Source organism: Tursiops truncatus, chromosome 17, assembly GCF_011762595.2.
Source record: "Tursiops truncatus isolate mTurTru1 chromosome 17, mTurTru1.mat.Y, whole genome shotgun sequence".
NCBI classification, from domain to species: domain Eukaryota; kingdom Metazoa; phylum Chordata; class Mammalia; order Artiodactyla; family Delphinidae; genus Tursiops; species Tursiops truncatus.
The window spans coordinates 59,324,717-59,446,612 of NC_047050.1; the positions used below are offsets into that span (position 1 = coordinate 59,324,717).

The 121,896-nt window shown below is 40.2% G+C and overlaps 1 protein-coding gene across 9 annotated transcripts; it reads right to left on the minus strand.

Annotated features, from left to right (window-relative positions):
- Positions 1-13,408: 13,408 nt before the first annotated feature.
- Positions 13,409-121,526, minus strand: ENPP2 (ectonucleotide pyrophosphatase/phosphodiesterase 2). Of its 9 annotated transcripts, none has more exons than XM_073794690.1 (26): positions 120,743-121,522; positions 88,855-88,957; positions 78,845-79,000; positions 74,353-74,478; positions 72,258-72,318; positions 70,050-70,147; positions 69,756-69,835; positions 68,884-69,003; positions 61,652-61,707; positions 56,670-56,735; positions 55,654-55,726; positions 48,980-49,088; positions 46,032-46,157; positions 42,743-42,774; positions 41,911-42,038; positions 39,157-39,244; positions 38,905-38,992; positions 37,612-37,784; positions 34,534-34,585; positions 27,243-27,317; positions 25,792-25,928; positions 24,676-24,811; positions 23,900-23,977; positions 20,596-20,728; positions 18,559-18,715; positions 13,409-14,007 (listed from the first exon to the last, which is right to left on the minus strand). In XM_073794690.1, exons 1-26 carry the CDS (start codon positions 120,977-120,979, stop codon positions 13,837-13,839), a joined length of 2,859 nt encoding a protein of 952 aa, XP_073650791.1. In that variant the 5' UTR covers positions 120,980-121,522; the 3' UTR covers positions 13,409-13,836. The 9 variants fall into 9 exon arrangements, with proteins under 9 accessions (XP_073650791.1, XP_073650790.1, XP_019787643.1 ...); XM_073794689.1 differs by having other exon boundaries at positions 37,600-37,784; positions 120,743-121,521; XM_019932084.3 differs by having other exon boundaries at positions 37,600-37,784; positions 120,748-120,904.
- Between the last annotated feature and the right edge of the window lie 370 nt (positions 121,527-121,896).

Here is a 121,896-nt window from a genome sequence, read left to right on the forward strand (position 1 = left end):
AAATCCCTGATGGACAAAATATCTTGCCCATAGTCAGCTAGGGAAGATGTTTATAAGAATTTATATAATTTAAAATCACATACAAGAGCTGTGGTGCCCAGCTCACTTCTAAGAAGGCCTTAAATTTATTTTCTTTTGAAGTTAAATGAAAGCAAAGTTAAATGATTGCAAAGGAAAATGTCACTGAGGTCTAGAATTCAGCCCATCTTGCTGGGTTATTCAAGTCTCTTCAAACAGCCAACCAGGGAAGGAGAAAGGCCAGAAGAGTAGAGATCAAGGGGAAGTGTGAAGAGAGATGGGTTTAGAAATGCCCAGCCATTGGCAATGGCCCTGGGCAGCATAAACCCAAAAGCCACTTATGTTATTTTTGGTTAAGTAAGGTAATTTGATGTTCCTTCCCTCCCTCCGAGAATCATTTAAAACTCCGTGTTCTTACATTCATCTAGTCCTCTGACATTATCAAGTTCTTGGTAGACACTAGGAATACACCAATGCATAACAGAGATTATGGGCCAAATATTTTATAACCCAGCCAGAGAGGAACCAGTGACAGTCAACTAACTAAAGAATATAGAGATAAATGTTATCTCTTACTTGGTTAGACAGCAATGGGAGTACAAGGATGGGAGTAAATAATCTTGACTTTGGAACAAACTATTGGTGAAGGGCACAAGAAGAATTCTACGTTTGAACTGAGTAGACAGATTTAGAAATTAGGAGCAGAGTGGGAGGGAAAGTTTAGAAACTCAAAATTATAAGATTCTAATCATTGTATTAATCCAGAGATCATCCAACTCACTCTCATTTTGCATGTGAGAAAATTGAGGAACAAACTGAGCAAGGTCCCTCCAAAAATTATTGACAGTGTAAGACTAGAACCCTGATTTTCAAATTCCTGATTTTACCTGGAGCTTGTCTTGCTGCTTTAGTCCAATGCTACTCAGTTAGTACTCAGTTAGTACTCAGTTACTACTCAGTTACTACTCTGAGTATCTACTGAGGTTCAAACATGGTGCTGAGACCTGACGGTGGAAGTGTCGACTTAGAAGCAATATCATATGATATTTGTCTTTCTCTGTCTGGCTTACTTCATTTTGTATGATAATCTCTAGGTCCATCCATGTTGCTGCAAATGGCATTATTTCATTCTTTTTTATGGCTGAGTAATATTCTATTGTATATATACCACACACAAAAAAATGAACTTATTTACAAAACAGAAATGGACCCACAGACATAGAAAACAAACTTATGGTTACCAAAGGGGAGGTGCAGGGGGGAGGGATAAATTAGGAGGATAGGATTAAAATAGACACACTACTATATATAAAATAAATAACCAACAAGGACCTACCGTATAGCACAGGGAATTATACTCACTATTTTGTAATAACCTATAAGGGAAAAGAATGTGAAAAAGAATATATATACTATATATATATATATATATATATATATATATATGTATATGTATACCTGAATCACTGTGCTGTATACCTGAAACTAACAAGACATTGTAAACTAACTATACTTCAATTTTTTAAAAAAAGAACTTAAAAGTGTTGACTAAAGCACAGTCCATGTTCCTGAGGAGCTTTAGAGTAGAGGCTACCCCAGGAAAAGATCAGTAAATATAGCTACTAGGGGGTGAAGAGAATCTGAGAAGGGAGTAGCAGCCAGCTACCTCTAGAGGAGGTGCTCCATTGAAAATTAGCCTGGGAAAGAAGAGACATAAGGATACTCCATGGAGAGATCAAAGACACACCTTCGTCGCTGGAAATTCTGCTCTACGTCCTCTGTTTGCCCCTGCATCTCCACTCTCCACTATTCTTCCTGTTTGGTTCAACAGGAGCTGTGGACTTATCAACCGGCTCCCTCGTCCTCCAGTGTTCAGTAGGGTCTGACCAATGGGAGACAGCAGGAGAGATACAGATTCATTGCGTTTATCTCTTTGGTCTCTCCCTTCCAGGCAATGGTTTGACATGGCTGCATCCCTCTTCTGAAGGTCACATCGAGGACCATCTCTACAACCACAGCTCTTTCTCCAGGTTCCAATAACCTCTTCTTTCCTTGGCTTGTCAGACCAAAAGGCAGTAATTCCCCTTTGCTACCACAAGAGAGCTTCACTACCTCTAGCTGGTTTGCCTCAACCCTTGCAAACTGTGCCTTCATTTAACTCTCTTCCATCACCCCCTTTGAATGTGCCTTCTGTTTCGTACCAGACGAATAACAGAAACGAGTAATCCCCTCCTCCTCCCCAGGGAGACATCGCAAAGGAAGACCTCAAGAAGACAAGAAGAGAAAGAAAAGAATGCAAACCTGGAGGTGACTTTCTTCAGTTAAACAAAATGCTGGCTTCCCATTTAGAAGTCAGCAATGGTTTATTTTGACATGTGGACGTAGTATGACAGCTCAGGTATCATAAAATAAAAACAGTCCTGAATCTTCCTCATACATTCTTGACTACAAAGATCTTACTGGTCACCCCAAGTAGAAATCCACCTTGGGTGAGACAGGAAGGAGTGTTATTGCCCCATCACTTATGGAAACCAAGACCTAAACTAAACTAACCCAAGTCCAGCTCAGCTTGTGGACGGATGGGTTAGTTGGAACAGAAGCAAGGATTTTCCTGTCAACACATTCTCAATCATAGTTTTTAATAATATTTTAAAGATAATGTATTGTAACCAACAAGGATCTACTGTATAGCACAGGGAACTGTACTCAATATCCTATGATAATCTATAAGGAAAAGATTCAGAAAAAGAATATATATATATATATATATATATATATATATATATACACATATGAATCACTTTGCTGTATACCTGAAATTAACACAACATTGTAAACCAACTATACTTCAATAAAAAATATTAATAAATTAAGGTAACGTATTGATGTAATTATTGGTAAAGACAACAGAAGAAGCAGTGTAAAAGCAAGACGTGGAGACATACAGAAAATGTAATGGAAGGGAGCATCTTTTTCATGAGAGATTTTACTTGATACCAAAGTAGAGGCCACTGTCCCCCACCTGGCCACACTCCAGGCTCCAGTGCCCAGGTGGCTTTGCTTTTTGGTACTCTGGAGAAAACGCCATGAAGATTCCATCTGCTTCCTGCTCCTCCAGATGCTGCAACTCTTTGGAGCTCTCCCCAAAGTCACTCTTGTTTGGCCTGTCTCAGGTCCAACACATGAATGAGAGGCACATCTTATATTAGGGAACCCCAAGTATTACCCACCGATGGAGCATCTCCATTCACGGGCCTATGACAGCTGCCTTTTCATTAGTATTATTGTTAATAAATATTGCTCAGGAAGAAAATACTGTTGAATTCAAGGGGGTTCATTTTACCCTCAAATACTTGGACTTTTGTCACGATGAGTGTGGATGCCACGTACACGTGTTGTCAGAGACAAACTGACATTTTTATATTCAGATCCTATAAAACTATTTACATCTCTCTGGATAAGACTTCTGACTTGTAAATGAAGAGGAAAGGATTCTTTCCCCACATTTAGAGCAACAGAACTCCTTATTATGTCAGCAGATGTGTGTGATGTGGATTTGTACAAGCCGCAGAGAGCTGTTTACTGTGACCTTGACAGAAGGGAGCTTATTTTGCACTTTTACTAAAAGTGTAAAAAAGAAAAGAGATCAGACTCCACCTCTGCTCTCACGCCCCACCCCCAGTTTAAAATGCTTTCCCACCAAGAAAACAAATGTTTTCCTTCTGGTGTTAAATAAAGGATAGAACTCAAACCAGCCTTCCTTCAACCATCCCCCATCCCCCCCCACACACAAAAATAATCCCAGGCTTCTATGAAACCGAGTGCCTAGCCAAATTCCTACTGAGAACTGACAGCTTAACTCTCTTACATCCAGTAGGGCTGGAGGAAAGGAGAAAGAGCCTTGGGTCACGATGGAGAAATCTGGATTGGACCTTGTACAGCTGTGGCTCGGGACCCCAGCTCTGCCACAGATGTACCATCTTCGGCAAGTTCCTTAACCTCCTTAAGCTTTAGCTTCCACGTCTATAAAATGGGCCCACTAAGACACTTAACTGATGGGCTTTTGGGTGACCAATTCGTCCCAGCGTGCCTGCGGCTGTTCCAAATGTTAGAGCTAAAAGTCCTGTGTTCCAGGAACACCGTCATTCCCAGGACGGTAGATCATGTTATTTTTGTAAGGATTAAATACAGTAACTCCTGTGAAGTGCTGCACGCAGTGTCTGAAACACGGTACGTTTTCAATATATTAATATGATTAGTATAGATCCCCATTGTCGCGCCTCTGGGTTCTTCTTTTTTTTCCCGTGGAGATACTAAATATTCATTGAACTAGGCATAACGCTAGATGTTGCACATTCATTATGTGGATGAAGAATATCACCTGCCGTATCAGTAGAAAAGGGATGTTGCAGACATCAAACCAGCAGTGGCTGTGGCGGCCCCCAGCTGTGCACTCAGGAAATCTGGGATGAAAAAAACCGAAACAAAACAGGATACCAGTCTTAGATTTAGATAGTTAAGGTGCATATCAAAGGAATGATTTCAATGAGCCAGACTCTTGAATCTTCCCATACATAGAAAAGCACTACATTCCTTGACTTGAGTTGCCTGGTTTTCTTTAATGAACAGTGATCTTTGATGCGCCCACTACCTGGTTTTTGTTGCAAAATCTCCTCTATATCCTGGCTCCTCCTGCCTCTTCGGAGCAGTCCCCCAGAGGGATCTGAGAGGCTGGCCTCTTGTCTTAAGTCCTCAGAAAATCTGCCGAATAACACATCATTCTCAACGTTGAGGTTGTGCATTTTTTTTCAGTCCACAATTATCTCTAATTTTCTTAGATATCCAAAGAGGTACATATAAGCATTCTTATTTTACACATGAGCTGGCCACAGGTGAGAAACATGACCAAGAACTAGTACGTGACAGAGTCCACGCTTGAACCTACATCTGATTTCAAAGCCCCAAGGTTTTTCCTCATGTTGCAGATTCAAGCTGTTTATGTGAAAGGGCACAGCAGAGGGATGGGCGTCATTTGACCTGGTGGGCAACTGAGTTTTACCAAAGTGGAAGAACAGGACAAAAACTGTAAGTCTCTGGCTGGGGTGTTATCATAGCCCAGGGTGGATGCTATCAACACAAAGAAGAAACACAGTGTTCATTTCAGGAGATGTGGGCCTCTGGATTACCATTTTATCTTCATCTCATCCTAGAGTTTTTCAGCCACAATGACATTATCTCAGAGGGCTGAAGAGAGAGGAAGCCCCATCATTCACTCATGTATTGCTTAATGATAATCAAATCTATATGAGGCACTAGGCAAATGTCTCTGAATATAATGATGAACAAGACAAGATCCCCTACTTTTGAGCTAGAGGAGATAAATATATTAAAGTACAACACTGGTTGGAGTTACTACTGCAATGGCAAACAAAGCCCTAGAGGAGAAAGAGATAAAAGATTATTAAGATTTTTAGATCAGTTAAGGAAACTGACAATGCATTTTCTGTGACAAAGTAGGTAATAGAAATGTAAAGTAATGTAAACATAGGGATATTGTGACCAGCTCATCATGGTTTGCCCAAGGCTTTCAGGTTTTAGCACTAAGTCTGTCAGCCCAAGGCATCTGGTCACCCTACCTGGGGGTCAAAATCAAATGCCTAAGGACAAGCAAAGTAAATTCATGCAGTAGGATAAGTACCAGCACAATAAAACAAAAGTACCAGCACAATAAAAACAATGGCAACTTGTACTACACCTGGGGTGGAAAGAAGGACAGTAAGAGAGGTATTAAAGAAAGTAAAGCCCATTCATTTATGTAGTGTCTATGGTTGCTTTCACTCTACAAGGGCAGAATTGAGTAATTAGAGGCTGTATGGCAAAGCCTTTTACAGAGAACCTTTGCCAACCCTGTTCTAGAGAATGCTTGCCCTGTCTAAAGGCAACCAAATAGGCTTCCGCTGATGGTTGACAGGAACTATAGCCTATAAACAATGACTAAGTAAAAAAACGCTTAATGTTTTAAGAGAGGTCAAAAATCTGCAATCCGTTGATTCTAAATTTTGGCATCTAATGTATTTTTTTTTTTTTAAGAAGATGTTGGGGGCAGGAGTTTATTAATTTATTTATTTTTGCTGTGTTGGGTCTTCGTTTCTGTGCTAGGGCTTTCTCTAGCTGTGACAAGCGGGGGCCCCTCTTCATCGCGGTGCGCGGGCCTCTCACTATCGCGGCCTCTCTTGTTGCGGAGCACAGGCTTCAGATGCGCAGGCTCAGTAGTTGTGGCTCACGGGCCTAGTTGCTCTGCGGCATGTGGGATCCTCCCAGACCAGGGCTCGAACCCGTGTCCCCTGCATTAGCAGGCAGATTCTCAACCACTGCGCCACCAGGGAAGCCCCTAATGTATTTTTTAAATACCATGTGGGCACAACAAAGCAATCTGTGGTCTGTATCCAGCCTGCAGGCCACCATTTTGCAAAGTACAATGTACATCATATGTTTTGTACTAACACTTATCCCGAGAGGAAATTATATTAGTTCCTTAATTTGAAGGCAAATCTCTGACAGAGGACTCCATTATTCATTGCTTTCAATTTCAAATTTGTTTATAATTCAGTGGCTTTACCCATGAGGGCCTTTCCAGGGTTATCAAATCTTCTCAACAGCCTATGAAAGCTTTCTTCCACCCTAAATAGCAGGAAGTCCTCCCTCAACTCTACCCACCTCTTGCAATTATTGTCTATTTCTCCTACTTCCTATCTTCAAAGGGCAGTCTCCACTCACTGCCTCTCGCGTGGTCTCCCATTCTCTCCTCGTCCCAGTACACTTTGGTTGTTTCTCAGTACATTCATTGAAGGTGCTTCCAGGAAGGTCATGGATGACCACCTTATTGCAAAATTCAATGGATTCCTTCAAATTCCTGTCTAATTTAACTTCTTTCTGGCAGTTGACATCACTGACCACTTCCTCCATGTTGAAAGTGTCTCTATGCTTGCATTTCACAATACTCACTCTTTCCCCGTTCTCTCCCTACCTCTCAAGCTGCTCCTTCTATTTAAAAGAAAAATTTTTTTCCTGGCTCATTTTTATTTAGACAATATTCTTGAACACCTGACATGTACCAAGCATGGTGCTAAGCATTTTCCAAATGTAGCGGGTATGTATCTCACTCCCTAACTTTATTTCCCTAAAATAAATTTCATTTCTAATCTAAGATCTAAGATCCCAGCTAACATGGCTTACATGATTTTTTTTGCTTTTGTTTTTTTTGTGGTATGCGGGCCTCTCACTGTTGTGGCCTCTCCCGTTGCGGAGCACAGGCTCCAGATGCGCAGGCTCAGCGGCCATGGCTCACGGGCCCAGCCGCTCCGCGGCATGTGGGATCTTCCTGGACCGGGGCGTGAACCCGTGTCCCCTGCATCGGCAGGCGGACTCTCAACCACTGCACCACCAGGGAAGCCCTACATGATGTTTTAATTCAGTCTTTACGGAGAGTTCCATCTTCCCCTCCAGGTTACACCAGAATCTAGTAAATGGAGAACAACAGGAGAAGTATTGGGTTGGCCAAATTGTTGGTTCAGGTTTTTCCGTAGGATGTTATGAAAAAAACAAACAAATTGTTTGGCCAAACCAATACAACAGGCATGGATATCTACACTGTGCATATCCCCAGGTCCCTTGAGGTTTGCCCATCTTCTGTTTCCAAGCCACAGCCAGGACCTCCAGGACCTAGGGCTCCATCTCTCTAAAAGGATCATACAGCACATCCTAGAGTGTAACCACCGCTCAGATCCACAGACTTCTCTCTGTCCTGAATCCCAGGAAAGTTCCCTTTCTCTCTTGGAACTCTAAAGACTGTTTCTTTCCACATCATCAGTGGGTTTAGGTTTTCACAAAAGAGTACACCTGCAAATCTCCAGCGTTTATCCCACTGCCTAATACGGCCTTGTCTTCTCTCCTCTGCCCTGAAATGCTGGCCTCCTTCCTCTATCTTGGTTTCTCTCACTCTATATACCTTACAAGGGTAGTGGGGCCCACATGTATTGTATTAACTGACACCTACATACCAGGTGTGCAGATTTTTCCTTATACTGAGTCTCTTACTTCCCTTGCTTCCTGGTCAGATTCGCCGAGACGACTTGTTCACACTTCCATTTCAGCCCTAATAAATGAATGACTTAATTTATTGTCTCCTTGTTACTCCAGCATCTTTCCACCTGTTCCTTTTCCTGGAATTTTTGGGTGATGGCCCCATCATTTCCCCAACTGCCCAAATTAAAAGCCTCTGAATTATGCTTATCATCCCTCTTTCTGTCAATTGAACCTCCTATGTATCTGTCAGATTTTCCCCTGCTTTCCATCCCCCAAACTACTGAAACTGTCTGGGCCTTCACCCATATACAGTAAAAATAAGACTCTTCACTAGATGCCTACCCAAATTATGCTATGCATTGAAGGAAGATGGAGCTTCCTAAGTCACAATCTTGAGTGGATTGGTCTTCATAGTAAACAAGTTCCATCAGGATGAAGCCTAAATCCTTTCAGCAAGCTCCTTAATTACTTGAACTCAGCCTTACCAGTCTACCTTTTAGTCTCCACACCCCAGTTCCAAAGCCAGCACGAGCATATGCTCCACGAAACTAATTTCCATTCCCTGACAGTGTTACGATCGATCTTTCAGAATTCCTACTTTTGCAAATGTTTGCTAGAACTGCCTTCTTTCATTTTCTCCCTGAAAAACATTTACTAATTCTTCAGGTTTCTTACTGCTTGAATGTCATCACTTCTCAATGTCTTTTCTGATCTGCTCTTCCCCTCTTCTTACCTGAAAGGCATTTTGGCATGCAGGAATAGCATGGCTCTTGGAGTGAGAGAGGGATTCAAACACTGCCTTTCTCCTCTTTACCTATGTGGCTGTGGACAACTCGTTTTTCAACAGTTAGCCTAATTTTTCTCAGCTATGAAACGTGGGGTTTTGTACGTACCTCAGGGCTGTTAATAGCAGTGAAAAACATAACATAGGTAAGATAACTAGCTCAGAGTCTGGCATATCGTAGGTGCTTAATAAATGCTAATTTCCACATCAAGGTAGAGTGACTCTTCCTTTCTGTTCTCACTAAACGTATGTTGCATTGTAACTATATTTTAACATATATATGATCCACTGTACTGTAAGACTTTTAAAGTTAAAACTATTTCTCATGCATTTTTGTATAAAGAACACTGCCAAGGGTCTCAAATGTTCAGCTGAACATTAATCAGCACCTGAGTTTCCACTGAAAGGCAGGAAAAGAACCACCTGAAGGAATTAGAGGGAACAGAGTCCAGGGGGAATTAGAGGGAACAGGGATTGGAGTTTTGCCTGTTCCCAGGAACCAGAGTGCAAAATTTCAAAGGACAGGGACACAATTTCCACTTTCATATTCCAGCCCAAACTGGACATCCCTGCCAGGAGCGGGGACAAGAGGGATCAAGGACACGCGCTTCCTAGAAGTGCAGCCCAAACAGGAACCACTGCCGCTGTTGGCTGAGCCTCTAGCAGGCTCTGTTTACCCCAGCCTACAAACTCAAACAGCTAAATCTTGTTCCTCACCATCGCATACAATCCCTCTCCTCCTGGGAGAATTCCCGTTGCCTTTACCACTTCCCACCCGCAGGGCAGCCCCAGCCTGACTCGGCAAGGAGATAGGGAGAGACAGCTGAAGTCAGAGGAACACAAACAGGAGGGATGAAGACCTCATCCACAGCCCCCCTCCCCCCAGCCACCGCAAGGAATAATGGGCACTGGAATCCGGGGCAAACGCGATTGACACCAAACACTGCTTTTGCTTAGATTATTTTTTTTTTTAAGTCAACCCTCCTAAAAACAATTCAGAATGTTTTTACCCTTGAGAAACTCTGTGGCTGCTTCCCTGGTTTACTCTATTTACAATGAGCTCGTGTTAGAGAGTCACTTTCTAAATCCATCCACTAGAACAGGACCACCGTGCTAGCAAGCAGTTGGCAACGGGCTCAATGAAAGCATGAATGGACCAAGGTCTCAATAAAAAAACAAAAAAACAACCCCAACTTAAAATAGTCTTCCAGACCTCATTTTAATAGAGTTCCTGTCCATTCAGAGACTTTCACGAATAACCCCACAATTAATGACATGTGTTTATCGGCAAAACCACTCACTTGAAATATACAGTGGTCGGTATGGAGTTTATTTATGAGAAAGACTTGACCTAAGGATTAAAAATAGAGTAACGGTACTCAACTAAATTTGCAGCTGCTTTGCCCAAAAGCCTCAGGTATAACCTATTTTTAGAAGAGTTCAATCTGAGGTGATGTGCAAATCTAGCTAAGCAAGGAGCTTGCAAATATTTTTAAAAAGTAGAATTAACACTTCTCTCTTGTAATGCTACTTTTGGGAGTATTAATGCGGAATTACTGCACCTAATAGGTGTACTCTCTCATATCAGACGTATTTTATGTGGAATTACGTTTAGAGCATACTATGTAATTATTGCATATCCATGCCAATACACTGAAATCTTAAATTGAATGTTGTCATACCTTGGCTTGAAACTTCTCAATTATTTTCCGTTGCACTTAGAATAGAATCCTCAGCAGGGCCCACTAGGATCTGCTGACCTATTCCCAACCAACCCCACCTTTGTGTTCGGCCACACCTATTTTCTTTCAGACCCTCACGCATCCCAAGATTTTTCCCCACCCCTAATCCTTGGCCCTGCTCTACCTTCTCATCCTTGTTCTTGAGGCCATTTCTTCTCATCCCTCAAGTGTTGGCTGTAGTGTCATCGAAGGCTCTTCTCTTTCCACCCCCTTGTCCCTCAGCACCTGTTATCCTCTCACAGCACACATCACAACTAAACCCTGGGGTTTTTTAAGTGGTCTCGTTCTCCCACTAAAGTGCAAGTTCTGCAACAGCAGGAACCATGTTTATCTTATTTAGTTTTAACCTCAACAGCAAGCATAGGTACTGGCATGCAGTAGATGGTCAATCAATCATTACTGAATATTAAATAAATGATGAGTGATATCCCAATTCATTTCTACCATACTTTTGTTACCAATCCAGGTTTGTTTTGCCTGACTTGCAGCAGACCAAAACACTGAGACATTGAGTTTTGCAGCAGAGAGAGGATTTATTTGAAAGGCAGCCAAGTGAGGAGGCATCTCAGAGCCGCCTCCCAGAAGGCAAGGAGCGCGGGGTATTTTGGGGATTAAAAAATAAAGAAGCAGGGCGGTCTGAGGCTTGGGGAGCACAAGGATTGTAAGGAAAGGTGACTGGAAAAAGGTGCAGTAGTCAATCATCATTCTGTGCAGGGCTAACTAAGCCACAGGCCTCTGCACATTAAAAAATGGAGGCGCTTAGCACGATCTGAAGGTGGAGTTTTTGGCCCTGTGATGTCAGAAGGTCACCGAGAGTGGACACTCGCGCATGCCCAGTTGGAGGCTTGGTGGTCCTATCCAGTCTTAACCAGCTCAGCTCAAACTAGACAAAGCTGACTCCAGGTTCCTGGAAAACAACTTGGGCAAGCGACCTATTGTTTAGGCTACATGCCACTTGGAGGACACGCAAGTATTTTTGATTCATGAAGGCAGGTGAAATGAATTTGACTAACGATCGCCCACGCTTTCACTTCCACACTACCTACCCCAAACTACAAAGCCCAATTCAAGCCTTCTCCATTCCCAGCTTCATGCTTCCCCTTTCCATAAAATCTTCTCTGAGCTCCTCACTTTTCAATATTTACAGACAAAGCATATGAAGTGCCAGAGGCGTGCCTGGACTATCGCAGCTGCTGGATAAATACAGATGTCAACAGTATGACCATGTTCATTTCTTCCAGCGTATTCCCGTATCTGTGTTTCCCAAACATCGGTTTTTCTCATACCACCTTCATGATTTTTCGCATATCCCCACTACCATCTGTCCTACTTTTGTTATTATGTATTTTTTATTTCACACAATGTTTTCCCTCTTTTTTTTAAATAAAATTGTTTGTTTATTTATTTATTTTTGGCTGTGTTGGGTCTTCATTTCTGCGCACGGACTTTTCTCTAGTTGCAGTGAGCAGGGGCTACTCTTTGTTGCCGTGTGAAGGCTTCTCATTGCGGTGGCTTCTCTTGTCGAGGAGCATGGGCTCTAGGCACATGGGCTTCAGTAGTTGTGGCTCACGGACTCAGTAGTTGTGGCTTGCAGACTCAGTAGTTGTGCCTCGTGGGCTCTAGAGCGCAGGCTCAGTAGTTATGACGAACGGGCTTAGTTGCTCCGCGGCATGTGGGATCTTCCCGGACCAGAGCTCAAACCCGTGTCCCCTGCATTGGCAGGCAGATTCTCAACCACTGCGCCACCAGGGAAGTCCCCACAATGTCTTCCTTCTTACGCAGATTTACTTTTAAAGGAGAATTTATAGAAATTAAAAACCCATTTCACTGACCATAAAAGGTGGCTACTGTAAAAATTAACATGATGAAAAAAAAGTGCTGTTTTTTTTTTTCTTATGGGAGGTTACTAACTGTTAGAGACATGGCGATACTAAGATGCAGCGTTCTCCCTGACACAATCAGAAGGACTGAAAATCTCTGAATGATTCCTTGCTTTGTGCGTCATTATTACTTAAAGCCACAACTGAGTCGATCAAAAATCACCCCACCTATCATTCAGGCCCTTCTGTCATATTGCGTGATTACTAACACTTTTCACTTGGCATTTATTATTCTCAACTTTGATTGGTTAATTACACATTTATGTCTATATTTCATCCCAGTGTCTTATTCCTCTTTATATCCTCCCCGGTTCTTACGTTGATACTTATACAGAATATAGCCTTAATATAGTCTCTGTTGAGTCTAATAAAAGCTTTTTTTTTTTTTTTTTTTTGCGGTACGTGGGCCTCTCACTGTTGTGGCCTCTCCCGTTGCAGAGCACAGGCTCCAGATGCGCAGGCTCAGCGGCCATGGCTCACGGGCCCAGCCGCTCTGCGGCATGTGGGATCTTCCCGGACCGGGGCACGAACCCGCGTCCCCTGCATCGGCAGGCAGACGCTCAACCACTGCGCCACCAGGGAAGCCCTAATAAAAGCTTTGAAACAACTTGATCAGAAGAACCTGTTCCTCCAGACTTCAAGATATTTTTAAAATAGATAGGTGAGAGAGATATTCAGGAGTTCTGTTTCCTCTGCCCTTCTGATTTCCCATAGATATGTACCTCATCTACCTCATCTGGGCCACCACAGTTGAATATTAAGGATGTCCTTTTTTCTATGTGAACTACATCCAACTAAGAAGAGGGCCCAATACAAGAAATGTGTACCTTTTATGCATGAACTATACCAGAAGCAAACACTCTAATTTATGTGAAATAAAGACCAAATAAAACCAGAAGAAAACTGAATGTGTGATTTATTATATTTAAGATTGGTCTATAAGGCTTAAATATGTCTGTCATAATTAACAGTATGTGAATGCAACTTTACAAAATCAGTATTTCAATACAGTACAGGACTAAATGTGGCGACTGTGCATTGAAAAATTGATATTTCCTCAATGCAAATATCAAACGTGCAGCACCATTTAGAAGCTTCCACTAAAAACGTAAGCTGCAGTAATTATTACAAGCTCTACTCAGAACACAAGACTACCTATATCAAGCGTTAGGGGAAAACAGTGGAGTCATTCAGGCGTAATATGTCAGATTTGGTACAGGATTAAAATACTAACTTTTTTTAATGTCCTGGTTTCAAATTAATAAATACAAAAATAATATAAAAATATACACCAGTTGATAAGACTGCACCGCAGAGGATCAGAAGGTTAAATCTCGCTCTCATATGTATGCAGGTATGTCTTTAGCGTCAGAATTTCTGGATAGCTGCGGCTGGTCTTGCGGAAGAAATCCAGACTGGTAAGATGTTCGATGTCCCGCACCCGAGCCGTGTGCATCTTTATAAGCTCTTCTACCCATTTGGACTCATCCTCTGAGCTCTGCGACAGAAAGGGAGTACAGAGTCAGAATTTTCCAAAGGAGTTTCTCTACACGGTCCATTTGCTCCACGTCCACAAATGACCTCTACATACTCCTGCACCCAAAGCCAAGGCGTGTTATTCCTTCCTGGCCTCCCCGCCTCTCTCCCACAGTGCTGCTGGCAATGGGCCACAAATACGGGCCCTTGGCTGTGAACATTTTCAGCAGCAATTAGCTGTACCAAATAAACCAGATGTGTGGTGCGAAACGGCATTCGATGCAACATGTTCTCCTAACATAAATCAAAATTGGGAAAACCAAAGGCCCTGGAGAATTCAGTGATGTGTTTCTTTCCCCTGCTGTCAAATTGCAATGAGAAGTACAGAGCATGAGGAATTAGGAATGCTCCTCTGCCTCCCAAGGAAAGGAAAGAGCTTGTGCTCAATGCACAAAATGATGTGTGTGCATTTCTAGTCCTTCAGAAGAATGTGCTAGATCAAGGACATCCTCTATTAGACGGCAGTGAATTGATATTTGAATGAGTTCGACTCTAAGCAGCTCAGCTGATACACCTGGCACTTTGGGGCCCAAGAGGCCTGAGTTGGAATCGCAACTCTTCCACTTCCTGGCTGTGAGACCTTGCTGAAGCTGCTTGACCTCTCTAGGCCTCGGTTTCTTCATTGGTTCATAAGAATAATAATGTTTACTTCAGCTCCCTGGGAAGGAGGAAGGAGAGGAAGGAAGAAGGGGAAAAAAATGAGTAAAGTAAGGAAACAACATCATGGGTTTTCCCATGATGGGAAGGAAGGAAATCTCTTTCTGTCTTAACTACTTGCCAAAAATTGCCTCACTGGCACAAATTCGAGATGAAAGACATTTAAATGTCCCACACTAAACAATTTATTTCACATCTAAGTAGAAACAAAAAGGCAGTGCAGATAAAGCAGTCCTTTACATTTAAAAAATATCTTCTTTCACTGTTGAGGGAACTTGAGAGAAGGAACGAGATCTGAGAACCTTGAGAATATGGAGAAATGTCTACCTTCGTCAGTAGACATGGGGCAGGAGGGTCTTTGCCAATAATTTTATTCCCAAATGCCTCCGGAATTGCAATGGCTTCCAAAAGTCTTTCTACAAGTCGAAGGGTAGCTGTGCGTCCCAGGGCTGAGAACGTTCAAGCATGCCCTCGCCCAAGTCTTTGACTGCAAGTGGTCTCAATGAACGACCCACCAAAGCCCAAGAACCTGCACTGGGTTTTCTCAGAAAGCTCCAACCCACACGGACCTGGACAGGGAGCTCCGGCAGCTTGTGGCAGTGCTAAATATGTACAGGAGGGTGTTGGTTCAGGAAACTGATGCCTGGCCATCCCAGGCAAAATGAAGAAACAGGAAGAAACTGCTTTGCAGGCTGGGGGAAATAAGGATTTTAACCCTCCACGCCCCACCCTCCTAACCCAAGCTAACCAAGATCTCTGCGAGTCATAGGAAAGAACAGGCCTAAATATAACTCTACCCACAACGGTACTGACCAATCCTCCGTGTGACCACATAATTAACGAAGTAGGAGGTCTCCAAATGGGTCGGGACCCCCTCAGAGTAAGCAGAGTAAGCATGAAGTGATATTTTCGGGAGAATTTTCATATTCAACTCATTTATTTGAGTTTTCAATGGTCAGTAAGTCTAATGTTTCCTTTGTAAATGTAAGTCATTTGAATGTGTGGACAAGAAGTGAAAAGGTTTTTCCTAATTTAAATAATGGCTAGCCGGGATTATACGAATTTGGGGGAAAATCTGTCTTTGGCTATTTCTTTCCTTGGGAAGTGATTTGCCAATTTCATTTGAGGGGCATTCTCCTCTGGTTCTCACAGGCTAAAATCCGGCCTCCAATTAGTCAAAATACTGGGCTATGTTACACATGAAGAAAATGCCTTCTGCCTCTTGCTAGCAATCCACAGAAGGATTTGCTGCAGGAGACTCTAGTACAAAATGCAAAACTAATAAAAGTCGAATAAAAGTTCATGTGCTCCAAGAGAGGAAAAGAAAAACTTTAAAAATAAATTTAAAAAATAAACAACTTTACACATTAATGCAAACGAAAGCACAGTCCAGGAACTTGCTTAGTGTTTTTCTTGCTATGGACATTTATCCTTCACCTGCCTTTCCCCCCTAACTTCCTCCCAAGTGAATTTGTGAATTCAAGTCCCAGAAGTCTTAAGGTAGACTTTAAGGCAAGGACAGGTGTCTACGTAGGCAGGGGGTTCTTCAATAAGAGGCATGCTGGCCTTGAACTCTATAAGAAATACCCCTAAGCTCTGTGCAAAGAGGAAGATGTATGAGGACATCAGTGGATTTCATCTGTCAGATGTAACATCGGGGTGAATAAAGAACTGCCTCTGAGCTGAGTTCAGAACAACGTTTTTCAAACTCCTGCATCACCAAATTCCCCTAATGACAGGGAAATGTGAACATACATCCCCCAGGAATTGAGGTGTCTCTTAAATGGCCTACTTTAAGTCTGAAATGTCTTTGTAGTCTCTGCCTTATCTTAAACATGTATGGCAATTTTGAATTTAACTCCATAAAATATGTGTTTCCTTTTCTGCAAAACTTTTACCTCCCCACAACAAGATTTTAGTAAAACTGAAGTTCAAAAAAGTACATCATGCTATGCAGAGGCACTACATCCCTCTCGGGTATGCCATTACCTAGTCTCGAGGGCTGTGAACAATCGAAATTGAGAAAGTCGAGCCAATAAATTGAGGACAGCTCCTCTCTCACTTGAAGTTCCCTTGCTTCTCCACCTCCCATCCAATTATTTCTAAGATCTTATTTATCCTTCCAGTACAGTATTGCTGCCTTCCACCTTCCTTTAGAAATTTCCAAGACCACACCCAGTTCAAATTCTGTTCCCTCAATCCTGGGAATCTTGCCAAAGACCTTTGAGGACCATGCTTGATCCCCTCCAATTCAAATTTATCTCCCCCAAACAGAGTCTACAATGTTGCTCTTATGCCTAAACATTTTCCGTGGTTATCTAATGTCTGTGCAATGAGAAAAAAGTTTTCAGGCCCCAAGCTTCCACTATAGAAATCTGATAAGTTTGAAAAAGGATGGGCTTTTGGAATCAGAGGCCTTGAATCTAAAGTTCTACTTTTCTACTGACTAACCAGTAACCATGTTACATACTTTTTCTTTATGAGCTACAGGTTTCTCAAGAGTTAATGAAAGGGGAGGGGAAGGAGCTCATATATATCTGCCTAATAGGGTAATGAGATGATCAGAAGTAATGAATGAGAGGACCTGCAGAGTACTTGGATAGCAACATGGACTCAATCAATGATAACTACTACTACTATGGCCGCTATGACTACTACCACGACTACTTTTACTTTAAATCTGATTCCATGCAAACTTTAAAACCTTACCTCCCACTATGATCCTCATTTCCAATATTCTAGCCAACTTAATTAGCTTTTTCAGCCACATTTCAATTTTTGGTCTGCACCTGTTATTTTGTTTTGCATGGTCCTAGCCTCAATCTTCACCTGTAATTGAAGCCGTAGCCCCAAAGCTGCCTTGTCCACGAAGCTGAAAATCTCTGTTGAAGCTCTTCTTAAGGGTCTTTGCCTTCTAGTGAAGCAATTTCTATGCTTGTTTCATTTACTTTCCCCCTTGAAGGCTGCCTGGAGTGTGACTATGTTAAACACGCCATCATTTTTCCCAGGGTACCTTACCTAATTAAGGAATTTGAGTACTGCTTTTTGACTAAAAATCTTCCTCTATAGATTTTATCTCCTATTCTATTATATAAACAAAAGCATAGAGACTATTACTTCTAAAATCAACCTTGGAGCACAGGATTTCCATCACATTAAAGAAACCTGGAGTAATCATGTGATTTGTCCCTGAGTGCAGCATTAGTACAGAGCCAGGAGCACAGAGCACGGATCCTGTCTGCCTTCCTGAGGATTTTTTGCCATGCCGTCCTCCTTTCACGTTGGAATAAGTGAATCAAGAGTCATCTGTGCTATTTAAGAATGGGGTGACCTGTTACGTCTGCCCTCATAACTAGTAGCAAATGAAACTCTGATTTGTAAAGTATATATTCCTGTGTGTGTGTCTTTTTAAAAAAGTTTTTATGAATGAAATGTTCAAACATCCACAAAAGTAGAGCGAATGATATAATGAGCTCCTGAGAACTCTTCCCTCATTTCAGTAATTACCAAAATTGTGTTACTTTTCACTTTCTACAAAATATCTGTCTTTTGCAAAATGGAAAACATGGGCACTTCTATCGTTTGCCAAAATCAAACACAGAAATAGAACAACATTAAATGCACACACATCCCACACACCCCTATGCTGAAAAATAAAAAGCCATTAGAGCACAAAGTTCCCAAGTGTTATGCAAAGTTTCCTTTGGGTCCTTTCTAAAGACCCAATTTGTATACCCATTTGTGTAGTGCAAATGTTTTATGATAAGTATGTCCTAGTTCAAGGGTGGGAATATAAATTAAGACACCAAGATGAATTCTGTCAGCAAATCCTAAAGGACACTGTTCTTGAACTCACATTGCAGCTTTCATCATTGTCTGGTCTGTGAGGAAGGACGAATGAGGAGACAGAGAGGGGGCCGTCACACTTGTCGGCGGGCTGGGTGAAATCCAGGCAGCTGGTGATGATGCTGTAGTAGTGAGTTGGAACAGGAATAGAACTGCCTTCCACATACCTGAAACAGGAAGGCAAAATCAAACTATAGCCGAGGTAGTAGCTTTCTTTTTTAAATGGTGGCCAGTGACTATTGCCCAAGTCACTAAAATTAAATTTCACTCAATGGAGTCATTTTTCACTTACAGGTGTTAACCCACTTCTGTATCTTTGAATATCATGTTTTCAATGCCTGGAATCCCCTCTTTCTCTCAACCTGGTAGACAGAAAAAGAGACTCCAGACAAAGAAAACAGCTTGAACCAATTCTCAGAGGCGGGACATAATGCATAGGTCAATGGAGTACAAATGTAAGTCTGGAAGAGTCAATAAAAGCCAAAGTAAGGGGGGCTCTGAGTGCCAAAGTTGTAGAGTTTGGGCACTATTTTTCAGGCAGTAATGCTCCACTGAAGGTTTCTGTGCTAGGAAGTACCATTATGAGATCCATGTTTCAGGAAAAGAACTTTCATAGACTTGTATGAAATGGACCAGAGGCAGAAAACACAGGAGCTAGGAGAGCGATAGCCCTTCCAGCCACAGTGAGATCCTGAACTTGGTACACTTGGTACAGAGAATTCATTTACTAAAGAAAATTCTAAGAACTGAGTGCTACTGATGAGTTACAAAAGTATAAAAAATTATTTTGAGTAGAGCATAGTATAGAAATTCATAATTCCTTACCTGGTTTTCTATTATCTTAATTTTAATCATTTCAAAATATTGAAATTATAATTGAACTAACAGTATAATTTGGGCTGAAAACTATGACAATAATCAGCAATAAAATAAATGTACAAGTAGGATAAAATTTCTCTTATGGATGACTGGAAAGGGGGTAGGATAACACCTATTTTATTAGTTATATATATGAAAAAAATTAGCATTTTATGTCTGTCTGTCAATCACAATGAAACCCTCTCATATTTTGTGTTGCTCTCTAACTGTTTCATGCTTGTATAAAATTAAATGAAGAGGGCTTCCCTGGTGGTGCAGTGGTTAAGAATCTGCCTGCCAATGCAGGGGACACAGGTTGGAGTCCTGGTCCGGGAAGATCCCACGTGCCGCAGAGCAACTAAGCCCGTGTGCCACAACTACTGAGTCTGCGCTCTAGAGCCCACAAGCCACAACTACTGAGCCCGTGTGCCACAACTACTGAAGCCCGCGTGCCTAGAGCCATGCTCCGCAACAAGAGAAGGCACCGCAATGAGAAGCTCTCACACCGAAACGAAGAGTAGCTCCCGCTTGCCACAACTAGAGAAAGCCTGCATGCAGCAACGAAGATCCAATGCAGCCAAAAATAAAATTAAAAAAATCTTTTAAAAGAGTTCTTCAAATATTAGGTATATCAGCTCCTTAAAAAAAAATTAAATGATGACCTATTATGAATTTGTTGTATTTATATCTTCTTACTTTCTCCACCAGACTGTAAGTTCCTTATGAACAGAGTATGCCTCATCCTTTTATATCCCTAATAGCACCACAGAGAGGGATAGAAATGAGATTTGACCAAAGTTTATATGTAATTTCCTATTGAAATGTACTGACTCAGAAAACCTAAGGAATTCTAAAAGTCCCCCCCAAATAGTGAACACAAGTGAAAATTATCATCTTCCCACTAAAGAGTTGTTGAAGAATAAAGTTAAAAAAATTTATAATCTTTTGATACATTTTCTTTCATGAAAATGAAAAGTGCATTTATTTACCACAAATCCTAATTCCTTTCCAACCACCAATGCCTCGTTTAATCACAGGTCCAAAAGAACTGAAGAAATCATAAGGAGATTCGAAGAGCAACAGGTTTAAGAGGTATCAGCTCTTCTCTAGTACGTGAATATTTGAAAAATATTCTTGAGTGAGATCTTGGAATTTAAAAGCACACGTTGCGTGGGAATGAAAAGCTTACTGTTTGATTTTGTCTTGTGTGTCATGTAAGCCGTCGTAGTCATAGTCAAAAATTGGTCCACTTATCACATTAACTCCATTTCTTTCTGAAGCATATTTCTTCACCAGAACCCTTTGGAAATAATTCCAGACTCCTGTACAAAAACAAAATCAGTTCTCCGTAAACAAAACTCCTTGCTTTGGCCAAATTCTCTCTTGGATGCATTAAACAAGCCAAATGTCACAAGCCAAGAGACAGTAGATCTGTTGTGATTCTTAAGAGCAATCCATCCAATCCAGTTCATAAATGGGTGTGTCATTTATGAACCGGCCAAGAGAAAGATACGGAGACAATGGTAGAGGAGTTTAACGTAGCCCAACCAGTCAGGGAAGGATTTACGGGTGAAGTGGTTACTAGGTTGAGATCTGAAGGACAAGTGGGTGTTTCTGAGGCAAAGAGGTGGAGACAACATTCCAGGCAGAGAGAATAGTATGTGCAACAGGGGAAGTATGGTGTTTGTGGGAAATTGAAAAAAGGCTTTAATCTACTTTCTCTTCTTTCACATGTCGTAGATGGGCTAATTCTCAAGTTTATGTCTCTAGCCCTAACCTTTCCAGGCAACTCCAGACATGTTATCCAACCAGCCCTCTCAGGGTGCATTTGAAAACCTAATAATCATATCTAACAAAAAATTATCCAAACAGAATTCTTGATTTTTCATCCACTCCTGATCCAACTCTTGGCTTCTCCATCATAGCCAGTGGCACTTGCACTCACCCCGATGTTCAGGTCAAAATCTTAGGATTCATCCCTGACTTCTCTCCTTACTTCATATGCATGTGAACAAGTCCCGTTAGTGCTACCTCTAAAATACATCCCAGTCTTCCAAATCTGACCACTCCTCACAATTTTCACTGCATCCACCCTGGTCTAAGTCACTATCCTCTTTGCAATGAACTACCACAAAAGACTACTTGGCACCTTGGGAGAAACTCTTCCTTCCCCGCAGCCCATTCTCTTTGGAGTAGCCACATGGATCCTTTTACACTATAAATGTGATTGTATCACATTTCTGCAACACCCACCTCTAACACTCCAGATGATTTCTCACTGTAATTAAAATAAAATCCCAACTTTCCACCATGGCCCTTGCTTCCCTCCATGACTTTTCCTCCTATTCCTTTCCCCCTCAGGTACATGCCTTTCTTCCTGTCTCCCCACTCACTAAACTTGTTTCAGAGTAAGATTTTGCATATGCTTTTCCCTTCATCTGGAAAACACGTCCCCTGACTAGGCATGCCTAGTTTCTCCTCCGCTATTCCTTTCTCACTTTCATGGTCATCCTCTAGAGAGGATTTCCTTGGCCTTGCTAGCTCCAATTTACACGACAGTCAATCACAGGGGAAGGAGAGGGGCAGAATGGAAAAGGGAAAAGGCAAAAGAAGGGAATAACAGAAGACGACAGGAAAGGCAAACCAAAGAAGTTGGCTCTAACATGTTAGATTTAACTTACATGCTCTATTCTACATTGGGGTTTTGAGGTTCAGGCTGTTATCATTTTTTACCTCCCCTTATTAGAAAATGCTTGGGCATTTTTCCCATAGTGCTTCAACTGCTGATCCTCTATTCTAAATGAGAAAGACAGAGCAGCCCACCAGAGCCAAAATACCATGGATAATTATTTGCAATAAAGAAATGAGGACAGTGGGGAAGAAGTTCAAATGTTAACTTAAGCGTAAAAATTGGAGAGCCATAGAGGGAAAGAAATAACAATGAGAACAGTCAAAAGGCCAAACCCGCAGAAATGTGGCATGCGAGAAAACCATTCCCCTAGTGAAGGAGGACAGCGGGCCCTCTGTGAAAGGCCTTTGGCCACACCAGCCTCAGGGTGGTACCGTGTGCTTCCTTTATTGCTGCTTGCTCAAAAAGGCATCAGTAAAGGATAAAGAAATCCAGGAAACCCTGATTTGTGGAAATTCAATGAAGCTGCATTCCATGTAATATTAGGACAAATGGATCTACAGGGGTTTGTGAAACATTTCTCAGCTGGGGCTGAGAACAAACGAGGAAACCTTTTAAAAGCATACTTTAATTTTTCACTCATAGGCAAGAGATTCTACCTTTGAATAAGCCTTTATTTACTAACTTAGGACATCAAATAAACATTTTTTTTTTCTCTAAACCGTGTTGGCCATTTCACCAACGTCAAGTTGAGGAGGCTCGGCTCTGTAGATGACATTCCACCATCTCGTGTCCTATTTTGAGACTTTATTTCAGCCCTGAGAGTCATGTAACACAGCCCAATACTCCTTTAGAAAGTGGAGTTATGTAGAAGTGTTCCCTTTTCCTACCTTTCCTATAAGCATATATGTCTGCTCACTGTAAATAAACCAAAGGGAGGGCAAAGCTACTCTATAATGCTTTCTCTGTCTTTGAATACATGGATGGTTGGATGGATGGAGGGATGCATGGATGGAGGGAATATGGATGGATAGGCAAATGAATGAATGCTTTGTTAGCAGAAATAGAAAATGGATTGTTTTTGTCATTGGACAGTTAAGTTACAAATCCATAGAAGCCATAGAAGTCATGCAATCAAATCTCATAATTTTATAAATGACAGGCTAAATGGCATTTCTATGATCACATAGCCAGTGTTCACACTCCAGAGACCAGAACTCAGTTTTGGGACTGGGGCTCACTGTGCCTATACCATTCATTTCATCACTACCATCCACAAATATTTATGTCATATACAAAGAAATTATGAGTGTATATAATTTGCACAGCCCTAAAACCTCCTGAACTTAATTCTCTGATGATTCAGAAGACCCTTTAAGCTCTTGCTGGGTTTTGGGGTCAATATTCAGAACACATCACCATCCCACTAAAGGAAAAAGGTGTTAGTGGCTTTTACTGTAACATTCTATAAATAAATACAGATGCTGTTAAATGTCAGGTAGCCTCCAAAATACAGAGAAGACTCTTTTAAACCACTGAGCATTGAAATAGAGAGAACACCGGATTAGAAGGAAAGCACAAACTTGGTTTAGCTCAGCTTCTGCCATTCATGGGTCACTTCTTGTGACTTCAATTTCTTAATTATAAATAAGGGATAAAAAAAACCTGCCAAGCTCCCTCACAGATTCATATTTTGGCTTAGCAGTAGAGAATTTACATTAAAGTTCTTCAAAAATTATAAAGGCTAAACACATGAAAGGTATTATTATTATTAAAATGAATAGAGAGGTAGGAAAGGTAAGTGGTAAATTTAGAAACATTTCTTTCCACAAATAATAGTCTACTAGGTAAATATTAGACTTACGTTTGAAAGCAGGATACATTGGAACCATATTGGTTACAAGGAATGCATCATATTTAGTTTCTGGCAAAGAGCTCAGATCTAAACATTGGGAAAACAAATAGTGCCCATTACATAATAAAATCGACATCAATAAAAAAAGGAATCTTCTAAAATGGTCCAAACAGCATGAAATGCATGTATCTACTCTTTTATTCCTACTTATCCCATTCTTTATATACCATTTCCTACTTCCCTTCCCACTCAATCTCTTTTCTTCAATCTCTTTTCTCAATAGTTCTCCTTAAAAAAATTTTTATGATTCTTTTTCTTCCTACTTAGTCTTGGGTCTACTAAGTATTTTATAAAAGAATTCTTTGATTTTACTGGCATAATTTGGACTTTTAAAAAAATGTCATCAAGGTAATGAGAGAGAATTAAAGGGCTTCATGTATTCTTAAGAGATCACCTCTATAGTATTATGTAAAAGATTTATGTCAATAATTTCCTATTTCACTTTCAGATGCTCATTTAGTGATGTCAGGTGACACACAGAATATTCCCTTGCATTTTAGAATTCCCCGGGAATAGGATTTGTGAAAGCTGGTCTCTTTTCTGGCGGCTGCTTTTGGAAGGCTCCCAGAGAAGTTCATCTCCTCAATCTCTTGAGCGCCCCTCTGGTTTTTAGGTTTTTTAGAAAACCTAAAAACCACTGAAATCCTAAATACCAAGTTGCACACGCCAGACTCCACAAAATAACATCCCTCTAGAATGGTCAGATCCTGCTATCTGTAACTTACAAGGAGGAAAGAGGAATCCATAGGACATCTGTTTATCATTTTTGTAGGCCAAACAGCTCTGACTGAAACTCGGAGAAACACGGACATCAGGCCGGACGCAATTGGTCAGGTGTTCAGGGATGCCAGAGACCTCAGCCTGCATGGTAGTCACAGGTAGTCAGCAATGCCACGGCACAGATAACACCAAACCAACAGGGAAATACTGAAGCCAGATCGTTCGGTTCCAGACAGCCAGAATCAAAGCCCCATTAGCTTTTACTATAGCTCATATTCTGATATTGACTCTTTTTTTTTTTTCTAAGGACCTCAGTTTTAAATGTACTAAGCTAGTAACTTTTTAACTCTTATGTCTTTAGTAGCAGGACTCTCTGATCAGTCTTAGGTGAAACAATAATACGCAAGGCAGAAATCTCACTGTTGATATAACAAATGAGATTCCACATAAGACAGCTTAAAAAATAATATTCTGAGAAATAATATAGATATATCTCCTATTTTTAAAAAAAGACTATATATGTATTGTATGTGCCTGAGTACAAATGAATAAGAAGCTGTGTTTGGGGCAGTGGAAATAGTCATTTGTATTCAGAGTTTAAAAACATAGTTCAACTGCCCAATGAATTTTTCTAATTCCTGATATAAACTTTCTTACCTCATCTTTACTAAAACTGAAACCCCGACATAAAAACCTTCATTAAAAAAGAACAGGATGTTGATAGTGGGGCAGGCTATAGATGTGTGGAGCCGTGGGTATATGGGAAATTTCTGTCCCTCCCATTCAGTTTTGCTCTGAACCTAAAACTGCTCTAAAAAATAAAGTCTATTAAAACAAATGGCCAGATATTGGTGGCTTCTGTAACTAGTGGACCATGTCGAGCAGAGTAAAAAAAAACTAAAAGAATTAGTATGCTATGCTATTTCACCTATTACCATGAAGTTTTTAGAACACTGCAGAAAGTCTAATTCAAAATATTTTACAACAGATCCAATATAGGATTTCTTTCATCAGGAAAACTTAAAATCTTGTCTAAGACAATTCTGTTCAGCAAACAATCATTATCTTAAGGCAAGGAGCGTAATGACATGAAGAACATGAAACCCAGTTTTCTCAATGACCTGTTTGGAAACAGTGTACGATGTCCAGAGTGGCATTAGGAATATTTCACTATAACTGCTTTCAAAGTCAGTGTGATACAAGATATCATATCTAGTCCGATAAAGCACTGCAGGCCGTCCATAGAGGAGGTGTCTCTCTAGGAAAGAAAAAAATAAACTGTCTTAAACTCATATTAAACTGTACATCAAATGTTAAAGAAATATTGAAAGAGAGTCAAATTGTCCACAATTTGCTTGCTTACTTATTAATAATGTAGCTCCTTCTTCTTAATTTAATCAGGTTAGTTTTCCTAACACTTCTGTGGTTTATTTGATCACCTAAGCGTGGGTCAAGGCTTACAGTTATCAAAACTGTAATGTAAATACCATATTTATTTGAATGGTTTTTTTCAGTTATAAAGAATTTTAATCTGTATGGGAAAGACAATTATTTATTAAATTTTGAAATGATTCAGCTGAATGGGAAGTCAAGACCATTAGATTTTTATAGAATTAATTCACTTGACCCTGGAAAGGCTCATCAAATTAACCAAAGATTTAATTAAGAGGAAGGTACTCTTTGATCATTATTTGTAAACTGCAACTCAAATATGCATTATTTCAGCATAAAAAGTGAGTACTAATGAGCATTTAAAGTAAGTAGCTTTGTGACATGGAGGAAAACTCTTTAGGTAAGAACTTAAAGGAACATGTATAGATAAAATAAGTGGCATTCAAGGGGGTCCTTTAAATACAAAAGGGAGGTCATCGGTTACCAAAGAACTCAGTTAAGACCCCAGAATGTAGATTCAGACCCCTAAGAGGAAGCTCTCCTCTTAGGAAAAAATAAAGGTTTGAAACTTTATTCTTCTAGGAAGAAGACATGGGAGATTAATGTGCAAACCTTCATTCTACGCCCACAATAAATGCCTCAAGCTTGATCTGCCCATTTTAGACAGGCTAAAGTCAGAACTGCCATAGATTCATAGAAATTGGGGTCCTGCAGACCAAAATATTGAGAGACTGAGGCTTTGGCAATTCACAATCCCCTAAGTGATAATCCAAAAAAAAATTGTTTTACTATGATTTCTATTAGAAAAAAGTCAGTTCTGGCACTTACTAAATTATGTATACATGTTGCTTTAATTAAAGTATTACCATTCTACACAAGTAACAGAGAAAACCCTTTGTAGATTACTTTGCAAGACCCTCCCAAGTAGAACTGCTGATTTGAGGCAAAACAGCCCACAGTTCACAGCACAAGCCTGTTCTGGGTAGTTGGGCTTTGTCAACATTGCAGTAAATGTAGAAGTCTTGGTAAAGCTACCAAATTTGGGGACCCACCCCTAAGAATTAGAACATAATATGCTAATATCGTATAAATGAAATATAATGAAAAGCCAGCAAATCATAACAGTAGTACTTGGGAGCAGTTTACCAGGTCAGACTTTCCTTCAAAACTCAAACCAAACCTTTTCTAGCTTCAAAATTTCCATTAACGTTTTCCTTGATTTCATTTTTGCTGCCTCTGAATTTCCTGGTTTCAGCTGGAAGCAGAAGTATCAAGATTCTTTGAGAAGCTATTCTCTTTTTATCATTCAAGTTTTAATGCTTACCCAACACATTCCTCCAAGCTCAGATGCAAACCTGGCATATTATCCAATCTATCCCATTAAGAGGACAACAAAACAGCAGCCATAGTCCTCTATGCAACACCCCTCTTTAGAGCAGCCATCAGTCAACACTCTTAGACAATCTATAGACTCCACCAACTCTGGTTCCTCCTTGTTTCTCACCATTCCTCAACATAGCACTCCATTCCATGAAGGCTGATTGATTTGTAATACTGCTCATAATCATTGTCAACAACTCTATGCTATTATATATATGACTCCTTTTCTCTCTACTGGGAATAACTTCTCCACCAGTCCTGTCACTTATCTCCCTCCAAATTTTTCATTAATGTATTCCCCCCTCATCAAACATATACTGAGTACCTTCTTTGTGTCAGGCCTTGGGCTATGGAATAGAGATACTTGGTAAAGACAATTAAGATAGAGCTTTTGGGCTTCCCAGGTGGCGCATGGGTTGAGAGACCATCTGCCGATGCAGGGGACATGGGTTCATGCCCCGGTCTGGGAAGATCCCACATGCCGCAGAGCTGCTGGGACCATGAGGCATGGCCACTGAGCCTGCGCGTCCGGAGCCTGTGCTCCGCAATGGGAGACGCCACAACAGTGAGAGGCCCGCGTAACGCAAAAAAAAAAAAAAAAAAAGATAGAGCTTTTACCCTCAAGAAGCTCACAGTTCAATTAGAGAGACAAACACGGCATAAATAACTAAAATGCAATATGCTGCTCACTATATCAGAGATATCTACATAGTGGAACAGGAAAACAGAGCATGAGGCATGCCGCAGATGGGGATGAGGTGGCATCAGTACGGACCTTACAGAACTTATGAAGCTAAGCCAGAGTGACCCCACATCCCATTTATGCCTGTTGCCCTGGCATAATTGTCCTTCTCACCTTCAAAAGGGGATGACAAATAATATGGTCACATAGCTCAGCTCCCATGAAAGAGACATGGGGAGGAGAGGGAGAAAAGGACAAGAGGGGAAGAGACATCTTAAGAGTCACTTTCTCCTGAAAGATTTCTCCAGTTAAGCTTCTCCATCTCTACTCATGCTTCTGCTCTGCATGTAGAAACTCAATTTTCTTTGGAAATGTGGGTGTCATAGCTCCCAAGATATGCACAACTGCAGTTTTTGGCACACAGTTGGAGCCCAAATATATCATCATCTGACTAACTTTTTCTCAATTGTTAACTGAGCATGTATGACATGAAGAAAAAAAAATGTAGTGGCTTTGGCAGTCTCCTAATATCTAACCAAGTTCCCCAACTGACCCAAAGAATCTACTTGGGTCTTCCTATTGCATAATAGCTTCATCTAAGAAAGAGGTGAAATCATCTTTGCAGTAAGAAACACTTTAAGGTCCAGAAACAAAATTTAGATTTCCCTTTTTCAGTTTATCAGGGTATCAAACAATCACAGGTTCTTGGTCACAGCCTGCTACTCCCTATGACATCTTAGACAAGTCACCCATTGCATTTCTGTTTAGCAAAAAGTCCCTTGTTGAGCCAGAAGAGTGTACTTGAAGCTCACTCTTTGGACACATAAGTGCTTCATCTAGAGACCAGCCACCCTGGAGATGAGCCTGCAATCTTCTGCTTTTGAAATATGTTCCTCGTGATTTCTTGATATGGATCTAGTATAGCTTGTGTCTTCCCAGGCTGGGTTCCTACTCCGTGAAATTCCAGACAGAGCCTCCATTCCACACTCCAGTTCCCTGTTTACAATAGTGGCTGGCATTTTTGGTACATGCCACGGTTCTCCTCCAGATACCACGTCGGCAAAATACTGTGAGGCAAATCTTTTTAAGTGGTGTGGACTTCCCCAGCGCTCATTCTTTTTGTCTTCCAAAACTTGGTCATCCAGACTTGAGTGTGTGTTTCTTTTCCCTCTTCAGCTTCCTGATTCATATTCCCACAGATTAGCTGGCTGACTTGAGAGCCACATGAAAATCTCTCCTCTTTTTTGTTTTTATTTTAAACATCTACTCCCACAATATTATGCTCTTACATTTTACCACAAAGTCTCTACCCAAGGTCTTTCCTTTTCCTACGTCCTTTCTCCTCCTTTGCCTTAGAAGTGTCTACTAGCATTTACTGCCATGTCAACCTCCTCTGGGATTAGATTTGATGCCTCTGGTAGGGTCCTGTTCTTTCTTACCTCAACCCTTAAAACACTACGCTGGGGCTTCCCTGGTGGCACAGTGGTTGAGAGTCCGCCTGCCGATGCAGGGGACGTGGGTTCGTGCCCCAGTCCGGGAAGATCCCACATGCCGCGGAGCGGCTGGGCCCATGAGCCATGGCCACTGAGCTTGCGCGTCTGGAGCCTGTGCTCCGCAAGGGGAGAGGCCACAACAGTGAGAGGCCCGCGTACCGCAAAAAAAAAAAAAAAAGTATACCACAATAATCCTAGGGGAAGGTGATTATTCACCTTATTTACCCTCAAGAGGTCCTTCAGAACAAAACTGAAGGTTATGCATTTCTGTACAAAATCTAAAATGGGTTTTCTTCTACCCTAAAGAAAAAGATGTTGGTTTTGTTTTAAAGGCTACCCTTAAACCAAACTTGAAAACAGTATATCTACAAGCTCTCATTTGGAGGCTATAAACAAAAGGTAAAGAGGATCTTAAAAGTCAGGCTGTAAAGTTTGATTTTATTTTGTGTAATGAGGATTTTTCCAAGGAGTTTCTGCATTCTAGGACCACAGCTACTAAGTAAGTGACTTTAAGAGAATCCAAGGGAAACCCTAAGGAACAATCAAAGATAACACCAGAAGACTGGGTGACTTGGGCAGATCTGTGAGTGTTATCACTATCAGACAAGAAATATTTACTGAATTGATGAATCACTGCAACAAGCATACTAACATGCATACTTAATTTTAAAAATAAAGACTAAGATTTTTAGAAACCATAACTTTCAGGTGGCAATGCTGTCAAGAAACAGCACTCTCGGGGCTTTCCTTGTGGCACAGTGGTTGAGAGTCCGTCTGCCGATGCAGGGGACACGGGTTCGTGCCCCGGTCCGGGAAGATCCCACATGCCGCGGAGCGGCTGGGCCCGTGAGCCATGGCCGCTGAGCCTGCGCGTCCGGAGCCTGTGCTCCGCATAGAGACCACAACAGTGAGAGGCCTGCGTACCAAAAAAAAAAAAAAAAAAACCACTATGCTGTAATTCATCAACTGGCTAAATCTCACAATAAAATAATAACTTAATGAGGACACGGATTTTATCTATTTTGTTTACCATTGTATCTCTACCTCCAACAATGCCAAATATCTATGTGGATAAATAAATGTTTTATTTTATTTTGCAGTACACGGGCCTCTCACTGTTGTGACCTCTCCCGTTGCGGAGCACAGGCTCCGGACGCGTAGGCTCAGCGGCCATGGCTCACGGGCCCAGCCGCTCCGCGGCATGTCTGATCTTCCTGGACCGGGGCACGAACCCGTGTCCCCTGCATCGGCAGGTGGACTCTCAACCACTGAGCCACCAGGGAAGCCCTGATTGTTTTATTTTTTAAAAAAATACTGTTCTTTATGACTTTCAAGAACTGGCTTTCTATGTATAACTTGCCTAATATTCCCTCTCTAGCTATTCAGGACTGCTTTAAAGTTAACAAGAATTACTAGTGTTGAAGTCATTTTTCTAACCAAACTAATTTCTCATGGCGTGTGATAAGGAGCCAAACACATAGGTGTTAAGAGGATGTTTAATTCCCTGTCTCACAAAGGTGATAGTGAATGTCAACCTGACTAAGAAAATACAAAACATGGTTTAGCAATGCTAGTAGAGAAAAGACTAAAGTGAAAATAAATAGTGCGATTATTCTTACAGTAAAAATTATACCTGGCTCAAGTGCCAGAATTGCTTGCTGTGAGAAATTTAAATATTTCAATTTCATTCATTTATCCATTGATTCATGGATTACAAAGTGAAAATTCAATAAGTTTGCCAAGACATTACATACATGTGATCCAGAAAAGCAGCCATGCAATTAAGATCCGGAATTCACTACAAATGTAGAAATAGTAAAGCTTTAGCAAGAAGTTTAGATCCCAGTTTTTGAAGCTCATATCTGTTCTTCCTCTTCATTTTAGTACAGGACTTGATTCTGTAAGTTTAGTATTCGTAATAAAATATAGCCTAAGATTAATTTAATATACCACTGTTTTGTTACCTCACATTTACCCTGGGTTGTTTCACTGTTGGAATGCATAGCTTTTACATGTGTGTTTGGTACAGATGTATGAGTGGTTTTATGTCATATGACATTAAAACAGTTACATATGAATGTTACAAATGGAATGGGCATGGCCTGTGGTTTATTCTGAAAAAATCAGCTACCTATACGTGTATTTTTTTTAAAAACTCGGCAGGAAAATAATACAACTTTACATTTGTATAGAACTTCAGGTCTACAAAATGGTTGAAAAGCCTCAATATATATTAGAGATAGCCAGAAAGGGGAAGTGATCGCTCTGAGCACAACACATACAGCACCTCGAATTCACGAGGTTCTACTCCAGCAGAGCAGACGTTGACTATTTCCAGTGGGGGACTAGACTTATGACCCAGGACTCACCATAAAGGCCTGAAAGAACTCAGACCAAGAAAATGTCACTTTGCAGCTGAAGAAATGACTGAGACAAGACCCTTAAGGAGACAGACACCAAGAGACAGAGACAGAGAGAAAGAGACAGGAGAGAGAACACCGAGGCTTACATGTATCCTAGAATCTAAATGAGCAAATGCTTTGCACATAATAAGGCAATGATATATAATTATTTGAATTTCATGTAATAGTTTTAAAGTCTATCTTGTATCACTCCAGCTATTGGCAATTGCAAATAGACATTATTATACACACTAACAAAACAATGCTGTATAAACTTAAACAACCTTACCAAAAGTCTATTGAATATTAAACTGTTAATTATAATAAAAATAAATAAAGTCTCCCTTGTATCATTAGAGACTATCCCATTAGGCCATGAGCAGACGAAGAAGGTGTGCTACCATGATCCTCCCCTAACATTTTATGTCACCATTGTGAAGTTACATGCTGGAAACTATTGGTGACACAGCTGACAGAACCAGACGTCTCAGAGAAATCAGCTCCCAGCCCAGGGTAGGCGCTCAATAAAAACACGTGAGGGCCCATTTCCATGAAAGTATATAAACTTTAAGCCTCGGTGACATAAAATCATCTAGAGATAAGACACGTATTCACCTCTGAGCAGAGCAATGGTGCGGTGAGCTCAATAACTATGGCTCTTTCCAGCCCTGAGAGTCAGTGATTCACCTAGAAGATGCCTCTTATTTTCAAGCTCAGAAGTTTGAGGCCACTGTCTACGCTGACTTGTGGGACTGGTTTTGTCCTATGAGCACACTGTCACGAAAAAACTAAATGAAAGATTTTTTTCCCAGATGGAAATGTTTTAGGACCATGAATAGTCAGAGCTTGAATCAGCGAAAACATTAGAGTCCATTCAAAGTTATCATAATTAACTATTTCATTAGTGACTTTTAGAAGAGAAACATCTCAGTAATATTTCTCTGCCTTGGTGAGTGAATATTTAAAAAACTCAAGTCATGAGACTCCATACTCCTCGATCCTGGCAGCATTGTAATTTTTCCAATTCTAATGACACCGCAGTCCACTAGAGGTTTGATGTCAAACACTTCAAATCACTTCTAGATTTGTGAAGGATTTGTGTACCTTCCATCAACTAAGTCCTATCTCAAAAGCCGTGTTCATCCAATTACATGCCAAAGAGTCTGTGTGTTCTATCATCAAAGAGAGAACCGGGAGGGTGGTGATGTAGAAAGAGAAGAAGAAAAAACATGAAGATCTTTATAAAGAGGGGAAATAAGTCAAGTAAATAAAATATTCCACTGGTTTCCTCAACCTTTACTTAATCAGATTGGAAATGGCACGTACGATAAATAGAACCATATGTAAGCTAATAACTCATGTAACGCTCTCACGAGAATTTGACTACGTGCATCTTTACTGCATGACTTGGGCTGCTGTGCTTGATCTCTGTCTTCTTTTTAATACACTTTTGGTCATTCCCTTGCTGTTACAAGATGCTATCCCACCTGCTGTAGTAACCTGTGTAGGAGGCTTTTCGTCTTCTTCTAATCTCTTCTAATTTTCCTGGGATTTCAAAACCAGAAGGAAGAGCTTATGTGGTAGATTGCATTATTGTTCCTAATTATTTACTGCTCTTTTGTAAAGGATTATATACTTCTACCCATTGCCAAGTGACTTGTAGGACAGTGTCCTTGTGGAAAGAATATACTTCCCTACTCCACTGGTTTCATGTGCCCTACTTTCACCAATGAACTGGGAATGGAAGTGACAGATGCCTCATCAAAGCAGAAGTGTTGAGACCCATTGCCTGGTTCTGCCATTCCTCTTTTCCCTCTGCCACGAGAAGGGCATGTCCCAGCTAGGGGCTGCTCCTTCAGCCTAGATTCCAGAATAAAAAGTACACATGGGGCAGAGCCACACTTGGCCTATAGTCAGCATCCTGAAATATGAACAAGAAATGCACAGCCCACTGAGATTCTCTTTTTTCATCACAAGCTTGCAAAAGTTGACTAATACAGGAGGGTTATTATTGTACGTAAAATAAGAGGAGAATGAGTTAGGGCTCAAGATAATCCTTCTTTGAAGAGAGATTTCTGATTTGGTTCCTTCTGTACATCCCTTCCCATAACATACACACTGACTCTGCAGGTTGGTAAGCTTCAGTAGAGGTACCAGCTGTTACCATTTATAATTGTGACTTCCATTCCCTTCACTGAAGTCCCCATAAGCACCTTAACTTATGACCCATCAGATGCACAATGGTATATTTAATCCCTCTGCTTTTCAGAGGGCTTAAAATCTATTGAGGAAAAAAAAAGGTAATGGAACTTTTCTGACTTATTACACAGCTGGCAACCTGTGTACATAGAATAAACTAATACCTTTTGCCAGATGGTATAAAAATCACTTTGCAATCCAAATTCGAATTTTAAAAAATATTATGCTTACACTATGAAGTAAATAAGAAGTCTCTCCAATTTTTGGAAGCTAGAAAACAAAATTATCTGGTTGTTTTTTCCATCAACTCCTTACCTTCTGTAGACCCTTTTATATGAAGGCGTTTGTTGAGTTCATCCAATTTGTTCTTCATGTGTGAAAACCAAAAAAAAAAGAAAAGAAAAGAGAAGAGAAAGCAAATCAGAAACGTTTTTTCTTTCCAGCACCCTTCTCTCTATTTAGTACCCAGATAAATTCAAAACAGGACCCTAAACTTCATCAATACCATAAACTCTGCAGAGTATTTACTACTTTATCTCAAAATGAAATTTTAGGCTCCATTTCCTAGTGATCTATGGTCACGAATATGTTATTTAATTTCTCCATGATTTTGTTTCCTTTCCTTAAAAGTGTGGATAATCATGGTACCAACCTCTCATGTCGACAACGACGATTAGGGCGCATATATGTAAATTAATTCGAATATTGCCTCAATATTTCGGATTAATCTCTAGGTACACTAAAGTGATTCCCAAACCAAGTTATGAAATTGCTTTTTCTAAAGCTGAAACATAATGACTCAGCAGTTCTGAAAAGTCACGGCTCAGCAACTCCATCTCCCACTATATATTCTAGAGACACTCTAGCATACGTCTACAAAAAGACATTTGCGGTAATGTCTACTGCAGCATTGTTTGGAAGAACTAACAATTGGAAATTACCAAATGTTCTCAAATAGGAAACTGAATAGAATCGTGATGGTATAATTATATAATTAAATATTAATTATTAATGGTAAAAATGAATGAGCTAAAACTTCACATATTAATATGCATAAATCTCAAAAATACAAGGATGAACAACTAAATGCAGGATACATAGAGTATAACAGCATTTACATAAAAATATAAGCTATCCAAAGCTATCCCATAGGTTATTTTAGGGAACTAGATACTAAAAACTAGTTAATACATTATTTAAGAGACACATATGTATGGAGTGAAAGTATAGAGGCCTACATGGCAATTATACACACTATATTCAGGATATTAGTTACCTTTGGGGTAGAAAGGACGTGGGATTGGGGTGTGGGATGTCACATGGAGTATCCATTCAATCTGTAATGTTTTCTTTCTCACAATGTGTGTATTGAAGTATTCATTTTATTAATCTCTATACCTTTTCAGTATGTCTGTATTTATTTTTTAAGAAAAGGAAAATAGTCTTTTGGAGAAACCCACTGACAAAATAAAGATGATCTAGAACCCCACTAAAACGGCTTAAGGTAAAATAACCAAAATATTTCTTGCTTCGCAGAAGAAAGGTAATTCAGAAAACAAGATACAGCTAATAGATGCCTCTAAAAATATAACTAGAATTCACTTCAAAGACCACTTCCTGTTGACTTTGGCAACTCAACTCCTCCAGCTGAGGTCTTAGAATTACCTACTTTATACTAATTAGCCCTGTTAGTTCTTATCAGGAGCTAAAGTAGGAAGGATTAATAAAGGGAAGGAGGTAGGGAAGAAGAGCAAACTTCCTCCCATGGTGGGCGTCCCACACTGTGGCTCCTAGGCCCCAAGGAATCCTAGAAAGTAGCAAATGGTAGGGGAGGGGGATAGACCAGTGGGAAAATTATTTTCCATTTTTATGAGGTCTAATAGAAAGATCACACATTTGCCTGTAATAAAACCACACAGGCAGGGCTTCCCTGGTGGCGCAGTGGTTGAGAGTCCGCCTGCCGATGCAGGGGACACGGGTTCGTGCCCCGGTCCGGGAAGGTCCCACGTGCCACGGAGTGGCTGGGCCCGTGAGCCATGGTCGCTGAGCCTGTGCGTCCGGAGCCTGTGCTCCGCAACGGGAGAGGCCACAGCAGTGAGAGGCCTGCGTACCGCAAAAAAAAAAAAAAAAAAAAACACACACATGCAAAAATAAAATTGCTTTGATTTGTGTTGGAACCCTCTCAACCACTAACCAGTGTTAGTGGTAATACTGGTTGTATCTTGCTGTCAGAAGCACTGATGGGCAACTCTAAAAGGTCTTTGATCAATATAAAATTCAATAAGCAAATCATTACTGAACATGTGTAGTTTGCTTGTTTCAATAACTGTCCAAACACGAGGTGCTGGGTGGTCCCTATCTGCACCCCCAACGCCTGCCCGGCCACACCCTTCCTTACCCTGCTCTGTGCCCTGGGAGACTGATCTCTAGGGACTCATCAGAGAGCAAGCTTGCCCTCTAGCAGGGCTCCAACAATGAGAGGTACCAGCGGGGGATTGGGAGGGGTGGATTTACTCCCCCAGCTTCCCCTCTACCAGGTTGCAGTGCGTTAGCTGCACCCATCTACCAAATTCCGTCGTTCCTTCCTATATAGCTCTTTCTCCATGTGCCAGTAACTGCTCGCTCCCTTTATTGTTGAGACCCAGGATTGGTACCCTATTAGCCCCAGGGTACTTCAGCATCCCTCACTGACTTCCCTCTACCCTGCCAGCCTTTGAAACAGTCTTCTCATTAAATGTGATTGAAACAATCTCTTTAAGCCTTCTTTAAAAACCTCTTCTGCATGGGCCATCTGTTTCTTATTGGAACCATGACTGATACACATGTGATCCAGGTTGAAAAAAAAAGAAAAAAATCATTTTGGTTGGGAATTGTGATTCCACAGAATAGCATTATGAATTTTACTTTTTTTTTTTTTTTTTTTTTTTGCGGTACGTGGGCCTCTCAGTGTTTTGGCCTCTCCCGTTGCGGAGCACAGGCTCCGGACGCGCAGGCTCAGCGGCCATGGCTCACGGGCCCAGCCGCTCCGCGGCATGTGGGATCTTCCCGGACCGGGGCACGAACCCGTGTCCCCTGCATCAGCAGGCGGACTCTCAACCACTGCGCCACCAGGGAAGCCCTGAATTTTACTTTTTGTTCTTCATTATCTATCCCTGGGCTGTCCAATGTGGGAACCATGAGCCACATACGGCTCTTTAAATTTAAAGTCACTGAACGAAATTAAAAACTTAGTTCCAAGTGTTCAAAAGCTACATCTGACCAGTGACTGCCATTCTGGACAGTACAGATATACCATTCATATCATCACAGAAAGTTCTATTGGACAGCACTGCCCTACACCCAATAGGCTCCTCCATGATAAACATGAAAAGTTATTTCTACCTTTGGCTCTACCTTATCATCACAGGTACAGCCCAGGTCGAAATCAGACTGAAGGTACATAATCCCTGGGTAGCTGGGTCTGGTAACTTCCTCTGGCATGGTTGGTCTGAAAGTGTTAGTACGCAGGAGATGGTTCAAACTTCCATGAGTCCCATTATTAGGAGCTGGTTTCAGTCCCAGGAGATCTGACGAGAAGAAAGAAAGGAGCCAGGTACTTTGTAAATATTTTTGATGAGGTATAGGGAGAGTCAAAGCCATTCACCTTCCAAGGGCCTGAAAACTTGGAACACAAATTAGAATAGCATAAAACCAAATTTAGACTGTAGGCTCGCTTCTTACTTCCAAAATCATTCTTGCCTGATCATGTCTTGGCAACAACTTTCTGAAATAGTATGTTCATTGCTTGATTATAAAGAGAGACATTTCCAAAAGACAGAGTGAAGAAATAGGGCCTTACTTAGCTACTGCCTATGTCTGTGATAGTTACAACCCAGGACCATCAGCCTCAGTATCATTGCCTTTCTGCTTCTATAAAAGTCTAAGGAGACTTTTCTTCCCGAATTTTGAAGTGGGACTTATAATCAATAAATAACCTCTAGTCTGCCCTCTCATGCACTCCACAGAAGTACGGGGACAAGAGGAGGTTTTGGCCTTGTGCCCTAAAGTGCCGCTGTGAAATGAACAGGCTGATTTCACAGCAAGTGAAATGTTTGCCAAGCGAGCATACAGTGACTTGCCTAAGCTGAGAGGTGGGGCAGGGGAGAGCCAGCAGCCAAGATGGGAAAAGAACCCAGGAGACCCGACTTTCAGACTCCCCCTCTAACCACCAGACTGGCACTCCCTTACTAAATAGGAAAAGTTGTCCTCATTCAGCAACTAGAAACTCAAGGAAGAAAAATAATTAGGCGTACATAAATAGCTGGCCAGGATACAAGCTGGCGAGATTTTAACTGGGCGGCAATGGGAGAGATGGAGGTGGGAGAAAGCTCTGTGTCGAACTCTTGCTTTACCCAGCCTCTGACCATTGGTGTCAAACTGTAATGCTATGTTAGATCAGCCAGAGACTGCCAACAGCAACACTATGAAAACTCCCCGTTAGTCAACTGTTGAAGGAAGACAAAGAAGCCTTAGAAGGGGATGATATTCTGTCTCTTGAACCAATGGGCAAATTACAACATTTTTTTGTGTGTGAAAAGATGAGGTGATCCCAGAAAACAGACACCTCATTTCTTTCTCCGACATTGAAAGAAGTTCATACGTTAACTCAAGATTGTTTTCTTGGTTTTGATGAAATAAATGACTTACCACACATAACATTGTAAAGTTCAATGTTTTCAAACGGAGGCACTTTAGTCTTGTACTTAAATGTTGGGCCATAACCTACGAAAACAGTCTTCCAAAAGAAAAGAAAACAAACAAAACAATTAGGCATTGCTAATATCTAGTAGCAACCCTTCCTCGATTTATAAATGCTTTGCAAGCTTCACTCACACCACCATTCCCATCCCTTCTTGGAGTCACTAAAACACACTTCGATTCACAGTTCCAGGAGCATACCTGCATACTGTTGACCTTGTTATCAAATCCATGGTCTCCCTGGAAAAAACATTTTCCCGATGGTTTCTTATAAACATCCAAAGGTTTCCTAGAGTGAAACAATTGTACAATCAGTCAGGATTTCTCATGAAATCATTCTGATTAAAAAAAAAAACCAGTGCACAAAAAATATCTCTAAGGAGTGGATCTTACAAATATATTCTTCTCATTGTAATTGCATCATTCCTGCGCTGACGAAAACATGATGCTGTTCTTTTGCCCCAAGTGCTTTTGCTTTGACAATCAGCCCAGGACAAATTGGGACCTGAAGTCCTGGTCCCCTCCTCAGGCCTCGTGCTTGCACTGAGCAAAGCCCTGGTCACAGGTACAGACACACCTTGTAGATACTGCACGTTCGATTCCAGACCACCACAATAAAGAGAACATCGCAGTAAACTGAGTCACATGAAGTTTTTGGTTTCCCAGTGCATAGAAAAGGTATATTTACACTATACTATATTAAGTTGCAATAGCATTATGTCTAAAACAACAACGCACATACCTTAATTTAAAAATAGTGCTGTCAGAAAAATGTCACCTATAGACTCTCGATGCAGGGTTGCCACAAAGCTTCAACTGTCTGCCTATGTGCTTCACTAGCTCCAGGACTGTAAGACTCTCCACTCTGGGGCCGTGTTTGTCTGGTTCATTTCTACACACCCATCACTATGCTCCATGCTAAGCACACAGTCGGCACTTTAAAAATATGTGATTTTAATCAATGAATGGAGACCTGTATTCTATAAAAATGTTTGCATACAAATTTACCTGTCAACAGATTTACCTAGTAATACCACTAGAGAACATAACTGAGTCATAAGCTTAACATATGTAATAGTGGCATAGCTAAGAAGAGCCAAGCCTCACCTAGACAGTACCTCTATTTAGAAACAGAAAATGGAAACCTTGCTCTCTAGACATCAAAAGCATCTGAGTTCCCTTGTTGAGACAGGAAGATACCTTTTGCTTAGACTCATGCAGCACTTTTCCAAAACACCTTCATGTTTATTAAGACAAATATTTCCTAAGTACCTATAGGTACATTGCACTGAAGTAAAGTGCTTGGGGGAAAACAAAGAAATTAAACTTCGGGGTCTTTGCTCTTAGGTAAAGTACTTTCAGCTTGGGATAATAAGATATGTGCATATAATAACTCAACAGTGCAAGACATAAGTTGAAAAACTTTACTGCTAATTAAAATGCCTGGCTTTGGTCTACACTAATTTGCTCAACTATCTTCATCTTTTACTTAACTCCTACTCAACTCCCAAGTTTTCTTCATCGAAACCTACAAACGGTACAAATTTGCTCATTCTTCCAAACCACCCCATACTCAGGCAAGCCATTTTGGTCACAGTTTTGTAACTTTTCCTTGAAGACTCCCCATGTCTGTTCTAAATGATCTCAATAATTTCTAGTTTACATACATATCTCTTCACAATCCTACATATTTCACTTTATGTACACCCTGACAATTACAATAGGATATTTGTGTATTTGTCACATGTGTCTCTCTAGATGTTCCATACTGATTCAAGCTCTTAGAGGACACACATTTTCTTGTTATCTTCTCTCCCTTGTAAATTCATTCAAGTACCAAGCCAGAGTACATCTAGTAGTTGTTCAATTATTGCTAAGTTAATTAAGACTGCGTCTCAGCACTTTTTTAAAGGAGAAAGTCAGAGCAAGAGTGAGTGGGGGACTTCCCTGGTGGCACAGTGGTTAAAAATCCGCCTGCCAGCTCAGGGGACACGGGTTTGATCCCTGGTCCGGGAAGATCCCACATGCCGCGGAGCAACTAAGCCCGTGAGCCACAACTACTGAGCCTGCGCTCTAGAGCCCGTGAGCCACAACTACTGAAGTCCACATGCCCTACAGCCTGTGCCACAAATATTGAGCCCGTGTGCTGCAACTACTGATGACCCCGCCTAGAGCCCGTGCTCCGCAACAAGAGAAGCCACCGCAATGAGAAGCCCGCGCACCGCAACAAAGAGTAGCCCCTGCTCACCTCAACTAGAGAAAGCGCATGCGTAGCAACGAAGACCCAGCACAGCCAAAAGAAAAAACAAAAAAAGAGTGAGTAGGAAAGGGCTACCCCCAGGTCTGTGTGAAAGTGATTAAGCTTTGGATAATTAACTCTTTGGAACTGGTTAGAGCTTCCAGACATATCCTACATCAGATTCAAGAGCAAGGAATAGTCTCTTCCATATTGGAGAGTCTTTTGTAGTTCCAAACAAGGCAAACATCTGAAATATTTAAGGCAATGTAAAACACGCCTCTGTTCAGTAACAGAGTAACAGAGGTAACAGAGGTTTTAAGATTAACAACATTTTCTGAACTCTTCTATAAATGTCGCTACAAGCTAAGTTTCGTCAACGGAGGCCAAACCTGTCCAGTGTGGTAAGGCAATGTCCCAGGCATATGTTTGACTTACTCAAGTAATAATAATAAAATGTAAATTTGAAAAACAAAACAGAGAGACAAACACACAAAGATGCACTGAGGGGCTACAAAGAGCCACCAAGATGCTGAGACCAGGAACACAGAGATGTATTGTCTCGGGGCTAATTGTTTATCCAGCACACAAACTCTTTGCAAACGATGAGATTTCCAACTGAGATTTCTTTTTATAATGGCTAAAGACCTTAAAGCACTCCAGCTGCCAAAGGGGCCGTTATGAAGATGAGAATCAGGGACAGCCTATCCCCAAGTTACCTTGCAACGTGCCATCTTCGGTCCACCAGTAAATGGATGTCCTCAATTCTTCTGTTGTTGGCATAGTGCAAACGTTTGGGAAGGTGCTGTTTCATGTAAGGCTTAAAGTGCTGATCTGGTTTTTTACACTGAAATAGAAATGGATATTGAACTTCAGATGGACTGTCTTCTAGAAAAGTCCAAGACATTCTCTCTAGAAAGAGGAAGGAGGTTTTAAGTCAAACGAAAGGCTAATTACTGAATAAATGGCATTTGTCACCCCTATCAAATGACAAAAGCTGAAAACAAATAGATTCAAAGGGGAATAGATAATGTTGAAGAAGACATAGAAGGTTATCAGAGGGGAGTTAGAAACTTTTAAGATACATTCCTGACTCGGGAGACCATCATGAAGAGCAGCTCAAACTCCAAGGCTTTTCCCAAATGCTTCAAATCAAGGAATGGGGAGGTGGGGTGGGAAGGGAGGAGAAGGCATGTTCAGGACCATGTGATTACCGTCTCATGTGCCTTTAAGGTCTCTATCCCGGATGGGAAAACTGTGGAACAGGGTGGTGGGCAGATCTGGTTCAGACAGAGTAAGGATCTGTTTAATCATGAATGAATACTTTTCAGCCCTAATGGCAAGGTCAAATACTCTCATTTTGTTTTGTTACCAAGACCATTAGGGAGCCTGCAGCTGTCCATGGGCCAGAAAGCTCTTAGGGAAACAAATATACAGGATGGCAGGGCAGTGAGGAAAATGTTCCTCTCAGCCTACAGGGGAGTTGAATACAGGAGATGAGTGTGTGGAAGCTACTCCAAAGGCAGAGGCCTGGTGACATGCAATACTTACCGTGAGATTAGCAATAATGACTTTAGGGTCATCTGTTCAAAGAGAGAAGGAGAAAGATTTCAAAAGAGTTGACAGTAATCACTGAGAGAAATCATTTTTGCAGCGAGACACTCGATTCTTTTTTTCTCTCCTAGAAGACTTATCACTTTAGATTTTGTGTAAAATATATGTAAAACTGTGTGTGGGTATTTAAAATTTCAGTAAGTGAAATGTATCTAAATGAGAGGAACAATTCCTATGGTAAATGTCCCTGCTAGGTCCAAGTCAACCTTTCCGGAAGGGAATTCCTCCTTCCAGAGCACTGGGGTATTGCTGGGTAAATTGCTTTTTTAAAATTCTCCCAAATGGTCCCTCTGGAACCTGGATTGAGTTTATTTGAAATTTAACATCAGGAACTAAACTGGGCATTTGGGGCTTTTAATGTAACTTCCTATGTATCTGCAGATCTTTCAAACAAGCCGTCATCCACTTTTAAGATGAATCTTCTAATCCATTATTTTTTCTAAAGGGAATTTTTTTCCTCGGTAATATCACAGGTCTAATTACATAGGTGGCTGCCCCTTTCCAGTTGCAGACACACACACGTATGCACCTTCTTTATTTTCACTACCAGCAAACAAAGGATATTTTAGTCAATACCCTGAACTAGCTAAAAGCAAAACTATGTAAATGATGGCTGTGTATAAACTGTGGACAGGATTATATTATCTGATGGTCCCGTTTTGGCGGGGGGGCGGGGGGAGAAAGAGGAGATTGTAGGTTGGTTGCATTTTGTTTTGTTTTCCAAAAATTTGCTTCAGCATGTCATTATAGAATCAGCAGAAAAGGAAAGCAGCGTTCAGAAGAGATACCGACAGCCATGAGGCAACCGTCCCTGGACTATAAACATCAGTGGAGCAGGTCATGTCTCTGTCATTTCCTGCTGCGTCCCCAGGGCCTGGTAAGCACTCAATAAACATTTGTTAATAAATATAAATAAATATTTGTTCATGTTTGGTGCAAATGCATGAATAAGCTTGCCTTGCAGCATAAATATACACTCTTCAAAGACAATGTTCAGCATCTTAGTTCTAAAGCTATGAAATTCGAAGATAAAAAAATGTGGATTCCCTTCTCCTTAACTTGGGGTCAAAATTGAGTTGCATCTTTCAATGACACGAAAATAAGTAATAATGGTAGCAATAATAATTAACCCAAATTGTGTCCATACCATGTTCGGTCTCTGTAAGGGCTTTGCAGGCACTGTCTCTCTGGTCATTCACAACTAGTCTGCTGGAAGGTAGGTGCGATCAGAATCCTCACTGAGCCAATTGGCATTTAGAAGGTGGAGGCGGGGGACGAGGGGAACGTGCACACTAGGACCCTGCTGGCAATCTGACTGAGCAAAGCCATGCTTTGAACCTCTACATTCAGTGACCTCATCAACCACAGTCCTCAAAGGGACCAAACAGAATGAGTTCATGTTCTTCGATAATGAAGAAAAATAAATAGCACAGGGCAGTCTTGTGCTCAGATAAATCCCAGAGAACTTCTAGGAAATAACAAATGCCTGAGTCCACGTGTGGGACACCAATCCTTCAATTCTGAAATACTCAGCCTTCTCATGCTAACAGCTCCCAGAGAGCAGGGGAGGCCCCCAGGACAGGGTAGTGGTTAAGAGTCAGTTAAGCATCTGGGTTTAAGTCCCCGCTCTGCCGCTCACTGACTGTCGTCCTCTTAGCCGGTTACTTCACCTCTCTCTGAGCCTTGATTGCCACTGTTTATAAGAGGAGATGATAATACCTAACACACAGGCCACTGGAAGGATTCAATAAAATGTGTACACATCTGGCTGAAAGAGTGACGTGACGAAAACATCGTCGTCATAACTACCATTTACATAGCTTGACTATGTGCTAAACACTAATCTAAGTGAGCTGTAGGGAACCTCTCATTTAATCTTCCCCCAAATCCTTATGGTACAGATGAGAAGTCTAAGGCACAGAGTGTTTAAGCAGCTTAAGGTCACAGAGTGAAGCAGCTGGCAAACATTTGAACCCACACATCCTGCCACCGTTGTTTTTGCTCTTAAACACCTCGCCCTCCCATCTCTCATAAAATGTATGAACGTGTTTTTTTAAATACAAGACATTTAATTATTGGGAGTTATCATTTCATTAGCCTTAGGAAAGTTTTCCTTCCACCCCTAAAGCAACCTCCCCATTACTTTTACTGATGTTTTGAAATACTTTTCCAAATAGACAAAAACTTTCTTGCATAAGCCCTAGAATGCAAATACTAGATCAAGAGGTACCGTGGTGACTCTGGGCCACTCTGGCAAGGGCCTGCCTAGCTCAAGGGAACAGAGAAGACAGGACACGGAAGATAGAAAAGGCACGGAAAAGAGAAGGCAGAGACACCAACGTTTTGTTTATTTCACAGCGTTGCCTGGAGCTGACCTTGGAACAGTTCCCATTTCTGTTGACTCAGTAACATCGTTTGGGAAAAACTTAATTTTCCAAAGCTTTATGCTTGGTGCCAATGGTTTCTTATTCCCAAGGCTAAAAATGCTAAAGGATTTTTTTCTTCCCCAAAATGCAGCATGCCTCCAATAAAACGATACACGTCTCCAAAGCTAGGTGGTTGGGCAGCATGTAAAACATCTTAGCCCATAAATCAAAGTTCTCGTCAGTGGCATATCATAACCCAAATGTGTAAAACAGGAGTGATAAGATTATTCCTGTTTATTTTATTTCTAATCTTTCAAAACAGCTGCCACTTTCCAAGGACTTAGTAGTTTCTCCTGCTGCTTTCTGTCAATCACTTTTCTAAAGGTAAAGAGTTCCCTTCAACCAGGCTCCTAGGAAGGTTTAGGGTCTGAGGGCACTTTTGCCAACCCTGTCATGGACTCCCTCACTTGAGCTAAAGAGTAAACCTGAACCTCTTGTTGGAAAGTTTGTCTCTTGTAAGCAGAAGTTTATGGTTATACACATGACTCAAATTAAGTGTACTTTTCACATGATAAAAACAAGAGCAAATATTTACATAATGCTACCAGGGGCCAGGAACTATTCTAAGTGATATACATAGATTCATTTTCACAACAACCCTATGAGCTAGTTGTTATTTATCATCCCTTTTTTCAGATGAAAAAAACTGAGGTTTAGAATTTCAATGACTCGTTCAAGTTCACTCAGCTGAGCAGCAGAGCTAGGATTTCCACCCAAGTAGTCTAGCTTCAGAGAATAAGCCCTTTCTCACTCCACTAAATTACCCTTCTAACAATTTAGTATTTTAAGAGTCAACTTACATTTAGCATTATTGCTAAATTTGGGTCGAATTCTTCCTAGAGTTCCTGGCACTAAAGTAATGTCATCCACATTAGTTAGGTAATTGCTCAAGAATTCGGTTCTATCACATGTGACATCTTCCATTCCTAAGGGGAGGGAAAAGAAAGTATTTTCAGGCAACTGTAAAATTAAAATCTCCACACAGACACTAAAGGTAACATTCAGGCCTCTCCTTAATTCGTTTTTCACAACTTAACATGAGGATCCCTCTCTTTTGAGGTTTCTTAACTTGACTTTGAATTGTTGAATGTTTCATTATATAATCTTTTCATCAGACATTGCTTTAGTCATATCATCTTGCAGCACTAGAAGGCTGAAAATGCATCATCTCAATTATATTTTAAGTCATTCAGCAAGACCAACAAGATAAAGGAAGTAACTGTGATCTTTAAAAAAAAAATCTATTTACACTGTCATTATGTAAAAGATCTATTCTTTAAAAAAAAAAAATCCCAGATTGCTTTAAACTCTTCCCAGCTAAGGGTGGTGTAAATAGCTGTGTCTCTTTTACAAAATGTCATTTTCCAACTCTCTAATGTATCTCACGACTTGAGTACATAATCACCAGTCCTCACTCTGCCTTCACTGGTGGCCTTGGATGTTACTGACAAAACAATACTGGCAACAAGACAGAGAAAGAAAAATGTCAGCCCCAGTGACCACCCAAACTGAAAAACAAAATAACGCTGAAAACAAGCTGTAAACAATATAATCAGTTAAAACTGAAAGCTAGCAACTAGAATATAAAAAGGGTCTTGGTAGGGAATTTTTTCACCAACAAATATTGCCCCCTCCCACCCATGATTTGTTTCCTGCCTCCCATCAAGGAGAATTTCTTGATCAATATTAAAAAAAATAAATAAAAACAAACTCAAATCTTAGAATCACAAGTTATGGAGGCTGGAAGAGAACTTTATTGTCATTTCAGAATTTACGAGATGAGATGAAGCCATAAAGGTTTAATATATTGCTTTGTATAATCCAGTATCCAAATATTTTTTAAGTGGGGAAACTTAAATGATTCTGTAAAGGATTTCCTAAGGTTTTAGAATAAAGAAATATAACTCAGAGTGGCCCAGATATGGTGAAATTCAAATTATCACCTTCTGGGATCCCAGATCCAGACCCCTCTTTTTAAAATATAAATTGGAAGGAAGAGAGAGAAAAACATATCCCAACATAGCACAAGGGTTATAGATCTTGCCTTTTAACATTTAAAATCTCAGGAGGAATAACTGAAGCAATAAACAGCTGTTACGTTCAAGCACAATGTGAATCCAGGAAGGGGAAGTCTCTAAATACATGTTAATGGAAGACTAGAAGAATCTTCCATTTGCTGCCTTCCTAAGTCACTTTAGCCACCCCAGTGGTGAACCATCTCTCTTGCTTTCAAAGTGCTTCTCAAGCAAGCATCATCACCCTTCACCCTCCAGACTAACTCTGCGTTGGTGGTATTAGTGTTCTCATTCTACAGACCAGGAGGCTGAGACTTGGAGAGGCTTTTAAGTGGCACAGTGCAATTTGAACTCCATGGCAACTCATTCTTACTCCCAAACCCAGGCTCTGGAACACTAGACAATACTACCTTTTAAGAAAGAGATGCTGTGCCATTTATTCGTCTCAGAAGCCTGCACACTGGCAAGACCAGACTGGAATCTAGCCAAGACTTTTACAGGGCTCCAGCCTGTGATTCACTGGAGCCCATCTACTTCTTAGACATATGGCTCCAACATGTAAGCAAGTGTTCTTGACACCTCTGGGCAACTTAAATCAAATCAGCTGTGTCACAGGCTCCCCATTCTCTGTCTTATCTGCAGCTCTCCACCGAGTCAAACTCATGGAACATGATTTTGCAGATGGTTACATTTAGTCCCTGCAAAAGAGCATATTAGTTCTAGGGTTTTCTTTGTTTTGTTTTTGTTTTAATTTCTTATAGATCTTCTAGAAAATTCTATAAAGAAAACTTCAGGCCCAGAGCAGAGTTTTGATTAGGGAGAGTTATCTGCCCTTCTTAACAGAACTACCAAGTCAACTAATTTTCTTCTTCCAAACCCTCTCCTAGAAGGGAGCAGCCCCATATTCCAGAGCCATGATTTCAATTTGCTAGTTCTGGAAGGCAGAAGGCACTCTCAGTCTGCACACCTGTGAAATAAGAATGCTCTCTGCTGCACCCTCCCACCCCAGCTCTATAGACATATATGTTTATAATGCTCTTGATCCATACATTTTTCTACTTTATACAGTGATTTAGAAAACAGCTCCCTAAACTGCTTCTTCCTCTCTTAACAGTCTTCTCTACTGATCCAGGGTCCTCTGACTTGGGTCTTGAATTCGCTCAATGAATGCATGGAAATCACTTTTCTCATATGTCACCTCTTTGACAAGAAGCCTATGTCTCCACCTTTTCTTAATCATATTTAGATTTATTTTTTAGCCACATGAACTCTGTGGGCTCCTTTTGGGGATGTGGCTAGGAGGGATATGTCACATTCACAGAGGAAGCTCTTAATATCACAATCTTTTTTTTTTTTTTTTTTGTCATGCTGCACAGCGTGAGGGATATCAGTTCCCCCACCAGGGACTGAGCTCAGGCCCCAGCAGTGAAAGCGCCGAATCCTAACCACTGGACCGCCAGGGAATTCCCTGCAACTTTTTAATATGGGATAGATTTTTGTAGGAAGGCTTTTCCTGCGAAGAATAGGAAGATACAGGAATTCCCTGGTTTTGATCAAAATGTATGCAGGGTCATCTCAGGTCATCTCATAATTTTGAGTCACCGTTCGATTTCTTTCTCCATCCTGAAGAAAGGGGGAAGGAGGAAGAAGAATATAACCTGGGATTCTGAGAGCAAGGATTTCCCCAGCACATCAGAAACGTTATCTATCTGGATAAAGAAACAAAGCTTTACCATGGTCTCCAACAAAGATGACATTTACACAGCGATGCAGCTTTAGTTGTTTCAGTCCATCCATTAATTGCCCCACTGTTTTGTCAATATCCCTCAGAGGATTTGTCATCTGGAAAAAGGAGCAAATTAGTCCCTGAAGGTTTTTGTTTCTTCCTTTCAGTATCTCATAGATCTTCTACCCCTAAAACATTCTGGAAAGAAAACTTCAGGCCCAGAGGCAGAGCTTTGTCTAGGGAGATTTTCCTGCCTTTCTAAATGGAAACATGGTCTAAGCATTTTTATTTATATTCTTTTAGGAATGTAAAACCTCTCCTCATTCAATCCCTTTCAAGATTCTTTGACATAAAAATAGAAAAATTAAGGGCACTTCTTTTTTTAGAGATAAAATGGCTTTTCTAAAATGTAACAATGTTCTTTAAGTCCAAGAATTTTGAGAGTGAGTCAGATGGACAGTTTAAGCCTCTTGTTCCCTACGTGAAATCACCTAGGCTTTGAACCATGGCAAGAAGATGGAGGCTAAGTGAATCAAAAGCAGTTCTGAGGTTAAATGGTAACCTTCCACTGGATGCCAAATTAGAGCATCATTAATACAAAGAGACCCATCTAGTGTTCCAAAAAACTTACTGTCAATTTCTGACAACAATAGATTCTTAATAGAAGGACCACTTCTAAGAAGCAAGCTACTACGTCTCAATTTAGTCCCTTTCAAGCTGATTTTGAGTAAAATAAAAATCTACAAGAGTTCAAACTTAAATAGAAGTGAATCATTGAGCTTGTTCTAGAAGGTTTCTTATTTAGCCTAACGAAAACTGAAAACTCAGTTCTCTGAAGAACATTTCCAAAGCACAAGAATCATAATCCATCTCTCACGTTCTTGTTTCAAGTGGAAGTTTCTGATAGAACCTACTAGAGAGTTCCTTCTCCCTCTCATCTCTGTGCAATGGAAAGATTTTCAAGAAACATCCCATCAGACAAACACTTGACAGAACTTCAGCTGAATTGGACAGCTTAGCTACAGTCACACATATCCACTCAAAATGACAGAGATAAGAACGGAAGGGATCGGCATATCTTTTTTCCTCAGACACATAATCTTATCTTCCATTAGCATCTTCTCAGATGACTCTTGACCTTTCCTCATATCACGTCATCAGTAAAATCAGGTGTAAATTTTTTTTTCTTCATGACAGGAGTCAGTGTTTCAAATTCTGTCCCAAGGAGTAAGTCACAAGTGAAAGTTTCATAATGATGTGTGCGGCATAATCTGAAGAGACTAACAGAGGGTAGACTTAGCGGTATTTGCTTCTGAGTAAACTGTGCTCTCCTCTAAGACCTTCACCTAGACAAAGAAATACCAAATGCACAACCTTTGTCAACCCTTGACAACAAATTCATTTTCTTCAGTCAGAAAGATGACTCAGGTTAAAATCCAGAACCTATTTCTTAGTGATTAGTTCAAACAATCATAAATAAGATAGTGCCTCGGAGGTCTCCGGAGGTTTCAAGAAAAGTAACAACCTATAGGCTATTCTGAATGTAATGAAAAGAGTACACATTGCTCATATCTCTATAAGAAAACACACCCAACTCTATCTACCCATTGTTTTCTCTCTCCTTCTGTCTCAGCTCTTCCCTTGCCTATCATCTAAGACCTCTTGTGAACTTGGAAGGTACAGACCACTAATCTAGTCCAATATACTATTGAGTTCTAATCTATACCGTCTCTCAGGATTTCCCCGACTACCTTGCTGGGTTGTTCTCAAGAACCAAGGCTACAAGAAACTGTGACAAATTCTGTGAAAAAGTGCAAGCAAAACCAATAGCTTTCTTAACACTCATTCAAGCCTAAATATTCATACTAGTCTGGGGCAACTAACTTTAAAGAAAGTAGAAGTTGTTGGTTTTTTTTTTTTTCTGGCTGAAAGATCAAGAAGTCTTCACATCAGTGTTAACCTCTGAAGGAGCAGATTCTTCTGGACTCAAAGCCAAGGATGACACACCAGACTTTTTCTTTAACATATTCAGCTGATTTTCAAACCAAGGCACTGAAGGAAACCTTCAACTCAGACCTGCCCGCCACAAAGCGTTGGAACAATAGATAAACTTACTTTGTCCTGACGAGTTTCCGCAGCATAATGGTCCATCCTATGTAATTTTCTTCTTCTTTTCTTTGGAGGAGTAACTGGTCTTTCCTGTCTCCTCTTAGGGGTAACCTTCCTCTTAGGTCTCTTAGCCGGAGTAAAAGGTGAACCATAACTACTGTCCTGTACTGGCGGATAGAGATGTCTGGACTCAGAAGTCGTCTGTCCCTCTGGGTCAGATCATAAAGCTCACACTTTGCCATCTGGGGTCAGTAGAGTCTTAGTTTAAAAAAACTGACTCCTTAAGTGAGAAAAAGTTGGTATGAGGGATGATTCGGGGAACTCTACAGAGAGAAGCCTCCTAGATTGATCTTGATGTTGCTGTTACAGCTTCTTCACTGAGAACAAGTATATAATTTAAGAGAATCTGGTCGTGTGGGTCTCTTTTGGCTGAGGGACCTACTGTGGATAGACCTGAAGGTGACACAGAATTCTGCATTCCATAACTCCTGCGTTACGGAGAGACTGGTCCTTGGCTATGAAAAGCTCTCCATGTATAAAGTACTAGCTGAAAACTAAATGGAATACTGGTCACTTGGTCGTTTCAAAGTGCTAAAGGATTCACGGAGGCGGTTCCAATTCAGATTCTAACAGGTATCTGTTCAGACCACCAACTATATCCAAGCAACTGTCACCTTCATTGGAAAGGATCAGGAAAAGAAATTTTAAACCAAGGATGGAATGAAACATAAATACTAAGCAGTCCTCCTTGGTCATGAATGTACTCCCACAAATCAGCAGAGAGAACTTCCCACTGATAATTTAGGTTTCTGGTAGAGAAGAACTCTGAGCTAAGAGGTAACCATAAATAGAACTAACTGTCTTTTTAAAAATCCTCTTGTAAAATTAGGTCAAATGTAAAAAGTCATCGAGACCTCTTCATCTTGGTATACATAAATATATCAAGAAAGATTCTACTTATACTCTTTCCGTTAGACATTCCCCTTTTAGCGGTGGTTGGGGGGTAGTGGCTGTACTATGCATTTGTTTTGAAAACCTAGCAAGCAGTAAAGGCTGACACGTAAACTGTAGATGAGGAAGGTAACCTTTTGGGACTTCCAAATGCTGGAGAAAAACAGGCCCCTGATTTGCTGATGGTGCAAAGGTGAATTAAAGCAGCAAGCCCTGCTGTCTACCTAGCTGATTTCTCTCGGTGGGACTGTTCCGAGACTCATTCAAACGCAAGAAGGGCCAGGAGGAGGAACGATGTTAGTGTATCCAAAAAGGAGGCCATGTGCCATGCGATTTCACTGTTTCCAGAGCAAGCCACTGCAAAGGCATCGCCACAGCTGTCTCATCCTCTCTCTCCGGCAGAGCGATGGAAAGACAGTCCCACGGACTCTGGTTTGGTTTTTGTTGTTTTTTTTTAATGCCTCTAGTTTTAGCCAATTCCCCATGAGATGAGAAGCAAAAGGAAAAAAGAGGGTTTACCATTTCATGGTCACCAAATTCATTCAGCTAGCGCTCAAGTCTGCCCATCAGACATTGTCATCAGACAATGCCCATCGGCCATTTGCAAGAGACCTCAACATTCTGAAGGCTCCCAAGGTAGCCCTTCTGATGGCAGCAGGTTAGAGGGGCAGCAGGAGAAACAGGATTTTAGTCAAAATGAGTTTTCATCCAGGGATTATATTGCATGGATTTCCTTCTTTGAATGTTAGAGGTTGACAATAGCTAAGTTTTCACTGACCAGCCATACTTTAGTCTGACTTTAGAAGATTTAGCCTGAGGTTATTAAAAGGATGGGAAGGAGATGGGCAACTTTCCCTGCTTTTCAGGATACTTTGCCATCTGGAGGTAGTAACTAGCCAGCCAAAGCTCTGCCTCTAGGCCTGAAGAGCAGCTGAACGGAGAGTCACAGGGAAAGCACAGAAGCTCAGAGAGAAAAAGGTTGTGCCAGTAACCAAAAGCAAGCATATTTTCTGAACATTCACCATTACACTGTGAAACCAGGAGCAATACGCCATTTCTCGAAGCTATTAGCCCAATGTTTGCGAATCGTCCTGAAAAAAGTATACTCAGGTGTTAAGCGAATAAAGCACAAACTTCGAGTGTGTTGGAGCACACAACATTTTGCCAGATTGAATCATTTCGATTAAATTTCAAATGCAAGGTGTAAAAGATAACATGTTACTGATTTTAAAAATAATATTTCAGCTACATGCACAATAAGTGTAGATGAGGGATATATAGGTAGATAAACCAATTCGTCTACCACAAAAAAATAGGTTTTGCTGGCTTTGGTTTCATGTTTTAAACTGTTTTGTTTTTCTTTCAGCAAAAAATAAGATTCCTAGAACCAAATGAGAAATCATTGAAATCTGAAAACATCCCTTGCTTGTTCGAGAGAAAGTGACCAAGTTCTCAGGTTATCATAACTGAAGATACATCGTAAGTGTTTTACCCCGTAGATATATGAGAATATCCCAGTTATAAGAAGCATTAACACTAAAAAGAACATAGCATGAATACTTCCAACTCTTAATTCAAAAATACTCAGGAAAAACTGTTTGTATATTTATGAGAATCCTGAACATAGAACCATCATTACAGCAAATTAAAGTGTCCTATATTATGCTTCATTTTTCACTGCTCAGGACTTTAAAAGAAGCTTTTAGTTTATTTCTTGATCAAAAACACACTTTCAAGTAAGTAATTATAACTGAACTACACATATTAGAAATCCAGAGATGTTAATGAATAAAGACGATTCATTGCTAAGCCGTATAACTTTTAAGGAAATGAAAATTATAAGAATTATACCTCCTCTGTGTTGTAAAAAGCCAACGTTTGACATAAAGAAAACGTTCTGTGTGGTTTGAACATAGTTATTAATGGACCACTTTGCTTATCTCCTGGACTAAAGGAGAGTTAAATTATTTCCTAGTCTGGGAGTCAGAAGTTCTGTCTCCAAGTTCGCTTACCAGCTGAGCAACTGGAGTAGCTCCTAACCTCTTAAAGTACCAGCCTCTGGCTTTTAAAAGAGCGGCTATAACAAGCGCTGTTTGCCTGTGCCACAGGGTCTTTTAGGGGATACTATTATCCCAACAAAATTGAACCTTTAAATAGGGTACATGGAACTGCTTAGGGTTTGGGTTTTTTTTTTAACATCTTAATAAAATGAGGCTCCTATTGTTCACTTTAGATTAATCTCAAAGAAAAACACCCTAAAGATAAAACAGCCACGCTTGCTCTGGCAAGAATAAGATTTGTGTTTCATGTACGCAGATGTTTATCTCATTTTATCATTTGTGTTTCATAATCATGCACCAGTGGTTAAACATCAAAGGAATAGGAAAAAGAGCATGAGACTTATATGACTTCAATGATTTAAGGTAAACTAGGAATGGGTTCACACAGCCTCTAGTTTCCAGTGCTTAAGGAAATCACCGCTGAATTGATGTTAAAGCATTCAGAAGTATTTATGGCTCCTTAGTATTTACTGTCTTTGTTTAAACATGCTGCATTTTGGTCAGAAATACTTAAACCAAGACACACTTATCTGTATTTGCTTAGTCATCCTTATGCTGAACATAACAAACTTAATTATAGCCAACAGCGTTGCCATCGGCTATCAGAGAATAAGAGGTAGTTCCCATCCTCAAAGAGTTTATGAAACAATTTCTCATCCAAATCAAGTTTTATTATGTTGATGTAGACCTCACCACCCTAGTAAGAAAGAGAGGTGGAAAACATTTCATAGATTAAAAGATTTAGATTTGCAAATCCCAGCATCTTTTAAAATGATCTATGCTGATGCACTGGGAAAATTTCCATCTCTCGATAAAAGAGGAACATAATAAAATATCTCCTTCCCTTTCCCACCTCCTGAATTTGAAGTTATACTGGATGCTACCTTATAGACAGATTGTCTTCTACTAAGATCCCCGAGTGATACAAGGGTGTCACGTTGCTCTGCTAAACAGATTCATTCAACAGTGTATTTCTCCCAATTAAGAATTTGTTTCACTTCGGGGGGTGATGGATATGTTCATACTCTTGATCGTGGTGATGGTCTCACAGGTATATACCTATGTCAAGATTTATCAAATAAAAAATGTCCAATGCTATCAAATATTCCAGGTTGCTTGTACCTGCTAAGGTTAGTGAGCTGACCTACACTCTCTGAACAGCATAACCGTTTTAAGGGAGCTGAAATTCAGTTGCAATGTTTTATATTGCAGGTTTCATCTCCAGATTCTTTTCTACTCCTATCCCAGTGATGGCAAATGCCAACCATTCCCGATCCTTCATCTTTTGACTGATGCCTGCAGGGCTGGAATACATTCCTTCCTATGAACACCAAGTTTAGGATATGTTTGAATAGCAAATCAATCTGAAATGAAGTTCCTGTAAGAAAACCACGTATGTTTAAGATTCTTTTAAATGTTTTTACTCTTGTAGTTCTTTGACTCTGTATCCACTTGGCACATACAAACACCCTAAGAGACTTTGTACAAATCCTGAAAAAGGTCAGTAGATTAGGCGGCCCAGGGACACAGGTTCTCCTCAGGCAGAAGATAAGCTACTAACCTCAGGGCCAAAAGGGCCATATTTGTGTCCAGAGAAATCAGGTTGTTCGGAATAGAAGGCATAGACTGAAGGCCTACGGGAAAATTGGAAGGTTCAGAATCTCCCCCAAACCACACATGACAAAGAATATCAAATATCCCTACACATTACCAAAAAATCCTCTCAAATCAAGTTAATTCATCGCCCAACCACTGTTAGTCTTAGCATGAAAAAAAGTCTCTTTCTTGTTTTTTTTCTACAAGAAAAAAAAGCACCCACCACCCCCTACACCATCCCTGCTGGGGTAACTGCCTGGTTACTACTTTCAGGAATAAAAAGTCATGAGGAAAATCTGAAGGCAAACTCTGGTCTTGGATCCCCAAAATAATAGAACCCAGTGAAAATTCACAGGGGCCATGCAATCTGCAGCCTGAAAGAACAACTCCATTCAAGTGAAAAGTCAGTCTTCTGGACTCGGAGCTTGGGATTAGCAGATGCAAACTATTATATATTGAGTTTATAAACAATAAGGTCCTACTGTATAGCACAGGGAACTATACTCCACATCCTGTGATACACCATAATGGAAAAGAATATGAAAAAGAATGTATATATACGCATAACTGAATCACTTTGCTGTACAGTAGAAACTAACACAACATTGTAAATCAACTGTACTTCAATAAAATAAAATCTTTTTTAAAAGTCAGTCTTCATGCTTCCCCAATCCTTGGGATGCTGCTGGTTTATTTATCAAAGCCGGGAACTCCCTCGAGCTCTGCTGCGGTGACCAGGATTGATAGCTGGAGTAATTCATGTAATTAAATGGTCCTCAATAACCTACGTCCATTGTAACCTAAGTCCTTCTTAGGGAAGCCACGTTTAAGGCTCAGAACCACAAAACTTGTAATAATACCAAACAGTGGCTGTGCTTCTATTGCATAGTCCGTCTGGTTATTCACCCAATTCCGACCTAAAGTGGAAATGTACTAAAGAAAGAAGAGGGAGAGCCAGGTGGGATGGGGGGAAGCAAATACCTTTCGTTGTCTGGCAGAGTGAGCCACTGCAGGATGGTTAATATCCTCCGCTCATGAGGGATCATCCTGTAGGGTAGCAACCGGCAAAGCGTGAGGTTAGGTTGCATTTCTACCATCTCCAGCCTGATGAGCTCTTACTCCTGCACCCAGGCCAAGGGCTCTCTATTTACCACCATCTGTTTTCACTTTGTCGTAGTAAAAGATCCCTTTTCCAATTAGTGTTTAAACGTCCATTTCTATTTGCCATATGTCATGCTGCTCGGCCTCTGCTACAGAAGACAACACTGGAAACTCTGATTCACAGTCAAATGAAGAATCTGCCATGCTTATCAGAGGCTCAGCTACAGGCGGAAAGGACCCCACACTCAGAATCATTGCTATTTAGTGGGTAAAGCCATTCGTTGTAGCCACCGAAGGGCCAGGACTTATATCCCCAATCTGCCTCTTGCTGGTGTGACCTCTCTTGACCTCTATGCCTCTTGACCTCTCTCAGCTTCAGTTTGCTCATCAGTAAAATAAAGATGATAGCAAAGCACACTGAACAGCTTGCTTGTAAGGAGGAAATGAGACAAGAAAGGCAGAAGGCATGTACAGTGCCTAGCACATAGTGCTAAAAATCATCCCTATTTTCATTAACGATCATGATTAGTTATCATTCGATCTCTAAGTAGCTATATGACTTAAGAAACATTATTTAATCTGAAACTTTAAGTTCCTCCTGTATAAAATCAGTGTTTAGAAAAGGTATTCTTGAAATTCTCTTCTAGCTCTATAAAAATCTATCAAGAATAGGCACATGTAATTATGAGACTGACAAAAAGGGTATAATCTTCATCCACAATGACTTTTGTGTTTAAGTCTCATTCCTCTGTTGAAATATAATTACCCTCAATCTGGCACTCATTTCAAGAGCTCTCGGCTCACATGATAGCATTGTATCATGGGCTGAGTTACATTAAGATGCTCGCAAGCTGAGTGATGTCTTTATTTGTGGGGAAATTTGCTTATTTTTTCCTAACAAGGAACACAACATACTTTTCTGCTTCCCCATCCAAGACCAAGTATTAGAGCATGTTTATGATGAATTTAAACTGAAGCCTAAGTTTAATTGTAGATAGTAAAAATTACTGTGGCCAAGAGTGAACCCTCATATAAACTATAAAAATTACTGTGGCCAAGAGTGAACCCTAATATAAACTATGGTCTCTGGGTGATAATGATGTGTCAATGGAGGGTCATCATTTTGTAACAAAGGTACCACTCTGGTGGGGATGTTGATACCGGGAGAGGCTGTGCGTGTTTGGGGGCAGGAGGTAGATGGGAACTCTCTGTACCCACTGCTCAGTTTTGCTGTGAACCTAAAACTGCTCTAAAAAATAAACTACTAAAAATGTATTGTGGGATGTTGGGTGAGCCATTTCAGCTTTTACTTTTGGTAGACATGAGCAAGAGAGAGATAGGAGGAAAGACGAACCTTCAGAGCCATGGTAGATGGCTAGACTTGGCAGGGACTCTACTCAGGCAGCCTCCCCCTATTTCCAATAGGTAAGGGATTTGTCATTCTTCTCTCTGGCGCCTTCTCTGTCTAGAACTATCCTACCAGCCCCCAAAAAGTCATGTTTACCATAAAACAAGTTCTCATTTAAACAAATTCCAATGCTATTGAATAAATGCGATCCTGTCTATTATAACCTATAATTGAATTTGAAGTAGGCATAGCAAAGCCAGGTTAATCGCTGAAGGTATTTAATTCTTCAGCCTTAGAAATCCCCTGTATCTGAACAAAATAATTACATATTTGGAATTCTTTCCTAACTTAAAAAAAAGTGAATGTTGTAGCCTTTTCATTTTACCTTACTTCACTACCTACCTACAAGCTGCTTTATTTTATGTAATTGGTGTTAAGTCACAAAAATGGATTCTGATGGACTCACTTGATGCTAATGGAAAAATACAATTTAATAGAATTTGTTTCAAGCTCCAAATGTTCACCCTTTAATGCCTTCTTTGGATGGGCTACTTGACAAGTAGGGAGCAGGGAAAAAAAGCATCAGCTCTGAGGCCAGAATGCCTGGGTTTGTGTTGGATGAGACTTTGACAAGTGACTTAACCTTTTAGTGCCTCTATAAAATGAGGAGAATAATAGTCCCTATCTTATAAGGTTGTTGTATGGATTAAAAGAGATAATACTTAGAATAGTGCCTGACACATTGAAAAATGTTAGCTTTACGGGAGTTCCCTGGTGGCCTAGTGGTTAGGATTCCGGACTTTCACTGCTGTGGCCAGGGTTCAAACCCTGGTAAGGGAACTGAGATTCCACAAGCCACGTGGCATCCCCACCCCCCAAAAAAGTTAGCTTTTATCATTATGTACTGGATTCACAGGCCCACAGATATAGTACACTCATTCACGAAATATTTGTTAAAAGCGTATTACGTTCAAGGCATTTCTGTGAATACGAAAAAAGATACAAGATACTCCTACCAAAAAAAAAAAAAGCTATTACGGGGAAGTCACCATTCTCTGCTTGGAACGAGAAGCAGGTAATTGCCATTTTCTGGGCAGGGGATGAATACGTGTGTGTGGTAAGAGCATGAGTACTTTGGAGGCCTGAGTATCCACCGTAACTGTGGCCTTGGGTACATTTTACCTCTCTAAGCCTTGGCACTCTGATCTCAAACGTGAGGAGTCAGACACAGTGGTCTTTAAGTTTCCTAGTCGCTTTAGATTATCTTTATGAAATAACCTCAGAGACCAAAAAAGACATGGCCCTTAGCCATTAATGTTTAAAATTTGAAGCAGACACGGCACAAACAGATCTGACAAAGGAAGAGTGTATTCCAAACAGAAAGGGAAATGGGATTCCTGCTGTTGCCTTTACCATTATTGATTGATATAGAATTTCTCATGACACCAAGTACATTAGACATGTTTTAGAAAAAGAAAAGGAAGTAGGAAAAATGGAAAATAAACTAGATGAGTTTCAATAAACCAGATGAGTGATTTAGTGCTAAAGGGGAACAAATTACCTTAGGTCATATATAGCCATTGTCTGGTCATTGTTGAAAGAGGTAATGTGAATAAGAAAACAGATACCATTTATTGGCTGTTCTCTATGTACTAAGTACCCTACTAAGCACTTTAAATAAGTTAACTCATTCTACCTTCACGATACCCTATGATGAAGACACTATCATTCCTAGTTGAAGATGAGGACATTCATTTATCGAGACATTAAATCACCTGTCCAAGGTCAGCACTCTATTATGTGACAGAGCTGGGATTGGAATCAATCTAGACACCCATATATAAAGGGAATTACTGCCTTTGAACATGAATTGACATAAAAGAGTGTAATGGAGACTCAGCTGAGGATGATTTTGAAATGAAATGCTATCTTTTGAAAAGCTAGACTAATTCTAGGTTGCAACATGGAACCAGGTTAAAAAGATGACCTTCAAAGTCTAAGTCTATGGCTGAATCTGGTTTTAAATTTTAAAATTTTCAGAATCTATGACGTGTAGATTTCCTTGACATATTAAATATTAAATTATTCAATACCTGGAAGTATGACAAGTTTTTTTAAGTTCTAAAGAGATTTTTAAAAAAGAAAGAAAGAAAATGAATCCAAGTCACTTCCGGGATATAGAAATAAAAGAATAGTCTGAGAAGCAAAGCAAACTACAGACATCTTTGGAGCAAAAAAGCTACCTTCTTATAAGGTTTGAAATGGGTGGAAAAAATTACCATTCAAAACCGGAACACTAAGGCTTTTCAATGAAGCTCTGCGGCAGTTTCGGGGGGTAAAGGGTGGGGACTAGGTATGCCGTTGGCACCTCTCCATTCTACCAGCCAAATATGTTGTGGAGCAGAAGAAATCACTTCTATAAGTATCAATGGCAATCAAAGGTTAAAAAATGTAATGCATAAGATTAAATTGGTAAATCTACATGTCATTTCTAACATATACTTATTTCTCAACAGAGAAAATCTCTTTTTAAAAAGGGGGGTGGGAGACTGTTAAGGGACACTCTATGTTAGCTTCAAATCACCAAACCCAATTTCAATTTAGCCCTTCAAATCTGAAAAAGCTACCTTTATTCCTGAATTTGGAGAATATAGATGGTACCATTCTGTGTTAATCTGAACCTGTGATTGCTCTCAGCGCACAATTACAGAATAGTCATATTTTTGTTACGGCATAAGAGGCAAATATGGAAACAGCTTTAGGTGGTTAAAAAAAATAAAGATGGAAAGAACATCTCAGTGGGAACAAAATCCCCATGAAAGTTGAAACAGATTCCTTTTCTTACTAAGGAACCTCAAAAATAATCAACATGTTGACACTTTTATTAGGTAAGTTTCATCTTAAGGCTATTTTATGAACATTAACTACTAATCCCCCCATCACCTCTGCGGGGAAGAGAAGTAGTTCCTTTTTTCTTATTAGGGAAATCCTGGAGCTCAGTGGGAAAATGGGGTGGAAACAGAGACTTCCTCTTGTCTCCTGTCTGGAGTTTCCAGTCTCTAGACCACTACATCAGCTGTCTGAGACCATATTCAATTTTTAAAGTTGTGAACCAAAATAAATATAGAATGTTGTAATATATTTATAGAAAATGATAATTCAAATCACAGCAATAAATAGCCTGAGAAATATACGTTCCCTAGTTGCCAAGTTACCAAAAACCTATAAACAGGGACAGAAAATTCTAAAGGGTGACTAGATGTAGGAGAGAAAATCTTCCTTACATTCTATTAAGAAAAGATGGGGGAAAAGAGAGAGAGAAGAGGAAAAGAGAATGGAGATGGAAAAAGACAGAGAGGATCTCTTAAAAAAAAATGGAGGGTTATTTTGAATCAGAAAATATTCATACGTTGGAGTATGTTAACATTTAACTGAAGTGAAATCAAATTGAATGAATGTTTCTTAAATGGAATCATAATTGTAATTTTACATTGACAAAATAGAGGTAACTTACACAGACCAGAAGAAGGTCCCAGCTTTCACCCCTTGCTTGGTGGCTGTAATCCATAGCTAATGAGGAAAATATAAGAGGCTTAGAACATATTCTGGGTTTGGGTCAAAGAAGAAAAAGGTTTTAAAATATATTAGCTCAGATATGTTATACTTTACCATACCCCACCATAAATTTCCCAATATTTGCAACCTTTTTCTTTTCACATTTGGAAGTCAGAATTATTCTTTCCATAAATGTTATTCAATACATTCTCTGCAAAAGCTTTCAAGCTCTGCTATGATTATAGTGGCTCTTTTTAAAAAAACTTTTATTTCATCTCAAGAGTCTCTTCTGTACCTGTCTTTTCTGATCATTGTTTTGAACATTTCACTTACATGGCAGAATTCTGCTCATCAAAGGACCCCGAGTGACCATATGTTTCCTTGACTGTTGAAAGCCTACAGAGGAAAACCCCAATTTGGCACACAGATGCCAGGATCTCGGAACCTAGCTTTGTCTTGTTTTGTTTTAAATGAGGTGAATGAAATGGGGAAAAGGGGCTATTTTTTATTCTGGTTTTCCCCTTGTACCTTTTACTTAGCCTTTTAGTAAGTGGAATTTTAGGAGTAAATTCCTGGGATAAGTTAGGTGAACCAAGCATGTCATTAAGGCTTTTAAAATATTCTTTCCAGGGACTTCCCTGGCGGTCCAGTGGTTAAGACTCTGCGTTTCCACTGCAAGGGGCATGGGCTCGATCCCTGGTTGGGGAACTAAGATCCCTCATGCCCCGTGGAGTGGCCAATATATGTATATTCTTTCCAGCTCATGCTGTTGGGAGGTAGAAGATACGGCAGTTAAGAACCTGAGCCCAGCGACCAGCTAGCTGCATTTTAAGCCTTGTCTCTGTCGCTTACTAGCCTCGTGATCCTTCAGCTAGTTATTTAAGGTCTCTACATTCCTTTAAAATATAGATAATATTACCTAGCGCATAGGATTATTCTGAGCTTTAATGAGTTAATACATGTAAAGTCCTTAAAAACAGTGTTTTAGCATTTGGTAAACACTAGATCAATTTTCATCTTAATTATTATGCATTAATGGAAATAAATATAATAATCCAGTTATTTTCAGGACACTAAAAACAACTTAGAATGGCCAGTGTCCCATTGAATAGAAGTCCGTGGAAGAAATCCCTTAGCTTTAGGAGGCAAACAGGAAAAAGAAGTGTAGCTTGGTTTTTTACAAGACCAAAACAAAAATGGTCTACGAGTTGCAACCAACCTCCTGTCTGGTTTCTTTGTCTCCAGAATTTGATAGTATTTTACTTACTCCAGTTAAAATCTTTGTTTTTTGAGGAAAGGGGCACTTTGGAGGTGTGGGGCATTCAGGAGCTTGGCCACGGCCTCAGAAAGGTCTGGAACGCCTGGCCTGGGAGAATTCTGTAAGGATTCCCAGGCCTCTGGGGAGGACTGGAAACCCCCAGCTCCAAAATCACAGCTGCTCCAGCCGGCAAGTGAGGGATGGGGCAGGAGAGCATACAGCACCCTCCCAGATCCCTGGAGGTCTGAGCTGCCAGCGGATGTCATTAGCATGGGAAAGGTGGAGTCCTTGTCCCATTAGGATGGACCAGAGAGATCAGGACCTCAGATTGCTCTAAGCATCCTACCAGGGTTTGGTCCAAAGTATCCTTCTGCTTTACAGATAAACTCTGGCATTTCTGGGTATCCTCAAGCCAAGGAGGACTCAAATGGGTCCTGGAGTTTCATACAGTCTTGTGTCAGCGCCTCCTTTAGCAAGAAGGTGAACTCAAGCCGAGTCCTGGACACCCTGCAGGTGCCTCAAAGCCACCTCAGATCCCAGAGAGATCAATTTCTTATATTAAGTGATCTATTCGCATACTTATTTTAGTTTCAGAGACACATCCTTGGTGCACGCACAGCCAAACAACTTCCTAGAAACTGTGGTGCCTTGACATTTCCAAGGAAGTTGTATTAGGCAATATTTGGCAGATATGAAATGTAAAATCAATCTGGGGTTTTCTAACGGAAAATTTTTTAATACAATTTTGTCAAATGATGACCCTACATTTTCAAAAGTTATATTGTGGAATACATGCTGATGTTGGCATTATCAGAGCAACAGGAAGCCCTATAAGTAACTTTTAACTTATTAACCCTCAGGGGGAATGATCACCAAAGGAGTCTTTGCAATGGTATAAGGAAAGAGCACTAGGGGAGACGACAGATGTGAGGGTGCTAAAATTATCCCAGTGGCAAAATCAGAATCATTGGTTTTTTGTACTTGTCTGTACTTCCCCAAAATTTTGTAGTGACAATTAACATCTTGGTAATCAGAAAAAAAAAAAAAATTAACCGGTTGTAAAAAGCAATGTGAACTATGAAGACAAGCTAAAGGTAAAATTTTTTTATTTATTTCTTCCAAAAAAGATGCAAAAAATTTCTCCCTGCTTCTTGGTACAAGTTGTGTTGGCCGCATTTTCTAAAAGAAAATTGGGAGCATGGTCAGAAAAGTGCAAAGAATGAACAAATAAGAGAGAATACTTGGAATTAAAAAAACATTTTAAAATCTCAAAGGAAAGGACCCTAGCAGTAATGAAGCTGGTCGGTCAAAGGTTTGGCAAATGGTATGAAACTGAAGCATGAAGAAAGTTTCTTAAGTTAAATCAGATCATGAGCAGTTATAAAAGTTCCTTTGCAAGTTATATATTATATTTCAGAACTCTAAAGTTAAATCTAGTAATTACAGAGAAAAAAGTGCAGTAAAATATTGGTCCAAAGGAAGATAAATGAAAAGGAGCCTCTTGGTCTATGAAGTGGAGGAGGCGCAGGGGAGGGAGAATCATAAAACAGAAATCATAAAACTAGTTTCTTGTTAATGCAGAGAAATAGGAATTATAATTTCCCATTTCCCATTCTGAATTTGAATGTAATCTGTATTTCCTCAGCGATGGGCCAAACAACACAGCTAAAAAATAATTAGCTAAGAAGACACTGAGTCTGGCCTTCCCACCTTTAATCCCAGTATTTCGTCCATTGCTTTCCTTTATCTAGAGGCAGAGTTTTCAACATTTGTGTCCTAGATGCTACATTTTGAAAAGGGGACAAATGGAAATAATATTGTACCTTCTTGATATGTTATCAGGAATAAAAAAAAAAGAAAAGAAAACTCCCACTGGGACCAGAAGCATTTAAATGCGAAATCCAACACTTTCTCAAATTCAGGAGAATATGCAGCTGTGGGAGAAGGGGAGATGTTTTAAAAAGGAAAACATGCAAAAAAACATTTTTGAAAACCATGAACTACTATTGTAGTCTTCCTAGCAGTTCTTTGCAGGGAAATTATTCCTTTGCATTCTAAAGCACAGAGGTAGAAGAAATAGAATTCTGGGACACCAGAGGAATGGGCGGGGCCCTAGTATCAGCAGGAGTAAATCAATCGCTGAGATTCAAGAGTAGGAACAAACTAAAGAAGTGAGGCTTCGGGGATGCAGCAGAATAGACTGTGAACCAGTGTGGCTCTTTCCAGGTGATTAGGGCCAGAAGAAGGTGAGTGATGAAATCCAGGAAGAAGTACAGGCAAACACGCCTCAGATGGGGCTGTAGAACAGTTCAATCCAAAACATAATAAATGGACACCTAAATGTGTTAGGCTGTGGGTTAGGTCCTGAGAATAAAGAGATAAATAAATCAAGTCTCTACCCTCATGGGGCCCATAGACGAAAGCAGATTATGTGAATAATTTCAAATGATATGGTCACAATTATGATAGAAATAACAAGAAAACCCAAAAGTGGGTCCCTGAGCTTAGCGAGGGCTGAGGGAGCTTCGTGAAATCTACTTAGAAAAGGTTGCTTACAGTGAAATTTGAAAGAGAAATGAGCCTGGCAGCAAAGGGACCAGGAGAGTAGAGTCTATCCTAAGTACATTATGATACAGTAAAATGAGAAAGAAATATAGATTTATCGCAGTATATGGAAAAGAAACACAATAAAGAAAAGGTAAAATTTTCCTGGAAAAAATAAAAAAGAAAGTCACCTGTTAGACAAAGTGGTAAGCAAAGACTAACATTTTCCATCAGGCCAATCCCTTTGGCCTGGAAGTTCACTCCTACTCTAATGTCATTCTTCTTCTCTTTGCTATCTCTTTCTTGAACCTGCCATCTTTCCTGTGTTCTTACACTACAGTAATTCACAAGGATGGTCTCAGGACCAACTCATTGCATCACCAATGCTGGCCGAAAACCACCATAGGCCCAGCAACTTGAGAAGTAATAAGAATGCAACAAACTAGTAAATAAAACAAAAAAGAAGCAGACTCACAGATATAAAGAACAAACTAGTGGTTACCAGTGAGGAGAGGGAAGGGGAAGGGGGCAATATAAAGGTAAGGGAAAGAAGGGGGGTTATTATGGGATTATCTGACATCATGTGTGTGAAACTTTTGAAAATTGTAAAGCACTATAGAGTTTAAAGAATCTTTCATTCAATTAAATTTTTTTTTTAATTTTTAAAAAGAATCCTCCTTCCTCCAGAAACTATGGCTCCAGAGGACTTGCACCATGGTAGGGTGCTGGACTCATCTCTCAAATCGTCACACGTAGTGGGCCCTGTGGAGTCTCACTCACTCTCCACCTCTCTGAGTCCAGCTTTGAATGGAACAGGCAATTTCCTCACTGAGTTATCTTAGTATTAGAAATTGCAGGATTAGAATGGAGAGATTTTTCAAAGAAACAAACACACTTATGGCACTCTGTTAAGAGTATGGAACATACTTTTGTAATGAGAAAAAAGTAAATAGTTTCAAAACAACATGAAAAGGAATCCCATTATAATATGTAGGAGAAATGTAGGATCGTACAGTGAATGACAACTTTTAATAGTGCATTCTGAAGATCAACAAATTAAAAGCAGACTCCACTTTGCTAAAGTGGCTATATCAGGGTTTTAAAAATAAAATTAAATTATAGAAATTATTTTTGGAAGTTGAATGGTGCAATTCAAATTGAATGGACACTACAAATGCCTCATGTCATATATAAGATTTCAAACTAGAATAAGAATGGTTCTTATTCACCATTTAATATGACTCATATATTATTTAGCCAAATGTCTTTCATGGTTTAATCACTCAGTAAAAAATAAGTTGTTTGACTTAATTGCCTATTTAAGATTTTTATAAATATTTTCTCTACTCCAATTATTTTTTCCCTGTGAAATATACAAGCCTCTTATGCTTAAGGAGTATTTATTAAGGCTCATCTTTTCTTATAGCACTTATAATTTCTTATACTCATACTGTAGTTTCTTATAGTTCCTGTCCATATATTTTTCCTATGTGCCAAGTTTCTATAAAACATGTTTTTAAATGATATCTACTGTGCTCCTTGGATTTCTTATGGTGGCATCTTGTTCAAGAAGATAGACAGAAACACAAATCAGTTTCAGTGCAAATCTCCGTCAGCACTAGGGAATTACTAAACTTAGTGAAATGTGTCGACTTAGAGAGTTAGTGAGGAAACAGGCAAACAGGGTTAAAACAGACTTCACTTCATTGAGCAGGTTCACAGCTTTCCGTCTGCTCTGTTTCTGCAGGAGTTAATGAATATGTGGACTCATCTTCTGAGTCATGCCAACCCAGAGGAAGCCTAATATCCACACTCAGTGGAAGTTGATCCAATTTGATAAAATTACTATTTATATCCTTTGTGGTTCTTCAAGCAAGTTTGCTTCCATGACAAAATTAATATAAAACACCAACTAGCAACAGCTCTTGACAGAACTCAAATTTCAATTATTTTATTTATACCTAAAATCTTCCTCTATCATAAACTTTGTTTGGTAAATCCACACTGTAAACAAATTTCACTTTGCTTACAACGTAAGACATCACAGACTTCTGGGAGTCTAGCCTGAATAAAGACAGCAGAATCAGAACCTCTGATAGAAAGAAACACTTCTACAGATATACAAGTCTTCCAACTTTTTTTTAAATGAAAAGCCCATATTTAACCATGCATACTGATTATGCAATATGAATTTTTTTGTCATAGATGACCTTTTCTCAAAGAGCAATACCATTTTTTTCATACTTTATATTCTCTATTTAGCCCATAGACTGAAGCAAACATTTCCAGGTAGGAGATCATTTGGGGATGGTAGGTACGTGGATATGTGCAGACTGCCCACTCTTCATGCCATGGCAGATTGCACAAAAGCCTCCCAGCCCCCCTTCCCACCAGTGTTCCAGGGAGCCGTGGCCCCCAGTCAGAGTAGACATGAGATGGAACCATTTGCCATCCTTCTTCTACGTGTTTCTGATTGACTGTGTGTACTGGGATGTGTTCCTACGGGGATTCGGATCCTTCTACCCAGGGTCACGTGCACTTAGTTCAATTCTGCACATTAAACAGCTGTGGATTTATGTTGCTGCTTTGCTCACCTCTGACCAAAGCAAGCTGCCTGACCGTACACATACACACAGTCACAGGAAAAATATTGTGCAGAAAGCCACCTATATCTCTTTTTACTTTCTGCCCAGCCATTTGATCTGAAGTAAATAGGATGATTTCTTTCAAAGTATCAATCTGCTGGTCCAGAACCAAGGTAGATTCCACTTATACGTAACTTCCAAGATTTTTTAAAAAATGGATTAAACAGAAGAATTCATAAATTTACTGTGGGTTTCACTGAGATTTTTTTTTCCCAGCAAGTTTCCCTGTTCCTGATCATATGGTGCTTGGGCTAAAATTTTGTGGCAGTCATGTCATTCACTTCTTTTTCATTGTGTCCACAAATCTAGTAAATCAATAAGATCTGAGTATTCCTTCTTCAAAATATTTCTGAAAGTTACCCCTATGTCACCATTTCTACCACTGTCACCCTAATGGAGATCCTTATCATCACACACTTTTATAATCATAACCTCACATACACATACACACATGTATAAACATAGACACATAAACATTTGTATATACAGTATATATACATTGCATACACACATATGTTAACACATACGTATATATATACATAATACACATGCACATACATATTATATGCACATATAGATACACATATATTATGTACACACATACACACATATATATATACAATATCAAAAGACAGAAACATTGTCAAGTATGAGGAAATTAAATGCATCTTTTCAACAGGTAACAAATTTGGGGGTGGGTGAAATGTTTCAAGGCACAGAGACATAAAAAAATGCAAAACTCACCGGTTGACCTCCCCACCACCTATGATTAAATTTCTCTCGCCCTCGAAGATGGAAAGTGGCATCAAATACAGGATCATACATTGAATTGCCAACAATTCCATGTGATTCTGGATATAGGCCCTTTGTGGAAAAGCAAATTTATTGTCAAAATAATCCACACATAATAGTTCTATCATAAATTTTCTTATCATAGAAGGTTTTATAACAATATTTAATTTCCAATTTTATATAAGACATATATAACCTCTATACGTGTCTGTCTTAGCAAACAGGAATATTATCTATGGACTGATTATAAGCCATCTGTGAAACTTGACATGATTATAAGAAATTTAATATTGGGATGTTTTTTAACTGTTGCATTTAATAAGATGACAATAATTTTTATTATAATAAATTACCCCTTAGAATGAAATTTACTTATGTGCCTCCAAAGTTTCTAAATACACGATTCCTTTTTCCTAGGTTTTATTTCTACTCCAAACCAAAAATAACTAAATAAATTATATTTTTTAAAGAAGAAAGCAAGGTAGAATTGGGAGTATCTGAAAATTTAAACATAGCAGCTCTGAAGTCAACATTTTTTATTTGAAAATTCGGAAAATAAAGAATAGCTCCTGTGGTATTTGAGAGGTTGAATGTATATATGCAGACAGAACTGCAGCTGAAAAAAAAAAAAGGTTTTAAAATTGCAATGAAGTTCAGTCATCCACAGGGTTGTAAAAGGCATTTACTATAAACGACTGATACAGGTAAGATGAAAAAGAGAAAGATTTTCTTTGAACACTAAGGAACATGTTTTTGAAATCTCTCTAAGTCATTTCAGCATGAAATCAGCGCTTTGAATCTACACCACTTGAAAAAATACTTACAGTGGCCAAAGTGTATAAGTTAGGGAAAGTTTTTGTCGGGTACACGGGCCTCATGTAGGGAGAGTGAGTGCCACAAGACCCTAGAAACAGAATTCAGGTATTAGAGCAAGAGAACAACCAGGAATCACCTCATGTATGCAAATCCATTCTATAAATGAGCAAAGACATGTGCTACCTTCACTTTTGAACTTCAAATGGTAAAGTCATGTGTCCATACATCTCAAAACCGACAGCTAAGTGGCTACTGGGCAGATCATGGATTACAGATAAGAACACAGTATGAAAATGACTTACTTAGTTTTTCAATGTTAGGCATGACCTTGCTGCCTTTCTTCATGTACGATGCACGGAAACCATCCACAGAGAAGATGATTAATGGAGGGCGGACAAACCTTAAACAGTAACACATTAAGCTTTAGAAAAATTATTGTCACAGCTTTGCTTTATGCCTAGTCATTCTCAATAATTGGAACCGAGGGTTTCCAAGATGAAACTTCAAGTGAGGATATCTGTACAAGCCTTGGCTTCTAGCCACATAACATTTGTGGCAACTTAAGTGCAGAGTTAAATGACCAGGGAACGGACTGGACTCCAGATTTCCCCTAATGTACTTTCTCCACTGCTGCCTCTTGCACTGCAAACAAGGTTTTTCACAATGTAAAAAGCTGCTATATTTGCCTGGAATATTGATTCTCCCGTTTGCTACCTGAAAAACTCCTATTCATTCTTTAAAATTCAGCTTAAGATTTCCTCTTTCATAGTATTAGGTGTCATGCTTCTGAATCCCTTTAAGATATTAATTAATACCTCTTTTATCATTCATATATACATTATACTATATTATATTGCTATATTAACATGTTTACCTTCTTCCCTCGTTTCAAAGCACAGTTTGTGTCTTATTCATCTTTTATTTTGTGGACCCATAGTAGGGCTTCAACAAATATTTATCACATACAAGAAAAAAGGAAGGAAGGAAGGAAGGGAGGGAGGGAGGGAAGGAGGGAGGAAGGGAGGGAGATGAAATTAATAGCAGTAGTACTCCTGTCACTAGAACTAAATACTTATACAAAAATTATTTTAAGTTTAATTACAAAATAATTTCAAAAATAATTAAAATTGTTGAAGATCTAAAAATCAATCAATAAAGAACTAGACTATCCACCTAACTAGGGCAGGACTGATGAAATAGGCCTTTTGTTATATTCTAAAGATACAGTTGTTCGATCAGACTTGAGAATGCTAAACTATGTGCAAAACTGTTTCTAATAGTTTGAAGATAATTCAGCAAGCACGGGCTTGAATTTACTTGAAGCTACATTTCTTATGAGGCATTTTAAAAGATATTTATTTACTTATTTGGCCGTGCTGGGTCTTAGTTGCGGCACGCGGGACCTTCATTGCGGCATGCGGGATCTTTTTAGTTGCAGCATGCAGAATCTTTAGTTGCAGCATGCGGGATCTAGTTCCCTGACCAGGGATCGAACCCAGGCCCCCTGCATCGGGAGCATAGAATCTTAACCACTGGACCACCAGGGAAGTCCCAAATGAGGCATATTTTAAATGACTCATTTAAAATAGAGTCACATATAAAGAACTTAGAACAATACTATATGAGTTCATTATTATCATAACTATTATAATTTTACGCTTCTACCACATAGACTGCTTTCACCTCCAAAATAACTGAACACATTTTAAACATTCAGAAACTATCGCCATCCCATTCTAAAAGTCCAAAGAAGTTCAAGTAGCTCATGAAAGTTAAAAAGGAGACAAAAATAAAAATATTTAAATTCTTGGATTTTGTGTCCCAGGCTCTGCTGCCTAAAACAAAAAGACACTCGATCAAATACATTCATGAAAACACATTTGTAGAACATTTTATTTTCTGCCAGGCATTTTAAGGGTCCATGAATTTGCAACAGTTTCCTGGAAGGCGTAATAAGTGTCTTATGCTGGTCCCACTTGAGCTGTGGGGTGTCACTCAAGTTTGGCTGTATCCCAGCAAAGCAGGGCTGTAGTGGTTTGTCAAGTTTCTGTAGCATCTGGTAGGAGTTACCATCGCAGATAATATTTTTGAGACATTCTGTAGTCCTCCCTTCAGCCACCCCACCACCACTACTGTCACCAAAAAAACAAAAAGCAAAAGCAGCACTTCAGGAAAAAACACAGGAAAACAAACCAAATCACTGCCAGAATGTTTCTTTTCTTCCTCAGCGTTATTTATATATACTTCGTAAAACTTCAGCTAAGGTGAGATACAGAGGATATTCAGTCTCTGATATGTGCAGGTGATAGGAGAAAAAACATTTTTTTAATTCCCTACTTCAAGATGTACATTCCAGCATTCGACTGGTAAATTACTCAGAAGTACTCATAAGTTTGCCTATATAAGAGGATTTCAGTTTTACATTGTTTTTAACCATTTACCCATCCATAGCCTGTGATATTTTATCAATAAATATTTAAAACTGTATAATATTCATTAAATGCACTCACCCTGCAGGACATTCTGGGGCCTTTATTTCCTCACAGTCATCATCTACCCAATGGGACTCTCCTGTAAGGAAAAGTGGGTAGACTTTTTGATGAATCTAATTATAAATATCATCCAGAGCCTTGAAGTGTATAATTGCAGGACCTGTGTCCTGTTTGATACTCATTGTTTATGGGACGCCATCTGAAAAGAACTTCTGAAATAAAGCCTAGTGTCTGTTTTGGCTTACTAAACTACACCCATACATGATGGGAAAGTCTAGATTTAATAACCCCAAGTGGTGTTTATTTGAGCCTTCCGAGTCTAAATGGTTTGTAGATAAAAACACCAGTGGCGTCAGTGAACAAAATTCCATGTTTGTTTCCCTCCAGAAATAAACTGTTTGGTCATTAGACAGAACATTTTTTCCTAGGCCACCAAACATCTCATAGCCGTCGGAAACATGGCACAACTTCCCTTTAGTTGGGGAAAAAGATTTAGGCTACTCAGAGATGATAGATGGAAGATTGCAATAGAGAGGTTATTCGCCAATGGATCCGTGAATAGCCCTGGCACTTAGGAATAAAAACCAATGCTATCTTTCACTTTTATCTTCCACTGAGATCTGGAAGCATAAAGCTATGTCTTTCCTGAGTTACTCCCACCAAGAATAGAGAACAGAAAAGGGCTTAGATACAAAATGAAGCTTACTTTGGAGAAAATGAAAATTATCAAAAAGCATTTGCTTTAAGTTCTCCTAAAACAAAAAAAAGCATATGTCTTGAACATAAGTAACATTTGTGACCAAGACTTTGGAGAAATTGCTCCCATGTAAAGAGCACTGGAGATCTCCCTGGTCAATAAGAATCTAACTACGGACAATTGTGTAAGTACCATGCTCCCTAAAATAGGGAAGCTTTACCACACGTGTAATAACCCAGGCGTACATATGGGCCCTACAAAAGTACTGCAACTAGAATTTTAAACCAGCAAAAGCCAGCATTTCATGATTCAACGACCAGTGATACTTAGGACTTTATTTTCTCTTCTAATAGCCTTTGTGGCTTATTGGTACATTTACTAGGGAAATAAAAGGGAAAAGGAAATAAATTCTCAACGAGTTTTATGCTTTATCAACAGTTCCAATAATCATCTGGGGTAGGAAAAATTTTCAAACTCAGCATTCAAGCAGTATGTCTTGCCATAAATAAACACTATGCATATTTCAGAACTGATTTGCTTTTCCCCCAAAATATTTGAACAGAAACTCTATTTAAATGTTCCATGTCACAGCTAGGAAGAGGACTTAATTTAGACACTAAAAAATGACTTGCAAACTTTACACAAAGATCCTGGGATCTTTCCATTAACTTTAGAAGTGGGTGCGATGGTGACTTAAAAATCCTTAAAGACAGAAACTGCATATTTTTATATGTTTGGCAGTCCATTGAGTAGTATTTATTATTGGAATAAAACCATCATATTTGACACTCAGCCACACAAAGTCAGCACACATGCATGTATGGCTTTGGAAGAGCTATTGGTGTCCCATCCCCTTTAGCAGCTAGTACCCCCATCCCCATGCTGCTGCTGGTGCTTTGCCTTACAGCTTACAGCCAGTGAGTACAAAAGCCATGCCCCTTGCCTCAAAGGTAAGGACTCTGGGATTTACCTTCCAGAGCCCGCAGTAGAGCAGACCAAGGTGAGACCTCCCCTGAGGCCACATCCTTGCTTACTTTCCCCTCTCCCACATCCCCTGCTCCCTTATACAGTTTTCTTGCAGGGCACTCTTCCAATAAATTCCATACACAGAATTCCTGTCTCAGGCTCTGCTTCTAGGAAACCTGACCTAGGACCAAGGCAGGAACTCTTTTAGAAATCTCCTCATTATTCCGGCTGTATCTAATTACGGAACTTGGGGTTATTTCCTTGTTATTTCAGATCAGTGAAATGCAGAGAAGCAAAACTAAGAAAGAAGCATGAGAAATTAGGAAGGACAACGCCTTCCTGCCTCCCAAGCCCATATCCAAGGTGATATATCCACAATATCCAAGGTCTCTTCAAACATCTCCAGTTTTTATTCTTTTAAAGATCAAGCCAACCCGAGGAAACATGTACCTTTGCAAACCACTTGGTAATTAGTACAGCAGTCTCCCTTGGCCAAGCAGTCCTCTGAGCAGTGACAAGCATTGTCTTCATTTCTTACTTCTCCGCATCTGTCCTTAGTACACTCCCAGCCGCCAGCTGAAATCGGCACAACAGAACACTCACTGCTTCACACAAACCAAATAAAAGAGGCCACAATTGCTTACAACGTTTGCCAAGAAAAAGAGCTAAAATCCCACATCATTTAATCTGCTTGTGAAATTAGAGTTGGCCTGAGGCCTAGATGATATTTGGAGGACTTACAAATAGGATGGAGTTTTAATTTTTCAAATCAGAGTACAAAGCCAAATGCCACTGGGCTCCTTTGGAAAAATGAAACCCTTAACCATTTGCCAACTGTCCTAAATGACCCAATACAATGTATAATGTGTAAGGTTTGTGATAGAGATACCTACCATTGTAGGCATAGTTGCTATAGCTGGACTCTTATTTTCCCAAGTAGCTTTATTTAAACTTTAATCAGCTTGATTTAAATACAAATGATAGTGCAACAAGGACCTACTGTACAGCACAGGGAACTCTGCTCAAATTATGTGACAACCTAAATGGGAAAAGAATTTGAAAAAGAATAGATACATGCATATGTATAGTTGAATCACTTTGCTGTATACCTGAAACAAACACAATATTGTAAATCAACTACACTCTAATATAAAATAAAAAGTTAAAAAAAAATAATAGTGCAACTAAATGGCCTCTACATGCTATAAGATGCACTTGGGGGTTAAAGTCCTAAACAGATATGAAGAGTATAAAGGTATACTAAAAACGTTCACAGCTCTAAGCATTGACCAAACTGTGGCCCTACCCACAATCAGAGGTCAGAGCCCTTTTTTCAAGGAGGTCAGTCGCTAGGTTACAGATTTCTATCTGAGCATACCTGATTGGGAGCTCACACTCAACTCTACCAAGAAAATATCTTCGGAAAAGTAATATTTTTATTTTAAAGACTGTGCTGTACTTTTTGTGTGACTTTTCATCTGCTAGACTGTAAGCTCCATGGAAGGAAAAATCACATCTCTCCTTTCACCGCTACATCCCCAGTACCTGAGTCTATCTACCTGGCACACGCCAGGTAGTCCATGAACACTTATTCAATCTAATTGAGAATTACCATGAAAATAAAATATGACTCTTTAAATTTGGGGTTGCTGTATTGAGAAACTTCAGAGTTAATTCATTTATTCAATAAATACATCTACTATATTTTCCGTGTTCTAGGTGCTGGGGAGGTAGTGAAGAACAAGGTCTTGTCTTCATGGAGCTTCCATTCCAATTGGGAAATACAGACCATAAGCAAGTAAACTAGTCAATGAGATCATTTCAGCGTGTGCTAAGTGCTGTGAAGGAAATAACAGGATGGCATGGATAGTGAGTGACAGGGGTGGGCCCGGTCTACTTGACGTAGAATGGTCAAGAAACGCTTCTTTGAGCTAAAGGACACTTCAGGTCTTCACCTCTTAAAACATGTCATAAGTGGAAAGCAATGATTTTAGAAAGTAGTGCTGACTGACATCTATACACTAATATGTATAAAATAGATAACTAATAAGAACCTGATGGGGCTTCCCTGGTGGCGCAGTGGTTGAGAGTCCGCCTGCCGATGCAGGGGACGCGGGTTCGTGCCCCGGTCCGGGAAGATCCCACGTGCCGCAGAGCGGCTGGGCCTGTGAGCCACGGCCGCTGAGCCTGCGCGTCCGGAGCCTGCGCTCCGCAACGGGAGAGGCCACAGCAGTGAGAGTCCCGTGTACCGTAAAAAAAAAAAAAAAAAGAATCTGCTGTATAAAAAAATAAATTAAATTAAATTTAAAAAAAGAAAAGAAAGCAGTGCTGCTCCTTAATAATATTCTACCTAGAGATACTACAGCTATGTGAATAAATGGATAAGGGGATAACAGCTGCCATACTAGAAAACAATGCAACTACTGTCTAGTTTCCATTCTTTTAGAATTACCTTTGCATCCTGATTCCACTCTCTGATTTTTTTTTAATATCCCCTATTTCCACTGCCTTCTCTTCCCAACCAGAATAAATGCTTGGAATTCTCTTGCCCAGGGTATGCTATTCCCAATGGTTAGCAATTTTCCAAGGTTACTTTGACTGATAGAGGTCATGCGAGTCCTTTTCCTCAATTCAGAGATAACTCTATCAACCAGTATTCCTCTCCTAGCTTATTCCTCCCTAGTTCCATAAGAAAATCCCTTTGCTCACAAAACAGCATCACTATTAACAAGCTAGGTTTATTGAGAAATTACTAACTTTGTATAAGAATGAAATTTTTAAAAATTCAGTGAACTACAAGTAAGGTATGATTCAGTCAGCTGTAGAATTTTCAAAGCAAATATGGGAATAAACACAAAAAACATTGAACTTTATTGGATAACAAGAAAGTTACCTATCAGAAAAATATTATTTAAAATGAGAACATGCTGAAAAGGGAATGCTGAAAAGCTCTTGTGCCCTTTGAGAGAAATATCAACTTTGAGAAGTATAATTCTGTAATATATATTTAAATTTTAAAAATGCATATACGCTTTGATCCCCAAATCCCATTCCTCAGAATTTATCTCAAGGAAAATAGGCAAAAATATGAATATGTATGAAAAATATTCATTGATACATTGTTCATAATAGCAAAAATTACCGAAACATAAATGCTGATCAGTTACTCAATGAAGTAGGCTGCATCTGTCCAATAGAATACAATGTAGGCATTCAAAAGGGGGATGTGTACAAAGGTACACAAATACAGATACACCTCACACAGGCATAAATACACACATGTATAAATGTGTACACACATTCTAAACACACACCCAGTCTCAGAGTTTACATTGAAACATTGATTGTGCTTATCTCTAGAGAGTGCTGTGTCAGCATAGTAGAATCTCAGAGATTTCTGTTTGCTCCTTCAACCTTTTGCTATTATTTTATTCTTCCACATTTGGCCTTGTTCATTTCCACAGGGAAATGAACTACTTTAAAGTGCTATTATAACCCATGCTTATTAAACTTGGGAAGAAAGGCATGAGCTACATTCAGAGAGAGCTAACCTAAAGGCAGGAGATCCATTAAACTTTGCAAGGAGCTCCAAGATCAGGAATCTGGAGGGCTGAGATGACGTGTCAGGGACAAGATACTCAAGGTAGAGAGGAAACACACAACATTAGCTAGTTCCTCAGTGCCAAGCAAATACAGACCGCTGGTTTGAAATAATACTTTAGAGCCAAAAGCTCTCCTGGAACATCTGTTCCATCCATATATTCAGGTTACAAGCTTCTCAGCATTTAAGTTTACAAACCCACAACTAAGGAAGCTGGGAGAAGTTCCAAAGGAAAGTAACCCAAAAAATGGCCAAATGTTTGGAAAATGTATTATGCAAAAAAACAGTCTAATAAAATTCTTCTTATCTGGGGCAGAAAACAAACAAATCAGAACTAGTAAGGGCGTTGACATAGGTTTTCATGTAAATCAGCGGCTATTTCTTTAGTAAAGGAGAGTAATGTCTCTGTTTCTCATGATGTCATTAGAAAACTCAGACTAATGTTAATGATAATATAAGTCAGATTTTTGAAAGAATCATCTAACCATAAATGTCTGCAAACAGGTAATAATTTATCAAGAGAGCTGTAGAATCATTGTAGCTAATGGTGTTAAGAGCAGGGTTGCTCATCACCTTTCCCAGAAAATTTGAATGTGATGTTGCCCAGAGGCATGATGGATAGCCTACAAGGTATCTCAAAAGTCCCCTCTAAAGTGTTAGGCTTTGGAAACAGAGCAGGTAGAATGGCAGGAGTCTCCAAAGTGCTTCTTCTCAACTCATGTACATTCACTCAGAGGCCTGTATATTCTACTGACTCTTCCAATAGGGAAGAAATGCAAAGAAAGGTCAGGAACCTGTAGAGGAAGATCTGAGAGGTGCCTTGAGCACGCGACCCCAAGTAGAATTCTATAACAATTTTCTACCTGCACTGAGAACAGGGAATGACATCAAAGTAGTATAGTAGTAGACTATAAGATGAAATAAAACAAACGTTAGAAACTGGGCAGGCAAACAAAAAAATTAAAGTTGAAACAACAACAACAAAAGAACCCCAACGCTTTAAGAATGTGCACAGTTTCAGCCCAGGTATCCTCGCAGTGAATGAGGGAATTGACAGCAAGAGACAGAAATGATAAAGATGAAAAAAAAAAGGCTGGCCTCAAATACTTCCAAAACTAGCAAATAATGACTGCAGCTGCAAAGAACCATCGTTGGGTGGGTGTTATGTGGACACAACAGTCACATAGGGTGTGCTCATAATAAAACTGATAATCATTCAAGAAACAAAACTAAAACGCACGGTTTGGTTTGGCCAAAGCAGAATGGCAATGGCAGGTTGTACAACAGCAGGGGGTCTTAAGCCATCTAATCAAGGCTAGAGAAGACTCAAAACTTACACACCTGTCTTCAAACAAAGCTCATCAAAGTCATGGCAGCAGCTGCTGTAGCTCTTACACAGGTTGTCACACCGACAATCAGGGGGTCCAACCTCTTGAAGTTCAAAGCATCTGCCCTTGCAAGATCCAGAGGTGTTGGTCCAGGGGGAGTCTGATAACACTACAAGATACAAGAGACAAAGGCAAGGGGATTAGGGAATGGGTTATGTTGCTATGGAGGGGTGACCCTGTGTAGCAATACAATGCGGTGATGCAGTCAGACTCTGGCTGAGCAGCCGGATCCATCACCTGCCGTCTATGTACCTTCAGCAGGTTCCTTGCTCCAGTTTCTTCATCTGTAGAGTGGAGGATTAATAGAAGCAACTCGAGGTTACAATGAGAATTAAATGAAACAAACCATGCAAAACACTGAGCAGGGTGTCAGCCATGTAGAAAGTAACAAATGTTGGCTATTGGTTTTGCTACTGTTTACAATGATTATTACCACAAAACTACTGTTTACGATGATTATTACCACAAACATGAGGGATAGTTTCTCTGTGGATGCTGTGATGCCAACAGAGAACAGAACTTTGAAGTATATACTCAGAAAAAAGAGTTCGTTCCCCTATTCAAATATCCATAGCTTTTGTAAGGAAAATTGAGCCTAAATGTTCTGAGAACAGTCTGAACAGATGGGATTGGAATAGAAGACTCTTAAAATCTCTTCCAGCCATAAAATCTACACCTATAACTAGGGTTACACAAACACAAACTCTACAGTCTCGGCTTTTCAAACATAAATCCTCCTACATTATCTTCATATGATATGATTGTATATCTAGAAATCTCAAGAACCGACTAAAACTTTTAGGAAAAAATAATTCAATGAGATAAAAATTCCACAAATTTGTAAAATACAGGCAATATAAGTTCAAAAATTAAATGGAAGTTCCATTCATCATAGTACCTAAAAGGTAAAATATCTAGGTATAAATTTAATAGGATGTTTAGAACCTACATGAAGAACACAGTAAAACTCTACAAAAAAAGATATTTTAAAAGATTTAATTAAGTGGTAAAACATACCATCTTGGAGGTAAAAATATCAATATTACAAAAATGTCGGGAATTCCCTGGTGGTCCAGTGGTTAGGACTCTGTGCTTTCACTGCTGAGGACCCAGGTTCAATTCCTGGTCAGGGAACTAAGATCCCAGAAGCCATGGCACAGCCGAAAAAAACAAAAACAAAACAACAACAAAATGTCAGTTCTTCCTAAATAAACTTAAAGATTCAATGCAATCACAATAAAAATACAAAAAGGAATTCTTGAAACTTGAGAGGATATTAAATGCTTATCAAAAATAAATATATGAAAACAAAAAACACTGAAAAGAAAGTAAAATATATTCTGAAGTTAAATAATTAAAACAGATTGGTTATAGAAAATAAGTAGATCAGTGCTGGGCATGAGGATGAGAAATAGGACCAAATATAAGAGAAGTGATTTTATAATGAAAATAACATTTTAAATCAGAGAAAGAAAGAAGGATTAATCAAGAAGTGAAAAAAAGATTTATCAGTAAGTAGTGCTGGGCTGACTGGAAAAATTAATCTGGATCCTCATCCTAGCTTACAAAATAATTAATTTCTGACGAATGGAAAGTATAAGCAGTGTCATACCTGTTGCTAGGAATGAAAATTTTTATTAAAAATTTTATATAATTTGGAAGTATCTATCAACACTATTAAATGCATATGAATCTTTCACCCAGAAATTCCACTACTAGGAATTTTTCTCTCACATATATTTGCAAAAGTTTGCCAAGATACACGTACAAGAAAGAATCACTATCTCCATAAATGGAATATTGCCCAGCCCTTAAAAAGAACGAGTCAGATCTGCATAGGCTAATATGGAAAGATCTACAAAATTGATAAACACATTTTTTTAACCAGCAAAGTACAGAAAACTGTTATAGTAGTAAATAGTACATATAATTGATATATTTTGTGTTAAAAATAGAGCCAAAGCAATAAGGATAAAGATAAATATAAAATAAAAACAGAGGCCAGAGCTCGAGATGAGACAGAGGGTGAGAACAGAGGCATTGAGACACGGTGCCAGTATGAATAACCATTGTATTTTCACTGTAAGAAACTCCTTACAGGAATTACCTTTGGGGAAAATGAGAAAGAGAGAAACAAGGAGACTTCTTACTTTTCTGCAGTTTGAAACGTCTAACATTTTACAAATGTCCTTTTGGGTTTTTGCTTGCTTACTTCTCTCTCTCGTGTATATATGTATACATGCATGTGAACATATGTGTATAAAGTATATGTTATATAATATTGATATACAAATATCCTAACAAATGTTATTTAAAACATGATATTTGTAATTTTATTTCCTTATTTACATTTACAAATTTTTCATTTTTTTATGATTAGTATTCATTACTTATAAAATCAAAACACCAGAGGCAGGGAGAGAACAGATGTTAAATGACATTTCTAGGTTCACCGAAGCCATTTATCTGAACATCCTGTTCATCCCTTAGTTCTTTGTCCTCTTTAAAGTCAGAGTCACCCAATCCTCACCCATATGGCATTAGATCAGTTCAACTAAAGCAAACAGATTCACTAGACCATGAGATGTGAAACGCTTTTACATGGTTCATTCTGGGATCTTGAAATACATACAAAGCACACCAGTTTGGTTTAAGAAATAACGTCAGGTTTCCAATGCAATGCCTTACCTCTGGTTCCTAAACGACATTTTTCTATTGACTTTGGCCAACCAATCAACAGTGCATGCTGGACCCTAAGAAACTATGAGGGGAGGAGGGTTGAGAAGTAGAAAAAGGAAAAATAGAGAAATCCTATAGTAGAGATAAGAAAAAAGATAAAGATAAGAAAAATGCTTATAATTGAATTTTTCCTTTTTTAAGGGTACTGCTTAGACAGAATCACTCCAACAGCCATCTAATAAATTCTGAGTAGTATTCATGCCTATGAGCTGCATACTTAAATATGCTTGGCTACACTTATAGCTGAGATAATCAGAAGAGATCCAAAGGCACATTGTTTGTAGTTGTTTACTTGTCCTGGCTCCTCTTCTTCATAGCATCCCAGCCTGCATGTGAAATTTTCCTCCATTCATGCCCTTTGCTTTCCCCTCATCATAATCTCTTTCTTCTTTCTTTCTTTCCTTTCAAAATATCTGTACAAAATTTTAGCCATTTTAAACCTTTCTTCATCCATTCTATCAACGTGATTTTTACTCTTTTCTTACAAAGTTGGTTATTCTCTAAGTTTATCCCTTACTTTGTCTTTGAAAATAATTGAATTTCCCTCAATAGCTTGCCCCTATCAATTATAATCTTCCTTGCCAACCCTTAAACTGAAGACAGCTTTGTTAAGAAAGATTTGCCCTTACACTCATAATGCAAAGATACATCTCATAAAAGTACTCAAGATTGGGTTACCAACAGCTTTCAGATGAGAGTGAATTCCTGGGCCTATGTGGATTAGGGATACATATGACAAAATTCATTCTTGGCTGACTTGCATTCAGCTGACAATGGCAGGAAGAGAAATAGGAAGATAAACAATTGAGCCGTATACTTCTTCAAGTCCGATGAGCCCAACTGAACTGCCGCAACTTTTCTAAGAAAATAAAGGGATAGAGTAGAACAAAGTTCGCTTTGCCTTTCCAGGGCCTATTCCATCCCTGCCATCTTCTTTCATAACAAGTTCTAGCGCTGCTTCTTTCTGTAGTTCTGTAATTCTTCCCCATGTGCTGGCTTTTTCATTTCATGCCGAGGTCCCGTGTCCTTCTCCCCACACCAGGCTAAGCACAGATTTTAGGACTTCTCTTTTTATTATACCTGATTGAATGATCAAACATGGAAAGATTCTCTGACTTACTTTGCTTGAAGTCTAAAATCTGTAAAGCCTTCCTTTTCCAGACCTAATAAGCTCAGAACTAACAAGAAAGATAAAGACAAAATTAAACAAACAAACAAACAAAAAACTTGAAAACGATCAAGTCAGAAATCTGTGCTAGGTGCAATGGGGGTTTGAAATTTTGTATGAGACATTTGCCAATTTAATAACATACTTAAATGGTGTTATTTTACTTCAAAGAAACTAGTCTGTTCCAGAATCTTAAAAAATAAATGTTACAGATCTACACAGATGGAAGTTTTTTAAAAATAGGGACTTTAGGGCTTCCCTGGTGGCGCAGTGGTTGAGAGTCCGCCTGCTGATGCAGGGGACACGGGTTCGTGCCCCGGTCTGGGAGGATCCCACATGCCACGGAGCGGCTGGGCCCGTGAGCCACGGCCACTGAGCCTGCGCGTCCGGAGCCTGTGCTCTGCAACGGGAGAGGCCACAACAGTGAGAGGCCTGTGTACCGCAAAAAAAAATAAAAATAAAAATAAATAAAATAAAAAATAAAAATAGGGACTTTAAATTTTTAAATATGTGTGTAACGTACATGTATGATATGCATAAAACAATGTTATACATTTCTTTTTTTTTCACAGAAGCATAATTTCATGATTTAGGGAAAAAACACCAATATAAAACCTGATTTATTTCATTCAAATTCATAATTCTGAGAGAAACAAGTGAAATTATTTTTATTTCTTTAAGTAAAACCTTATTTCTAAAACGTTCCATCTTACCGTATCGACACAGAGGTAGCATTGTGGAATTCTGGTGTCATTTACATACAGAAGAAATACTATTGATAATTTAATTAGACTATTGGAAAGAACCTAATTCATGACAAGTGTTGTGACCTAAACATTACTTCATCCTGGAGTCCCAATCATATTTCCCTTCAACTCTCTCTGCAAAATGGAAATTTTCAGATTTGGATGATGGCCAGTGAAGGAGGCTGTATTTAAGTTTGAAAACATTTAGCTCAGCATAAAGCTGGATGATTCTCCTACGTTTTGTCTGGTCCTGAATTCAGAGTTTGTGATATGACACCCTCTCTGTTCCTCCCATTCTCCATGGTTCCCAGCCCTAGTATTTCCTGACAGTGAGAGTAAAAGCTTGAAATGAAACAGACTGTGGTTATGTCGCCTCCTTTTCAAGAGCATTGAAACAGATCTGGTTCTCCTGTGTCTTCCTGCCCTGTTTGAAATATAAAATGCAAGGAAAGGAGGCAGACAACATGAACGACACTCAAGATACCACCCAACTCCAGGATTTAATACTGTCTGATGCCTCTTCTGGAGTATATGATTCGTTCTTTCTGGTCATACCGTCCTGTACTGAAGTCATGTTTTCTTTTTGTTGTTTGTTTGTTTTTCTTTTTTTTTAATTTTTATTTTATTTTTTTAAATTTAATTTAATTTAATTTTTATTTTTATAGTTGCTTTACAATGTTGTGTTAGTTTCTGCCGTACAGCAAAGTGAACCAACTATATTATACATATATCCCCTCCTTTTTGTATTTCCTTCCCATTTAAGTCACCACAGAGCAGTGAGTAGAGTTCCCTGTGCTATACAGTAGGTTCTCATTAGTTATCTATTTTCTATGTAGTAGTGTATATAGGTCAATCCCAATCTCCCAGTTCATCCCACCTACTCCTTCCCCCCCCTGGTGTCCATACATTTTGACCTCATCCCTTAGAAAGCAGCACTTACATACCGGCCTACATGTCTGTATCTCTGCTTCCTAAATACATCACTTTCTATAAATACCTATTACTTAGGCATCACTATTCTCTCCTCTTCACAGCTTCTGAACCAGATTTCATAGACAATTTTTTTAATAAATAGGTCCACCTGGGAAGTTTTCAAACACCTGTACTTTCAATAAACTACAAGAAAACAGATTTCTAGATGACTTGAATGAAATTTAAGACTTTAATTTCACTTATAAACCACTCAAATAGCATTTATGAGAGTAGTCAGTAGTGTAAGTCTGAACGATTTACAAATCTGCTACCAAACAATGAAACATCATTTTATATAGCAGGTATTGTCAACCTGATAGGGTAAAAATTTAGACACTGACCTTCAAACAAAATTGGAGGTAAATTAAGTGTATCATCATATACTTAACACTTTATATTCTCATCAGTCTTAGCATGGCATTTTGTTTTAAAAAATCTTTTCGGATAAAGAGGCAACATTACCCCCATTTTCCTGGTTGGAAGAGCAGAGCTCTAGGCCTAACTTGAGTTAGCAAAGGCCTAGCTGCAATTTCAGATCATCTGACTATAACTACAATGCCATTTTCATTAACAAAGGATTTTTCAAATTATGTACATAAGCTCTGAATTTTAGATGTTCTTTTTAAGACATGATCTTGGAAGATATATTCTATTTGAACTCTATTGAAGATGGAGATTTCTGGTTAATGCAACAAGATAGAAGATTCCGTATCATTTTTAAGATAAATGAAAAACCACTGCACCAAAGCACCAATTAAAAATGAACTGAAAAATCCATGCCCTCCTTAAATTCTAATTCAAATTATTTCATTCCATTGACTTAAACTCCCTCTGATTTCTACACTAGATTTAACATAAAATCCCATGACATGATAGTCCCCTTAATTTTCCTTGCAGAGTAATGACTGATATATCTGTCAGCTTTGCAGTTCCTACATGCTGCCACCCTATCATTTAAGTGACTTTTCATTGTAGAATGAGGACTGAGATTTCCAGTCTGTATTAGCCAGTTATTCACAAGCTTATAAATTTCCCTTTGTCTTTCAAGTATTAACTTGCTTCTCTCAGAGGATATCCCATTTCCACCTGGAGACTGGAAGAGTACATATCACCAACTTCAGTGAAATAGACTCCACCACCACAACACAAACATACACATATATGCACATTACATGAGTGCGCACACACTTGTATACACATAAATTCGCTTGCAATTTTAAAGGTAAATCAAGCTGGCTACATCAGATGTATGCAACAAGGATGTCAAACTGAATTGCACATATTCTTTACATTCTCTTTGAAAAGTTATTCCAGTCATCTCATTTACCTGATGGCCCGTTACATTTACCCAACAGAATTATAATTACCTCTGCTCATTTCATATCTTCTAATAAATCTATAGATCTTCTATGATCTGGTAGAGGAAATCCTATTCTACCATGATTTCCAATAGATCCCAACATCCTAACAAAAAATCCAGCTAACAAGTGTGCTAGTTAATTAATTATAACAGTTTGCACTGCCACAGCCTTGAAACTTAACACCGCAGTCTGTAGTACGGCAGCAAGGGTGTGCATGAATATAGAACATTCTCAGCTACAGTTGAGGATTCTGAGGACCTACATTTGCTCAACAAAAAACTGAACGCTTGTGAATGAGAGGTCTTGCTCCGGTCAGTCTGAAGCTGGCCGTATGTCAATACCCTTTATGTTCCTTCTATTTGGTGGAAAGATCTCGAAGCATCTAGCTTCCCAGGATTTCTCTGGAACATGAAAGCATTGTTGAAAATAAGCGTAGCAGCCTTTCCTCCTAGTACCTTGTTCTAATACATAAGTAATCGTTCACCCAGTGTTTTCCGATGTGTAGGCTTTGTTGACAGAATAACCAACTATATGTGTCATTTCAGGCACATATAACATTTAAAAAGATGAAAATGCTTAAATTCTCTGCACTATGCTCTCACTCCGTTTCCAAAGTACATCTTGGTCTTTATTCAGGAGAAATCATCCACAGTGCCTAGACAGCCGGTAAGCTATATCAACAGAAAATTTAAAATAAAAAGTGTCAGGTATACCAAAATCCCAAAACTCAGACTTAAATGGCATTGTGTCCCAAGACTAATACTTCTTAGCTGTAGAATTTTCACTAATAAATTTTTTTAGAAGATACCATAAAGGCTGAAAATAATCAATGATTTAATTAAATAATTCAAGAAGCAAATATTTTGTAGTATGTTTAAGATCACTTCGATTTATAGATGATAATTTAGATTATATTATTTTTCCAGAAGTAGCATTGATTAATTAGTTCTTATAGTTATTCTTAATAATATATGGAAATAATTTATTATACACAAAATATATTCAAGGATTAGTAAATCTGGTCTATATTTTTCAAGTTCTCCTGAAGAGAGCACACACATTCAAAAGGCAATGAAACAGAGTGGACAGAATCATGGGCTTTTTTTTTTCAAATCCAGAATGAAAATTAAAAATCATCTAGGCCTGTGCCTTGTCGTACAACTAAGGAAGCAGAATTCATAAGTGACTTCCCCAAGACGGCCCAGCAAGTGATACAGATCCGGGGTGCCAGTCCAGGACTTTCATGAACATTTTCCAAAGAAGTCAACTTTGAAAATAATGGGCGACTTGATTTTACAACGTTCATCAGGGAAATCACTTTTAATATCAGTTTTAGCCAAAGTAATATATTAATACAATACAGGAAAAAAGTTCCTTTAGGGTCCATTGGAAAGAACCAGCAATGGGCTCTCAAGATGTTAGCTTGCCCACGTGACCAAACTAAGGATCCAATTCCCCCCTTCCAGCCTGAACAGTTACAGTCAGTGTGAATGGGAGTTATGCTTGTCTGGAACAAGAAAAAGAAGTCTTTGAAGAGAGCATTTGCTATCAATCAAAACAGGATTCTCCAGCCTAGTGATCTACTTTCCTCCCCTTCCCCAACAGAAGACAACTCATTCTGTCCATTTGGCTCCCTGGGGGTGCAATTTTTTTTTTTTTTTTTTTTTTTGCGGTACGCGGGCCTCTCACTGTTGTGGCCTCTCCCGCTGCGGAGCACAGGCTCCGGACGCGCAGGCTCAGCGGCCATGGCTCACGGGCCCAGCCGCTCCGCGGCATGTGCGATCTTCCCGGACCGGGGCACGAACCCGTGTCCCCTGCATCGGCAGGCGGACTCTCAACCACTGCGCCACCAGGGAAGCCCAGGGGTGCAATTTTTTATGATCTATTTTCTCACTTTTCACCCCAAGCACACCCCACTTGGACTCACTAAACTACTTCTAATATAATTTTTTCACCCTTACTCAAAAGTTACCTGCTTGATGTAAGGAAGACTCAGTATTCCATCAATGTATGGATCATAACTTGGCTAATAAGTGCTCATGCTGGCTAAACAGAGACAGGTGAGAGTGTCTTATGAGTCAGGTCAAGAAATACAGTGCAGAGAAACACAAAATGCACAGGAAGGCCGACGAACCTGCTGAGATGTCAGGAACAGTCAAGAAAAGATTGCCCCATAGAGTACCCATTACTTCATATGTAATTTTTATTCATAAAACCATCGGCAGCTCCAATTTCCAGGAAATTAACCAACTCATTACTTAAGACCTGGTCAGTTAAGCCCCGCCATCTGCACAAGGAGCTCCTTCATAAGAATTCCCACACTGCTTATGGCACAGTGTATTGTAAACGAAAACTCTTTCACTTCAGCTCTATTAGTTAAGTCAAGGTACACTATTAAAACTTACCCCTCCTCAGCCCAAAAGAAAAATCAATGAGTGCAACTCAATCTTGTAAGCTCCTCTAGGCACCTCCTCTCTTTTATATTTTTCCTGTTCTAGGTAAATCTTAATCTCATAGCCCTGAAGTTTCACAAAGAGAGTTCCCTGCCTTTTTTACTTCCATTCCTATTTTTCTCTAGGTCAGAACTTTCTGGAAGCAAATACTACATCTCATACCACATGACAATCAATCAAATTCATGTATCTGTAATATTAAGCCAGCACCTGTTCTCACCACTTCTGTTTCAGCCTTGTCAATTCACAAGAGCTTTAATATTATCTTAACATTTAGAAATTTCAGAGGACAGAGATTTAAATAGCCAGTGATCTAGCATGAAGAGATCACAAATGTTCTCTCATTAAACCACATTATCCTATCTGAATTATACACAGAGCTGCTTTTATTCCAGAGACATCTAGGACTAAAGTAGTTACACTGCAAGATCAGTTTAAAGATGAATTTCTTAATGAGCTGACATTGATGACCCAATGTATAAAATTTTTTAAAGATTGAAAATGGGAATAGTTGCTACACTTACCTGTAGGAGGGCCTTCATCCCATCCTTCTGCCCTCTTAATTCGATTTGCTGTGAATCCTAAGCAGATATTGACCCCAACAGCAAAAGTGAACAGGGATATTACCTAAGGGAATAAAGAGCTCAAATTGTCAATGCAGCCAGAGAAGCCTAAATCAAATTCCAGGAAGGCAAAATGCAAATGCCTTCAACATCACCACCCAATCTCACAACTTCCCAAAGGCACCATACAGTGCTGTCTTCATTTTAGAAACAAAAAGAAAATTCAAAATCAGGAAGCAGCTCTGAAAACCAAGGCTTTCCCGTGGCATTCTGTCATTCTCCTACCTGATACAGCTGACAGGAGTTTCTCCTGGCCATGGCAGAGGGTTCTTGGAAAGCCTTTTGCAGTGTGTTCTGTTTGCCTACACTGAATGCACTGCTTTTTGGGGCTGAGTCCAGTCTATTCACTACAAGTAATCCCACCTGGGAGGTTGACAGGCTCCTCTGATTTGTCCACAGCTTGATTTCATCACAGTTTGTTCACAAATCGCAGCTCTGAGCATAAGAAGCTTGAAATATCCCTCTCCTTCTCTCCACCCCCTATCTGTCCCTCCCCTGACACACAGATACTTTCATGTGGTTTCCTCTGGTAACATAAGGGTTTCTTATGTCGCTGTAGCCAATAACACTGCATGTTCATTTTTCTTCCCTCCTAAAAACATGGTTTTAAAAAAAGAAACCAAATGCATTTTATCCGATAAAAATGAAACAGAGCCATAAAAGGGTTTCTACCCGCTCTAAGCTTTTAAGGTTTACAATGTAGTTATTCAATGTAGTCAACCCCACGACTTTATTTTTTTTAAAAGGAAAGTTTTATAATTTATAAACCTAATAACTTTCTCTGTCTTGCCTATTTATTTATTTTTCTGGCAGTTTAAACGACCCTGTCCCTTTTGCCACATTCTCAGCTACTCCCGACTCCTCAAATATTTCTCACGATGAAATCTCCCACGATTGTAACTAAACACAAGAGATAGCATTATGTTTCCCCATGTTGTTGTTAGAGTTTAGAGAAGTAACTTTTATCAAAATACTGGGAATGTCAAACTAAGCAACACAGTTCTGCCCGGTGAGGAGGGACAATATAACTTCACGTCTCTCTGCCTCTTCCTCCCGAAAAAACTGTCAGCTTGGGTTTGGGGTTTTTTTGGGTTTTTTTGCTTTTGTTTTTGTGTGTTTGGAGGGGTGTGGGAGCAGCAGGGGTGGGATGGGAAAGCTTTATTAATGATTGAATTGAGGAAGGAAATCTCAATGGCAGCAAGAATTTAGCTTTAAAGAATTGCTTCCCTAGGTTTTTCCCAGATAAATTATCATCTAGCCACCAAACACTGTGCCCTTTGATGCTATCGTGAGCATTAAAGTCTCTTTACTAACCTAGTTGGCAATCAGGAGACTCCTAAAAGAAATCAAGGCCTCAAAAGCTGAGAGGTCTTTAAATACTGTACACTTTTAGGATTCAAATGAGGGAGGAAAGCTTATCTTTGGATTTTCTCTGGCCGGACCCGGTGACCATGGTTCCTACACACAGCATATGTGTGTATGTAAACAAATACGGCGCTTACCATGCAACAAATTACTGAGGAAGCAGTGGCTCAGCTCAAATAAAACCTGATAGCACAAAAGCCAGAACTTGTTTATGGTGGATTGCACATTAGTCCTGGGTTTCATTAGATATTCTAGAATTTAGTAACAGCTAATTGAGCAAAAGAAAAAAACACAGTGCCAAACTTTTAGCTGCCTTTCTAACGTCCTTTTCATTTCGCAGTCTTGCAGAGATGGCAGGCTTATGAATTTTCCTATGGAAGTCTCTTGCTTTAGTCTGTGCCATACTGAAATGATTTGGGGTCCTGCATTTAGCAAGGCTTATGAAAGATGTTAACCCCACGTAAGATTTTTTTTACTCTTTATGTTCAATTTCAAGATGCAGGCTTGCTTGTACAGAGGACAACTCTAAAGCTAAAAGGAAAATTGCAAGGCAGTCCTGTGACTGCACTCGATGGCACAGCGTTCCAAAGGTGCTCCCCTGCCCTCGCCAATTTCCCCAGCCCTCACCGGAGTCCAGCAGATTTAGAATCTGTCTGACATTTGATGGTAGAAATCCAGCATGAGGACAGTGAAGGCCCCCCTTGAAAAAAAAATTAGACTCAGAAGCTGAACATTATCCATTAATTTTTTTTGACATGCAGAGTAGCTGTGCAGGGGGGGAAAGTCTGAAGTGTAATAGCCAGGGTGATCCAGAATTGGCTTCTGTACAGCACTTGTTACCAATTATCTAAGAGGATTGAACTCAGCCATTATTTCTGTTAACCATCTGCCAAAGAACTTTATCTTCTACCAGGTCATTGTGTGCATGGAACACATTCACACAAACACGCACACGCACACACACACACCCCATCTAACACAGTTACACAGGATTTTACTAAGAGACATCATTATAAATTAACTGTCAGTAGCATGACCAAAGTCCCTATCTTGGGCATCAAATCAAACACAAAACAAAATTACCCCTCATGATCTAAAATTGAGAAACCCAAAAAGCCTGATACCGCACGTCCAGAAACTCAACTAAAATGACTGAAATATAGTCTAAAGCCTTCTATGACAAAACCGAATCAAGAAAGTTCACCTGCTCTGGTATTTAAGATTTTTGGTATCAGGTCAACCATGGTTGGGGTCAGTAAACAAGAAAGTGTATGAGAAAGACTAAAATTAGCTTTCAGCTTGGTTTATTAATCCAGCCATATTTCAGAGAACACTGCCCCCTGGCAGAAGAGAACCCAAACAATCTGACAAGTCTCAGGCCCTAAAAATCATTCTGTGGGTCTCAAGTTTTACTGGGCATAAGAATGACCCTGGGAACTCGTTTAAAATGTTGATGCTTATCATCTAACCCCCAAGATTCTGATTCATTAGCTCCAGGAGGTGGGGAGAAGAAAGGGGGTTTAGGAACCAGACAAGAACTGACACAATAGGCTATTCTGATGCAAGCGATGTAAGGACCACATTCTGATACAAATCATGTAAGAACAGCAGAGCATTAGAATAAATTACTCTGAATCAGTTAATATCTGCCCTGAAGGTTGACTTGCTTGATCTAATTCACAATGTAATTTTAATATACCATTAATAGCATTCACTACTAACTGGACATTAAAGTTTCAATCTCAATGACAAACCGTGGCTATTCCTCCATGGGGATCATCTCCAAACTGTAAGCAGCAGAATAGTGTTTTATTTACTTTGCTGGTGGTACGAAGCAGCAGTGTGTGTATTGCTTAATTGCAATACAGTAGTTGCATTTATACAAATGCACAGTCTATCTTTTCATGAAATGCTTCTGTGAATCCTTGTTCCCAAGCCCTGATTACGGTAAGAGGGCTTGAGGTTAACAGTGAGATTTGAAAGATCTGTAATTGAGGGATGTCACTCTTGCCTCCTGCAGTAATTATGAAGCATTCATGAACGGATTCAAACTTTATCAATGTCCAGCTTCTCATGGTGCAAAATTAACTGCAATCATGGTGCCTTGACGACTTAATTCTAGTCCCAGGATACTTCTAAGACTATGGTGTTAGACAGTCACTGACCACCTGATTTTCAGGGGTACCACTTAGCAGTCACTACAGCACACACCAGGAAAGTAAGAAAACCGCACCCATGTGTATTCTTCCTATCCTATTTTAAAACTCTTTAAGCCTTGTTTTTCAATTCTGCTGTGGTTGAGGACTATTAGAAAATTCAGAGTAAAAACCGGACAACAGTCTCTGCAAAAGGGATTTGCCAATCTAAATGGAGCAAAAACTCATGACAGCTAATAGAAAAACAAGCAGGCTCAATCGCTCCCACAACCCAGGACTGCCTGTATGTATAAAGTAGACACCACTTAAGAGTTTAAACCACAGAGGCAAAGTTTTATGGGTAATCTATGGTCCCGGGGGTTTCTCCAGTGGAGAAATAGCATACGCCTATTCAAATGAAAACAGTACTTGTGTTATTACTTATTACACAATTGAAAGCTGAAATCAACACTGTCACCTCTTTCAATGACATCAACTTATATCGTACACTTCTGTGCATTACATTTACTCCCAATGGTATCTAAGCATGAGCCCCTGCAACTGGAACACACTCTAAGAATATGCATTCATTGCACAAATGTTCATTAGCTCCTACTGTGTACCAAGCACTCTTCTGGGCACTAGTTCTATACGAGGAGCCAAACCAAACATAGTCCCCTGGCTGCATATCAATCAAATAGACACAGAAATAAATGTAAAATTGCAGCTGGGGCAAGCATAGACGGAAAGAAGTCTATGATGCTATGAGAACGTGTAATTCAGGTTTGATGGTCACGGAAGACTCTGAAAAGTGTCAGATGAGCCGTGATTTGAGGGATAGGGGGGAGTAACTAGATAAGAGAGGAGAAAAGGATTCTAGGTGGAGCAAACAGGAGCCGCAAAAGTTGTAGGCTGGAGACACCAGGCATCCACTAGAAGAGAAGACAGCCCGTTTGACTAGTTCAGGGAGATAAAAGGGAGCCTGGAGTGAAATAAGACTGGACAGGTTAGTAGAGGTCAGTCCATGTGGGGCCTCATCAGTCTTGTAGGGTGGTATAGTCTTTATCCTAAAAGCTTTGGAAAGCCTTTAAAGGGATTAAGTCGGTGGAAGCTTAATTAGATATGAAGCATTAATCTCTGTACAGTGTGGTTATGAATTGGAGGGAGTCAAATGGATACAGTAGATTAGTTTGGAAATGACAGCAGTAATCCAGACAAAAGACACTGAGTGATATTTTGCACCAAGAACATTATGGTGTTGGTGGAGAAGCAGAAAACTGGGAGAGTTATAGGAAAAGGACTTGTTCATGCATTGGGTGTGGAGGTTGAGGGGCAGGCAGGTGTTAAACGTGATGACTCCTGAGTGAATGAATATGCAATGATCGTGATGACCAGCAAAGTCACTTCTTAAATTTTAATGGAATTATAAGAAAGACTTAGAGACGTGTATCCATTTGCTAACACTCTAGAATTAAATAGTTAACATGAGGGATCTCGCTAATAGCTTTAAAACGTGTCAGTAGTCTTAAAAATCTTCTAAGGCAGTGGATTTAAAGTAAAGTTATAGTAGACTTGAAAACTTGAAAATGCATTTATTCATAATTGAGGTTAAGAAGAATTACCCCCCAGGAAATAACTCAGCTTTGTTCCTAACCCTAGGTTATAATAAAACATTTTAAATCTCAAACTCAATTTAAGTCTTTTTTTTGGGGGGGCTACTCTGAAACGTGCATGTAAAAGTCCAGGTGAATGAAAGACGTTTGAGTCTACTTTGCCATGTGGACTGTGTAACATCTGAGCACGAATCGGTGGGTATGTGACTAGAGAAAATTGTTTTGCTAAAAGTATCAACACAAGGTCGAAAACGTTCAGCCTTTACCCTCCAGTCTCACATAAGCAGGCTGAGAAGCTGTTGCCAACACCACTTGTAGATAAAGAGATGGAGATAGGTGACATCTCAAAATGGTAGAATGAGTGACTGAGTTTCTAGAAACCACACCTCCTAAGCTAGTTTGGTCCTCTTCCCACTATAGTGTGATGTCTCTCTATGAGGCCACACAAGGGCCTCAACTCGCACGTTCAAAACACAGCTACCTCAACAGCCACTCTGCTCTCCAATGTCTTTTCATGGAAACCTTAAAACCACTTTTTGTTCTACAATCCTTTCATCTCTTGTTTCTAATCAGAAACCATGTCTGCAGAGTCTCATTATTAATTACAATTATTACTATCCTTTATCAGAGCCTGCTGAGTGCCATTAATACCTAAATTATCTTTCTGTGTGATTACTTTTAGATTTATCTCTTCATCTTCATTCTTCTGGACACACATTAGAAGTTCATCTCATAACTATTCTTCCTGTGTGCCTTCTCTTCCCCCTCCAAACACCATTTCACTGAGGTCTCTCTTATCCAACTTGTAATTCATTTCCATTCCTCACCCAGAGAGCCCTGCATAAAATACAGGCAAATCTGATGATTTCCCCCCCAAGCTGAAAACCTTCCAGTAGCTTCCTATCACAGCAGTTCTCAAAGTGTGATCCCCAGGAGGGTCAGAATCACCTGGAAACTTGTGAGAAATGCAAATCCTTGGGTCTTACCTAAGAAACTCAGGGGTAGAGCCCAGAATCTATGTTTTAACAAGCCCATCTGGTGATTCTGCTGCAAATTTGAGGACCACTGACCTAGAGGATCAAATCCAAACTGCTTAGCAAGGTGCACAGGACTCTAAATCCAAAATTAAGCTCCCCGGATTCATATCCCAGCTCTACCACTGTTTAACTGTGAGACCGTACATGACCCTTAGGTGAATTACTTCTCCACCTTAAGACTCAGTTTTCTCATCTGTATCCAGCTCATAGGATTCTTAAGAACATTACATGAAATAATCCATGTAAATTGCCTAGCACAATGCCTGACACAGGAGAATGCTAAATAAAGGGTAAGTTTTCTTAATTTGAGAACTATTTGCTAGTCCCTGATTAAGCTGTGCTTTCCTACATCTTCGTTCTTTAATACACCTTGTTGTTTTAGCCTAGAATGCTCTTCTCCACCTACTCTCCCTGGCAAACTCCAACATATTCGTGAATATTCAGGTCAGGTGTCACTCCTCTGTGGAGCACCCCCTGATTTTTCCCTTCCCATGCAGAGCAATGGGCCTCCCATACTGTCTATAATCTCTTTTTAGGCATCTCTATCCCTTGTGGTCCTTCAAATGCAGGGACCAGTCATCCTTGCACTCCACAGAGCTTTGAATCTTTCCTGGGATATAACAAACAGACAATAAATGTTTGTCTAATGAAGCACTTGGCATCAAGAAGTTTAAATTGGAACTTGAATTGAACTTGAATTCTTGCTCTCTTACTAACTAGCTGTGTCCCTTTAAGCCCATATTTATTCATCTGTAAAGCAGGATTATTGGGCTAACTCAGTGGTTTGAAACACTTTTTTAAGCATTAAAACCTTATTTTCAAATAAAATCTCAAAATGAATACCAACATCTAAATTTGGAGCTGCTCTAGTGCGAGTGGGAAGCCAGGATCCCATCTAAGCAGCCACCTCCCTTCTCTCTCTGGCACTTTCTCAGAAATGTGGAAATTCAAGGAGTACAGTTTGTAAAAACAAACAAAAACAATCAATAAGTAAGTTAATTCCATTACTTAAATACTTTTCTAAACCCTACCCTTTGTTGTAGTATTCATATACCTACACACACACCAAAATATGACCCAAATTACCCCCAAACCAGATCTTCCATTGATAAATGACAGAAACTCTCACTTTAGTCAGACTCTTCCCCCCAGAAGTCTAAGCTAATTTCCACACTTCTCCTTATGCTACTTCTCAGCCCTGCTCCTCTTTCCTTTGTGCTATACAAATCTTAGTCAATCCATTCCTTTCCCCGAGGCTCAGCATCTTAACAAGAACCCTCCTCACAACTGCAATACCCACTGTGCTATCCTCAAGAACCTACAGATTCTACCCAAAACATTTATCTCTTGTTCTTTAGTATTGCCTGTTTTATTTAAGTATTTCCTGTCTCAGCAATAAGAATATAAATCCCCAGAGAGCAGGGGAAAGAAACAAGAGTCTGGATTCTGGAGTCCATCCAACCTAGGTCTGCCACTTTTAAGCGTGAGACCTTGCTTAACTTCTCTAAAACTCAGATTTCTTTTAATAAAAATAATAATAGTTCTCATCACACAGGGTTGATATGAAGACCAAATGATATAATGCATATTAAGCAGGTAGGTCAGTACTTGAACATAGGAAACATACAAATATTAGCCATTATTAAAGCCAGGAGGATAAAGGCTTCATCATCTACTATCATGTTCATGTAACTGAAAGTGGGGTCTGGCTGCTCTCTGCTCAAAAGCCAATAAAGAGGAAAGGCTGGTGGAAAGGAAAGTTTGCTTTCTTTTGGATGCCGGCACCCAGGGGGTGGGGGGAGGGCAGATGCCGGTCCAAAGGCTGACTCCCCCCTACTCCCAGACAATCAGGGGGCAAGAGCTTTTATAGACAGAGGGAAGGGGCTACATGCAGAAACAGCACAGTCAGCTCTGACAGTCATCTTGAAATTGGTCACTGGTGGTCTGACCAGCCTCATCTTGATGGTTTTAGGCATAGTTAATCTTCAGTTCCAGGGTCAGTTTGTTTCCGTTTCTTTGAGGCCAGTCCTCAGAATGGTGGCAGCTCATGTCATTGCTATAGTCATGTCATAATGGTCATCCTGGAGTTAACTTCTTCCACCTAGCGGGGGTTTCAGTATCTATAAGACAGCTCACAGGATATGGCTCAGAATATGATCTATAGCCCTTGAGAAGGAACTAAAGTTCCTTGACTATGCTTAATGACTAAACTATTATTATTTGGTCTCCTTTGACTGTTTTCCTTTGTTTCTGCAATTTCTCACCTCTCTGATTAAACTTATTCTTTGGCTAAAATCTTTCCACAGACAAAAGGCAGGCTGAGGACAAGGGGGGAACAGACCATAGGGCCCTGCTCCGTTTCATTCTCAGTAGGTAGCAAAAGGCTGGGCACGTAATAGGTGCTTAGTAGTGACAAAGGTCCTAGGAGAATTGCCTTTACTTATGGAGAGATTACATGTAGGTTTAAGTTAGACATGTTATAAACAACTTTTTTTTCACATTCTCTCTAACCTCAAGAGAAAATGGGCAGCACTTATTTGGAAAAGGGTGCAGTGACTCTGGAGACAGCTTTCAAGGTGCAGGTTTTAACTACAATAATAAAGGCCTTCTATTTGAATTGGAAAGTCCCGAGAATTTGAGCTTCAACTCAAGAAAGTTGTTGAACTCAAACCTAAAAGGAAGTTTATACTTGCTAATGGAATGGCATCATCACATGCTTAGAGTACAATGGTACCCTCTCAGGGAGGAAGCAAAACTGCCATTTCTGTGATTCCCCTTGAAATCAAACAACAATTAGTGACATTCAGCAAAGTAGGAATAGAAACAAACTTCTTCTGCCTGATAAAAGATTTCTTCGAAAAACTCACAGCTAACATCATACTTAACAGTGAAAGACTGAATTCTTTCCCCCTAAGGTCAGGAGCAAGACAAGGATGTCTTCTCTCACTAGTTCTATTCAACACTGCACTTCTAGCCAAAGCAATTAGGCAAGAAAAACAAACAAAAGGCATTTAACTTGGAAAGGAACAAATAAAACTATCTCTATTCACAAATGACATAAACTTGTACATAGACAATCCTAATGAATCTGTTTAAAAAATATTAGAACTGGGCTTCCCTGGTGGCACAGTGGTTGGGAGTCTGCCTGCCGATGCAGGGGACGCAGGTTTGTGCCCTGGTCCAGGAGGTTCCCACATGCTGTGGAGCGGCTGGGCCCGTGAGCCATGGTGCTGGGCCTGCGCGTCCGGAGCCTGTGCTCCACAACAGGAGAGGCCGCAGCAGTGAGAGGCCCGCATACCAAAAAAAAAAAAAAATAGAACTAATAAATGAATTCAGGAAGATGGCATGATACAAACTAAATGTTAAACATCAATTGTATTTTTGTACACTAGCAATGGGCAATCTAAAATGAAATTGAGAAAGCAGTTGTATTTACAATAGTATCAAGAAGTCTAAAATACTTAGTAATCAATTTAACAAAGCAAGTGTGAGACTTGTATTCTGAAAACCAGACAGCATAATTGAAATATATTATAGAAGACCTAAATAAATGGGAAGACAATCATGTTCATGGATTGAAAAACATTATTGTCAAGATGGCAAGAAAGTGAAAAGATGGTCCACAGAATGGGGGAAAAATTGCAAATTATATATCCGACAGGGGTCTAGTATCCAGAATATGGAAAAAATTCTTACAACTCAGCAATAAAAAGACACATAGTCCAATTTTTTAAATGTTCAGAGGATTAGAATAGACATTTCTAGAAAGAAGATATATAAATGGACAATAAGGACATGAAAAGATGCTCAATATCATTAGTCATTTGGGAAATGCAAATCAAAACTACAATGAAATATATACTACTTCACACCCACCAGGATGGCTAAAATTAAAAAGACAGAAAAGAATAAGTATTAGGAAGGATGTGGAAAAATTGGAACCCTCATATATTATTGATAGGATTACAAAGTGGTGCAGCAGCTTTGGAAAACAATTTGGCAGGTCCTCAAAGTGTTAGACTCTATGTTAAACATAGTGTTACCGTATGACCCAGTAATTCCACTCCTAGGTATATACCCAGGAGAATTGAAAACATAGTCCACACATAACCTTGTACACAAATGTCCAGAGCAGAATTCTCAACTGATGGGTGGAGAAACAAAATTTGGTATATCTATACAATTAAATGTTATTCAGCTATGAAAAAGAATGAAGTCCTGATACATGCTAAAACATGGATGGACCTTGGAAACATCATGCTAAGTGAAAAAAGCCAGACACAGAGGCCACATACTGTATGATTCCATTTATATGAACTACTTACAATAGGGAAATCCATAGAGAAAGAAAGTAGATTAGTGGTTGTCAGGCGATGTGGAAGTGACTGCTTTTGGATACGAAGTTTTGTGTTGGAGTGTTGAAAATGTTCTAAAATTACATTATGGTGGTGTTTGCACATCTCTGTGAGTGTATTAAAAACCACCAAAATGTTCAGTTTAAAAGGATGGATTTTATGGTTTATAAATTATATCTCAAAAATTGCTGCTAAAATAAAAGAGAGCTAGTGAGATTATTCTCACAGTGAAGCAAATTCCAAAGCATCTGGACCCACAGAAAAGGAATATTAATCCTGATCTGCAGCTTGGGTCAGTGCCTTCAAAGCTGTCTCCAGAGTCACCTCAGTTACCCTCCAAACCTGATAATTAACAGGAAAACTGAAGCATTTTGAGTTGTGGTGTGGACCTATTTTAACTAGCCCCGATGTGTGATGAAACCCTCTACTTCCCTAAAAATAGGAGAATTTCCTGGGACTCCTTTAGAGCACTTCAGGGTCTCTGCCATTCTGCTTCATCAGTTTCCTGCTTCATTTTACTTTCAAATAAAGTAGCCTAAGAAGAAAACCTAAGGCATTGTAGCCCTGTCATTTCACCTACAGATCTCAAGGGGCTCGAATTTAATGGCAACAAACAGTAACCAGAGTCTGTGGGACAGTTGTGGGGATTTAAGAACAATGACTTGGAACAACATGGATGGTCCTTGAGGGCATTATGCTAAGTGAAATAAAGTCGGACAGAGAAAGACATATACTGTATGTTCTCACTTATAGGAGGAGCCTAAAAAAAAAAGGAGCTCAAAGATACAGAGAAAGACTGATGGTTTCCAGAGGCAGGGGGTTGGGGAGGGCAAAATGGGTGAAGGGGGGTTAAAAGGTACAAGCTTCCTGTTATAAAATAAATAAGTCATGGGGGTGTAACATACAGCATGGTGACCGTAGTTAATAATATCGCATTGCAGATTTGAAAGTTGCTAAGAGAGTAGATCGTAAAAGTTTTCATTATGAAAAAAATGTTTTGTGACTATGTGTGGTGATGGATCTCAACTAGAGTTACTATGGTGATTATTTCTCAATATATACAAATATCGAATCATTGTTATACACCTGAAATGACTATAATGTGATATGTTGATTATACCTCATTTAAAAAAATGTGTCTTAACATTTAAAGAACATTTCTTTAAAAAAAAAAAAGGGCTATGAGTTAGAAGAATTAAGGCTTACTCAGTCTTCCCACTTTGCAATCAATAAAACTGAAATGCTGCTCGTAGGCAAGGTCACAGAGCTAAAGTAGCTCTGGTTGGGATATCAGGACAGCTCAGGACTGGGTGAAGGAAAAGGGAAAAGCAAGTATGCATGAGTGGTACCATACCTGGCATGGATCAGACACCCCCTAAGTGCTAGTATTTAGTAAGTGCCTGCCTTTTGCCCAGCAACATAACTAGAGATATTTTTATATATTGCCTTATTTAACCTCATAAAGCCCTTCAGATTATTATCACTGTCAACAAGCTCAACTTGGGCAACTTGCCCAAGTTCAAGTACATATTAAGTGGGGGAGCCCTCTTTTCTCCATGATTTCCCAATGAAAATTACAAAACTAGCAAGATCTAAAAGGAATGGGAATTTCAACTATTTTCTAGAAGAAACATGATTCTATTAAAAGCAGAGAATCTGATAAGTGTCTGATAAGCCTTGATACTTGATAATGTTTCCTATTTCAGAACATATCAGAAGCCACAGATTAACTTCTATTCTAGACTGACCCCAAAAAAAGAATCAGTTGGTAATGAGGAAGTGATCAGAGCCATGGGCATCATAACCGTGTCATTTCAAAGTTCCTAAGGGATCAGAGAGCATGCAGGTCATTGTCAGACAATGGCTCTAAATTTTGGAGTGTGAGAGTTTTACAAATTCATATAGTGTGGATTCAACACAGATTTAGTAAGCATTCCCTATAATAGAAGCTAATGCTTAGTAAAAGCTTACTCTGTGCCAAGTACCACGTAGTATCAGGGATATTGAGGTAAAAAGCATGTTTTCATCGGAAGAAATGGAAGTCAACTGTCTGTTAAACACACTCTGATGAGTTCCATTGTAGAGGTATGCAAGGGTTATGTGTGGAAGAGACTGAGAACTGGCTCCTTCAATCTCTACTCCACCCCACTTCCAGGGAGCCCTCCTGTCTTGCAGGCTTTTTGTAGGATGAGTTATAGATACAGTTTATAGACTCTGCCAGTTATGCTGCTGAGATTGTCTTTATGTACATGAGATTTGGACAGCAGAATGAAGACAGGATCTCTCTTTCAGCCCCTTTCAGCTGCTTCTTTGTGCAAATAAGATTGTGGAAGTGGAAGGTTTTCTGAAACATTATTTCAGTGTCCATTCTCCAGCTTCCTATGCCCTAGGAGACATCTGCGGGGGTGACAGAGATGGTAGCTTCTTGATTCCTGAATCATGGATACAGGGTATGTTCTTGAACACAGTATTCCAGCAGCAGCTAGGTGCCACGTACTACGTACCATGGACTGAATCGAAATTCAAAAATATCTTGACAGGTTGAAGTCAAAAGATTTTAGAAGAAATAGAGAGAGAGCCAGATCAATCTGTCTGGGGTAAGATTCTTGAACTAGAATACAAAATTCAGTTATAAAACTTCACACTAGGAGAGACCAGAACTGAAAACAATCCTTACAAAAGAAAGCTGGGAATTTTTGTTACCTGCAAGTTCTATAGGAGCCTATGCTTGACCACAACTCTAAATGACCTCATTTTGCCTTAGGCTCCTCTAATAGACAATTACCGCTCAGATCCAGGACAGAAAAGTTCAGCTGAGCCTGGCACTGCATGGACTCCGTCTGGACTGTTTTCACTTCTGGATATCTCATTTAAGTGACCACTTGTTTTAGGTCACTACAGAACCAGACAGCAGTGAGAGAGGCAGGACCAAGATGATGAGCAGTCCCTATTACCCAATCCATTCATTAATTCATTCATCTATTTGTTCATTTATTCAACAAACTTTTATTGAGCACTTTGTATGTATCTAGCACTGGAAATGCAAAGTGAACAAAACGAAACTTCTGCCTCATGGATCTCACATTCTAGTGGGCGAGAAATATAATAATGTCAGGTAATTAATAAATGATAAGGAAAACAGAGCAGAGCAGAGAACAGAGAGTAATGGGAGGAGTTATTTTCAATTGGGTGGCAACAAAGGTGGTCTCTCTGGAGAGATGACCTCTGAACAAAAATCTGGATGGAGTGAGGGAAGAACCAGGTGTCTCTTGGGAGAAATAGCAGGTGGGAGGGCTCTGAGGTAGGGACAGCTCAGGGTGTTCAGGAAGGCCCGTGTGGCTGGAGTGGAGTGAAAGATGGGGGAGCAATTTCAGAGGACATCAAAGACTGGATCAGGTGCTGGTTTATGTAGGACCACCCAGGTCACCCAGTGAGCCTCTATGTTTCATTTTGGGTGTGCTGAGAAGCTACTGGAGAGATCTGAGTCAGGCAGTGACATGATCCGATTTCTGTTTCAAAAGGCTCACTCTGACTAATATTTAGAGAAGGGATATCTAATGGGCTCCCCTCATGGCCCATGGCTGAGGAACCTGTGACCATGCCTCCCGGGTGCCTTGCGTGGATGATGGGAGAAGGTGGGTGTGGTTGTCTTTCTCAGATATTTGAAGGGCATTGCACTTCCTTGAGCAACACTAGAAGGCACAGAGAAGCATGTTTCGTCTCATAATAAAATGAACTGTCTAGCCAGCCGTGCTGCCAGAGTTCTCTTATAAAAAAGGAACTCATGAAAAAAAAAAAAAAATGAACTCATGGTTACTATTCAAGAAAAGGTTGGTCTTATAAAGCATCTAAATTCAAAGGAAGATTGGCTATACAACATTTATGGTCATTTCCAACTCTAGGCCTCTACTATTTTTCTCTCTTCTTACAACTCTCTTAGGGAGCTGAGTTCTCTCTCTATATATAATGACCAGCAAAGAGCTACTCAATTAAATTAAATAAACAGAACTTGGTTTTATTTTTCCTGAGTAAATCCAAAGGAAAGCTAAGGATCCTATACACACCTTGTTCTTACTATTTCATTTCCTGAAGGAAATATACATATAGATACAGATAGGTATAGATAGATATATAATACCTATGGCATGCACAATGTAATTCATGCTCATTAAAGGGAACACTGTCAGGAGTGGGCTGAGAAAAGGAGGAACACCTTTCACAAAATCATTTGATGGACTTAAGATATGAAGCAATCTACTTCTGGATGGATCTAGAAGACAGGCATAAGACAAGCTGACCTTATATCGCCTCTAGCAGCCTTATAGGTCTCTTACAATGCTTTGTAAACAGAGAGCCACTGAAAAGTTGAAATCCGATAACCCCAGCTTGCCACTAGAGTATTATGCAAGAGAATGCAGAAGTCCTGGACCTTCCGTTGTCCCGCTAAGCTTCTGTTGCTCTTATGAGAGATGTTATACAACTTGCTAATTAGGAAAATCCTGGGCTCTCAGGCTTGGTTAGAGTCCTGACTCAGATGCTCACTAGCTGTGTGGCTTTGACTAAGTTAGAAAACCTCCCTAGACCTCCATCTCCTCATATGTAAAATGGGAAGAATCCCCTTACCTTCTCATAGGGTTACTGCAGAATTAAGCAAAATAATCCACGTAGTGTTCATTGTTAACAATAACAGCTACCATCTATTGAGCCCCTAGAATTGCCGGACATTGTACAGGAATGAACTCACTGGATTCTCTCAATCTTGCAAAGTACATATTGGTTTCTCTTTTTGACAGAGGCTCACAGAAGTTTGAGTAATTTGCTCAAGTTCACACAAGTTCATTCAAACTCGGGTCTGCCTAACCAGAATCCAGCTTCCAAACTCGGGTCTGCCTAACCAGAGTCCAGCTTCTAAGTATTTCTTGCTATAGTCCACTATGCTATATTTTGTTTTATTATTTTTAAAAGAAATTCCTCTGATCTCACACTTGAAGGGCAGTTGAGAGTTTCTTTTCCTAGTGCCTTTAACAATTCAGAAACAGAACAGAATTTGTCAAGGACAGTTTCTCACTTTGGCACCAACTCCAGGCTGGGGCCCTTTACCAGTGTACTATCTTCGTGTCATCTGACCGAGGCAGCTGCTTTGCATGCCTTCTAGGGTTGGAGCTGGGTAAGTCTCAGTCAGAGACTTATAGCCTATGGTCCCATGTGACAAAACATTTTGCTAAAGATGCTATTTTCTCCTTTTCCCAGACTTTCCTCCCTTTCTGCAGCTGTTTCCCCTTCTTCTTGAGAATTGATAAAAATTCTGAAACTCTTATTTTTACAATTAGTCTCATGTGACCTTACTATTGACAATGACCCGGTTGCTTCTCCCAGCTACAACACAGTTGATAAGATGCCAGTGCTAAGAACAAAGATCACCACCTGACAGGGCCGGGAGCAATCTTTCTGTATTGGGTCCTGGCCTGGCACGCACCATATTCCACCCCTAGTAATGACACTAAGCACAAGGACAGGTCCCGTGTGCTGGGAGCCGACAACTGGCTAAATATTTAACCTAGGAGTTAGCATTCATTCACTTGCTCATCCATTTACACAGTAAATATTTTATTGAGAGCATATTATGTTCCAGGCATTGTATTTAGGCACAAATGACACCAGCAATTAACAGAAGCAGCCAGGTTCTTGCCGGAGCTTACATTGTTTTGGATGGAAAAAGACATAAAATATACAAATATGTCAATGAGTGATAAGAGCTACAAATAAAGAATAAAAAAGGATGGTAAGAGTGATGAGAGAATGCAGTTAGCTCTTGAACTACACACATAAGGCCATTAGAATTATCCTATTTTACAGACGAAGATTTGAATAGTTTGCCCAAAGTCACTCAGTGTTAGAGCAGAATTTGCCATATTCTGATACTAACAGTAATAAATACAGCAACAGTGATTACTAGTCACCATCTATTAAGGTAGTTATACAATGGCATGAAGTAGTTATAAAACCCCATTTTATGAATGAAGAAACCAAGACTCAGAAAGGTTAAATAATTTCCTCAAGACTACAAGGTAATGGTGGAGAAAACCCAAACTGAATGGTTCAAATTCCTGATTTTTTCACCACACCTTGCCTCCTGGGTTGAGTTTGTTTTGTCAGAAATTCTTCCTACTAAACTGAAAGTTCCTTGAGGACAGGGATTGCCTCTCCATCATCTCCTGAAAGTTCCACAACATCTGGCATAGAAAGTGTTGAACTTCCTCCATCTGGACCAGCCACATTCCCCAAACAGAACTCTAAATACCCAAGAAATATGGCTGCCAATTCTAACATTCAGACCTCCTCAACCTCCCTTGGCAGTGAGTTGCAGTGTGTAATTAGTACTGCAGGCAATATTACCCTTGAACCCCAGAGTGCCAAATGACATTCAGAGTTCACAATGCAATGGCAACCTGCTAGCATTAGTCTAACCTCCCCAAAATACCCATTTTCCCAAGTGGACTTATGACCTGGACACACTTGTTTGCCTCTTTATTAGACTTGTGTTTGTCTAGGAATGAAAGGAATAAGCAAGTGGGATGCACATGCCTTGCATTTTAATGAGGGCCAGGATCCTTTGGAGCAAAGAGGGCATTGTGATGCATTTGAAGAGCATGTGGACTCTGGCCGCATCACCCCAAGTCCGGGCTAACAATGCTTTCCTCAACATTCCTTGGCGTTGGTCACAGCTGTGCTCTGCACTTGCATACACATCGTGGCTAGCCCATGGTGAATGATCAGATGGGGTGAAGGATGAATGATTTCTCTCCTTACTGTTGTTCAAGTTGCTTCATGGGAGGACAACACAGCTAAATGTAAACATTTTGGGAGCAAGTATAATTCTTTCTGGGTTAAGATTTAGTGAAGAGTGGAGAATTCTCAAAGTCAGGCAAACCTAGGTTCAAACTTCAGGGCTACTGTTCACTAGCTGGCTGTGTCTGGAAACAACTCAACAGACTTTTCTGCTCTCACTGAGCCTTCAGTTCTCAGCTCAGAGAAAGGCCTTCCTGACCCCATCCACACCCTTCACACACACACACATACACACATACATACACACACACACACACACACACACACACACACACACACGTCATTATTCTCTTTCTCCCCAATCTTTACGCCTTACAATACTTACTCTAACTGTAATAGAGAAGAACCTTCGTATTCTATCACAAGTTAATCACTAAAGGGATGTTGCCTATAAGCTTAAATTATAGATAATGGCCCATCTCTGGGAACCCTGCTTCCCAGGTAATGAGCATTAAGCTAAAATACCTTTGTTTAGCTCACAGGAAACATCCTGACCAGGTCCACCTGTGAATGACTACAGGGAGGAAGAAATGAACACATCCCCTCCGGAGGCTGATGGGAACCAGGAAGTGTTTGACTTTACTCCCTCCCCTTTTAGTAAAAAAGGAGCCTGGATTCTAATTCAGGCAAGTCAGTTCTTTGGGGCACGAGCTCGCCATCTTCCTGGTTGGCTGGCTTTCTGAATAAAGTCATTCTTCCTTGCCCCAGCAACTCGTCTCTCCATTATCGGCCTGTTGTGTGGCGAGCAGTATGAGCTTAGACTCGGTAACAACTCCTGGCCTGTGTGCCTCTCCCACTAGACTGTAAACTCCATGAGATTAGAAACCAAGTCTATGCCTCTTCTCATTTATCCCCAGAGTCTGGCACAGTGCCTGGCACACAGAGACATTCAATTAATGTTGGTTCAATGAATTAACAAAGGAAGAAGATTGTGACGAGAGAGGAAGGGAAATGTAACCAGAGCGTGGAGGATTGAGACAGAGGAGAAAAGGGATGAGGCAACTGTCCTGCAGCTTTATTCTCTGTAAAATGGCAGCAGAGTTGCTGGAGGCTTCTCCCTCCACCTCCAAGGCTAGAGTTCTCAAGGATTTTCTAGATCCTAGAGGATGACTAAGCCAACCCTAGGAAAATAATGCTACTTGCTTTGCTCCTGTTTCCATGCACCCCAGGCACGCTAGGAAATTGCAAAACCCTGCTGATAATGGCCATGCATGCTCATGCCACTTCACTTTTGCAAAGCAAAGTCTCCAGGAGTCTTGGCCATGTTTTTAATGACTACATATTGACTTAGCTCTTGAATGGTTTATACACAATATTGCAGATTTTTCCAGTCTTTTCAAGTCATCCAATTCCATCACTCTCAGGGAACAACGTTTATCTCCTAGTCTCCTCAAAAGATCAAGGCTATTCTAATATATTTAACAGGGTCCACATACAGATTTTATTCATAGTGACTCCATACACAAAATATGCTTTGGAGGGTGAGGAATACTGGTAAAAACTGATTTTTTTTTCTAGTTTTTGCCTAAGGATTAAATTATAGATTGAGGTGTTTCTGAGGACAATTGCCTGTCTTGTGCTATTTAAGAAGGTTATTCTCCAGCAGCCTGGCTATATTTTTAGTCAATTTGGAGCCACTGGGGGTGGATATTAGGGCTATAAATATCAGAGGTAATAGTAATAAGGGGTTTAAGGTCCAGTGAGCACTGGATGAACATCCTGTAACATCTCACAGCACGGCTTCCCAAGGCAAACACGGCCAACCAAGGACTAAAAGACACTTTCAGAACAAAGACATCTCTTACAAGCTCACCTCAGAGATATTACGGGTTTGGTCCCAGACCACTGCAATAAATCAAATACCACAATAAAGCAAGTCACGCAAATGTTTTAGTTTCCCAGGGCATATAAAAATGATGTTTACACTATCCTGTAGTCTGTTAAGTGTGCAATAGCATTGTGTCTAAAAATCAGTGCACATAACTTAATTTAAAAATACATTATTGCTAAAAAATGCTAACTGTTGTCTGAGCCATCAGCAAGTCGCAATCTTTTTGCAATAGTCACATCAAAGATCACTGATCACAGATCACATAACAAATATAATAACAATTAAAAAGTCTGGACTATTGCAAGAATCACCAAAATGTGACAGAGACACAAAGTGAGCCATTGCTGCTGGAGAAGTGGTGCCCGTTCACTTGTTCCATGCAGGGTTGCTACAAACATTTAGTCTGTAAAGAAAAACGGAAGACAGTATCTGCGAAGCACAGTGAAGCAAATAAAATGAGATACGCCTGTATAAAGAAGCCAGACAAGCATCTTTCCATGCTGTGATCTGACAAGTAGGGGCCGCTGTGCTCTCTGAGCTTCCTGCCTGAACTGTTCTGTCAATCAACCATGGCAGATGTTCCCAACTTTTCCAAACTCTTTATTTTACCCTTGCTTTGAAACAGTCATTTGAAATAAAAATAATAAATGCCTAGTGGACCACGGCAAATGCTCTTCCCGTTTTGTTTTTGTTTTTGTTTTTGTTTTTGCTCTTCCCGTTTTTTTAGACATTGTCTCACTTAACCCCAGTAACAATCACACATATAGGAATTATTATCATCTGCAATTCACAAGGGTGGAAACTGAGATACAGAGAAATTAAGCAGTAGAGCTGGGGCTTAAGCATTGTGGCTCCAGAGCCTGGGTGCCTAACCACGACCCCATTCCTTCTGCCTCATCTTTGGGATGGACAGTATTTAATCAGAAATCAGTTTCTCCATTATTAAACCCATTTAGGATAAATGTAATTGACTATCAGCCTTAGGGTCAGCTGTAGTCAGAAGTTTTGGAATTCAACAGACCTTAGTTTGAACTCTAAGAGCTGTGAGAACTTACCCAGTTTTTTAAACTCTGTGGGCCTTCATGTTTTCATTCTAAAAATGGGAATATAGGTAACTCCTTCAAAGGGTGGGTTTGAGCAAGTGTAGGCAAACTTTGCTTGCAAGGGGCCAAATAATAAGTATTTCAGGTCTTGTGAGCCATACAACAATCTCCTATCACAGCTACACACTTGCTGTTGGAGCATGAAAGCAGCCACAAACTATACAGAAACAAACGAGGTGGCTGCGTTTCAACAAAATTTTATTTACAAGATAGGCAGTGACCGGATCTGGCCTGCAGGCTATAGTCCTCCGACCTCTGATTTTGAGGATTACATGAGATAATGCATGTGCTTTGCATGATCCCTGGAACACAAGTCATCAAAAACGGTAATAAAATTATGGTTTCAGCGTGAGGTGACAGTGCTTTCAAGTTGGGTCCAAAAAATCCCAACCAAAATCAAGGAAATTTAACATTTTCAGGAACCTCTGAAGTCTTACTTGTGTAAACGTATAATTTTCATAACTTTTGAAATATTGACAAATTATCAACACTCTACCCCCAATATAACCTTATAGGTAGGGTTGCCAGAGACAATACTTTTTTAGTATTTTCAATATCGGGGACATAATTATACTAAAAAAGTATTTCTTGTTTATTTGCCATTGAAGTTAAACTGGGGCATCCTGGAGGTTTTACTGTTGTTGTGTATTTTGGTTCTCTTGCCCGTTTTTTCCTAAATCTGACGACCCTACCTACAGATCTCTGTGATTCCACAATTTGGGAACCACTGGTTTTATCACATAACAAGAATAGCCCAACACAAGCAACATTTTGTTCTTTCAGGGAGGGAAAGAATTACATTCTTATGGAATTATCCCTAAGGTTCAAAACTAATAAGTCCCCTGGGTAGAAGCCACTGAAACACTATGAGACAACCAGCGCTCTGTGTTCACGGGTGCCAAGAACAAGCTTAGGTCACCCAAGGAAAAAGTGCAATAATCTTGCATTTGTTCCTGCTGATTAAAGTCAAGCAGCTTCCTGGAAATTGCTTGGCGCCCCTCATGTCACTATGTTGAATTAATATCTGAGCAGAATTAATGATGGAAAAACTCAATTATATCCAACACATCCAAAGTTTCGCAGTTGGATTTGTCAGTAATCAAACCGTGTCCTGAGAAAGCCCATTTTGTCAGTAAACAAAGCTTCTATGTGGAGAAGAAATATTCTGTGCACATAAACACGGTGCCTAAATTCCTGATAAATATTTGATAATGAGGACGTGGATGGAGTAGGTGCCTTCAGCCAATCAGAGATCTTCCAACAAGTAGGATTATAAAATCATTCTCAGGGGATTTAGGGGGGAAAAAAACCCACGAAAAATCTGGCTCAGCATGCCACAAACGTGTCTTTCAAATTTTAAAGAAGGAAGATGACATTTGACATGTCCATGAAGGTGAAAAGCATTGTGTTTTCATTAAACTAGTGTGGTATTTAGTATCCAGAAGCCAATATCTGAGTTTCAGGTCTACCTCTTCCAAGCTTTGCAACTTTGAATAATTCACTTAGTCTCTCTGAGCCTCTGTTTCCTATCCCTAATGGGCATTCTTACAGAGATGTAAGAATGCCCATCTCTTAGGCTTTGATCAGGGTCAAAGGAGATCACGGTAATGAAAATATTTGCTGACTGAAACAGCAATATATCGTCAGCTGTCATTCCTAGGGACAACACCATAATCTCTGGTTACCAAAGAGCAAAATAATGTTGTATTGTTACCAGCTGAAGCCATGCTAAGGGGATTATGCTCTCATGAAATCTATATTAATTCAAATCTGTATTAAGCCATAAGAAAGTATCACAAACTGGATGGCTTAAATAACAGAAATGTACTGACTCTCAGTGCTGGAGGCTTAGATGTCCAAAATCAAGGTGTCAGAAGGGTTGGTTCCTTCTGAGGGCTGTGAGGGAGGGATCTGTTCCAGGCCCCTTTTCTTTGGCTTTGTAGATGGCCATCTTCTCTCTGTGTCTCTTCCCATCATCTTCTTCCATGTCTCTGTGTTGAATTTCCCCTTTTTATAAGGACACCAGTCCTATTGGATTAGGGCCCACCCTGATGACCTCACTCTACTTTGATTACCTCTGTAAAGACCCTATGATGGTTAATTGTTATGTGTCGATGTGTTTGGGCTAAGTGATGCCCCTATAGCTGCCAAAACATTTCTAGGGGTGTCTGCGGGGTGTTTCTGGAAGCGACTAGCATTTGAATTGATTGAGTAAAGAAGATCACCCTCGGGACTTCCCTGGTGGTCCAGTGGTAAACAATCCACCTTCCAATGCAGAGGATACGTGTTCCATCCCTGGTCAGGGAACTGAGATCCCACATGCCGCGGGGCAACTAAGCCTGCCCGCCACAACTATTGAGCTCACACACCTCAATGAGACAGCCCATGTGCTGCAAACTACAAGCCGCCACAACTAGAGAGAGAAAACCCGCACGCCACTAGAGAGAAGCCTGTGCACCACAACGAAGAGACTGTGCGCCGTAACAGAAGATCCCATGTGCCTCAACAAAGATCCCATGTGCCGCAACTAAGTCCCGACACATCCAAAAAAATGAGGAAAGTAAATAAAATAAATAAATTTTTTTTAAAAATCACCCTTAACGAGGCTGGTGAGCACCATCCATCCCACTGAGGGCTTGAATCGAACAAAAAGATAGAGGAAGAGTGAATTTTCTCTCTTTGCTTGAGTTGGGACATCCATCTCCTTCTGCCCTCAGTATCAGTGCTCCTGATTCTCAAACCTTTGGACTCAGACTGGGACTTACACCACTAACCCCGCAATTCTTTCGACTCAAAGTGAATTACACCACCAGTTTTCCTGGTTCTCCAGCTTGAAGACAACACATCAATGGTCCTCTCAGCCTCCATGCTCGTGTGAGCCAATACATATATACATAGATATATGTATATAGTTGACCCTTGAACAACTCAAGGTTGGGTGCTGACCCTCAGAGCAGTCGAAAACTCATGTATAACTTTATAGTCAGCCTTCTGTACCCACAGTTCCGCACCTATGGATTCAACCAGCTTCAGACTGAGTAGAAATGTAGTACATATTTATTGAAAAAAATCCATGTATAAGTGGACTCACACAGTTCAAACCTGTGCTGTTCAAGGGTCAAGTGTATATCCTATTGATCCTGTTTCTCTGGAGAACCCTGACTAATATGGAACTTATCTCCAAATAAGATCGCATTTAAAGGTATTGGGGGTTAGGACTTCAAGGAGTGGCAGATAGATACAAATCAACCCATGACAAGATCTTTCATTTATTTTGTTAAAAAGTCACCAAACTGATTCACAGTGTTTCCCAACCAAGGCCTGCTTCTCAGATGAAACATTTCACTCTACAGTGGAGACCTACCTGCTCCTTGAGTGTCTAAGAAGATGAATTATTTACTTTAGAATAAAGATCTAAGACCATGGCCACATATCTCCTCCAGACACCAGAACATTAGGCAGTGTCTCTCTTTTCAGAGAATTCTCTTTATCCTGCAACATACATGTCATCACTTCTCCTTATATTTAGCTTGGAAACAAAAATTTGTCACCCTGATACAGTCACTGAAGTTTTTAGATTTCAAGCTCAATTCATTGTTCAAGAAATGTATTCACTTGTTATCTCTCACTTCTGCATCAAGCCCACAGATTGTTGATACATTTTCAAATCAGATACCTTCATGAAATTAGAGAATTAATAAGTGGAGACACACACACACACATGCACATAATATCTCATATATAATAGATTTATATAACATAGAATAATAGTGAAGTTTTTAAAGTAAAATTAGACCTTTTTTAAACTCATGCTTTCTTAGCAACTCAATATCAGTTTTTGGTCAACTATCTTGCAATTTTAGAAAATGTAAATGTCCCATACAGATGGATATATGGGTACATGGATGTATGTCTCAGAGGGTCATCAAAGCATTATTTGTAACATCAAAAGATAGAAACAACCTGATGTCCACCAGAAGTTAGTTAAACAAAACATGAGACAGCTACAGAATGGAACACAATTCACCACCCCCCAAAGACCACGTTTTTGAAAAATATATAATGACATGGGGTAACACACTTGGTATATTTTAGTGAAAAGCAGGTTACAGAAGGATATGCATGATTCCAATTTTAAGACTACATGTGCATAAAAGAATATAGAAGGGATATTCACTGAAATGTTCACATGCTTATCTATAGGTGCTACGATTGTAGACAATTCTTTGTTTCTTCCTGGTACTTTCCTTAATTTAAACTTTTTCTACAAAATGCATGAATCACTTTAAAAATGAAAATATGATTTTTTCTAATAAATGGGAATTTCCTTCTGAAACGTTACTGCCTTACACATTGTACCATTCATACCACTGGCTGACTATTTTTCACAGATCTTAGTACTGGACTCCTAGGGGATAATAGGGGGAGATCAAATATTTATACAAATAATTATGTACTTAGCACTTTAATGCAACCCGTGGTGTTATAAAAAGGCCTTGATGAAAAAGTATATTCTCAATGAAGGATGCAGAATGCACAGAGGAGGAGTATTCCTGACATAGGAAACGGCCTAAGTAAACAAACAGGCAGCAAAATGCCAGGTTTCCTCCGGGAGTAACAAAAACTTCAGTATGAGTTGTTTGTAAGGTTTCTCACAGAATGCCAGGGCATGAGGCAGGAACATTAAGTCAAGGGATGGATGATCATAAAATTTATTGTTCAAACTAGGACCTTTTGAGAGTGAACGTTGAGTGCTCATAATAGCTACTAGGAGACACCAGGCATGCACTAGGATTATACAGGGAAACCGGGACATAAGACTTCCCTACAAAGGGCTGGGTCACAGTGAGCCTTAAGTGCCAGCCTAAGTAAGATATTTGAACTTCATACACACAGTCTTGGAATCCTGGGGTTGAAAGGAAATGTCAATGCCCTCCAGCTTGGCCACCCCATCCCTGCCTGTCCAAAATTTCCAAGCATATTTATCAAGCCTTTGTTTAAATATCTCTGTGACAAAGAATGCATTGCCTTGGAACAGCTCTGTTAGAAAATTCTTCATTGTATTGAGCTGAAATTTATCTCCCTGTATCTCCCACCCATTTGGCCCAGCACTGCCATCTCAGAGAGAAAAGCACAATACTAATCTCTCTTCCCATGGAGAGTGAAAGATGTAAAGACAGATACTATAGCTCTCTAGACTTTCTCCTTTGCAGGTTAAATGTCCTACAGACATCCTTCCTACAGCATCCCTGAAGTTTGTCACTATTTGCTTTTTTTTCTTTTTTGTGTGTGCGGTACGCGGGCCTCTGACTGCCGTGGCCTCTCCCGTTGCGGAGCACAGGCTCCTGACGCGGAGGCCCAGCGGCCATGGCTCACGGGCCCAGCCGCTCCGCGGTATGTGGGATCCTCCCGGACCGGGGCACGAACCCGCGTCCCCTGCATCGGCAGGCGGACTCTCAACCACTGCGCCACCAGGGAAGCCCTGTCACTATTTGCTTTGTGTCTCCTAATTAGTTTTTAAAATGTTCCTCTCTTGTCATCTCCCTGCTACCATCTTTGTTGGAGCCACCATCCCTTCCTGCTTATACTATAATAACTCCTCCTATGTCATTTCTCTCCCTCTCTCTCTCTCTCTTTCTCTCTCTCTCATTGACCATCCCTCCAACGCTTTGTCCATATTGACCTTTCCAAAACACAAAACTGATTGTGACCCTGCTGTGCTTACGACCTTCAATGGCTCCCTGTTCTTCTCAGGATAGATTACGGCTTCAGAGCATGAAGTTCTATCCCCGACCACCACTCTAGTCTCATCTCCCTCATCCCCTCTCCTCTGTGTGTGTATCCCTTCTCTCAGTTCCTTGCACAGGACTTTTGCCCTATGGAAGTTACTGTCACCTGCACTTGGAACCCTCTTCCCTATACCACCTGCGCCTTGATAACCCCTACTCAGCTTTTGGGTTTCAATTTAAACATCACTGCCTCTGGAAAGTCTACCCCAATTCCATTAAGTCTGGATTAAAAACCCCTTCTTAAGTGGTTCCTCAGGGACCTAAGCTTCCCCTATTATACAAGTAAAACATTTAATTAAAATCACCTGCTTATTCATCTAACACCTTTGCTATATTGTGAACTCTGGGAGCAGGTCTGCTCTTTTCAGCAGTTGTCATAAGTGTCTAGCACAGTGATTGGCAAATAGTATGCACGTGTGTGTGCGTGTGTGTATGCGCACGTGTGTGTGTGTGTGTGTGTGTGTATATATGTATGTGCTCAAAAAATGTGTTAATGTGTAGCACCCAGAACCAGGTACAATTGTTCTAAATGTGGTCTGCATAATACAGATTAGAAGGTCTATTGTTTTCCATGTGCTATACACCATACCTCTTTTAATAAAACCTAACATTATTTTATTTTATTTATTTATTTTTTTAAAGAAGATGTTGTGGGTAGGAGTTTATTAATGAATTAATTTATTTTTGCTGTGTTGCGTCTTCATTTCTGTGCGAGGGCTTTCTCTAGTTGTGGCAAGCGGGGGCCACTCTTCATCACTGTGTGCGGGCCTCTCACTATCGCGGCCTCTCTTGTTGTGGAGCACAGGCTCCAGACGTGCAGGCTCAGTAGTTGTGGCTCACGGGCCTAGTTGCTCCGCGGCATGTGGGATCTTCCCGGACCAGGGCTCAAACCCGTGTCCCCTGCATTAGCAGGCGGATTCTCAACCACTGCGCCACCAGAGAAGCCCCCTAACATTATTTTAGAAGAAACATCTCATGGTTGATTTATTGTCAGTTTAAATCCCTAAACCTTAACTACATGAAGCCACCACTTCTGTCTTTAACTTTCCCTCTTTTCTCTCTCTCTCTCTCTCTCTCTCTCTCTCTGTCACACACACCCAATAATTTGCAATTGATTTTTGGCAGCCATGCATGATATATTTCATATCTATTTTTGCACACTGCTTCTAAAAATAAAAAGTCAAAGTATGCTACAACTAATTGATAACTTCTGGACTCCCAATCCTTATGCCTTTTGTCTGAGCAAATGTGATCAGTGTGCTATGCCTTCATGGATGTTAAGAATATTGAATAAAACAGGAATGAAGATGGACCGCAGTAGCATACCATCCTAAAGACGTCCATCTGTCAATCAGCTATTCTTTAGTAAACGCATCCTGTCATTAATCCGGCCCACGTGCATGCTTCTAATCCAGAAGAATATCACAGGATCTGGGCCCTTCCTAAAACCAAGGTGTTTGAATTGATTAATGTTAAGTGAGTATAACCATGTTCCAGGTATTTTCACAAACTTTATTTTAGTCACCATTTCCAACACCTACTATCCTTTTTAATAGATGCTAAAACTATCATTCAGAGAGAAAGTCACACAACGAGCAAGTGCCAAAGCAGGGACATGAGCCCAAGTCCTGTGACTCCAAACTGAATACCACACATTACACTGAGATCCTCTAAAAGAGAGAGTATGCATTATTGGACTTACGTGGGTTCCTATTAATCACCACCCACTCTCCCAAATATCTGTTGAATGAATGAATTCTTTTTTTTTTTTAAGATGTTGGGGGTAGGAGTTTATTAATTAATTAATTTATTTTTGCTGTGTTGGGTCTTCGTTTCTGTACGAGGGCTTTCTCTAGTTGTGGCGAGCGGGGGCCACTCTTCATCGCGGTGTGGAGGCCTCTCACTATCGCGGCCTCTCCTGTCGCGGAGCACAGGCTCCAGACGCGCATGCTCAGTAGTTGTGGCGCACGGGCTTAGTTGCTCCGTGGCATGTGGGATCTTCCCAGACCAGGGTTCGAACCCGTGTCCCCTGCATTAGTAGGCAGATTCTCAACCACTGCGCCACCAGGGAAGCCCTGAATGAATTCTTTGATTCAAGATTCTTAACCCGAGGTTCATGACAACACAAGGGGTTCCAAGAGTAGGCTTGTACGAACCTCCTGAAAATTTATGGAAAGTACCATGTTTGTATATTGTGCATTTTTTCTGAGGATAGTAATGTACATTTGAGTCCCACGAGGACTGTGGCTCCAAACAAGAATAATCTGCCGTTTAAATAACTCTCTTCATCATCATTCACCTCTGTCTAGAGTTTCAAATGCACAAATTTCTTTAGAAAATCAAACTGAATGTTTTTATCTGTAGCCTCCATCACTCTCTAGCAGCTCTTAGAGATCTCACCTGTTGGTCCCTTCTGAGCCTTCCTTCTGGTATCAAAAGATGCCAGCTTGTATCTTTGATATCAGCTTATCAGAAGGCTCTCTTACAAGTCCACCTAGCTTGGTCTTCAACCTCTTCCTGGGCCAGGTACTATACTGAAAACAGTTCCCTCGCTTTCACAAAGCCAAAGCAAAATTGCAAACAGCTTTTTGTGCAGCTTTTCCCAGCCTTGGGCAAGGTTGGGATAGATGTGGACAGCAGTAGGAGAAAGCCACTGAGATGTGGATGGGAGAGGGAGCTGGTAGATCTGGAGAGTTGGGGGATTATCTTAAGTACCCAGAAAGTCTACACCTTTCTTCTGTTAAATAATTGGAAGACTACACCTTTTCCTGATAATCAGGGTTGACTTTCATTCTTCATTCTTTACCATGTTGTATTATACATTGTATCTTTCATCTTATTCAATGCCTGGAGATCATAGTCATTGACAAGAATTGTACAAGAATTCCCACAAATTTACTGAGCATCCTCATTGGGTCCAGGCTATAGGCTCGAAGTATGCTCAGACAAACAGAGCTGATGCCAGCCCTCGAGGAGTCTACAGACCAGTGGAGGACAGACAAGTAAATAGATACTTGCAAAAAAGAATGGTAAATGCTCTGATAGAAGGAACAGAGGAAGCTCTGGGAAAAAAGGGGAGAGCCACCCACCCATTCTGAAGGATGAGGGGCGGTCTCCAAGAGAAAGTGGCTCTCAGCTGAGTCCTTAGGGAAAAATAGAAGTTAGACCTAAGAGAAGGACAAAGAGGAAAGTCATGTTTAGTAAATAGCTTGATATGCATAAATTTGCATACAACATGCATAAAGTATGTATTAAAATGTGCATAACATGTGTAGAGGGAGTGACTGATGAGAGATAAAAGGGAAGAGAAAGGCAAGTCCCAGAGAACCTGTGTACATCAACATTATTCTCAAAAGGAAAAAAATAGAAATCCACGGTAGACTTTTCAAAAAAGATCTGCATGATCATATTGCATTTTAGAAAGACCATTTGATACAGTATGGTGACAAGACAGGGGGCATGGGGATGGGTAGTAGTGGCCTCAAATGAGACTAACAGAAAGTTGTGACCAGAATCAAATTTGGGGTGGTATTGACTTACACTAAAACAGTGGAAGCTGAGCTGGAGACGCAGGTATGTGTATGAAATGCATTAAGCAGGGAGAGCAGATAGGACTAGGTGTCATGAATGAAAGAGAGGAATGATGATTCTGTCTAGGATGATTCTGTCATGTCTGGCTTGGACAATTAGGGATGCCATTTGAGCACTGGAGAATAGAAAAGGAGAAGCAGGCCTGGGAGAGAATGAGAGCAGACAAATTCAATTTGAACATGTTGATTTTAAGGTGCTCCATGGAGATGCACCTTAAAGTGGAGATGCTCCTTAAAGTGGAGATGCTCTATAGAAAAAGGTTGGTATTTAGGAGAAATATCTGGATAGGCTATAGATTTGTATGTAGTGGGTGAACCCACGGGGGTGGAAGAGGTTTCCTAGGGAGACTACTGGATGGAAAGGGAAGAGAGTCAAGGAACACAGGGGCACACCAATGCTGATGAAGGGAAGAACTTTAGAGGCGTTAAGTGAAACTCAGAAGGTCAGAGGAAAACCAGGGAAGTGTGGTATCAAAGAATCCAGGACAGAGTTTAATAAAAAAAAAGAAAGAAAGAAAGAGAGGGATGGTGTGGGGGATGGCCAACAGTTCAAAATGACACAGAGAAGACTTGGGGGAGGTTGAACACAACACACTCTCTGGCTTAGCTCCCAAGAGTTCTCTGGTGGCCCTGGCCAAGGTTTGTCTTCAGAAGGGAGGGCAGAAGCCATTGACTGTGGATGAGCAAGTTACTGGGTAGTGGGGGCATTGAGATGGTGAATGTCACCCACTCGTTCAAGAAGTTTGGTGGGGCAGACTTCCCTGGTGGCTCAGTGGTTAAGAATCCACCTGCCAAAGCAGGGGACACCGGTTCAAGCCCTGGTCCGGGAAGATCCCACATGCCGCAGAGCAACTATTGAGCCTGTGGTCTAGAGCCTGCGAACCACAACTCCTGAAGCCCGCATCGCGGGCACCACGATGAAGAGTAGCCCCGGCTCGTTGCAACTAGAGAAATCCTGAGTGCAGCAACCAAGACCCAACGCAGCCAAAAATTAAATAAATTTGTTTATTTAAATAAAGAACGTTTGGTGGGAAGGTAAAGGAGAAAAAAATTTTTCAGCTAGAGAGGAAGTGCAGAAACTCAACAAACACCGATTGACTGAAGTGAGGAAGACGTCCTATTCCCGGCAGACCTGGCTGGGTGAAAAATTCATAAACAAATGCCAGAACCGGCTTCCCTCTCTGCGTCCTGCTGAGCGCTAGAAAGGCTTTTGTTTTCATTGTCTTTATCAGTGAGAAGCGGCTCGGTTCGGGGCTGAACCTGTTAAAATGAAACCAGAGTGTGTAGCAGGACAGCCATCGAAAGCCTTGGACCCACCGCTCGCACCTGAACGCCGGCTGCCCCTTCCGACCCTCCCCACCTGCCGTATTTGCCCTGCGAGATTTCCAAGTCCGGATCAGAAGCACCCCTGCTCAGCTGAGACTCCGGGTTCCCTCAACTCTTCTCCAAAACCGAGCCAGATTCATTTGAAAGTCAGCTTGTTCAAATAGTGAAGTACAAAGGGCCGAGGGGGCTGGCTGTGCCGCCGCCGGCTGTGTGCACGCCGGGCAACACCTTCCCTTTGTGGAGCCCCCGAGGGGACCCGGCCATGTGGAACGGGCTCCCTCCATCTGCGAGATGTCTGTTGCCTTTGGAGTCAAGTGTGGGATCCCACAGCACATTACAGAAGCAGATGACTTTAAAAATCCCTATCCTCTCCGCAAAGCCCTGGTCCAACAGGTAATCCACCAAACGCCGAGCCCTCTCGCGGCCCCGGAGGACCGAGCTCCCCGAGCCCCGAGACCCGCTGCGCCCAGGGGAGCTCCCACTTGGCACAGGTTCCAGCCGCGGTGACCGGAGACTCGTCCACGGCCCCTCTCTGCAGGGACTACCGGCTGGGTTTCCAGAAACGAGATACATATTTACAAACCCAAACATTCCCTGGCAACCAAAGCTCGAAATGAGTTCCGCTCTGCATCTCGCGCGCCTGGAAATCGCTGCAGCTGAGTGCACGGGAACGCAGCCCAACGGGGACCGCTTTCCGGCACATCCGGAGGCCCTTTGCAAGGTTTCTCGGCTGACAGAACAGCAGCTGGGACCCGGGAGCCCAAGCAATGGAGGACGGGGAGAGGGAGGCGCCTACCGTACCCGCTCGGCGCGGCGGCTCATTGCTGCGGCCGTCTGGGCGCCTGCTCCGGCCCGGGCGCTGCGGACGCGGCCTCTGCTGTGAGCTCTGCCCCGGGACGGCTGCCTCGGGCTGCTCTTGTTTGCACTGGGCCGTTTGCTTTTGGGATTTCTCCAATGCAGATGTAGTCAGGGGGCCGCTGTCCCGGGGGACAATGATTCCATTGGAAGCTGGCCTTTGACAAGACTCACACATGACCTTTGACTAAAATGGCTTTGGGGAAGGAAAGTGACCGGAGGCTGAAGACCGGGCATCCAGAGCAGCCGTCCGCATTCCCACCCCCAACAGTGCCAAGTTAATTTTTCATCCCGTAATCTTTCAAGGAGAGTCTCTGTGAGGTTTGATTTGCCATTTCTCCCTCATTCTGCCGGATTCTTTATCCGGGGTTTCCGAAAGGATTTTGCTGCCGAAGTTTCCTGCCGTGTTGTTGATGACTTCCCTGAATTAGCATTCCCAGGTTAAACGCGAGCAGTATGTTGTATAAATTCCTCTAACACTCTGGAAAATAATACCCCCATTTTTTCCCCTAAAGCATGCTACAATTGACAAAGGGCTTGTGACAATCATGCTGTCACTTGGCCTCCCAAACAATGACAGGAAGACTCTCCTATTACTACCATTTTACACATAAAGAAAAAGAAGCTCCAGAAAAATAAGACATTTGCCCAATCACCCAACCAGAAAGTGAAATCTGAGTCTTCTCAATCACATCCTGTCCGCATCCACAAAGCACCCACCTCCCTGCTGGGTGACCCACCCCAGTAACTTAATTATAACACGTAAGCACATGTCATAATGCATAATATACAGCAAGAGTAACTATAGAACATTTTAATGTTTGGATTATAAAAGCGTTAGGAAGTGTTTTAAAATAATAGCTGTTTTGGTTAAGGATATCCACAGATATCTTGAGTTCATGGACCACGTTTCTTTATGGTCTAATTTTTTCTCTTTACCAGCTGCTGAAAGAATGCTATAGGAACCAGACGGGCAACTCTGAAGTGCTGGTACAAGCCTAGGGGTTCCTGAGGCTGCTTCGAGAGTCTGTCACTAGTCATGACCAGAGCCTTTTTCCCTCCTTTTTCTGGGTCCTTCCAGATGGCAAAATGCTA

Excerpts from the sequence above, each read along its gene's own strand:
- ENPP2 (XM_073794689.1), bottom strand. The coding sequence starts at position 120,979 with ATGTGTGAGTCTTGTCAAAGGCCAGCTTCCAATGGAATCATTGTCCCC. Across the intron at positions 70,148-72,257 it reads GCCCCAGAATGTCCTGCAGG|GTTTGTCCGCCCTCCATTAA; the intron begins GTGAGTGCATTT and ends TTACTGTTTAAG. Across the intron at positions 69,004-69,755 it reads ACTTATACACTTTGGCCACT|GGCCTATATCCAGAATCACA; the intron begins GTAAGTATTTTT and ends TTTTCCACAAAG.